The 115315-nt window shown below is 33.4% G+C and overlaps 2 protein-coding genes and 1 non-coding gene across 9 annotated transcripts; 2 read left to right on the forward strand and 1 right to left on the reverse strand.

Moving 5' to 3' along the window:
- The first annotated feature begins 5066 nt into the window (after positions 1-5066).
- Positions 5067-48598, forward strand: LOC126846434 (lachesin-like). Of its 4 annotated transcripts, XM_050585819.1 has the most exons (10): positions 5067-5191; positions 16735-16816; positions 29780-29881; positions 32111-32220; positions 33787-33972; positions 34826-35018; positions 40009-40137; positions 41979-42098; positions 45166-45336; positions 46382-48598. In XM_050585819.1, exons 2-10 carry the CDS (start codon positions 16777-16779, stop codon positions 46618-46620), a joined length of 1290 nt encoding a protein of 429 aa, XP_050441776.1. In that variant the 5' UTR covers positions 5067-5191; positions 16735-16776; the 3' UTR covers positions 46621-48598. The 4 variants fall into 4 exon arrangements, with proteins under 4 accessions (XP_050441776.1, XP_050441778.1, XP_050441779.1 ...); XM_050585821.1 differs by lacking the exon at positions 16735-16816; XM_050585822.1 differs by lacking the exon at positions 5067-5191 and having other exon boundaries at positions 16746-16830.
- A 14466-nt stretch (positions 48599-63064) lies between these two features.
- Trnai-aau (transfer RNA isoleucine (anticodon AAU)) lies at positions 63065-63138 on the forward strand. The gene has a single exon. It is a non-coding gene; the product is annotated as a tRNA-Ile (tRNA).
- Positions 63139-67490: 4352 nt separating this feature from the next.
- LOC126846102 (SLIT-ROBO Rho GTPase-activating protein 1-like) lies at positions 67491-110243 on the reverse strand. Of its 4 annotated transcripts, none has more exons than XM_050585237.1 (13): positions 109713-110243; positions 77445-77628; positions 76885-77050; positions 76442-76663; positions 76000-76347; positions 75630-75905; positions 75256-75565; positions 74954-75166; positions 74780-74885; positions 74385-74683; positions 73147-73327; positions 71594-71918; positions 67491-68323 (listed from the first exon to the last, which is right to left on the reverse strand). In XM_050585237.1, exons 1-13 carry the CDS (start codon positions 109819-109821, stop codon positions 67625-67627), a joined length of 3438 nt encoding a protein of 1145 aa, XP_050441194.1. In that variant the 5' UTR covers positions 109822-110243; the 3' UTR covers positions 67491-67624. The 4 variants fall into 4 exon arrangements, with proteins under 4 accessions (XP_050441194.1, XP_050441195.1, XP_050441196.1 ...); XM_050585238.1 differs by lacking the exon at positions 109713-110243 and adding an exon at positions 95589-95868; XM_050585239.1 differs by lacking the exon at positions 109713-110243 and adding an exon at positions 86503-86844.
- Between the last annotated feature and the right edge of the window lie 5072 nt (positions 110244-115315).

Here is a 115315-nt window from a genome sequence, read left to right on the forward strand (position 1 = left end):
TATCAGAATTTGGAAGGATTTGCCGAGGAATGCGGTTGTTGTGAAGAAATTAAATAATAATGTCTGTTTAAAAAATCCCAAAAAAAAAATTATCGTATGTGATCTTATATATTGTTATAATAATATTTCCACGGGTGCACGTTTCATTTTACGGTTTAATTTTGAACAATCGTTGTGGAAATTGTGTTAGGACATTTTTAGGGATTGTGAACGCTGGTGATTTAATTTGTCATCCCGGCTCAGTTAAAAACACGTGTTACTCGGTGCTCGTGCATAATGCTTAAACGCATTGGGTGTTCGTGCACAATGTATAGTGAAATTAATCGGAGTGCAGCATGTTACAGTCAGTGTTTTCATTACATAGTAGTTTATCAAAGGCGCGTTTTTCGATTGTCTATTTTTGTGCATGTGCAATAATATATTATTATGATATCCATTTGTATCAAATCCGTGTGTGCCATTAAATTTAAACAACCTGGATTTTCATACAATATGCTTTCCGTTGGGAAAATAAAGTTATCTAGCTAATAATGACATTACCTATACTACATTTTTTTTTTTAGATTTATAATTTTGTTATTCTTTTAGATTATAAGTAAAATTCGTTAAAAATGCGTAGGGTTTGTTTTTAAATTCTTAATTAAGGTCTTAATTAAAAAAAAAATGAAGGTAGCCAAATTATATATTTTATTGTAATATCCAGCTTTTATTCAAAAACAAAAAAACATTCAAATAATTAAATTGTAGTTTTATCCTCAAAGTATCGATTTACAGCAAGGGGCTGGTTGATTGTTTCACCTTGTATTGTATTTGTATTGTATTCTATCAGCTTGGTGGTCATCAAGTATTTTTCTTCGACGTGTTCTCCAGTGACAGAAAATCGATTGGGCTCTTCAGAGGGGGGTATAAATAGATCTATTCCCGAAAAAGAAGACTGACCGTGGGTATTGTCGAGATATTTGACTTCCACGTGATTGAGCCGACCCCATCCAGCATTTTTTAGAAGTCTATTTAGAAGGCTGATGAGTCCAATGTTGTTCGACAAAACCTGATGTGAGTACGATGCGAGTAAACTTATCGTTAACAAGAATAAAAGACCCGCGGTCACGTTATAAAACATTTTACCAGCATAAACAGTTTCGTGCTATAATGCTGTACAAAAAAAAAAAAAAAAATAAAAAAACTAAATGAACACTTACATATTTTATTCGCTCTATGTTGAACTGGTTGGCTCTTTTGATATTTGGAAATATGTTTACTTCTAAATAAATATTTTTAGTGTATATTGTTGTTGTTTGTTAATTTTTTATCCGTTAACATAAATAATGGCGACTACAGTTTTTTTTTTCGTTTTACATTCAAAACACGAGTTCCTGTTTAATCCCAAAGAACATTTTCTCGTAGTAATAAATATTATGTTAAAATACAAAAACAACAAAAAACCTTTTAATTGGGAAAATAGCTTGTATTTGGGTACAACCATTTCAGTGTGATGTAATTGTGTGGCAAAACATTGTAGTAACAAAACTAGTGAAATATAAATTAACATTGAAAGTATTTAAAAACACTACTGTTTTTATCAATTACTAGTAAAACAATACCAAATTCAGTCACAATTTTTATTATTTTTATTATTAACTAAAAAGAATATATTGACATTTATTCGGGTTACAGCGTTTACAATTTTATAAAACCTATTTAATCATTGGGGTTTTATCTTGATTTTGTGGAAATAGGCGTACTAGGAAAGGGCTCTTTAAGTTCACACTTAAAGTAATAACTTAAACAGGGAAACCGTTTGGTTGAAGCGAATGATTCGGTCGAGTGGTTCTTGAGTAGTCGTTTAGACACAGCTACAAAAAAAAAAAAAACTTCTTAATAAAAAGTAAAATCAATATTACTTTTTTTCTTTACACGTGAGTTCCAAAACAAAAGTACCATAACAAGTAAAGTTTCTGTATCAACAGTAATGTTATTATTATTGTTGTTGGTAAATTATAATTATTCGGATTTATTGAGGAATCGACTTGTGTGTGTAATTTTAAATCAAATGCGACGGTTGAAGGTTTTTTTTTTATAGTCTCCACAACATTATTTGCTCGTATTGGGGTATTTTTGCCAATTTTTATTTACTTTTAATATTATTTTATAGCGAGTGGCCGCCAAACGTCAATCTATATAACGATAACAACAACGGTATAAAATAAGTCACCACATAAATATTTTGATAATCACATTTCATCGGAGTGGCATTTTTTTTTGTTTACCTCGTAACAATAATAATACTATATAACAGTAATGACAATAATAATAATATTTATGAGATTTTTACAACACTTTCGTTTATGATACGGCGCGTTTATCGTGCCACGGCCGATAGAAATCCATTACGACCGTTTGTTTACAATGCAAACATTTTATATACCACACGCACTCAAAGGCTATGGATAGATATATAATAATAATTACACAACGACTGTATTTAAAACGTCCAAATGGCCGGGATCGCACGAAGGGTCGTGTGTGGTATAATATAGCAGCGCACCCTTCGATTCGGGCACCCTGTCCTGGGGCCCTTGTCGGCAAATAGTGGACTTAGGCCTATTCTCGGTCAACGATGGCGCTCGATTGATATTTTCGTGCAAATCGTGTGGAAACGGAGCAACGGCAAACACACACACAATTATACGTATATATATACCTAAGTATAACGTGTACAATGTAAATACGCATATACATATCGGCAAATGCATTTACCTAAATCCGGCTATCGTTAAAATGATCAAAAGCTTTTAACCACTTATCGACACATCGGCACAATGTACATATTATAGATTTCTAGTACTTGACATTATTTAGTAGCGGCGGCGGTGGAACGATACTACAAAACGGTTGGTTATTTTTTTGTCATATTATCCGTAACTTATACATATACCTAGTGTAGCATTAGGGCTATTACACTATACAACATTGCGCGACAACAAAAAGTATACTCTACACTAATTTACAATACATATACCCATTAGAGTATTATTAACCCCGTACCCCCCCCCCCCCCGATACTTATCGGACGTTATTGTTACAAATAAACAGTAATAGTCCAAGACACGTAAGAAAGTAGTTTGAGTACAAACAATTTTTGAAATAGAGAAAATCCATCTGTTTGCAAGAACAATTAGGTATCGTGTAATCCGTATGCGTTTAATTTTAATTTATATTACAACAATAGTAGGTATTCCGCCATTAAGTGTGGTGTGCAAAATCGTTCTGGTACGAATTAATGAGGAATACTTCTTGGACGCGCAGGGTGAAACTTAGTCGATTTACATGATAAGAGGAAAACTTTCACTGTATAGTACACCCAAAAGTCCAATTTTTCATTGTAAACGCGCGAGCAACGCTGGAATTTGATAGAGGGGTAAGTATAGTGTATACTGCCGGGTAGTTTTACAGCACATCATTTCCACATTCACAAATTGAGAATGCGACCGAAAATATATTTTGTATTTGTGCATAGCCGAAAATAATAATTAACCCCCATACTCGCGTGGAGAACTTTAATTATTATTGTATTGGTCGCTTGCAAACCGTCAACGGTGTAGGACATATATATAATATATATGTATAGGACATAATAAACTGCATAGAAATTATTTCCAACAACAACAGATTTTAATAAAACGTTTATTGCACTAAAATGATAATATCTCCAAGAATTATACGACTCGAGTTTGTAGACTAATCATAAAAATGTTTACACTAACTTATTTTCTCTGTAGTGTAAATACAGCCAGTGTGCCGCCCTTGGGTATTCTCCAATTTACAACACAACACAAATTCGGTTATGCGAGGGTGTTATTTTTTTTATACAGAAAAAAAAAATGTTAACATTCAGTTTATTTTTAATTAACTTATGTTAATTATAATATACTCATACACATAGTACAAGGTCAAGAGGGTGAGGTCTGTACTGTCATTTAAAAAATCATTCTTTTTAAAGAATAACCATAATATGCAACGCGTATAAAACTAGAAATCTTTGTCTAAGTGAATAAAAGAGTAATGCCGGTGAAGAAGGATGAACGCCGGTTTAAAACCGTTCGTGATCATTTAACGACACATATATCAAGAGAAGGATTTTAAATAACTGGCGTGGATTAAAAAGTTTTGGGTGCACATAAGATGGATGATTGTTTTTAGATAAGAAGACAAGGGCGACCAGCCCAAAGATTTACTCTTACCGTCAACTGGTACAAACATATGCATCATTTTTTGCTAAAAAAAAAATCGAAATATAATTTTTTATTTTTTAAATACCAAACTTATTCATTCATAAAATTATCGATCGTCGTTATAGGTTCACACTTCAACGTTTGTTGGCAGCGATGGGAAAATACAAATATTTTATTTTATGACTTGAACAATTCTAAACACCATCGGGAAAAGACACTTGAAATTATGTTCAATTTGTAAAAAAATCCCCCAAAAAAATGATCGTTAATAGCTATAACTTATAAACGTTATATTGTATGTAATATAGTTTTAACGGAAAATACCGTTTAGCGATGACGTTTGTCTTTATATCAATAGACATAGCTGTAAAACTGTCTAATAAGTCTTGTGAAAAGGTACGCCTTATATGGTACATATAAAGTACTCCTAGGTACTCCAAGTTACTCCTAGTATCTATGGTAAGGACACAATGTGCCCCAATGTGGGTCTTAAATATCGCCTAGGAAAATTCACTGTGTAAATAATTCGTTCAAATAGCGAAAAATAATTTTTTTTTTTAATATAAAAAGCAACACCACCTTCTTCAACCACTTAAGAATAATTTTAAAACTTTTACCAAAAAGTCCAAAACGTATAATATGCCGACTTTATTTTGGACGCCTTAATTAAAACATCATCACCTAGGTGTACTGTAAAAGAGTAGCTGTAAATTGGGAACAGTCGACGTGGACTGTAAAGAAGTTATCGTCGAGGGGCGTGTATTTACACGTAGGCGGCGCTCGGTCGCCGGCACATGGTTATTCCGGTGGCCGTGCCCGGCAGTGACGCCCGTCCGTCTTGCTTATCCGGTAGTCTGTTTTGCGGTCCGTTTGCCGAACTGTACTCACGTCACGTGCTGTGGCCATACGATTTAAAAGGAAATCACCTTCACCTCGGTGGTTAAGATGCGGTTGGCCAGGTACGGTGTTAAACAGCTGTTATGAAATATAGTTTTTTAATAATATAATTAAGACAATAATATATTTAGTTATAAATGAAATAAATTCCTAAACTGTTAAAAAGCGCCTTTCACAAAATAATATACAAAACTTGTTACACGATAGGGGAGAAGTAAAGTTACATCATAAACGAGTATAAAATAATATGTATCTACACGGTGAAAGGTAATAACAATATGTAATAGGCTTAAATCTCTACACAACCAAGCGTATAACAGACCGACCTACCCTTAAACCTTAATAGTTCTGGATTCGGGATGATACAGAGAAATAAACACCATAATATTGGACGTCAGTTGAAACCTTATAGCCCCAAAAATCAAAATCAGTTTACAAATAGTCAGTACATCGATAATCGTCGACAAGGTATTCGTCTAATTTCAAAACCGGCTAAAAATGTTTTTTGAAAATGTTTACAAACAACAAATAATTTCTTCAAACGGGCGATTTCAAACCAACCAAGATTTTCTCAACACAGTTTGAGTTAGTTTAATTATTATTTGATATCCAACAATAATTTTTCATACCGTGTGTTACGTTTTTGTGTTTTACTTTCATACTAAGGTATAACACCGTGTAAAAAACACCTTTTTAAAATGTCTTTTAGTTGATTTTCAAATGTAGACACCTCAATTATTTACGATTTTATGATAATTATTGTAAAAAGAAGACATCACTATATGATGTATAAATTATATTATAGTAAACACATATACATTTTATAATCTAGGTACCCATACTCACTCACACTTTATATAATTTTATTATACTGAACATAAAAAAAACTTAAAAGGAAGTGGTGCAGAGACCTTCTCACTATCAATTAATTATAAAACGAAGTTAATAAGAGTGTCGTCAGTGGACGGCTTCTCTTTTCATACTTTCAATGTTTATAATTTACCTGTGCCATCATATATACTTATTGTACTATAATTGTATAGATCGTGGATGTAAAATAAAGAAGAAAAAAAAACTGAACATAATATTATGTTGTTTTAAACAAAGTATGTTTTAATTTGTATAACAATCCAGGATTAGAGATTATGTTTAACAGATTTCTGTTTAAGTAGGCATCTTTTTAATTATCTAGTGGTTAGATGCTATAAGTGCGGATATTATATACGTTTGAAAATTATTATTGTAAATTAAATACCATTTTAATACAATTGATTTGTAATTGTCCGTTTGAGTAATCATAATTATTATATATTATCGTTGTTGTGGTGTGGAGGTGGCGGTTCGCATCTGATGACCAGACCAACGATTTTTCTTACTTTACAGTTATTAGATATTATTATTATTATTATGCTGAGCGGTTTCTAAACGAAAAACTGCCCGGAAAAACGTCATCATTCATTGGATATTATGTTAGCGGACAAACTCAATTTAATCCTAGGACACTGTCCTTTTGTGGCGACGACAAACCCTTTTGGTGTTTGGTCGTCCGTGTCTTTTGTGCTTGTATTTTTCTCATTTGTTAAAAAAAAAAAAGAAAATAGGCCGCCAACAATAATAACGATAATAGGAAATATAAAAAAAAAAATAATAGTAGGCACTTAACTCATTGACGAGTGAAGATTTTTTTTTTGATTTTTTTATTCTATATTTTTTGCCGTTTGCAAGCAAATGATCACTGTATACTTACAATTGGGTACCGTGGCTTATCTCTTTTCGACCAAATTACTCAACCAACAGCCCCGGCAACGATAGCGCTACAAAAGAGTAAAAAAAAACGGATAAAAGAATGTAAACGACAAAAGCTATGTATACACTTTCAGGTCCCGCTTTTTTTTTTTTTTACAAAGTGATTCATATTGTTCGTCAAAACGGGAAAACAATAACAAAATCGCGATTTCGTTTTTGTCGAGTGGACAATGTGCATTTTTACAAATATTCAAATAGAACAGTGTAATAATAAATATAGGGGTTTTCATATATTTTATGTTTAGATGTATCTCCAATATTAAACGTTCATGTTGTAAATTAGAGCCACCATTATACCTTGGTATACCACGGTTTTTGTTTTTTATAAAACTTTCTACATCTTCATCTAAGCCGTCGGTCGGTTTGTCAAGATGGTGAAATTCAGGTTTTGGTTGATAAAAAAAAAAAAAAACACAATATAGATAGTCGCCAAAACCCACAAGTTAATTACAAACTTTCCAAGCATACGGGCACTAGTTTTATTTACATTCACTTTTAGTAATGAACATAAGTTTCTTGGAAAAAAAAATTATAATCTGTGTACATTTACACATATACTAAAAAAGACCAACCTTCTAGCTTCTACAGCATACACTAGTTACCATTTATTAAGGCGCATTGTATAGGCAAATTTTCCCTAAAACTTAACATTTGTTAACTTGTATATTACAAAATATTTATTTCATAATTAGAATAGTATATTATTTAGCAATAGCCATAACGTCTATCCTATTCAAATGCCAATGACTTCAACTTAAAAGCTTATAAGACAAAATATACATTTGTACTTTTTTTTTATAAACGAGTGTACGGTTTTGATTATAAAAACAAAGTTGTTAGTTTGGTACTTCCTGTGGTTTTTATTGCACAAATTTCAGAACTGGGCATTTTAGAACTTGTACGGTGACTTGTTAACGTGCCAGTTAAGACCTACGAAAACTTTACAGTTCATTACTTTCAAGTTTAAAAACTATCGTCGTAAGTTTTTATCCAACATGTTTTTTTTTTTAGAAACATTACATAAAATTAGTTTGCTTATTCGTGGAACGTGGTCAGATTTAATTTACATAGTGGGACTGTACTTTTTACGCTTGCACAGTATTGGACTTTTTCAAGTGTCAAAACAAAACAAAAATCCTTTATATCAAATTTACTTTACATCATTAAATTATTTTCATATTAATTTCAGTTTCTACCGTTGTACTGTTTAATTTAATATCCCTATTTTATTGAACCAATGAGCTCGAGCAACCGTAGCAGTCACCTATAAAACTATAATTAAATAATAATGGGGGAAAATTGTGTATTCTACATGTTTTAATCTTTATGGGCGATGTCCTATAGAATGAAAATATAAGATTTTTTAAAGGATAAATTCGTGATCTTATCTTTATAATCATGTATATGATTTATTGTATGAAGTCTATATCAATGTATTTTAATTTTACCTACATGACATGGTAAATTTTCATTACATTTAAAGATGTTTTGAATAAGGATAGCAATGGTTTTTCGAAATATATTAACATTTGTTTGTAAAACTCGAAGTAAGCATAACTCCAGTAGACTTTAGATCATTAATTATATAAACGTTCTCATAACGCATGAAGCGTATTTAGCTGTAACCTGAAAGGCTTAGGGTAGGGTTTACCGTTTAAGTCACTGTCTTATGAAATTATATACCATCTTGTCCGCCTACAATGTACATTTGAGTACCGTTGCGTTAGAATATTATCCGATTGAACGTTATTTTAAAACGTACAGCTAGAAAAATGGCTTTGGTTTACCGCAGCCGAGAAGATACAAACATAAAAACCAACATATAATGAGAACGAATTAGTATTATACATAGTTTAAATAGGTATTTAGTAATTATGTTTTTTATATTTGAAAATACTTTTGCTATTTTCAACACAACAACGGTATGATGATGGGTGTTTTTATTATTTACAAATTCAGAGAAAATCCCTCTACACAAAAGAATCGTAAGACATAGGGGATAATGTTAAAAAATGTGCGTTGTACTTTTCTATGTGTTTACAAGTCACAACAATTTCCCCCGAGAGTCAAAGTAAGTACCCATGGTTATAGCCTATATTAGTATAACAGCTATGTTTCTTAAGTATTTTCTACTGTACATATTTCAGTAAAAAAAACAAAGTAACAAAGTACTACGATATTTCTGGATACTGACCGAACGATAATCTATGCATTCCTTACAGAACTGTGACAGAACTTTCTTATCAGTGTGTGGAATGCGTAAGACGGGGTAGACGATGGGAACAAGCCGAAATTGAATTATTCAATCGTTTCAATGTGATTATGAACGAAACGACGTTGCTTTTCGATGCGGAAACTATAATATGATTTGAATTTTCTAAAAGGTCTCAAGCGCGGTTTTTGCAAGAAGTAAATCCTCAATCGGCCTTATCGAACGTTTTGTACGTGGCCAATACGCCGTTGGTTAGTACTTTGGTGAAGATTATCGTTTAACGTTTAGAGGATTTACACTGTAGATTAAAGATAATTTTCTCACTCTTTCGCGGAATAACAAAAGAGCCAAAAGAAAGGGGAAAAAAAATTGAGTTGTCAAATAAAAACTTTCAACGGATAAACGACGCGGCGCGTGAGGTATTTTGTTTGCTTTTTAGTACGGTAAATACTTTAAAATCAAAAGATAGGTTTTAAGTTTCAAAAAGTATACCGTAGTTCGAGAGTAGCAACGTTTTTTTTTTTTTTATGTTTCAGAAAACCTTTTTTTATTTTTGGTCGCCAAGCCGGTAGTTGTAATTTAATACCAAACAACGTCACTGTAGTGAAAACGGAAACGTAGCATAAATTAGAGAGAGTTAAATGTAGACACCTCTTACGTGGATGGTAATTACAGAATGAAATTTTACCCTAGTGATTAAAAAAATATGTTTCGGTGTACACAGGTGAAGTCCACGTTGTTTCGGAGGAATTAAATGATTACCTTTGTGGGGGACGTTCAAGAGTCCAATAACGGATAGGCAAAATTCGATATAAAGTCTAATCTCATCGTTGTAAATTATATAAATAACATCTATGTGAATCTGTTGAAGCTTTCATATCGGCCTCAAATTATTTACAATATTTACAGACTTGTCAAAGTGTACTTAGTTTTTGCTGATGTTTCGAACTGATCTAGAGTTCATCCTTATAGAGATGAAGTCACGGTTTTCACACAACTACACTTGTCCATGGTCTTGTAATCAACTTATGTAATTCTACTCAACTTTGTTACAACTCAGTAGTGCGAATGTGGCTGTGCCTCTGCAGTTAAGGTTAATGTTCTCTTAAAGGCTTAAATCTAATTATAAAATTTTGTTTACGTGACGCGAAGAGAAATGTTATTTAATAAACAAAAAGTTTTTAATAATAACCAAACAATTATTTATCAATAAATGACATATCACTACATATATAGTAATTAATTATTTTCATCTGTGCACATTGATAAAAAACATGTCTATTTATTAAAGGACAGAATAAAAGCAGTAATTAATAAAAACGAATTTATAAGGTATCATAAATAATCCAACCTACTTAAGTGTGAATGATATACTATATGTTTGTTACGTTATTTTTAAATGTTACAGCGAATATGAGAAAAAACATTGACTAAAGTTATCTTTTAACAGCATTCATATTTTTATTGGATAGTTTACAATTCTCTCGGTGGAGGGTATTGTTCATTTTATTATCAAATTAAGTTAATCATATGTCTTGATGTGTGTCATGTGTCTACGCAGACGTGGTTCCTTGTTGAACAGAGTATACTCAAATACAGTGGTGTAGTACAAAATAATACATACCGAACCATATGAATAAAAGACAGCCGTCAAAAAGTTTTTATAATTTTCCACATCACTACAATATTCAAGCAGTTGCTTTGCCTTGCCTATTTTTACAAGAAGTTGTTCTTAAAAATCGCATTAAACTCGAGAAAACTACATTATAGTATTGTGTGCATGTCAGTTTCTGAGTAAGGAGTATTTTTTTTTTTTGCATATATTAAAAAGTTAAAACTGTATAATTACGTTATTACAACAGTAAAAAATCATATCTCTTCTTTTTCGTTTGCATACGTCATGTAACTATATAAACTTAACTTATTAAGAAATGTAAGAAAGAGAGGATTTAGGTTTGTGGACGAGGAAAGCAAAAGACGAAGGTTGATTGAATTTTTTATGAAAATTCAAATCTGTTTTCAGATTACTTATTAAATAAAATGGCTTTTACTCATAGACAAAATTATTTAAATTAAAAATACTATTATGAAGCTTATACAAATTAACCGGTAAATTAATTGACATGGTCGAAATTTTATTAAAACCACTTTTTTCTTAAATATTGCCTGTACAAAACTCCTTAAAAATTTGCCGGTACTCAATAGCCTTAGTATACTAATATTCTACCTAAGTGTTACAGTTTTTAAGTAAATACATGTATTTAATAAACAGTATGATATAGTGGTAGTAACGGCCTAACCTAACCTAACTGAAATTTCCATTAAGTATACAATTTGGTTTGTACTGACCATTTGGTTTGTACTTACTCTAACCATAATTTGAATGATTTTTAGGAATTTTATTTATTTCCTATTGTTTTGCATGCATTTTTTTGGTGACTGTATACCACTAGGTGACGTTTGTTTTACCGTACATTGTGTCATATAATATATTATTTGCCCGTTTAAACGTGGCGTGTCGCTGGTATGTTTTGTTCTCGTGTGTGTGTATGTGTTTTGGTCTTGGGGAGTTTTTACAAGCCGTTCTGCGTGCGTTCAATTACCGCTGGTGAATATATCATTCGGACATCGGCTTGCGGCGGTAGTAAATAAATCCGGCATCGGTGCACATCCGACGTGATGTCTTTTCGGGTCCGACCAAAAACAGCGAATTCCGCCGGGGTTAACCGTGCCATTGTTTGATATACGCCTTCAATTTTCCAATGTTATACACTGTGATAATAGTGTAACGTTTACCTTTCCCGTCCATCGGTAACGCGACGCACAAAGCATAAACCAATAGGCGGTCGTCGCCGGCGCCTTTTGCACTTATACACCGACGGCAGTGTTTTTGCAGAAACACCTCGTTCAGACTTGTCTTGTCCATACACCGTCGACGAACAATGTACAATTACTATTGGATAGACACTTCGTTTGTGGCCTTTGTTGTCGGTTGCTACCGGGGAATGCCCTGCACGGGGTTCGCAATCAAATTAAATATTACACGTTCATTTGGGTACGACATCTTACGCGTATAGCAGCAAGACCAGCAAGACCTCTTAAAGCCTCTGCGGGACCTGAACGGATTTCGTACAAGCCGACCGAGAGCAAATATCACCGAGGACTGCCAACTATTCGAGTTAATAAAAAATAAATCGCCATTTTGTGAGTGTGAGAAATTTTCATTACAGTTGTCTTACTGGGAACTTTTCAAACAATAAAAAAGTCTAGTACAGCGACACGCCACCTCTGAGTGTAATGGAAATAATATAAAATATTGGTTCACGGGTACTATTCGTTATTTCTTTAAACATCAGATGTTTAAGTAAAGCTGATGATTTATTCACAATTTGGTTGTTCGTGGCACTATGTATAATATTTTTTAGGTAAATGTAAATTATTATCTTTGTCAACACATCTATGAATCTGTGGTGACTGTATTTTTTATTTTTGTGATAATTCTTCAGTAACTGGTATTAAAATAGTCGTCTAGCTCTTGCTGTGACTTTTGCAAAAGGTAGTCTAACTGATAGAGTGAAAAAAACTTGGCGACAATGGAAGCGTCAATCCTTACGTCACTAACCGGGCAAAAGTTGCACACCAACTTTATTAACTGAGAAAACGATAATAACTTAATAATAGTCGTCGACCGAACAGACTGCTGAGGCGCTAAGCTAAGTCGCGTTTATTCTTAGCGTCGGTGGAATATTTAGCCGTAAAAGAATAAGAAGAAAAAAAACCTGTCAAAGAAAATAACTCGGGCCGCGTTTTGTTCGCATTTCCTCTTTGAATTGTATTGTATATGATATATATATATATATATATATATATATATATATATATATATATATATATTGCATTTCTTTATTATTACTTATCATTATACTCGCTGGCGTTGTGCGCAATATTTATTGCATCAGAAGTCTGTGAAAAAAATTTAATCAGCATCGCCCAGAGTTTAATTCGGTTATAAAGATATAAGTTTTTGATTCCGAGTTTTTTTTTGTTTTGCTCTTCTTTACGTACGGTTTTTCCCCTCGGCTTTTTGTTTTTTTTTTTTTTGGCAACCGAACCGAATTTTTTTTTTACCGCCAATGGATTCGTCTACGGATTATTATGTGGCCTTTCCACCGTCGGTTTGGTAATAAATAATATTTCACTGCACACCTTCCACAACGACGACGATAACAATATAATATAATATCGTGCCGGTCAAATAATTCATATTTACTTATAATAATAAACGGTATTATAAGCAACTTAAAAGTTTGCCGTGTTCTCAACGTTCAAAAGTAATATCTACTTAAACGACGGCTGTCCTAGGTTAGCGAGAACGACGATTTTGTTTTAGCAGCTATGAATTATTTAGAAAATCCTTTGAACGAGACGGCCAAATAATGACGACCAAGTGATAACCGGTCAACATAATATTATACTAAATTAAATTGTTGTAATACAATTTCTGTCAATTGAATAATATGGAAATAATTCTATATTTTTTTCTATTAAATAACCCATATTATCTCTGTTCGTTATTCGGATAAGCATTTGGATTTTTTTTGTATAAGAAAAAAAAATTATAATTGAAAAAGGTGAGTAATTATTTACCTTTATTTTTGATATTTTTTTTCAACATAATAATTATTTTTCACGACGTGTAGTGTACGAATGAAAAAATATTATTCAGTTGTCTGTGTTGTTATTTCTTAATTTACTAACGCACGGGAAAAATTACAATTATTTATTATTATTGTTGAAAAACGGAAATTCTTATTTTTAGAAAAATACATAGGTACCGCGTTCAATGTTAAAGTACAAAAAAATACAGGGTGTTCTAGTTTATGACATAATTAAATCATAATATATCTGATAAAAAAAATGTAGGTACACATAAACTAATTGACACTTTGCAACTTGACAATTTTAAAAAAAAAGTTTAAGTTTGTGAACAATGTCTTGTATAGAAAAAAAAAAGGATTCTGTACAATACACACCGAATGAATACAAATCGTTATAATATATTTATACACTTTTATGTGTGTACAGCTGTCGTTATAGACAAATCGACAAAATTTGTCGTCCTTTGTGACCAACTGGGTCGGCAAAAGCCCTTTGATGTTCGAACAAAAGTTTTCTCTTACCAGTATCAAGTCACGTATATTTTTCTGGGCTAAATGAGTTGTTTACAAGAACTCACACAGTACACGCTATGTTTATTTTAGCGGTTTACAATATTTACACTAGGCGGATAATGTGTATTTATGTATGAACTTTGTATAAAATATATTTGATTATGTTTTAACTTTTAACGGCTCTGTTTGCACAAGTCACTTAATCAGAAACACGAAATTATCCGAGCTAAATGTTTCAAACATTATAAAGACATGTCCGACATGTTGGTTTTTGTCAAATGTGGCAATTTGATAATGCTATTTTGTCCAAACTACACTCGTTTGTGTATAGTGATATGTATTTTCAAAGATGATGATAATAATATCATTATTATTTATATATATGTACATTGTATTTAACAAAGCAACACTATAATAAATTATGCAACGCTGTTGTCGCGTGATAATTGTATTTATGGTTGTTCATTAAATTCGGATTAGTATCAGAGACAAAGAAAATGTCAAAAGGCAGTGTCGTCGGCTATTCAATTATTCGAATATAATATGTACATTACTTTGCGTGAGACGTCAACCGAGGATATACAAACGCCTTGTAAAAATATATAATAAGTTTTCTACTTAATTTTGTTTATTGTCCACAATGTTCCCACTTAGAATTGGGTTTTTTCCTTATAAATGGTATAGCCGAAGCGTGCCGATGTCTTTTTCCATCCCATATAATAACATGACATTGTTTTCTCTTTTATTTTACTTAATTTCGGCTAGCTTTTCCCCGTGATCTCTCTAGAGGCGGCCATTTCTATTTTTTATTGTGATTTGTGCTGTGCACATTTGGCATTCTCACCGGATCCCCACTAATATTTCACGTACAGATATTCACCGAAACGATACTTATACTTCTGTACTTACATTGAACGCTTCTGTCTTGATTCCAAATCGATTTATTATTATATTTTTTTCTACTCCCAGACATTCGACTTGTACTGACTTTATTATGAATTTTCTGTTTCCCATCCTTTTGCATACCTAACGATGGCGACAGCGACTAGTTGATATACTCAACAATTCTTTGTACTGAAAATTGTGTTGCTTATAGCATTTTGTTATTCCTAACACGAACACGTCATTGCTGTACTGCAACTAGTCACTGCCTAGTTGTTCTATAATCAGAAATAAAATAGATAGAAATATTTTCACCGATGGTTATAAAATAATGAACAAATGCGAGCACAATAGTTGTAAGATCCACATTTTTTATATAAAGCATTGTAAAAAGAATCGCTTCAAATAATTGAAGATAAATTTGGTGCTATAATAACGTTTGGAAAGTGTAATTAAAAAATTACCATTTATCATATATAAATGGTTAATTGCGTTTTCGATAAAAAGCAAAAATGATGATTGTTATACAAATTAAAAGTTAAAGTTATTAATATTATCGTCCCCGTTAGTGGACAAAGTATGGGGAAATTGCATGTGCTATTTAAAAGGTTTTACTCAACCCCTAATAAAACAGTTAGATTCTGAAAACAAAAGAAGACTTTCTTGAGGACCGCTTCAGTATTATAATGTAAAAAAAAAAAACAAAATCTTACTGATCTATTTATTATACTTTGTATTACTATTCAAAATCATCACAACAGGTAATATAAAACATTGTTGTGAGAGAAAGCCGTGATAATCAAAATATGGTCTTCACGCTTAATTCTAGATTTATCGTTAAAATACTTTTTATTCGACTTACAATTTATTACATATCTACACTCAATTGAATTTTAAGTAAACTGTAAACATAGTTTTTGGTTTTATGAATTTTTCTCAATTTACAGTTTTATTGCTGATTGACAACTTTATACTATAACCGTATTATTATATTTAATTTTTATCATTATTAAAATACTTAAAAAAAAACCTTTATTGCAAAAAATATAACACTTTAAATAACACCAAAAATAAAAAAAATAGGGAAAGTGGAATAAACAGGGTTTTATGAAATACAATGTGATAAATGTTATGTAGGTCAGACAAAACGAAATGTTGGGGTTAGGTTCAAAGAACATAATACAATAAGGATATAATGCAATACAATAATACATATATAACATAATACAATAATAATATGTATAAGGAAAATAAAAAAACATAGGTTTAAAAAGAGATTTTTTGCCTGTAATCGGTCCTGGTCTGTTGTGAGCGCTGATGGTGATAGCATTGCTCTACTGTATAGGTATATAACTACAAGTGTAGCTTTAGTTTTTTCTAGCTTATTGAGTATCTACCATTTGCACAGTTATATTAGTGGTAAAAAAAATTAAGCTATTAATTGAAAACAAATATTTATATACATATTATGTATTTGTCATATAGAAAATAGTTAAAAAATATTCACAAATTGCTGTTTTCTTGTATTTTTCAGCATGTCAATTGCAGTTTAACGTGGACTCGTGTACACAAATTGATGTTTTGGATTGCAGTGATCTTGTTATTTGCTTCACATGGTGAGCTCTATTGTGTACGCATGCATAATATATTGTATTCCACCCGGCTGGTTGATACAACACCTGAGTGTGCTTTGAACAATGCCAGGTGATTGAAATGCGTGTCTTTGAAAATTTCGCAAATCAGAGGTGCTCCCCAAGGTAATTCTGTTTATTCCTCACGTCGGCGTCGATCCCCGTTGCCTTATCGCTCCTTTTCACTCTCACACTACGTGCCGCCATTATTCGCTGGCACAACCGCATAATATTCTGTTGATACAAGCAACCATCGTGTATAGGTACGTTATACAACTATATAATAATGTAATGTAATTTCACTCGGGTTGAAATAATCTGCTAGTGCCCAACGACCGAACGCCGGTCAAACGATGAATGGTACATTGATACCAAAAAATAATAAGAAAAACATCTCTATACAATAGTACCGTTACTTTGGTCATGTATACTGATATATTACAAGCAAAGTATTCGACAAAGAATATTCGCAAGGAACTGGCAAAATATTACCATTTGCCAATGCGGAAAATACGATTTACTAATCAAGTCTAATGCAACTCGATGTCGTGTATACACTTATAATCGACGGGCGCAGAACATTAGTAATGATAGAACTAGAGAATTGTTGAGGGTTCGACTTAGAAAATCTATAATAATTTCGAGTAGACACATGATTGGGTATTTTATTGTAATGCTGGTCACTTCATATTGGCAACACTGTAAAATATAAAAAAACTTTAACCATCTCTGGTTATACAGCGTGATCGAAGAAATTGTATCGAGTATCTGTAATGGTATCACCATCGACCACCGTTAATCAACAATGCCTTGTTAACAGTATTTCTTATCAGTTACAGTATAATTGTAAATATAGTGTGTACAAAATTATTTTCGGCACTAAAATTTGGCACTACTGCAATGCGTTTAAACCAATCAAAAATCATTATTTGAATATCTTTTGTTTTACTATGAGGTGCGGTGCACTATCTGATTTTATTTAATCTCTGCTGGTATATTGTCCATGCTGTCTAACTCGAATAGTTAGACAGCATGGAGCAGGTCGACAAAATATGACTTGCTGTTAAGGCTTGGGATGCTTGGAATTTGTTTACTTTGCCAGATAGCTGTTAATTCGGATTCTCTTACGATTGAGAATATGTTTTAATAAAATTCCTGACAGATATAATATCTAATTTGTCGGGTAAGCTGTAAAGTTATGATGACAATAATAAAATGGCAAAACCCGTTAAACCACTGCAAGCTCGTAAACGTACCAAGTTCGAGTGAGTTCCGGTGCTCGGCGGAAATATTTCCCCTTTGCCCAATCGCCTTACCTCTCCTTTTTTGGTGTATTTTTTTTTTATTGTCAATTATGATTATTCCCATGACGTCATCAGCTTATCTACCAGAGCGTTATTATGCCACAGTAAAACGTACAACGACTGTATTGCTGGCTGTAATTTCACCTTTAGCGGTTTCTACCGAATGAGTAGCTATACTAATTTTTTTAACCCTTACAAGTACGGTTGAACGCATTTAGTCGGATTAAATAATTCTCAGTGACAATATTAAAATATGCTGGTCGATTTTGGATTGATACACTATTGCAACTTGTCCAGTTTATCTTGACACTTCATGATGTCAAACGTCTGAACACATCAGGGGTTCGAAACTTATGGTCGGGCGTCAGTGTTACCAATATAAAGGAAATATAAAACCCCGGTTTACTGTTAAGTGTTATTGACTAACATTGGTCATTGTTAAATCAAATATAAAAAGTATTTGCTTTTTTTTTTAACTGTATTACTCAATAGTTAATACAACCTCTCAAAGAAATGTGTTGGCAGCACCTATTCACTAATACTACTTTGCTGACCCCTACAACTTTTAAACCGTAATGGTCGCTAGCTTTAAGTTGAATTATGAAATTTGCTCATAATATTTTGATCAAAGTGTTACTAATAGTAATTAGCATAATTAATTTTGTAATGTGTCTATTGTGTACCATTTCGAACACTACCAATAGATAATATGAAGAAAATCATAATCTTTTCAAGAAAATAACTGGACAATCACACAGGGTTGCAAGTTGATCAGCCTTCTTCTGCCTATGCCTATGTGTAATATATCTTATCTAATTCACCGACATTGCTAGCGGTTGATTATGACTTGCATAGGTAATACCAACAATAGGTGATGATGTAACGTCATCAGAATAAGCCAGTAAAAGAAGTAAAATTCGTCTTGTGGGTATACTTGTTGGGTACAAACACAAGTGTGTGTATATAAATTGTGTCGACGGACGGATTGAGAGAGAGATAGAGAGAGAGCGGTATACCATTAAAAACGTTTGGCGTAATGTTGGCAGGATTGGGAACAATTAAATAGACGGCTCGGCGTGAGTTTTTGGGTAAAAAGCCGAGATATTACTGACAGATGTGGTCGTCATCGTACAAACAGGCGAAGAAGAAATGACGGCGATAGACAGGCGGAAGACGCGCGGATTGTCTTCTGTATAGACACACAACACGGCCGGTGTTCTGGCAAGACGGCGAGACAAAGAAAGATGATAATAATTATGAGAAAGACGGATATAAGCGAGAAAGACAGAGTTATGGTGTTGTATGCAACGGGGCTGTAGCAATTAAATTATTCGGATTGAGACCGCGGGCCGGGCGGACGGACGTGGCGCGGCCGGGGGAACCACTTAACATGGCAGCGGTGGTCTCAAGTTTTATTAATAATTTCCGACCAGCACAGCCATTGCAACAGATGCTGGCTGAAGACGTTTGTTGGATATTTGGATATATTATTATTTAGGAACTGCAGAAAAACCAGCAGCCGCCGCCGCCGCCGTTAAAATGCTAAACGAGTATTTAATGTCGTTTTAATCGAAACCCGCTAATTGAGACACGCTAAGAAAATACTATTAATTAATTATTTATGTCCGATGACGTGCGCGCACACACACACACCCTCGAGCCAATAAGTTATTCGATATTATTTACAAGCTAAATTATTACACACATTACACATTATTCTACATGAAATTATTATCTTGTCAGTGCTCGGATCGAAAGCCGGTTTCCGGTTCAGAATCGTCGGCAAAATATTATAACAATTCGCATCGGTTGAAGTTTTTAATTGAAATAAACAACAAACTGCTTCACACACACACACACAAGATAAGCGTGATATTTTAATTAACATAGCCACGGTTGTGGAATTGACGTTTAAGAGTAAACTTTAACAAAAATGTGTTTAAGTAATATTGCATACTGTCACGGAAACTTAAGTGGGGCGTTTTTCGTCGTAACAGCTGTTTATAGTGTGATAGCTTCGAGAAATAACACTATTCCAAAAGACATTTTCAAGACAGCAATTGAATCAATGTTATAGTTATTATATTTTACAATTACAAATTAGGAACACTTGCAATTTTTAGCAGTATAAAATATATGTTTTAACGAAGGCCGCTTGATAATTATTATAACCGATTGCGTTTTTATACTTTAAAGCGTACGTCTTGAAAATAAAGGGAGGTTATATTTTGGAAAACTAACGGATATTTTTCAAACGGCGTCGCGTGTAGGCAATTCACCACCATCAATGAATACCATTTTTGCGGTGAAGTATCTTTGTGGGATAATAATATAGTGTAAGAACAATAATACTAATATAGGTTGGTCCGGTCATTCTTTTTTTTTCGCTGACTGGGGGGTGAATTTTAAAATGCCAAAGCGAAATTCAATAAAACAGGACTTGAGTAATGTACATTAAAGAAAATCCGGATTTCCCAATTATTTCGATAACAAAAAATATGTAAATATTACGAATAAAAAAAAATTAAATCTTACCAATAAACTAACAAGTGACGATTCATAGCATAACTATACACATCAAAGGAACTCAATTCGAATTGGTCGCATCCAACAGAAAGGAGATAAACGTAGCTACTTTTTATTACCGGTTAATGTACTATTTTTTTTTTAACGAGACTCGTTACTTGGTAAATTATCAATTTTTTACCAAAAAAATAAACACTCCGGAGCGTACAATGTATATATTTTTTACATTCTAGACGATTGAACGAAATGCGGATAATTTTCCCACCGGAAAGCTAACCTAATTGTCTCTATGGAGTTCTGGACGCTATGTATACACAGGCACTCGGTGAACGTTATCGTTGTGGGGGATGTTAACGCGACTACAGCTGCTGCCTTAGACGACAAATAAATCCCCCCCCCCCCGACCGGGTTTATCGGACCTTTGTGTTTTACTTAATAGATTTGATTAACTATCCTGTATATTGATTGTACAAAGGACCAGAGAGAGAGAGAGAGAACGACACACGATTGCTCAAAGCCAATAACGGTCTTGTCCATGTATATTTTTTTATCTCGTGTAATTTGCCCGTACGCGCCGTAAATATTAAGTTTCACGTTTGAGACAGACTTTATTGTTGTTGTTATTTAAATGCGAAAACATCTCACGTAGGTAAGACATACAAGACGTCTTGGTCTCGGTCGGGTTTATCATCGTTCTTAGCTTATACGTACCTACCTACCTACCTACCGCGGTTGCCTCTATAAAGCGTTTTTAATTGACAACGTTATTATTTTAACCGTCTTGTTGTGCGTTTTAGCACAAGTGTCAGTTGTTGCTGTGTACACACATAGTTTTACGACCCGCCAATGATAAACACATTTTTCTGGTTAGGTATATTTTTTGTCATTCCTTCTGTTCGTTACTATTGTAAGACAACCGGGCGAGACCATTGCAATAATAATAATAATATTATTATTGTTATGTGACACCGCAAAATCACGTGCTCCCCAGAATAATTCAATTTTCCAACGGCGAAACGACCTTATTGTAGTTATCTCTCTCTCTCTCTCTCTCTTTTTGCCAGACAGTTTGCGCACACCCGTTTCTTGATATTTTTTTGAAAGAGGTGCGTTCTTCTCTTTTTTGCATTTATTTTTTTTTTGTTCTCGACGACAGCGACGCGACAGTGGTGCAGATACAGATTTTTTTTCCTTTCTTGCGGTACGGTAAAATGAAAAAAAAACCATGTGAATCCCGTCCGTTCGGCGAACAACTTTTCAGATCGACTTTCATAAGGAGAAAAGTTTCATTTTTTTTTCTTAATATTGTAATGCGTTTAAAGAAAAAGATATGAAACCATATTATTATTATGAAACTCGGTAGTATTTTTTTTTTTCCTCGCCGTATTATATATACCACTGCGGGCGAGCCGACTGATGCTCAAAGTTTCCACACGGTAAAAACCACTCTCTGCCAATATGATCTTTCTCACGGGTGTACTGCGGGTATGTGGATTGACATTTTTTTTTCTTGTGGTCATTGATTTTCCATCGCGAAAAACCCATATCGTTTATTTATAGATTTTATTTTTAATCGTCGGATTGTCAAAAAAATACAAGGATAGCTGTAGTAGTTAATAATGAACGAAGATTAATTTATTATATACAGCGTCTATTGTGTGGGTAAGCAGCAGTATATATAAAACATCTCCGCTGTCGTGTGTCATTCGGTATTCTGTCACGTGCTTTACACAGTTGAAGAAAGTATAAAAAAAAATACCCCACAACAACAGAGCGTGTAAGAAATTGATATGTTAAGGGACTTGGGGAGAAGAGGCTATGCGGTTGACAACGAGATAAGACGCTCTAGATAACAATAAACGATGTACTCTACCGCTGTTCGAATAGGGTGAAATCTCAGCTACTTTTAACCGTTTATTATATAGACGAGCACTGTGCAGCTACTATTTGTTTTTGTTTTTGCAACGACCACGTATATACTGATGAAACTTAAAGGCTCAATACAACTTGAACTGTATGTAGTAGTATATTATTGTGGTGCCACCGTTTTCCGGCTTACACGGTATTTGAGGGATGTGACCACATATTTTGTGATTTGAGTAAAAAAAAAAAAAAAATCAGCACTATTGGAGTATAGGTATTTTTTTTCTCTGCTTTTGTTTCCTTCTGACGAGTTTAAACAATAATTTCAGCAGCTATTTTATAAAATTAAAATATAAATATATAATAAACACTTTATAGGTAATATAAAAATGTCGATTTATTTTTAACGAGGATACTCTCTTAAATGAAAAAACTCATCGTGTCTACAGACACAAAAAAAAAAAAAACACATCATTATAAAAAACCAATAGCTTCTTGCAATCGCATCGAAGCTTAAAGTATAAATGTAAAAAGAAAATCTACCATATTTTTAACTATATCACTTAGCTTTTTATTGCTAGCCAATAATGATATACAATTAGATTCTAATGATTCACTCTATTGGAAACTATATTAAGCGGTTAGAACAAATAACGTTAAGACAATATTATACAAGTGGAAAAAAAAACTGAGGTTTTTTTCCTTATAGCTCTTGGGACGGTGTGCGATATTGTTTCCATCCTAATTGAATAAACCAATTGAATATAACTGTCTTTGGATATGAAATTTATTCGCGGAACAAACGATTGGAAAACGGTAAAATACCCCTTAACTCGAAAATAAAAATAAATGAATGCACAAAAAGAAACAAGAACAAGAAAAGGGTGGATCGTTAACGATCGGTACGTCAAGTTTTATGATTATTTCTACAACATTATCTTGACAATTTCCATTATTACATTGAATGTATCACCAAGTAGTTTAAACAGGAAATGAATAATGAATTTTTTCTGTCTGATACACCAATTAAATGCGCTTTTCCGTTGATGGACTTGCTATATATACATTTTTTATTAGAACAATAGAAAGATAAATCGTATAGTACACTATATAATTATATAATTAAGTTTTATACATATATATATATATATATATATATATCATTCACTTATTTTTCGTTCATATTATTTGTCTTTTACTACTTCACCTTGTCATCACTATTTTTTTTTCAATGACAGTAGATTAATATTACAAATTTACTTGAATCAAAAATAAGATTAAACATAATTTTTTTCATATTTTAAATTAAGAACGAAATACTTATTAGTTAATAGCAAAGAATGTAAACAATCTATATCATTTTATTCCCACAGTGACTATTTTTTTTTCTAAGGAAATTCTATTGCACAGAATGAATAAAATTGTACATAATATATACTTTACAACGTAGATTTTGTAAAAAAAAAAATGTAACAATAAAGGTTATTTATTACACATTTTTTTCCTGTATTCTGAATATTTCTCATTTATTATTACTAAAATAATATGTACTGTTAATTATAATGAACAACGATGTTAACGTGACATGACTGGAAGGTTCGACTAGATTTTGTACCTTTTTTTTTAAATGATGAAATAGTATATTATTTAATCGATTGACCGACGGAGAGACTCCTATTAGAATATTAATAGGATTTAAAATATTAATTATTACAAGTCCATTAAATAATTGTTCATTTGACCGTAGTCGGCATATGCAAATGTACTTGATATTACTTTGGTTTAATCACTATAACTTCATAATAATACACATTATAATGCATCAAATTACGGCACGTTTGATTCGTTACACCTTTTAATTAATGTACAGAGTATTTTCGGAAAGTAATCATATATTTTTCGCCTATCCCGATAATAATTGGTTTACCTGATAAGTTCATTAAAATCGGTGGGAAAATTACCACGATGCCCTTCTGAAAACTTTGCATAACCGTTATCTGTTTCGGACTCAGTAGAACTAACCGTCCGGCCATTTTTTTTTTGTTGTTTTTTGTTGTTGCCAGTCATGTTAATTAATTAACTGGCAAAACATATACTTGCTCGATTAACAAACGCTTGTTTATATTTTGGGGTTTTTTTTTTTACATAAAAACGCAAAAAATTACAATACTTAATTATTATTCGTATGCATGTTAATGACATGACATGTATTTTTATACCCGTCAGTCATACCTCTACACGTTTAATTCCGTCAAGGGTTACAACACAACTATTCGAACACTAGTAAGACGTTATTTTGTAGGTATGTGTAATTTTTGAATATCTATTTGTGATATTTTCAAGTTTGACTTATAGAAGTTCTTACCTCCTGTCTTAGCGTGTACGATTACTAACCGACAAACTATTTGACAACATTTATAGCTTAATGAAATTGTACACCTATTGGCTATCCAGTTCACTAGTCAATGCGGTTTCCTCCGGTCGTTGCACCACCCGCTGTACAACTCGTTTAACAGCCGTGTGTTGATTTCACACCGAAGGAAAGGTTATTTTTTTTTTCGCTATTCAACTATGTTTTCAATGGAATTTTTTAATTTAAAAAATCGCAAACGCCCTCGTCGGCCGAAGAATTCTACACGGAATGTCGTCTGCTCTAAGAAATCCTCGTGGCGACCGATTGAACCGTTTAGTTTTCATTGTGTTGTGCACCTATAAGCAAAACTTATCTCTAAGTAGACTCTAGACCGTCTCGCCTCTGGTCCTTGGGACGTGTGCCACAGTTTAGGCATATTATATATAAATGAATATAAAATACAATAAACTCTGTATACTCGTGATGGCGATGTCGGCAATGTGCCGGTCTAAGCGGATGTACGAATGGTAAATATGTTTTTTTATCTGCGCTTTTTTGTCGTTAAGAAAAAAAGAAAAACCTGTGGCAAAAAAAAGAACATACATTTCTAGACGACGCGCACTTCGGAAGGAAACCGTTCTGTTTCGACGATAACGTTCTCGTTAAGTTCGTCCTCGCCTTTGCTGCGACGGGAATAACACATATTATTATTATTATTATACATGTACACGTGTTTATAGACCTGGCTGGCAGAGATTTCTCTTTTTCTTTTCATTACCCTCTTATCACGGCGGAAAACAACTCTTACACGAGACATCATCTCTCTAAACGTACAAACGTACCGATATGCCGCATGTAAAAGTACTTATCCCGTTTTGACACACCAATCTCTTCAGAATACTGCAAATTTGTTTTTTATATGTGTCGTGCTTAGGTAAAAAACCGATACGGCCTGGTCGTTAATATCATTTTTGTAATGTAATCATAAATACCGCGTAGTAGTCATTTTTAACATCGTTTTACTTGCTCGTGATCGAATCAAATCTTACTTACCTACTGCGTATAACTAATCCGAATAAGATAAAAGTTTTACCGTAAGCCGAAATTCATTAATCCGCTTTAAACAGGGTTTACATGTTTTCATAACTCCAAGACCAATACCGATTAAGGCAAGTGTTTTTTCAAAGAAGTATGTTCAAAACGTTGTAAAATGATAATGCTAATGATTTTTGTAGTAATTACTCAATTATATTTTGATATAGAAAAAAACGTTGTGGTTTTGGAAAATATCGATTTCTTTTGCTTTTGGGAACGCTTCTCGCGAAGACTTGTTTAATTTTTTTTTTTTTTGTGTTGGGCTATATGATGGCCATATTGTCATCTAAAAAGAACTTTTATAAAATTAAAAAGTTCACAGACAGTTTGTTATTAAATCATAAAATGCGGGGTTTCAGTTTTAAGAGCTATTTTAATTATTCTTATTTAATTGACATAACAATAATTATTTTTCTTCTCTTATAATACACACGTCTGTTAAGTTTATGATTTAATTTTGATTTTTTTGTTAATTTCAAATTCAGTGGACTGTTATTTATTTCAGACCGTTATAATAAATTTCAAGATATTACAATAATTAAAAGCTAAGTTTACTTTATGATTTCATAAGGTCTGTTGTATACATTTGACAAAGATGTGGGTTTTTGTCGGTTTTGTTTGTATACAATTAAAAAATGTGTGTGCTATGAAAACTGGCAAATGGTATTTTATTTTAATCAAAGATCTATTCTCTTAATCAATTTAAAGAACGTGGTTTGAGAATTTTACTATTTTATTCATTTAGGCTCGACTGAAGTGTTATCTTAATATCATTAGCAAAAATCGGAATTCTAACAAAATAGAGTACTTAAGCAACTTTAACGTAGGATTTTTACAAATTATAACATAATATTATTTATAATTGAAACGAATTTACCCTCATCTCCTCGCCCTTATTCACACTGCATGAAAATGAATCACTTTGCTATTACATTATTTACAATAGTAGATATTTGATGGTTCAGCCTTTTTAAATATTAAAACTACTCTATTCAGCCATCTTCCCCTCATTGGTATTACTTATCCCTCTCCAGTCTCCAGCCTACTTTATCTCGGTAGTAAACTTATTGTTTTTACCGACTTTGTATTTGTTATTAGCAATAATTTTGTACCGTTGAACTACCTATTAAAAATAATATGTTTTATCCATAATCGTTTCACAAACCGCAAAATATAGTCGAACGGGTAGAGTATTTTCCCAGGAATTGGTGGAATAGGTAAAATGAATATATTTATTTAAATATGCATCGACGGCACATACGGGTGACGGTTTGATGCATCATAATGCGCAATTCTATTGGTCCATTAGCCGGAGACTCTACCTACCCGTACATAGGGTCGGCCTGTAGGTAGCTGGTGTCTAATGCTCTGACAAGTGAACACAATTCTGATCACGTTCCACTTGGAGTAGGTATTGCACTCGTTGCCATATATATATATATATATTCGTCTGGGTACGATTTACGGACGGGGGGAAACGATGCAAACAAGGAGAGGGTATAAAAAAGTTTAGGAAAAAATCCATGCGACTTCTGAACTCTGGATGCCAGATTGAAATGCACCTCGTTTAGGCGAACAAAATACGGCCAAAGGCCTGTTTCGTCGCCACATTCGAATCCGCCGTCAAGTTATTGCTCGACAGTAATAAGAATAGGTACAATATTATGCGTTTGGGCCGGACCGTTTGAGTTTGCCGTTGGAACCTTCGGCTGGAACCGGTAGAGTGAATTTTTAACAAAAAAATACCCCCTAAGAATTGGCATTTAAAACTATATTCTCTCGGCGAACGGAGTATTGAAGATTGCAAGAAAGACTATAACAAGAACACATATCAACTTGTTCAAAATATATTTCTTTTCAATAAAAAAAATCACTACAAACAAATTGTGTTCAACTTGTAAAAAAAATAATTATTCCTTATAGTTATAAATATATTGTAAAAATACATTATTTTCTAGACAATATAGTTTTAACGAAAAATACTAATAATTATTGGAAAGTATTTCAGCTTTGTTTTATTTATTAATTCTGAACACCTCTCCATAGCTAAGAATTAAATTATAATAGGGATGTCAAATGGTCAATTCAAACACAACGGTATAAACATTTTTTAAAGCTGTTTTGGGAATACCCATCAAATTTCGATAGACTAAGGGTTTCAAAGTATGAAAACAGAAAACCTATTATAACTATAACAATAGATTATATTTGTAGATCATGGCTGTAGACATTACATTATGCACAACAGGTACAACAAGATATTGCGTTCTTAGTTTCAGTCCTTACTTGATTATCACTATCACACCAGTGAAAATGGTTTATTAATTTAATAACTTTTTTACACACTCTTTGAGTTCATAAGACAGTATACAAATTTATTTTATACTCTCACATTCGGCGGTTAGTATAGTTTATGTCTTGGATTTGTACAGAAAAATATTTAAATCGTAATATTTAAATAGAAAACTGATATTTTAAAACTGTTTTAGTAGTAAAGCTTAGGCATACGCCATACAGAGTACCATAGTATGCTGTAGTACAGTTAAAGTTTTGGAGATATAATTTTTCACCATAACAATATAGTCGTAAAACACCGGCTAACATAAATTATAGAATTTATGTCTGTTATTTTATTGTATTACATATACTGTGAATGATTCTAAACGGATTGTGTGGTTTCAGAAAAGACCTTGGGTGGTTTATTAATATATTACCGTGTTCCTTAGACATAATAAATAATTCGAAAATGCTTTCTAGTGCAATAACCAGAGATTTTCTGGGTAGACGGAAGTACGCGTTCTGAGCCAACCTCTGGATTTGTGACTAAACTGCTAAAAAATGATATAACTCACTTTAAAGTTGCCATAGAATAATATGTAACTGGATTGTATAAAACCATTTGTGTACTGTAGTGAACTTAGGTCTATTAATATTGTTTTAATTAATAGGCAACACGTGTAGGCTATTCGACCGTATTTTGTAACGGTCATGTTTTATTATCTATTTATACTGTAATATCAATATTTAATACATCATATGTACATATATAATGATTGTCCTACATGAATAGCGGTATTTTTAACTTATACGGTATTATGTTGTATTATCGAAGAATGAGAATTGTTATCGTTTCTAAAATATAATCAAAAAGGTATATAAATAAACGTTTTTATTTCACTTATTTGAAAATTAGTAATTTAGTAATTACAGTTTAGCTACCTATATGATTTTACAATTAATTCTATCGCTTATTTCTAATAATGGTTTGTATGACATTGGTAATTGTAAAACCTTTTATAAACCCTTCCCGTTAGCCTAATTGGAAATATCTTGGTAACGACAGCACATAAAAAAAATAATGTCGGCTGACATAACATAATATTATACTTCTAATTTAATATCGATACTTAAAGTACACAAGTGCCATGTCGACTATTTGTACCTACTACTGTTAACAACATTTTGATCAAACATATTTTTGTAATGACATTTTATTAAATATTTTAATTTTAGTACATATTTTTTTTCAACTCTGTCAGGCCGGATTTTTCTGTTCAGACATTTGAAACCAAACTTTTCTCTATCAAATTAGGCAATTTTCAAAGCAATCTACTTAAAAAATTAGTTAAATGTAAATAAATATCGATACTACAACAATGGATAGGAATTTTTTTTGTGGAAAATTAAATTCTGCTTATTTTTATGTTGGTTACACATGCGTTATCTAAAATTTATTATTATGAACCTATTATAGGCTTAGTATGTTTTGACATTTTTAACTAACTTGGTTACTACTTTATTTTTCAGTATGTCATTGCCAGTTTTCGTCGTTTAACTTCGACTCACATGTAACTAGAGCAGCTAAAACGATGATTTGGATTGCAGCAGTCTTATTATTTGCTTCAAATGGTAAGTAACATTAAGCCTGGTTCTTTCGAAAAGTCTGCCTTTTCATGATCCCAATAGCTAAAATTGAATAGAATTTTTTTTTAATTAATAAATGGCCTTTTTTTCTTTTAATGTTTTTTTTAATGTTAACGTTAAGCAAACAACTGAAATATAATTAACACCTTTTGATAATATCACTTGAGCTCGTGTGTTTGAATTCGACCTTAAAAAAACAGCACTTTTAATAGGAAAGTTTGAAGAAAAAAAATAGAATTGAGAAAATGGAATATTCCACTCGAGTAATAAATATAAGTTCACTATTTATAAGCTGACAGTGTCGCTAAGTAGCTTTGGGACACAAAAATGTATTGAATATTTTCCTGCAATGTTGACTTGAACAATTTATAGCATTGCATTTATTCGGCGTCTTCATTATATTACATTATGTTGTACAAGAGAACACAGCTTTGACTTTGCAAAATATACAGCGAATAATAAAAAATGAATGACAAATTGACATAATATAAGGATTACCGTCGAAAACCATAAAAAAAAAGGGAAACGTCTATAAAAACAATATTTGTGTGACTTGTAATATTTTCTAAGGGTTTATGCGCCATTAAAGACATTTCTCGACGAGCGTAAGGGCATGGCCAATGTTTTGCTAACAAAAAGTAGATAAACCTATACATATATATATATATATATAATATACAAATAATAATATGGTCCACCGGATCGCCAAAGTCGGTTGCCGCTCTGACGTGGCTCCATAAAAGCTGAGAAATTAGTTGCTTTTATCCAGCAGCTTCTTGTGTCCCTACAAGGCATTTTCCGGTCGAAAATCGTCGTACCGCGTCCAAACGATGGTCAAGGTCCGGTGGATGCCATTAATTTAGGCTCGGCAGGGAGAAGTCTCCCCATATTATAAATCTCCCATACTGCCGTTCGAGGGTAGGTACCCTATTTATTGATGAACCAAGACGAACAAGAATATAAGACGTCCGTTTGGCATTAGGAAAAGAAAATAATAATAACAATATTACCTTTGGGATGTCGCAGCGAGTGGAGCAAAACATTCGCAGGTCACACTTCCGGCAACAGCTGTTTGACAAAAACCTCCTCCTCAGTGCCAAAACCTACGACCAAAAGTTTTCGAAATTAATTAAAAATGTATACTATTTATACTAAGGTTATCTTTAAAAACAACGGTAAATAGGATGAACGCGCGCGCGAAGACGTTTGGGGTTGTGAGAAATTACCATAACAAAGACAAAACTTATTATTTTTTTTTACAATTCAATCGCTAGCAATTGGCAATCTGTTACTATAATTTTTTTTTCCATTCCTCTTTTTGGTATAAATATATACATATATATTTATTTATTTTGAATGGCGGAACGAAAGAAAACCTAATAAGTGTCGATTCGAAAAGAGAAGGAGAGGCCCCTCTTGATGATGATCGTTGCTATATTAAAATGTATTGTTAGAGAGCAACCGTTTTTTTTTTCTTTTGCATAATTGACATGAGTGGCCCACAAAAAAGTATTTGCGTGTTTTTTTTAGGTAAACCAGAGGGCTGCGTAAAATAAATATAAATACTCTCTTATTTAATATTGCGTTTATTGGAATTTATATTGAAAAATGCTACGGGAAACGACAAAGGGGCAACGTGGTGATAATAATATGAGCATAGTCAATTTAATATCAAGGGTGCAAAATATATTGTTGCTTGTAATAATAATACACAACAACAACAGTATCAATAACATAGCCATCGCAAAAGAAGACGCTCTGCATATTATTTGACTTCTTTCTTTTCACGTTTCTCTTGAATATAATATATTTCCTCCTTTTATAAAATATAGCCGTTCCGTCGCAATACGTTTCTAAATAAGTAAAGGGAATAATAAATAATAATAATAATAATACTTAGTACAATGACGATAGTATTCTTTTGCAAAGTCAATTATGCTTCAATCACAGTTGAATACTCACAATTAAACTGTACTAATAAAAACTATTTTACAACGACATGTGTAAGAACAACTTATCTTTCGCTTTTAACATCTTTCTGTAATTATTTCGTTAGGTATCTGAACTTTTTTGAAAACTTCAATGGTTTTTCTTAGATTTTTTTTTTACGAATGAGATGACTGTACGATTCGTGTGTTAGGTTAGGTTAGGTAAGGGTCGCTATAATGTTAGTAAGTTGGTAATATAATTATGCTGTACTTTGTTTGTTTGCAGAATGTAACGGATATCAGCCCAAGTTTACTGAACCTATTGGAAACATCACCGTGCCAGTTGGCCGAGAAGCTATGTTTACGTGCTACGTTCACAGTTTAGGAGGCTATCGAGTGAGTTATAAAATATAATCAATTAGATTTAGACATAAACGTTACACAAGACTTATGATTAATATGAAAAAATGTCTTCTTGATCATTTGTGTTTACACCCATTTTTTTTAGAAAACGTAAAAGGGCTAAACGGGCAAGTGCGCTATCTATTTATGCATGTACCTAATTCGAAAGAAGCGTTTTTCTGTTACCGGCGACAATTGTTTGTAAAATGGTTTTGTCTGTCGCATAACGTACAACGGGCCGGTTATGCTTTCATTTCATATATGTACACCGTACACCCACACAAAGGGTTGCTAAACCAATAACGATATTGGATACACAAAGAGTGTAACACGTGTAAAATAACAGCGCGACGAGTGCAGCAGTAGTGGCACAGCAATATTATTGCAGACCACCAGGTATCTGGTTATTATTATTATTATTTGGGACCTGTTTTGCATAGTAAACGATCACTGGGATAACTACTGGGGAGAATTCGTTGAATACCAAAACAGTAGCAGCACGTGTGTTGAGGCCCCACTTGAACGTGTAGCTGTGGCTGTGGACGTTTAAAAACGGCGAGACATAGTTACTCGGCAGCTAAGTCGAGGGGTCTTCTATTCGGTGATTTGTACTTGAGTTTTTCTCTTATGGACTACTATAATATTTTCAAACGTTACACATTTTGTTTTGTCAATAACGAGACAGCGAGCTTATCGGAAAACCGTATCAAAGTACACCGTCGAGTGGAACATATTTTCGTGGAAAAGAAAAGCGGCGTCTTGAAAGGAAATCGCAATAGAGATCGTTCTCGAAGCTCTTTTGTAGCTTTAAGTTATTTACTAAACATCAACATTTTTTTTTTTTTAATCGATATTGAAAATAATTAAAACGGCCACTACAGTTTTCGCTGTTTTACCAAAATACCGACGGCTTTATAACGAATCCGCACTTAAATTTGGATATTTTAATATTTTTTAAAAATGGAAAACACAAAATATAGTTTCATGCTCGAGTTAATTTAAACCACTCTCTGTCAATTCCGTTTGTCAAATTCAGGTGATTTTCATACGAAACGCCTAAGTACAAGAAAAGCATTTCGTTTAAGCGTGTCGGGGCGGACGGCAAATGGCCGAACAAATGATAGATTGCTTGTCCGTTATGATTACCGCATTTCCCTTGGGCCACGTGCTGTTCAAAAAATAATTATACAGCATAAATCTCCATTCATTAAATGAAACTATTAACGAGCACTGGCGAATGTGTGCAACAACATAATGTTTGTTTGAATAGCACCTACACAATATGTGACTGGTACTCGTTATTGCAATGTGCAATCGGCTGTACTGGAATACATCATATTATTGTGACATAATTAATGCAGTATTAGATAACGATTAATAACTGTTCTTGTTTTTTTTTATAAAAGTTATTTTTAATAACAAAAGCGTTTTTTTCTAAAGGATAAAACGTCGAAACGGTAATAATAATTGGCATGTCATTTATAGTTTTGCAAAATCGTTAAATTCTCATATGCACTTTGGGTTTCAAGATGATAATGATGTTATGCTGTTTGTTTACAGGTGGGTTGGGTAAAAGCCGATACAAAAGCTATTCAAGCTATACACGACCATGTGATTACACACAATGCCCGTATTTCTGTATCGCACACCGACGATTCAACGTGGAATCTGCACATAAAAAATGTACAAGAAGAAGACCGCGGGCAGTACATGTGCCAAATCAATACCGACCCCATGATAAGTCAGGTGAGTACATTAGTGTACCTAATGTTTGACATAATAGCAGAACTGTAAATGTATATTACCTACTTATGTTACACAAGACTTCTAAAGTACACTATACAAACTAATAGACACCATTTTAAATTGTACAATTCAATGTACAAACTTGTAAATGCCATTGCAAAGTAAATATTTAAGATTTGTTAAAATTATAAACGTTTAGTAAAAATATCTTAAATTGTATTCGTTATTTTCATTTATAATGCATGTGTCGGTTTTAATAAACTGAAATAATGTAGTTTTTCTCGCATTAGACCAACACAATTGTAGAACAACTTTATGTTGCGTGAACGAATTTCATTAAAGAGACTAATCGCTTTACACTAGGTTTCTTTAAAAAAAAACAAAAAAATGTTCATAAATATAATATGAGTGTTTTGAACTGGACCTGAAAAAATGTATGTACAAGAGGTACATCAATAAAGGATGCCATTAGTTTTTTTCCTGATGTATACTCTTTGCCATTAATTTTTACATTATTGTATTGTGAGAGACATGAAATTCTGTAGATAATTTTAAATATCAATAAAATGCGCTGTAGACATTTCTGTACAAAAATTCAAAAAATATTTTGGAATGTTTTTTCTTGGTTTCCTTGCGGTTTGTTATTATTTGGTACACTGAGAATATTTTAAGCGCTGATTTTTTTTTTACTTAATGGCACAACCTACTTCGCATCTACTGCGATAAATACAGCTGTTGTTAAGCTAATAAACATATGACAGTTATTATAATAAGTAACCGTGATTTAAGCTATAAGCTTGCTATATCGATTTGTGTTCACTTTAATAAAGTGTGTACGTTTTGTGCGTTGCAGATGGGTTATTTGGATGTGGTAATTCCTCCGGACATAATATACGAGGATACTTCCGGCGACATCATGGTACCCGAAGGAGGCACAGTAAAGTTGACTTGTAGAGCTAAAGGTTATCCAAAGCCTCACGTCCTGTGGAGAAGAGAAGACGGGAAAGATATCATAATCAAAGACGCCAATGGCGCGAAAACCAGAGGTTAGTGTTTACAAAATAAACCGCCATTAGTTATTCCAACTAGAAATGTATTACTATTATGTGATGCGCTCAGATGCCAACATGTGCGCTAAGTACATTGGCAATTGTACTTACATATATTGTTTTAAATAACTGTCTGTCCTGAAAAATTTCATTTTATGGAGTTAATCAATTTGGCTTCTGAGCGCCTCATGTATTAACCATGATTTCAGCTGGACTAAATAAAGTTGTAACTAACTGTGAAATCATTCTAACTTTTGGATTGTAAGTTAACTCGATTAATTTCCCAAATATTTTTATAATAACGGAGTATGAATTATACAATTATTTCCATTCAACACAAAAGTATATTGTTATACTTTCGGGGATTGGACAACTAAAAAACATGTTTAACAATGCGCAAGTACGTCAAAACGAATTTTATGTCACCGAATTCGCTGGTTTTTCGAAGGAAAAAAAGTGACTCCTAGTTTTTTGCCTGTACGTTTGGGAAATGAAAAAAATATTATCCTTAATCAGAAATTGACGGAACATTTTCGTGTCTGTCGTTTTAAAATCAACAAAAACTACTCAAAAGTACCTAATCTGCGGCGCGTACTTGTCAAAAAAGCGTTGGCTTTTGCAAATGGCAGTTCCGGCTGTTTGACGTGGCAGCACAATAGTTGCATTGTCAAGACTCTCCACGAATGCTAGCACTACTAACCGGGAAACCCGAACTCGGCGGTTGGGGGGAAAAAAATAGTAATCGATTTCTTTTAATCCCAGTTTTAAACTTTGAATAAAAGTTTTCCGCGCTCAACCTTCGCCGTTTCACCCGTCCGCAATTTTCCCGAAGATGATATATATATATTTATATTTGTATATATATATATATATAGAAAAGCATCGAAACAAAAAGATTCCTCGACAGACGACTAAGACAATGGACTCGAATGCAGCGGTGATGGGATAAAAATATTTCCTGTTCAAAGACGGTTTCCGAAAATCCGTAAACCGTTATAATGGAACGTATAATTATTATGAGAATTTTTCAATTTTTTTTTCCTCCTTGTACTTGTCAGTCGTGTCTCGGATGACGGGACGTTTCCGTGGAATCGTCTTGTCGAATGACAATCTTTTTGTAAACCACGAGAGCTTTTATAAGATGACATTTTATATCGTACAACTCCATAATATTTCATAGTTAATTAATTGCCTTTAAATTAGCTAAAGTTATAGAATTTTTTTTATTCAAAGCTCAATCGCTTCTATACACAATCAGATACATACTGATAAATGGGAATATTTATTTATTTAAATTTGTTAATTAGCATCAAATCATTTTTTAATTTGGTTATTATTTGTGTTTGGTATCGCCTTAAAATTACTATTTAGTTTTGATCATAATGTAGATTGTACGCCTAACAATGTGTACAAGTTTGTGTTAGAATGATTCCTTCTTGACGTCCCGTTTTTCTTAGCGAAAGGATTATTTGTTTTGCCCACACTAATTAATTATAATTAATTGAAACCAAAAACAATTTATATGGGGCTTACAGTTATTATTGTTTCGCTACTAATGAACATTCTTTCACCCCCCGGTTAATGGTTGAAGTTAGCTGTTTAATGTTTAAAAGTTAGTATCATTTGTCTTATTGTTGTACAGTAGTTAAAAAGAAGACATTAAACCATGTAATATTATTACAAATAAAACCGGAGTTAAGTATAAGACAAAGGTTGCACGTTTTTTTGTAATTCACCATTATGTGATAAAGATATTATTTAATTTTACCGATAATTCCATTAAGCTTAAAGAAAAATACATCACTAAAACGTCAACTGTACACCCCGAGTTACTTTGGAGTGTAGAAAAATGTATAATTTACAATATAGAGTTTGAGTTTCATATTGATATGTAAACTAATCTATAGGTTAGGACGGTATAAAAGAAATAACTGCCTTTTAATTTTACTACACTGACTTTAAACTATTATCCTATTATTATAATATAATACTTTCTGTGTAGTTTTTGCATTTTATTCATAATTTTACAAAGTTAGGGGTAAGTTATTTCAAAAAAGACTCTGCATAGGTACTCAGCATACTCTGATATACTGGTATAGGATTAAAAAAATGAATTTAAGTCATATCACATCACTCGAGTCTTGGTGGAAATGGTAAACGTTCTCCGAGGGTTAATTAAATCGCTGTATAATAAAACGGTATTGAATGTTCGTTTTTCAATAGTATGATTGTTCTCTGGTCTTGGGAGCGCTGTCTGTAGGTAACCTTTCTGGTATCTTGAGAATGTAAGGAGCTTAATTAAAACTACCGGGGCACAACAAAAAGTGTTGGTGCGTAGGTATAACGACGGTGCCTGTATATTGAACGGAGTCGAGGTAATTTTAATGAGTTTAACAATTTGATTAATTTCCAAAGTGCTTTAAAAAAAAAAAAATAATAATAATAATATTCTCTTACATGAAAACTTTTGCGCTAAACTCCAACAACACTACAATATGTTTTATATGCAATCGAAAAAGCGAGTGTACGCATTTATAAGAGTTCTCATCAAATCCGTTTTGCATTTAAAATTAAAACTTGACAATACCGAATAACTGAAACAGTAAATTCAAAGCTAAAAAAAAAATTTGATTTCTTTCCTTGTTTATGTCAATATTGGAGTTGTCGTATAGCTGTGTAGTAATATGCACATAGATGCGTTAAGTAATCAAGTATAGCTGGTTACGACTACAATTAAACATGGCAACTAAAGTAAAATGCATGCTGCACACAGCAAGTAAGTACTTAGTAAAATATATTCGGAAATAAAATCTAAGGCGTTCTCATTAATTAGTTTCCATAAAATCCTTAAATGTTAGCTTTACATTTTGACAAATTCAGTTAACGGTATAATATAATAAAGAAGCTGCATTTTCAAGATAAATAAATTATATAAGTACACGAAAAAACTAAAAAGTTGTTTTAATATCCTCTTTTGAGTGTTAATACGAATGATGATCTGGACAAGAATTCTATCATAGAGCTTCTGTAGTGGACATAATACAATATAAGACTTGGAAAATAAGAATAACGATAAATAATAAGAAAAACGATCAAACTGTAGGTAATTAAAGTGATTTAAGCAAGGTAAGAGTATCGATCAAAGCACGTTTAAGAAAACGTTTTAAATGAAACTAATTTTTTAGTAGTATCCGATCAAATCAGAATTTTTCGAATTAAAACACTGAAGGATTAACTGTAGTTTCAATTATTATTTTTTTTTTAAACTATTTACCGGTTAAGTATATTTTTTTAGGAGAGCGAAATATACCCTAAACGAGTTGACACTAGTCTATAAATTTAATTACATCTGAATAGAAAACAAAATTACATTTTTTAAAAGGATTTATACGTCCTAATTAATTCTTAAGAGGCATTTTTTCAAAATGTATTAATAAAAAGCTTAAGCAATATTTGTACAGATATTATTATCTTTATAGTATAGGCAAACCAAAAGATTGTAAGAGTGATGTATTATTTTTCCATTTGTTTACCTTGATACTAAAAAAGTCATTGTTTTACATTTTTAAAACTGTGATAACTTTTTTTTTTCTAGGAAATCTACTTGTATGTCAAACTCATCACTATCAAATTAGCTGAAAAATCAATACACAATAATTATTGTAAAAGCGTTATTTCAAGTGTCATTTCGGTATACAGTTCAGTCATCTTTTTCTATTCGCCGGTTTGCATCGAAATGCCCGCCTATTCGTTATAGTATTTGGAGCGAAAACTATTTTGGAGGGGAGGGGGGTTGCTATTGGCGGGATTTTCAATAACGGTCAGAATCCCATTTAAGCTTAGCTGTACACACAACCGCCGTTGGATTTTATTCTCGCTGGAAACCACAGGCCTACGCGCAACAACATAGGTATTGGCATTATGCTTGCGCACAGTTGATATTTCCGCGTGAATCGGATACTCGTTTCGTACAGGAAACGGCCGGAGGTAAACCCGGATGTGATGGAGGGAGAAACAAATCTGATTTGTCTCGGTTGACGCGAAATGACGGCGGCAAGACGATCACCTTACACTGAAGGTAGAGACATATAGAGATGAATATCTTCTTTTAAAACTCGATACATCAAAAAGAAAACTGCACATACAGAGGCGAACCGAGAGCGGCGGTGTTTATTTTCTCTGTCCGTCTGTCTCTGTCTTTTACTTTGTCTATTTTCGCAAGGCGCGCCAAGTAGTACTTTTTTTTTTCTTCTTCTCTGAATCGAAAATAAATTGGTAACGTTTGTGATTTCGCCGTGGCCTCGCACGGTGACTCGTCCGGAATCTTTGATGTCACACACGGCATCGTCTTCGCCGTTCGTGCAAATTGTGTGCGACATATCTGTTTAACTCCCGAGAGCTGGTTAAATGTGATTTTCATTTTTCAATATCGCACTTATAAAATATTATATTGTTGTCAGAATTGTTTTTTTCTTTTTAGTTCTGTCTCGTACCTGGCAACGTTAGCATATAACATAACGGAAAGGCAAAACGCAAGTCTGTTTTGCTTAGGGGATGAACCGATATATTGTTTACACGTAGAAAAAGCAACCGAGTGATTTTCTCTCTTGCTCTTCTTTTTTACATGACTTTGAGATATTGAAAAAATTGCATTTTCCAAAGACGGTATATTTGCAATATATTACATACGAACAAATCATATATCTTATTTTATACGAAATACGTCGTTATGATTTTTTTATTAGGAAAATGTTTATTAATTTGACTACTTTGTTCCAAAATTCAGTTCATGACTTTTTCCTTATAATAACTCGACAATACATATGTTTTCAAAAACAAAAAAAAAAATGTGATAGATTTAACACACAAGATTTCAATTTAGTTATAAGTTCATAGAATCATTTTTTTAATAGTTATTCGAATTAATTTTAGATAATTATTTGACAGTAAAGAACAGTACTCTATTTTGGAAAAATATGTGTTTCAGTGACTACGTACCAGGGTGAAGTGTTGAGGTTGACCAAAGTCAGCAGATCAGAAATGGGAGCATACCTTTGCATTGGATCGAACGGCGTGCCACCGTCAGTCAGTAAACGAATCATAGTCAGCGTCCACTGTAAGTATGATCGACTGAAAAAAGTCTATACAATTCAAAAACTTGTAAGATAATTATTTGAAATTTATGATTCATTTTAGTATTGTCAAAAAAAAAAGTTTGTACGATATTTGTATTTTGAACATCGATTTTTTAGTGTATGGAATTTTTACAAGAATCGAATAGTAGTAATATATAATTAGAAATCTTTTCTTTTCTGTTTTTCTGGCTCTGACGGTCTAAAAAAAAAAATCAGTATTATCAGTACTCGTTTAAGTGGTTCTCGATTATATGGCGGTAATAAAGTAGTAACAATTTGTTTGGGGGTATTTTTATTTTATGTCTAAATCAGACCCCGAACGCGCAACGGTGTGTCATCAGGTGGTCGCTGATTTGTATTTGTGAACACACCCCCGTGAAGGGTAAATTTGTAAGTATAGTATGTTATGCTTGTACCACCACCACCACCACCGCCGGGGCGTTATGAATGGTCTCGGTCTCGCGTGCCCAAAGTATATTTCATCCTCGTTCGTTTTCCCGGCCACGAAACGACCTAATACGTCGGTTGTGGGGCAAAGGGTTTTAGATGCGGGAATTGATAAATTACGACGACGAACCAAGACATAGCAGACACAACACTCTGAGAAAGTCTTAAGTCTTTGTGCGTACCCTCGGACTCGCCCGCCCCTATCTTTCACCCACCCCGTGTCTCTCTCTCGTTCTAAGACTACATTAATAATAATATTAAACACCAGCGCCGTCGTGTCGAATTACCATATTATTATGTACATGACGGGGCGAACCACCTGGCCCGATGTGCGCCACAGTCGTCAACAAGTTAAATCCGTGTCTGTCCATCTGTAATTGATTTAAAACATAGTGGTGTAGTCCGCCGCCGAAGCGAAGGGTATTTTCAATTATTATTATTTGAAACGGCGGCAAGTTTCAAAAATTATTATTGTATTATATAATATACCCACGTTGAAAGATATAGTACCTACGCTTAAACCTATTATTTAACGTTGGCGCGACACCTATCAAACAAAGTTTGATCGGATCAATATATATATATATATGGTGTTTCTTTATCGGTAAAGTTTAATTTTCTATACAATGTGTATCCGTGCAGAGAGTTTTACAACAGCGCTATGACCTGCATTATTATTTAATTGGCGTAGCCGAGCTAAGTTTCTGCAGCTCTACACAGCTAATATGGGTGTGTCAATCGCAATTGTAAAGTTTTAGGAGGCGATCTTCTTGGCGCTTAAAACTTTACCGTATAATCTCTATGTATGCAAGATAGATTGGGTAAAAAAATTGGCAAACCAACACTGCCGTACACGGTAGACGAGCTAAATGAAGGAAAAGTGGGAAAGGATCCCCCCTCGTTCGGGACAGGTGGATAACGTCAACTCCGAAACTTATACAAAGTGACAACCTGAAGATCCCCTACAAATCCTTTCTTTTACATAGTTATTTAGTACTTTGGCGCGCACGCATACTCCACTTGAAGTTTTCAAATAAAAATGCGGTATATCATAAAAAAAATAAACCGAAAATACAGATGTGTTTTTAACAGTGCAATTGTATTGGTAAAGAATACTCTAGAAAACTAAACATACATAAATGCATAATACTTGAGAATATAATGATATTTCACCTCCCTCGATTTAATAAATTTTAACGTCCGGCGTTTTTTTTGTAATTTCGACACAAACAAAATTTAGTCAACTAAGTCTTAATATTATTGTTAAGATTTGACGACCGCTCGGGTTGTAATTTTAATAAAAAAAATAAATATAAATAAAACAACATCAGCGAATTGATTGACAATAAACGAAAATGTATATTTTTTTCCACAGTCCATCCAGTCATTTCTGCTCCTAGTCAGCTTGTAGGTGCTCCAAAAGGAACTGAAGTAAAGTTGGAGTGTAACATTGAAGCATTCCCGAAGTCCATTAACTATTGGGTCCGAGAGAGCGGTGAGTTACATTAATTAATACCTAGTACCTACATTCAAAATAATTGTTTAACGTAAGGAGGTCATAATGTAGTAGGTTAATATAAAATGGTTATGTTTTCTTTTATTTTGATAATAAATGTCCACGTCTGCAAACAAAGAATGATCACAAGATAGAATGACATTATTTCGAATAAATAAACGTTAATCGAGTTTCATAATAATAATAAAAAAAAACAAAATACAATTTATTGCAAGTCTGTAAATGGTTTGTTTGCTTTGGAATATTATTCCGATTACAGTATTTCAAATGGTAAGATAAATCGTCTGATTTCGGTTTTTAAATAATAAGAAGTTATAATAGTTTTTTTTCTTTAATGAAACCGCCCGCGTTGTGATTTATCATCTTTTTTTTTGGGGGGGGGGGGAGAAATAATTTTCCTTTCATATTATTTTCATTATGATGCAAATGAGATTTACAAAAAAAAACAATATTGAAACGTTGACAATACTGATTATTGATTATTGAAATCACAACAGTAGTTAGTCGGTCAATGCAAGAAATAAAACTACACACAAACTTTGATGTTAATGTGTCAAATCAGTTAAAGTTTTCTTTAATCTAATTTTCTAATTGAAATTGTACTTTAGAAGCTTAATATTATTATGCATGGCTAAATTTATGATCATGCTACCGGACTAAAATATATATTTAATACAAATGATAATTAATTTATCAGTTACCTTTAGTTAGGTACCACTTAAAAATGTTTTGATGTACTCGTTTTTTAATAACTACTGTTAATGCGATTTCATTGGATTACACACTTTTATACTTCAAGTGTGTATTTGCTCAATTTTTGAAGGTACCTATAGTTTGTTTTCTTTTGACAACTCACTGCTACTGTAATAATTTAATAACGTTTAGGCTTTTCGGAAATTAAATATAAACGAGACACGGCGAGGTTCAAGATAACGGTCATTGAGTGCAAAGTGCTGTGGTGACTGATATCTGTATAAAATATTTATGCACGAAACCGAATGTGGCCAAATGGAAAGCGATGCATTTTTAACGACTTTTCGCACAAATATGCACATAGGTTGACGTGTGTGTCGTGTGCCACGTGGAATAACAGGAAATAATTTAAATATATCATGCTGAAAATAAAAAAAATCTACACTCTAAAAATTCAAGCACATAAAATGAAAGTTTGTTTTGATATGAAATATAAATATTGTTTAGCCGAAAAAGTGTACGAGACTGTTGTTGACAGCTTCTTGGCTAAAAACCAGTAGACCGCACCTTCCTTGCCCTCCATTTATGGCTTTGCCAAAATACCCCCAGTCATGTTTTTAATCGACCTCGCGCCACCCTTGGAATATTAAGCGAGTAGCCGGGCGCTGTCGTTTAATTATTGAAGCCAAGAATATATTATTATTATTATTATGTTCGTCTCTCCGGATTCAGATTTATCTAATAAAATTCGCTGAACAATTATTTTTCGTTCTACCCACACCGCAAGCATTATAATATTAATAAAGGAGATTTTTTTTTTTTTTAATTAGATATCAACTGCCTCAGTAAAATAATCACCACAGAGCTTGCACACTGCCAACAACCGCTTTGTATAGTAATAAAATATAAAAATTTGACCAGGGGTTTCAAAATTTCAAAATTTTACTTGTTATGTTTTATTCGTTACAAGAAAGTTATGTCTGCGTCTCTGGGCTTTGTCGGCGGTGCCCTGAACAGTTTGGCGGTTCATATAGCATTTCAGCCGACTAATTATACTTAATACAGACCGACAATGCGAGCACACTCGAATAAAGTATAATAATAATAATATGTAGTACTCAAACATGCGGATTAATCCGTGCTCGTTGCGCGGTAATGCGAGACCCGGGAAAACAATATCGGAAATCTCCCTAAATTGGCATAAAGCCATGATATAGACATGAGCCGGATTCAACCATTATTACCTCGTCTCGACATATTATTCATTGTGTAGTATTGTTCGCGGATTCTCGAGTAAGACGATATTTTGCACGTTGTCTAATGTCTGTCTGTATAGTACACTGCACAGGGTCCTATGAAAGAATGCCACTCGTAGCCAAAGCATATTATTATGGACTTACCAGCCATATTATACTTCGGCAATGGCACACACGCTCTGGTACCAAGTGTACCTGAGTATGTGCATTCACGGTAATAATCTCAGGTCTTCGGTTCGACCACTTTGTGTTTTTGATCCTCGGATTGCCTTCGATGATTTCGACTGATTCCCACCGAAGCCCCGCTAATTATTATTATTGTTTGTACGAATGTAAAACGTGCCTATATTGTGTTCAGTCCATAAAACAATGTTTTAACTAGGTGATAGTTGTTTATGCCTAACGCTATATTCTTGCATCGAATCCCTTAGGTATCGTTGTATTGTATTGGGGCTTGGCGGTTCCACGAGACGCCAAGTGAAAACACACGGGGTTAACGTGTGGACTTGACGATTCCCCCTCGTGCTTACACTAAAGATAGATATATAGTGGTATCCTAGTAAAAGAAAAAAAAACCGTCATCGCCATTGACAAGACTTACGGTAATGGATAATATTCCCCGGGGGTGACGTTTCACGGATTTTGCATCAGCATCTTATAGTACTTATATTACGACGTCTTATAATAGCACAAGAATCGTGTAATAGCTATACAGGTACATGTGATTTCATATCAACAAGTATTGCCTATCCGGCTGCTTAACGAGAGACTAAAGATTTGTTGTTTATTACAATAATCATTGTACATTTTCAACATTCCACAAAGACTAAGAGCCGTCTTGAACATATAGCGACCGTTTTTTTTTTTTTTGTATTAGAAAAAACACTAAGCTTTTAAATAAACGAGGAAATCGCACTTGATGATTTTAAACAAATTATTATTTCATCACAAATTGTTATTTTTTCTCTTATTTTTAATGATCAATTGCTTTGAAATAATTGTTGGAAATCATTTTTTACTTATTTTCTCTGCTAATTCAAAAATGGTAGTCAGATCATTTCCCAAAACTAATTCCAAAACTGTTGTATTTTTGTTAGGTGACATGGTAATCACTAGTGACAAATACCAAACAACCAACACGATCAAGTCGATATTTGAAGATCAGATGATATTGACAGTAAAGTTTGTCGAAGCGCAAGATTTAGGATCATTCAGGTGCATAGCGAAAAACTCACTGGGCGAAGTAGAAAGTAGCATCAGATTATACGGTAAGTAAATTAAAATCTGTAATTAGAAAAACTATACTCTTTAATGTTTAAAAAATATTAGTAACAACAACAAAACAATGTTGTTACTATGTTGGACAATAATAACAGTCTTTTTTTTTTTATAATAATATAGAATAAAACAGTTAATTATTTTCGGAATATTTGTATAAACAATGTGATATGTATTTAAAACGTTTGTTGTATAGCTATTTTGATATTGTAAAACATCCCTGTATAGTTTTAGCAATTAGGTAATGCTTTTTATTAGCTTATTGAAAGCCAAGTAAAATATTTTAAGGGTTTTGAAATTGACAGTATAAAAATACTTATGTATTTGATATGATTGCAAATAATTATAGAATTGTTGGAAAATAGTACCTAAAAACTAGTTTCTAGTCGTTTAAGAAACATAACTTAACATGCATATGTTATTGGGCTGGATACAAGAAATTTCATGTCACCATTTTTGCATAAAATCATTCAAAAATATTTTTAAATATTAAGAGATAAGATATTAGAGATAAGTAATAAGAGATTAGATAAGGTACTCCTGTTATCACATGAAGCATCATAAAAAGTACGCGCCATTATTTGGGTAGGCAAAACATTTTATCTTTTTACTAAGAAGTGTATTACCGATTACGGCAAATGTCGTATCCACTTAATAAAGGTCTTCACTTATTATTTATTTGTTGTTATTAAACACATATTAAAAATATTATATAGCTTATATGTGATTATAAATTATTTACCCACCGAAAACATGGTGGTTGCGTGTTAAGCTTGACTTCACTACCGCCAATTTAAAACGCCCCGAGTATCTTATCTAGTTAGTATAGAAGTCTGTGTAATATATATTAGATAAGTGATAATAGATATAAGATACGGGATAAGAGATAAAAGATTAGGATGAGATAAGTGATAAGTGACAATAGATAACCTACCCATGGTTCAATGTTTTTCTGTGGAGCGGAGAATATAACTAGGTTTTTTTTTATTTACTCAGTGTTACCTTATGGAGAACATTTTACTTGTGAATTTACAGAAATCCCAGGACCTAAGGAAGACGGTGATGAGTATGATGATAACATAGGCACGTCAAATGAATACGAAGACATTATTCCGGAAGTGCGTGATGATAACGACTGGGTAAACGACAGCAATGACCGGAACCGGACAAAACACAAGCATCAGTCCGACGATAATGACGACGCTGCGGCACCGAGTCCAAGTATATCAGTTCGTCTTTTGCCGCCATTATACTGGACTTTGAAATATCTCTGACAAAAAGTTTCCACCTGGTAAGCAACCCGCCCGTTCTTAAAGCCGCCCTTACCAGTTCAAAACGAATATTTACCGCGGTTCTTCCAGCAGTGCTGATCCAATTAGCATCTGATAATAATTGTTTTCAGCCATTTACTAATAATTGGTTAAAATGTAAATTATAACTTAAGTATTTCGAATACCCCCTCCCCACCCTCGAAAAGTGAAACGGTTGTGCATTTGAATAGGTCCCTCTTTTTAAAAACGTTGCAACCGACCATTAACACTAATGGGGTTGTTTTCAACGTAGATCAAAATATTACCAGGGTGGCCACAATATGTTTTTTCGTTTACCGAAAATTTAAGAAAATTTTTGGTTACAACGTTTTTAGAAGGACCCGTTCATTTGTTAAATTTCAGGAAGCTTATTAAAAATATCCATCTAAAAATTCTAACGAAAGACTGAAAAGTAATGGTAATCAGCTAATTAGGCAACCAATGAACTATTATGGTTAAATTTGTAATTAAAAAAAATGTATATAATTCAATACCAGTATTAAGAGGTTGTTTTTATTTGAGTGTGACACATGACTCAAGAGACGTAATTTTTTCAACAACTGAGCGCTTTTTACGCTTTTAACGTGAAACACATTTTTGTAAAATAAATTATAGAGACTTAATCTAGATTTTGACATGAGCGAGTTTTAATAAAATAAATGTTTTGTGGGAGTTGAGATTTATTGTAGATAACAAAAAGAAAAGAAAACACAACTTATAATACTAATAATGTTAATAACAGTATTTAACTAAGACTATTATACAAAGGAACGATTAAACATTCAAGTTAACTAAAATTACACAATAATAACACTGTTGACATCATCTGTTTACACACAAATCACATCACTACTATTATTTTATCTATATTCAGTTAAAGAGTAAAAACATATCTTACTTCTTAAGTATATACGACACAAATATAAATGACTCATTGTTAATTTCAACATTTGTTTTTATTCGTTTAAAATATCAATAACAAAAGGTTATTAGCTTAAAACATTACACACTAATGGCGAGTAATATGTTAATGACATTGTAGATGACAAAATATAAATGGTTTTTATAGTTGACCTTTTTTGATATTATATTAAATAAACTATCTTATGTCTGCAAGTATTTTTTTTTATATATGTTCTTCGAATGGACCTAAGGCTTCAGTAATGTTATCTGGGCTTTTAAGTTGGCTCTTATGTCAATATGACGATGACAGTGAGTTCAAATATTTTTAAATGTGAATATTTCCCCACACGTTCTGCATATTTCAGTCTTAGGTATTTTGTTTTATAAGAAAATGGAATTTTACCGGATCTCTTCATTTGATCTCTCAAAGTTTGTTCTCAGTTATCAATAAAAATGTTTAATAGAAATGTGTGAAATGTAGTAATGTCCTCTTACTGAATTGCTGATAACTTTATCGAAAACCACCATGTGAAAATCTAGATCAAGTTGTAATCTCTAATGTGGCGTCCTCTTACTCATATATAATATAATAATATAAAACTGTAGCTAATTTTTAGTCAGTTGAGTTTCAAGTTAAGTTTAAAGATTGATATTACGTTTTATGAACTATAATATGCAGGTTGTAAATAACAGTATTCATTGATCAACTTATTCACTATTTTTTAATGGTCTACCATATCAGTACATGAACAGTAAAGCTGTTATAATAACAACAACACCGTTCGTCTAGTAATTATATTTTTTAAGACACTTCTTTTAAAAAATATAATATTACCCCAAGCGTAGCGTTTCCAACGACGGTGATGTTTGGATAAATATAGCAATAGATATTATTATCATAATTCCAATATTATTATATTCGTGGCTATACAATAATAGTTGGTATATTCTTTGTAATTATTTGTTTTGTATGCTGATTAAATAATATTGTTAGGACAATATAATATAGTTAAGTATGTTCAAGCATGATATTATTCGTAATTCCAAAATAATGTAAATCGATAAAACTATCAAATATAATAAAACTGTCGCTTTATTAATATTTACTAATTGCTTATTCATTCACAAAAAAATACAAAAATAAATGTTATTTATACATAAATATTTTAGATTTATAATACTTATATATCTATGATAAGTAAGTTGTATATATTGTATGATACGTTATGTTCCTCTATAGATTATTATAATATACCTACTATATATAATTTATTATTAAATTATATGGATAACTAGATATTGTCATTAAAAAATTGTTGTTATACAAATAAATACATAATATATTATATTATCAATTTTTTTTATTTTTTATTTAAATTTCCAAATTATACGACTATATCCACTTGTATTATGTATTTTATTTTGAACATAAAGTCTTAAGTTTGAACCCGCGATACAGAAAAGCTCAATAGTTATTTTATCGACCTAGTGGTATCTTAACAACTTAAGTATACAAATAGGTAATTTTGTTCACCAAATCGTTTGCAAATATTTTTCTTTGAAATAATATAATCATTTGTAGGGGTTAAAGTCAGCGATGTAAGTCATATTTAAGGTAAAAGTCGAGTTAAGCATTGTAAGCATATCATAAGAAGTCAATTTATCGAAAGACGGAGTGCATTAAACCGTAACCTCTACCACCAAATACAAGAACAATACAAGCACAACGGAAAAGTTTTCATTAAATCTAGTTTTTCTCTAATTAAGATTAATGTGACTTTCGCCACTACGGTGTTAACCCAAAAACTCGAAATAACTGGAGGATTGGTTGAGAGGTGAGGTTGTGCTTGTGGCCAAATAAACCTAAGATGAAAAAATAAAAAAACATTTAATTAAATATATTATTCAGAAGTATGAAAAATAAAATATTTAAGGTTTTCTAGTTACGTTAACATTTTTTTTTTTTTTTAAGAGAACCGAAAGTAGGCACGAAAAGGTGATTCTAACAATAAAGTAGTAATTTATATACAACAATTTTGTATAACTTAATAATATTGAAAACCATCCTCTGTACGGGCTTTATAAACGCATATTTTATTAAAGCGTTCATTCATTGGCGTTTAGTGTCGTTTCGTAAAGGTGTTTTTTTTTTTAATACCAAATGTTATAAGCAATATTTATTTTAAACATCTTAGAAAAGCAACGAACACGTGTCAAATGAAATAATAGCCACGTGCTTCTCTAGTACAGGCGATATGATCTAATCGTTCAGTGTATTGACACAGTATGAGATACATGAACGCGGCTAGCTGTCCAAAATGTTAAGTCGAACGCTTATAAAAACACACATAAGCTGTACAGAGTATCCTAACTGTATAGAGTTGTGTGCCAAGTCTTATTCGAATAAATTTTACTTGAATAATATTGTTTTTTATTTAGATGATTATTCCAAAGATGCACAACCGCCATGTACATGCACAACTCTGACCGCACGTTGTGTATTGTCAGTAATTTTTATTAAATTTATTCAACTATAATATTGACCGAAACATAATAATATATTATATGGTATGCGTTAATTGAGCCCAGCCTTCTCGGTCGTTTGGACTCGATATCCGTTTTAAATCGTACTTTATCACTCCCGCCATCATTTCCCTTGCAGATACAATATATTATTAGGTTTGTATACTCTATGGTTACGTTATCGCCGTTAAATTGGAGTTATTGCTAGCTTTTATCTCACACCAGACGGTTCTGTAGACTTAACTTCCTCCCCCCCCCTCTTCCAAGTATAAATATATATTTGCAACAACATATAGCAATTTCCAATTTACACGAGCAGCCGGCAGCGTGCAAACGGAAATTTAGGAAAACTTAAAACAACACCATAGCTAAAATGAAAATAAAAAATAAAATACTTAACTTTTTAAATTAAGAACATTTTACTAAAAAATGTTGACTGGTTGATAATACAACCAGTTGTGAACAACAACACTTTTTTTAAGTTATAAGAGTTTAAAACTCCTAGGACGGGAGGGGAAGTGCGCGCAGATAAAAATAATACTACACTCCACCCTTCCCACCGAGAAATATCCGAAGTGCCACGCGTTTCATGAACTGCACCGGAATTGAAAGTCGATAAGGGTGTGAACAATATTATAATAGTATATAATATAATACAATACAAAATAAGGAGAACGCCAACAAAAAAAATTGTAATTTTCACCTGCGCGTTACTTTTGCATCATCTTTACACCATATTATTACTCTTTAACGAGCATAATGCGGCCGTCGTGCATTGTGAAGTCTTACTGCACGATTGCATAAAGCTTTACAATTTGGCGTCCTTACGATTGTAAGATTTTTACGTTTATTTGTGTGTTTATAAACGACAGAAAAAAAGCGACGATTATCATAATCATATTTCCCGTTGCCCGTAAGAAGAATATCGGGGATTGCGTGCACCGTTCACCACTATCTGTCCACATAAATTCAGTCGAAATGTGAGCTTACTGTCGAAGGGGATTTGCTTGGCGGAAACTTGAGGAATTTTTTATTAAAAAACCGAACCGACAAACAATAAAAGTGCGGGTGTCGTCGGATTGTTTTTTGTCCGCTAATCGGATTATACTTGCTATTATTAGCAATAAAATATAAAAAATATAGTGTATTCCGTTCAATGTGTTAGCGTTTGAGGGGAAACAACATAATATACTAAATAGTTTTCATCCGCCGTCGATGCGCCGGCTTTAGGATTATCTTTATAGACACCATAATACGCCATGTACCGCACGTGATTGTCGTGCGAAATGACTCGTTTGCTATAGTAGGTATATAAAGTATAGTCGAACTTCATTGACGGACTTCAGTTCGCGGTTAAGTTAGGTTTAGAACAAGGAAAACCATACATGGTACAGGATTAGTGCCGAGAAAGACTCACGGAACACTTACCATCCGTTCAGCGTTACATATACTTACTTACATCTGCTGCAGTAGACATTTGGTAGACAAATTTTGAAATCTTATACAAGTTAATGAGCGAAAAATACTAACGAATGTAATAAAACTTTGGCGTATGCAGGATTTTCAATGGGCTTGCAAATAAACAAATACTCACAGTAGACATAAGGTTGGATTTGAAATAATTGAACGTACCAATGATGAGAATGTTCTCTCAGGTTGTAGCTGATGTAATTGACAATGTAGCAAACCATCTTAAGTCTTAACAGCAGCTGAATAATTTTGAAATAGGTTTGTACAATGAGATAATGTACGACCAATAACTGATTGGGGTTTTAACATGGATGTGCTGGGGGCCATTCAAAAAATCTGTGAGACGAGCATCACGCTAAACGATACCGGGTAAATATATAAGATTAGAAGTAATGGATTAGAGATAAAAAAAAATAGAAATAAGTAATGGTCTAACTGGGAGCTGAGATTATGGATAAGAAATAAGAGTTAAAAAATGGTCCAGCTGGATGCTAAGATGGTCCAACATGATGCTGGAGGTAAGAGATAGTCTAGCTGTATGCTGAAAGTGAGTTAAGAGCTTTGAGATAAGATGCGTTTTTCTTGGATACACTAAGAAGCAAAAGTTGAGTACAAACGGTATTAATTTGTTTTAATACTTAAGTGTCCTTATCGTCCTACCTAGTGCACCTATAGGTCATTGATTTTTTATGTTCTCCCAGACCGAAATATTATTTGGCTGTAATTATAATAAAAGTTTCCCGTCAGGTCTGTCGTGTGTGATCCACTTGTAATCTTCTGGTTGCTTGTGCATAAACGCGCATAATCCGTTTTATTATGCTAATAAAGTATATGTAAATAGATGTCACCGAAAGCAGTTACGATAAGAAAAGTCACCAGAGGGGGTGGCGGGGTATTTCTTGAAGGGATAGGGGGGAAGCAAAAGGGGAAGCCAAGACGAGAAGGGCCAAGTCAATTGGACGAAACGCTCACCGTTTTCCGAAGCTAAAGGTATAGGTGCAATATGAAATAGGACAGATGCATAATACATATTTCCCATAGCTTTTCCCACAGCCTAAGTGACATAATTGAAACGCGTTCGGTTTGTCTGATTCCTCTGACGCGGACGAGTGTATTCGACAATTCAATTAGACTGTCGAGTATCCAATTAAAATCATCAACCGCTATCTACATCCGCATTATACCTTAGCGTGTCCTCCGATTACGGTGATTTCCGTCCACGGAAAATGTGCATCTGCCTTGAGAAGAAACGCCTACAATTTCATTGTGCTGCTATTAATTAAAATAAGTGTATTGTTACAATGTTGCTTCCCCGCCGGCACATTATTTAATAGTCACCGTCACTCCGCAGATAAAAAAATATATTTAAAACTTCACATCGAAGATAAAATTATATATGACATTTAAAACAACAATGCAATGCAATTTATGTCAATACAAAACTTTAATACCATCACTGGAACGTACACAAAAGCCACCACATATTATTTAATGTCTGTGTCAGAAATGAATAACCTAGTGTATATGTCTGTTGAATGTATGATTTAGCTAAAAGTGTTTAATACCTTTCTAGTGATTTTTTTAAGGAATGGTATTTAAAAAAAGTATAATTATTGTAACATACTTTCAACAAACAATTTACAATATTTTTTTTTTTTAACAATTTTAACAGAATTTGTTTTCACGAAATCAAATTCTGTTTGACTTATGAATAAAAATAACTTTTTTTAGCCGGTTATTAAAATAATAGCTGTTGATATCTTCAGAAAATAGAACTGATTGGTGCAAAAACTGTATTACATATTGCAGCTGTTTTATTAGAGCTTCAGTACACCTAAGATGGTTTTCTAGAAATGTGTAGCTGCGAGTATGACTCGTCTTCGACTGTGGGTTAAGCACAATATAACCACTTATTTGCATTATGTTTACACACAGGAGTGGCCTTTTCCCGGCCAAGTAGTCATTTATCGGATGATGTACTTGAACGATCCATTTCACTTGAAACTATATAGACCTTTCGCTTTTACCATGCCGGTCAGCTCCATTCGAGACAAAACCACTACAATGCCTATTCATCTAAAGCGCTTATTGTTATCTAAGATATTTGGCGAAGCAAATACTTTCATTTTTATATTTTGTAATTTGTATGATATTAAAATCAAGTATTTACCGCGTGTGGTATTTAGCATACTGAAATCGACCTGCACCTGGTATTAACTTGGAGTTACATTAGTGGCTAAATTTAAAAACTATAAATAAGCATTTGATTTCACTACAAAAGTGTATAAAAACATAGACTATTTTAATCGTATAAGTTTTTTTTCATTGTTGTTTATTAATTTTACTATACTGTTCCATTGCACACACACTATGTGTACCATATTTTGGTCAGCTCTAGTTTACTTCTATTTGCTGATACCGTACTGGATCTATAGTCGGCTTATTCGTCGGTTTTCCAGCTGTTATAGTTGACTTGAGTTAATTTTAAGGAATATTTATGCACCAAGATCAATGATAAGATTCGCCGAATAAACAACTCACAGCGTGCATAAACGAAAGAGCTCTTTGGAGAGTCTTTGAGTTGGCCGCATTACTGTGGCCATTCGTTTCAGGCTTATCGCGTTGAACCATCTGTACAGAACGTCGAAGAAAGTAAGGAACACAGAAGCAGCAGAGAAATTAGGGAACAGCGGCTTAATTGAATATGCAGCCAGAGAAATCCCGAGAGACGTAAGTATATTGTATATGTCTCGGCCATAAAATCGAGATTTGCTTGACCACTTTAACACATTAACCCGGTCGGATGGTGGGAAAAGGGGGAGAGGGGTGTATTGTATATGTAATACCGACCAAAATTAACGACGACGACCGGTCCGACAAAATAATACTCTCCTTCCTAGTAAACCCCCTCCTCGTCATTGTCTCTACTAGCATATTTGTTTTTGATGTAGCAGCTTAAAGTGGTGAACCGTGTGCAGAGTGATTTACACCCTTCTTAAACTCTTGTTACCGGACTCCATTAACTTTAACTTGTGTCGTCAATAGATTTAATCAGCTGAGTGAACGGAAAAGGGTTTTGGCAAAATAATTATAAACGCCCCCGTTTTATTTTCTGAATTGAATACACCAAAAAAAAAAACGTTTCCCAAATCTCTATCAGTGTAAAAGCAGTGTATTAGCAACAGCCAAGTTAAAATATGTATTATATAAAGTTTAAATTTTGTACGTCTTAGATAAATTATAATTCAAATAACATTCTATAATTCATTACTTAATACATGAAAATTAGAAAACGCTATTTGTATTTTTACAGTTATACTCGTTATTTAGAATAATATTTATATACATACAGTAAGTAAAACTGATATTTTAAAATATTTACTCTAAAAGGTATCGAATTTTTAGGTAATATGTAAAGTGTAAACCATAATTTGTTTGAAATAATCTGAAAATTAAATGAATTTAAAATGTAAAAAAAGCTTTTACCTTACATCAAATCTTTATTATAATGTTCTGGGAATAAATAAACACTCATTTTTACTATTATTAAAAAGTCTGATAAATTAAAATAAACCGTTTAATTTATCATAAAACAATAACAGCTATAAGTTAGTAGAACGTTATACAACTATTTCGTACAGAATATGCAATTTTTTGTGAAATATTGATTTAAGGCCAAATCATTTATGTATATTAATTGGTGTAATCATGTAAACATCAATCGTGTATTTTATAGAGAAGTAAAAATTTGATTAAACATTTTAAAATATTTATCGTCAAAACTTAACCTAAAACATGTTTGCAATATTTTTTTATAAAATCCAACGTTCAATTCGATCAATAATTTCAAGAGTAATGGTTTCAATTATACATAATGTTGAAAGCTATTGACTTTGAGCTTTTCTACCGGACAAGGTAGGTATAAAATTAATACTATTTGCATATTCTATTATTTGCATTGTGGCGAAAATAAAAAACGGCTCTTAAAACCTCGGAGCAAACACCAAAATAGACTTATTCAAGTCGAACGATTTGCGTGGGCCAAATCGCCCATTGTTCGGCGCACAACAATAAGCTACCGGCGATGCTGTGCTCGTGTGCCTGGTCTCCCCTTTTTCTCTTACCCGTTCGGATAATACCCGTCTTATCTATTTCTCGCTTAAGAATTATATTCACAAAAAATACCAAACCACACTGTATCGGTACGCACACAGGCCGCACACATAAGATTCATTCAATTTCCTTTGGACCCGAGCCAGACGTTATACACACAGACAGCAGAAAGACCACAACAACAACAGCAGCAGCCGTCCACCGACCATACGACGTCCTATTGCCAAAGTCACCACCCCGACTGTGTGATGGCGTTAATGTTCCAAAGCCAAATTGATAAATAACTGCCCTCTCCCCCCCCCCCCGTGCTCCCACTGGTCGACCAGAAATCCACCGGAGTTCTTCCGTTCGCATTCGCATTTTATTATCGCTGCCCGACATTAATCACTATATGAGCCTGCTGCACAAAGGTTTTCTGAGAGTATTTAATAAACATTCGCATGTGTGTCATGAAATCAGCTGATCGTAAGACATATTCAACGATCCAATGTTTCTTCTCCGAGACTAATTTACTTCTTTCAAACTATCTTTTTACAGTCCTAACTTCACTAAACGTGGAAATATCTATTAGTAAATGTGTAATAACAGTTAATATTATAAAATTCGGATTGAAAAAATAAAATAAATCCTGATTCAAATATCCTGTTACCCGGATACGTAAGAAATCTGGGTTCCGGTCCCATCTCGATTATCTCTGCTACCTTCAAACTGTGCAAGCTTACATATTCAAATTTTGGTGTAGCATCTACTGAAATCACTGAGCCTACTTATATACATCATTGTGGCAACATTAAAACATCAAACGTTGATATTTAAATTTTTCTTGCTCGCTGTAAATTAATCATTTAGACCCTCGACTTATTTTCATTGTAATGTCTTTAGTAGCAGCGATAATACCCACAATCAATTGAAATTTCTCTTTACGCTGTTGTATGCACTACGCTGTTAATCTCTAGTTTAATAAAATCTTTACATACTTTGAGTGGGTATGATAATCTAATTATGTGATGTTTAGTTGTTTTTTCAATGAGATAAAAATGTTTACGATTAAAATAAAAATAAATAACATACTATAAGTGAATTATTACAATAATGCATTATTATTTTTTAAACAGAATAGTGTTAGCAAATTAAACTGTAAAATATAAACAAGTTAATGTACATTTGAAAAATAGTGCATTTGTAGTTTTTAATATGGAAATAATATATTTTTTAAATTATCATTTTTCATCGAAAATAATAATATTTTTAATAATAATTGTCGCGTTATTTTTATATTATTTTTTTTTTTGCCAAAAAATCAAATATTAATAATATAAATACCTCATTAGTTCTTTTTATGTATCATAAATTCATTCTATTACGTTTAAGCATCAAACAAATATTGTTTACTTGTAAAATACGTTTTACCGAACCTTAAAAAAAACATTTACAAGATATTGCTTCCTTAATGAACCCAGGTAAGTGGTTTTTTTTTAATATCGACATGTGAGTAAGAACACAAATGTAATGTAATCAAAGATAGCGCAACTTGGCTTGTGTGATCAGTCCATCTTACCTTAAACTTTTACACCTTAAGAGGACGCCACACCTTCCATTTCTAAGGAGTAAAGTGTAGACAATTTTTGGCAAAATTTGAACTTAAACTGTGATGTGTAATTATTAGTTCAGTAATTAGGACTAATTTTTTCGGAAATGAGTGCTTTAACCTTTTTTTTTTCGTTTTCATTTTTACCTTTATTTAAAAAAAAAAAACTCGCCTAAGCGACACAGATAAAGTTCTTAACTTTCAGAAGATATAAGTGACTTTCTTGTAAGACAATTTTTGGCAGTGGTGTATCAAGAAGCCAACTCATATTTTTTGTACCGTAAAAATGCATGTGGCGTCCTTTTAATAAGTGTATTTTTTTTCATTTTTTCGTTGATTTCTAATATGTAAGTAGAACGCGTTTTTGAGGAAGTTATTCGCCAACGATTTGGCAGTGGTATTGCTTTTTTTTTTTTTTTATAGCTAGATAGGTTTGATTTCAGAAAACGGCTAGAAACACAAGATTGTTGTGAATATTTTTGGAACATTTCACAGGCAGAGATCGGCTCGACGATATTGTTTTCATTAATAGTCCTCACGTACCGTGTGTGAATACAATGGGGGTAGTTTTCATATATTGGGGTGTCAAAACAACCGCCTTCAATACCGTGTATAGTAGGTATAGGTGTCGTCCTGTATATTACATATATAGCCATTTCGTTTCATTGCACGCGTGCCGAATACAACTAATATCGACAATATCAGATGTAAAACCAGCTACACACACAAGGGGAAGGGGGTTCACACGTCAAACCCTCGAGTTGGAGTTGGTAGGTGTCCAAATAGAAATTTTAACTTGGACCGTAGCAATTTCCGGATCTATTTCCGGCAAGTCGTTTACATTAATCCGACTTCGATCGGTCGTCAACGTCACGTTGTTATTATATTGGCAAGTACCTACATAATAATATATATTGTGTATTGTAATGTATATAGGTAGTGTATAATGTACATTTGTACATGTACACATGGTTTTGGTGAAATATAATACATGATTCGTGTCAACAGTGAACTTGCGCGGGTAAAACGTCAGCACAGTATTTCCACAATAGTCGATTAAAAGATTGAAAGTTGATAAAAACAAGGCACTCAATATAAATGCATTTCTTCTACTAAAAATGTATTTAAATATTTCACAGCAAACTGTGAAGTTGTATGGAAAAAATACTTAAGCAACACTATTGTAGTTATATAAATTAGTAAAGAAATAAAATAATAAAATATTTAAACAAACCATTAGGTAACCAAAATTTTTTACAAGCAATACCGTTGGTAAATATGTAATCCTAACTTAACCTGATTGAACTTAAGATGATTAAGAATCATCCAGTTATTTACTACGTCATTTAATTTATTTTGTTGGTCAATAAAAATCAAATATTGTTGTAAACAGTATTGGTTGCTACGCATTTATGTAACACCGGGCCCAGGACTTAATAACTAAAATCGTTATACAATATAGTATGCAATATCATTTTTTAAATATAATTATAGGTATATACACAAACTATTAATTTTTGTTTTCATTTTATTTTTTTCCGGACCTAGAAAAAGTTTAGGGTCTATGACCTTTTTATTATGAAATTTTGATGGAAGATTTCTCTGTAAAGGCCGATGTGGGTGTTGATTAATATTTTATTTTTGTTTATTTGATTTTGTAAATATTATTATTACATTTTATTAACACTTGACGATCGGAACCTGATGTTGAATAATAGATAGGTGGCCATGGCCTTAAAAATATTTTGTGATCGCATTTCATATTTTAAAAAGTCATATTTTGTCTTGAACATGGCTCATAACCGAAAAACTTAGATACTTTCGTTAGGTTCTGATGTAATTTTATCAACATACAATTTATTTTAAAGTAAATTCTTAAAATACCAATATAATAAATTATTTGTTTTATACTTAAGGTCCTTTACGGAGAACGTTTTCGAAATAAACTCATCGAGATGGAACATTTTCAAAGTAAATATGCTTGGGGATAGCGTTTTTCTGAGTAAATGGTTAGACATTTGATGGAACCTTTAGATATCGTTGATAATCGCTATAAAGTACATTGTTTCGGTGTCACTATGGTAAATGAAATGAGAGGAATCCTTTATTAATATAAATACATATGATAGTATAGTAAAATGCATGTTTATTGTTCATTAACTGTTCATACAATTTAAATATGAAGTTTGTATCCTTTAATAACGAAAGCAATGTAAAAAATTCTACTCAGTAAAAACTGTGAGTAAATAATTATTTTTTTTTTCAACAATATAAAACTTTTTCATCCTGGATATCTTAAAAAGTGATGTTTGGAAAAACCATACAAACGAATTAACAACTAAGATGACTGACTGATTCAACTTTAGGGAAGCTGATAAAAACCATATTATATTTTCTTTTGAAAGGTTTTAGAAAATAATTTTTGTGATTATCTCTAGTTTTTACAATTCATGTATCGGGTTTATTTCCAGTTATGTTCTTTTGGTCGAGGGCATGTTCTTTCAGTGAGGTTAGGTTGTTCAGTATAGACTATGTGAAGTAGAATAATTTTGGGCATTCAATCATGATATTATGTTTAGTTGATAAATTGATTAATATTGTACTCTTCATGTACTCCACATTTTGGTTTGGATTTCTTGGCATTAAAGTAAGAGTGCGCTGGATGGGTGTGCCCTATTATTGTAGATACTGGTGACATTGAGTCATGGATATGTTATATCTTATCATTTATCTTTTATCACTCGTCTTTCGTCTCTTATCATTTATCACTTGACTGTTATTACTTATATCATATCTCTTATCTCCAATAACATAATATTATTTTAAATACAAAGCAAAAACAAAATTCTATAAACATTGGGTTATGTTATAATTTTTTTCATTGTCGATGGTCGTTGCCTAAACGCTTCCGCTATAGTGATTTGACGTCGGTGCAGTTGTACAATGTCGGTGTTTCTGTCACAGATAGGTATGGATAACGATCTATGGAAGCTGAATAATATGCCACGGGAAACAATGGCGTCAGACGACAAGAATATATGTATATATTTACTGAGGGGTTTTTAATTAATTATTATTATTATTTCATGTACACTGTCGCCGTGGCGCTTCCACGACCGACTACCCTTCCGTTTGACACACATAAACCTATTAAGAATTGAGCGGCATACGAATTGCTGCATTATTCAAACAGCTCAGTGCACATATACCTACCTACACATATTATTATTATTATATATACTGCCGGTAAATACACTTGAGAACGCTACAGCTTACCAACTATGACATTGATGGCCGTTGGGATTCGCCGACGTTATACCTAACCGATGGATGGAGCTCGGTACGGCTGAGGCCATTCGGTGGAAAAGCTAAATTATTGCCGGCGAATCATTATAATTAACGTTATCGTCGAAACCAACGTTAAACGGTTAAGTTTAATATACGAGCATTGCCGTAGCTCAAATTGTCATTTTACCGAGGAAAAATTAATTTAAAAATTGAAGATATCCTTTGAAAATATTAGGCTTAAATTAAAGATTATTTTTAAAATACAATCGTGATGTCCCAAAGGTTAATTGCTCTATTACATATTTTAAAACAAAATTGATTTTAAATAACACTATAATAAAAATTTAAATTCCCAACTCGACTCCAAGTACTTTTTTGACTAAAAAAATATCACAGTTGATTTTATACGGTTTGGTTAGGCCACAAAGCAATCTAGAAAATATTCATTTTGAGACTGACCACTACATACCTATTTGTATAAAAATACCAAAGAAAACACTAATATTAAATATAATTTTTTTTTTATTAAAGTTCGGTCAAGGGACTTACGTTACAAGCAAGGTATAATATCGGTCAATTCGTTTAGTGCATATTAATTATATAGTCTGCCTCTGCCTTGCAAATATACTTTAGTTATTTTTGGAAGGGGGAGAGCGTTTGAAATTCAAATGAATTTCAAAAATATCTACATAACGACAATGACAATTTCTTAAAAAACAAACATGATCGAAATTAATCTTACCACTTACTAAATATACAATCTTCGACCTTTGTTCGCCTTTACAATGCTTTACCACATTAATTGATCCCATACAGCGTTAAAGTAACTCTGATCCAAACCATAGCAAACAAATAAAACTGTTCATAAAATATTGAAATTAAAATAGAAATGGTACAAAACCAATATGATCACAATCCTGCGGCGATTATGTCTTTAAATACTTATTGTACTCTAAAACGAATAATTACAGTTTACTATGACAAAGAGCGAACAATTATTATAATGTTAGCAAACTTCATTATCGTGATTATCAATCAAGAGATTATTTCATTAAAATGTTCAATGCCATATCCGCTATTCTAATTGAATTGCGTTTATAAGTCATATACATCATACTCGTTTTTTAACATTAAAGCGATTGTTATAACTTATATATATAATTCGATCGGATATCGGTTGTCAGACTGTGAACAAGTTTTATACTGCAAAAAAATGAATAATTAACGCTGCGGATAAAAATGGAAAATCGTACCGTTTTGCTAACATATACCTACAAACGAGTCAAACAACTCAAAATAGGAAACTGTATAGATATTTTAATGCAATGAAACAATCACATAGTATGATAATTAAAAATACCTAGTAGATAATTTGGTTAATACAAGGAAAACAACAAAGCACTATTAAGAGTGAATAAACTAAAACAATTAACAGTCGATAAATTTAACATGAACACAATGAAATACAAAAGTTCGGTAACGATATTTTAAGTTGGTCACCAAATTCGAATGATAGTAATTTATAATGAAGTGGATCTCTTGGGATAATGACGCCCTCCCTACTTGTGGAGTATTAGTATTATGTATTGTACTGGAAATGAAGAAATATCCCATAATGATAACAAACAATTAAATGCAATAATTTTTTTAAAAATTAATTGGTCATCGGGGAACTTATTATAACTGAAAATAAGTTTGGATGTACAAATATACATTAATAGCAACTTTATGCTATAAAGTAAATTTGTTTTTTTTTTTTTAAAGACATTCTCATTTAGTATATTATTTTAAAAATGTATTAGTAAATTGTGATTGGAAATTGAAATAATCATATTGAGCATTGTGAATTGTAACTCTGCATTGATATTTTCAATTTTGTTACATAGAACTACATTATTTAGACTTTACTGTATTTATAAAAAAAACATCTTACTACATACACAACTATTGCATTATACCATTGATTAAATATACATGTATTTAATCTATGATTATACCAATTAACGCTGATTTTAATACAGTTATATTAATTTAAACATTACAAATCCAATTTCAAAATTTTTAAACTTGATCTAGTTAAAACGTAAGAAACACTTTTGGTTTGATTAGAGTAAAGAAAATAAAACAATGATATTTTCCATTTGTATGAAAAAACTTGAACGCCTATAATCTATATACTTATCAATACATATTATATTATGTTCATTATACATTTTAACTTACAGATTATGGAATCAACACCAACACGTTTCTATAAAACTAATAATACATTTTTCAATAAAATGTATTATTAATTTAGTATATAATTTATAAAATTCATTCAATCTTTTCAAGTGTTTCAATAAATTTAGTCATTATAGATTATTGTTACTAATATAAAAACGATTAAATTTGAATACAAATAATTTTATAAACACTAGATTAACATTTGTACAACGGTAAGGGTATTATTAGGTAAGTTACCGCTACCTCGGTATATGTTTCAAGATTATTTGTACTAAAAATCATTGCGACAAGCACTCTGGCCCATTAGCTCAGTTGGTTAGAGCGTCGTGCTAATAACGCGAAGGTCGTGGGTTCGATCCCCCCATGGGCCAATGAATTTTTATTCCTCTCGTTGAGAACTTTTAAATAATCAACATTAAGAATAACCTAAATCGCATTTTTATCACGTATTACAGTTTAAATAATAACGGTGAAAACTTGTTTAAAAAAAAAAAAAAATTGTAAAATAGAAAATAGTACATTTTTTTTTTTAGTCAACTGACTTTGTGCTTTACCAAAATCCACGATAATCGGTAAACGGTTCCGTTATAGTATAACAGTGGTTGGTCTCCGAACAGAGTACTGTTAACCACATCATGATTATCCCAAGATTCGCCCTCGTCTCAAGACGTTGACAAAAATATCAGAACAAAAGGACTGCGGCGGCAGCTGTGCTTTTTATGCGCGGCGCAGCTGTGGGGACGTCTTGGGCCCGTCAAACTCTTAACTTTTAACTAAAACGCTCCGGTGTCGGTGTACCGAGATTGGCAACTCGGATGGTAATTAATTAGCATATCAATATTAGACAACAATACCGTGTTCGTGGTTGCTGCCACGGTTGTGTGACGCACAGAACAATATTTTCCAGCGAAACGGTGTGGTGGTGGTGGCCAAAGTCTTAAGGTGTCAAAGTTTCACAGAGTTTTTGTTCGCCCTCCCCCCGCCCGCCTCTTACTTCGTCGATACCGTCTCGAGAGTCTAAGTCTGGCACGCACACAATTCATCATCTTCCATAAACGTCGTCCGTGCCCACTCCCTGGTTTAATAAATCAGAACAATAGCCGCTTTGTCATTTTGATCCTATTATTATTGTTATTTTATTATAATACTCTATATATATATATATTGATTAAAATTTTTTTTTTTTTTTAAGTATTATTTATATCTAACTACTTAATTATTTTTTTGTTCCCCATTCGAATATCAGATGAGCGGAGAAGATTCGGAGGAAAACAACTTTACTTACTTTTTTCGTAAGTACGGTGTTAAGCGGATTTTATGGGCAATGAATTTTATTATTATTGGTCAGTTATCGACCCCGACTAATTTTGTTTGCATTGGTCATAAAATCCAAAAATATCGGTGACCATTAAAACACACAAAAAAAAAAAATATTTTAAAGAAGTTACTAAAAACCAAATTATTAAACAGGTAATGCTAAACCTATTATTATCCAACCAATATTAACCAAACTCAACTTGTTTATTTCTTTGGCTTTATATTTTAACTTGGTCAATTTTTTTTTATTTGTGTTTTTCACTGATTGAGTACCTATTTAAGTATGGTTCGTCATTTTGGGCACAATATTCTTGTTCTTTTATGATTTTCCTCTGACATGGAAAATAATTTTTTTATCTTATTAGCTAAAAAAATAACTATTGTCATAATGATAAATTAATAAATTAAACTTAATTTGTACTAAATTTTACACAAAAAGTTATGTTTATAAAATCTAAGACTTCTAATAGTTTTTTTATTTTTTTATGACCATGGCTAAGTACAGATTTTGTATTTTTTGTATTCTATGCTTTTTGGAATGTATTTAAATGATTCAAATTTCAAAACATCCGTCTTTAAAAAAATAAAGAAAAATGGTCTTCTCTTTAAGTGGAAAGAGCAATAAATTAATTTTGAATTTTTTTATTGAACGAATTAATATTTCACACACAAACTTAATTTTAGTCCGACCAAATTTTTACTAAATTTTAGGCTACAGCTTTTCAAAGCGGAAAACAAAACATATTGCATTTAAAATTTAACACCTATTTTTACTTATTAAATTGGTTTTTTCTTATAAATAAAAAATAGACCACCAAAATTCTTAATTTACAGAATGAAGATATATGTACCTCATTTCTACGGTATCATTTATTTTTCAACCAATCAGTTTCGACGACTTATTTAATTGATATATTACAAAATAACACAGTATATTTAAGCCAATCTAATTTTGCATTTTGCTTTAGTTAAATTACCCCTAAAAAATTTAAAAATTCTAACAAGCTTCTGTTATTGTAAGAGGGATGAGGAATAATGAAATGTATATTTGGGGCGCTTAAATATAATTTTTTAAACATATTTTGTTTATAAATATTAAATAGTATTTACCTACATAAACCATAAATTATATTTTTATGGTTGGACACTGACAAGTGACAACGCCGAAGATATGATTAAATTCAATTATACTTTCAATGTAAGAATACTGTAAGAATATTGTAGATACTTGTTTTTTAAGTCATTTATGTAGCATAGTTTTCATCCTGTTCCCTCAGTACAAAACAAAACGCATTTATTTAAGCCTACAGGTAACAAATAAATAAAACACAACAACATAAATACATATACTATAAGAATAATTATAATTATTACAATTTTTACATAATAATATGTAGTTATTAAATAATAAATATAATTAAGAAAATACAATATTTTTATCATGTAAAATGTAATAGAATTATAACGATACACGATCACTGTTATTAATCACTGTGTAATGATAACATACAACATGTCATAATATAAAATGTTTAATACAATAATTATACATATATTATGTATATAATTATTGTACATCAATATTATTATAGAATAATAAATGCATATAATTAAATAACCATTTTGGCAAATAAATTCATTAAGACAAATAAACACTAGTGATAATATAAATGATTAGCGGTGGACTAATTTTATATTCAGTTGAGAGGGATTAATTGAAAACTAAAAACTGTACTTTTAAAAACGAAAACCTGTTAACAATATTAGTGCTCTTTAATGACAACACAAATACGTCGAGTCAAATTCACATACTTGTTTTTGGCCATACTGTTAAACCCAGTAAATTAAATAAAACATACTGCCATAACTTATTATGCTTTAATTAAAATGCCAACAGACTGTAAGCCGCTATAATAGAATGTGTAACGAGTATTCAAATTGTAGTTATAATTTTATACTAATAAATGCTGTTAATAATTGGTGTCTCTCCGTGGAATACCTTACAATGAGAACAACAATATTGAACTTGGAACAATTGTATTATAATAATGACTGATGATGAATAATAAGTAGTGGCATTGATTAGGAAACTATAATATTATTATATTATTTTTCATAAAATAACTTAAAAGAACAGTCATAATAAAAATGTCTTATTAAACAAGTTAATTGAAATTTTTTAACTATAAATTTTCTGTTGCAGTTAAACAATTACACATAAAAAATAGTTTGAAATACCGAAATTGTATTTTATATAAAACGCCATATTTCAAGTAGATTTTTTTAGTTATTATAATAATATTTAATTTTGATTTAGGCGTTTGGAGAACAATATAATAATAATGACGACCTTTTAATAAACGTCCATTTGACAACATAATTTAATATAATAGTTTAAAAACCCAGTATTCTATATTATGTAATGTTTTATCAATAACAGTTGAAATAATTTTTATATTAACGAGAAATGTATAGTTTTTAACAAACGAATGACATGCACACAAATTGTACTATATATTATAATTTACCAAATTTAATAAGGAATTTAAAAAATAATATAAACGACGCGAAATATGCATCAATTAAAAATATTTAAAATCTCACTTAAACATACACGGGACAATTCAATTATCACTTGCTCAGAAATGAACGACATCATATTTTATACATTTATAATATTGTGTTATTTTATATCTAAAACCGTTTGCACGGATTTCCTGAATAATTAAAACTTTTACAAAGCAAACAGCGCCAATGCAATTTTGTCAACAAGTATATTAATACACACAGTGACAATGCGTGCCAGTCTCATGGGTTGTTTTACAAAAATACAATATAATATTATTAAAGTTAACCATAATTGTTCAGGTAAATAAATAATAAAAATGCATCCGGTATAATAATATATTCTTATATTATTAAATTATTCTTATATTATATTTAAGAATATATATAATATATTCTTAAACTATTCCAATAGAAGTAAAAAAAAAAACTGCCAAACCCTCAGCGCAAAACACACGATATGTCTGGAATTGAGTTTTATTTGGGTTTTTGACAGGCGCGGGACCGTTTTCTCGTGGGACAGACTATATATAGATGTTTTTGTTAAAACTTCTAAAGCGAACACAAGACTTTGAAGACAAACCGGTTTTATAATACTCTAATAGATAATATCAGTTGAGTGTAATGTTTTCGGAACAAAATATATCTATTATAAGTTAGAGGTTATCGTTATATTTTTTAATAGCAAAATTAATATGCGTCAGACTTGTAGTTAGGTAACTTGAGTTGGTTATAATTTTCTCTGCTCGGAAACGTTCAAGGGGTGCAGAGAGGTCACGGGCTATATGAAAACAGATAGCTCACATTACTTAGAATGAAATCAGCGTGACCCAGATTCGAGAATAAGATTAGATAAAAATAAATTTGTGAGTTCTTTATCAGTTGTTTTTTTTTTTAAATTTCTTTTGTTTATGGCCGAGTGAGCTATCTGTTTTCTTATATATTGGTGTGTGTTATCGGAGACTTCAACGGTGGTCATTGATTTAGTGACAACGCTTCGTCCGAGTCGTTGGCCGTCTTGACGGTGGTGGTGCCCGGTGTCGGCGGGGGCGGCGGATTGGGGTAAGGAGGTTTTTTGAAAATTTGCGGTTTCGCCTTGATGGGCGGCTTGTTCAGTTTTGGCGGCAATTCGGGTTTATCGCCGATGGTCGGCACCGGAGGAGGCTTGCTGTACTTTTTCAACGTGCACTGGTTTTGCTTGGCGAACCTCTCGGCCGCGGTGCCCATGTCGGGGCTGTCCGGGTCGGCCGCGGTCTTCTTGGCGCCGCACACCACCGCGGTCGCGCCCAGCGATTGTGCCGCGCTCCTTACGGGCAAGTCCATCACCAAGTCGGGGGCTCTCTCGCCGCCACCTTTGCCTTGGGGTTGTTTCTTATTGTGCTTGTCCATGGCCCCCTGCGAGTCGGCCCGTCTGCGCCACAGTTGGATTTTCTGGTCGAACGAGTCGTCGCCCACGCTCAGGCTCTTGGAGTGCTTTTTCCGCGAACCACCCTCTCCGTCGGCCGACTTGGACCGGCCGTGGTGGTGTTCTCGAGCCACTACGGCCACGGCAGGGTGGTGGTGGTGGTGGTACTTACATCCTTTGTCGTCGGCGGCATTGGTCGCCCCGACTCCAGGTTCGTCCGCCGTTGAACCCTTGCCGGAATCTAAACTGTCCGAGCTGCTGTCGACCACCTACAAAAACAACACCGGATTATGACAGACATTTATAACACAAACGGCTTAAATTACACATTACAAGCGTGCTTTCAAGTTGCTTTCACGGAAACCGGCTCACGAGCATTTAAACTAATTAAAATAATCAGCTCTGTCATCAACATATCATTGAAAACGTATACGACTTGGTGTAAGATCTATTAATATATTATTGTATCACAATGAAATATTGATAACATAATGTAAATATTGACACAGCGGCAGTTTTCATGAAAGCAACAGCTATAGATAATAAGATATATTAACGGATAATCAAAGGTAAAATGAAAAAAAAAAAATAAAAGCGATACACAAAAAACCATGCGAGAAAATAAATAAAACCTCAAATATTATTGTTAAGGATTAAACGGCGAAACAAAATTAAGTATGTTGTTACAACGCAAAAGTGTAGATAAATACAGAGTTAGGTTTCATTCATCCCAAAAAAAGTTGAAATTGTTAAAAAACAACCAAGTTGTTACAATCAAAAGATAATATCATTAGAGGTACCATCTCCAGGAGTTTTATTTACCATGGTTGGAATAGATGTTAGACTGGACGATTATTGTATTAATATTTGTAAATAATTTAATGAAAAACGTAATATTCTTAACAATAAACCGTAAGCAGAAACCGAAGTTAAAACCAATAAAATATAATTTAAAATACTTCTCTTTTGTACGTTGTTAATGTAATATTGAGTTTGTTTCAAATCGAAACCGCTTGACTGTGAGAATATGACCCCATAAGGTTTTCAATAGTAATTACCAGTGTTATTGGCTTCTATTAGCGCTACATCTATAAAACTAATCAAAATGCGATAAAAGCCGGTAAACTAAACGAGAAAATGATAAGTTCAAAAAAATACTTACAGCGCGTTATAGCAGCGGTGTATACGTTAAAATACAATATACTAACAACAAGCCATAGAAAATAATATTGAACTCTCAGGCAAAAAACTATTACTTTTTGTTTACTAAAATGCGAATCAAAATAATTATAATGCTATTCTCTATATGTTTCAATTAATTCTCTAATGACAAACAACGTTTCTATACAAATCCCAGGTCAGACCATGCATGTTTACTATGAACGCTATCGACCAACGTCACGTATAATTAACCCACAAGTATAATTAGATACGCCTTGACAACTAGGACACAGTAATAATTGTGATGTTGTAAAACCTTTTGTTGATCGTTGTGCGCGTTTAGACCAGTAATATTGTGAACATGATCAGATTGATGGGTCAATGGTGTTTTGATGACACGAATTAAGTATAACTGCCACACGTGCAAATGTAAACTTTTAAAATTGATCAAGTATAATCAAGATCATAAACCACAGGGACATTAGACACTATAGATATATCTAGTTTGATAATCGGATACAGAGGAGACCGGTGCTGATAGACTTGGATAGATTTCGATGCCCAAACGAAACCAATTCCTTAGCTGTTATTTCTTCTTGCTGTGCATATTTTATAGAAAATGCAGAGACATTATTTCACAGCGACGACTGACACAGCTGCCATTCTTGATTTTCCGTTCCTTTTGTGACGTACCCTTGGAGATAATAAGCGTGTATTGAATTACTATTAAAGTCTACCACATTCTCTGTAGGTAACACCAGTGGTGGTTACATCGAATATTTAAAAAATAGTTGTAGTTAAAAAAACAAATGCAATTTTCGCGGTCAGTAATCATTGTAGTCCTATTTGAATTATTTTGCTACCCTATTGAACAATCGAATCAAGTGGCAAACTAAGGTTTTAAGACTTCACTACAATATTGTCAACCATATTAGTCATCCATGTGCGTTTTTTAACCCTCTTCTGCCGCGTTTGACTATCAATGGATGTCTGGCCGACGTTGGTTTTTTAACGCACTCAAAGGATCACGGCTTCGTTTTTTATTGAAAAAAATCTATGGACGTTTATATTGTTTGTATAAAATCAAATCGAATATTATATTTTTCACGTATAATGTACACACATGCTGGTTGTATTACAATAACAATAGCTGTCGGGTGAACACAAACAGAATAGGTAGTAGGACAAATAAATACATTAGCAAAAAAATAATAATAATTATAATAATTATCCACAGCATGCTCTAAGACAACGGGGCTACTAAATAGGTATTAGGTACTAAGGGAAGTTACGACTAAGTATAAATTATAATATAAAATATTTTTATAACTATTTCCTTAAAAAAAAAATAATATATCCTTTATCGTTTAACAACTACAAACATAATGAGTAGTCGCGAACAACAGCTATAAGTCGATAATAATTAATATTTAAAAAAAATAGCCGGTAAAAATCAATAATAGCTAATATAGATATACTTGTACGTTAAAATGACAATCTAAAAAAATATAATATATAAGTTATGTTAACAAAAATTACACATAAGTTGTCATGCGCTCAAAAAAAAAAAGGTATAATTAAACAACTGTTTGTAAACTACCTAGTTTTTTGTTTGAAATAAATTATTATTATTTTTTTTTTTTATAATAATACATGTATAATAATTGATGCGTACAACAAAAATGATTCGTATAAAGCGGACTAGCAAAAGTAAAATTAAATTAAAATATAAAAAAATAAAACATTCGACAGCCATTTGAGCCATGTCTGTCGCTTAAAAAAAAATGCAAAGCTCAAAATCTGCGTTAAAGCCAATATGTAAGAACGAACTCGTTATATATAAAAAAAAAAAATATGGTGCATGACATTTCTCGCATATCCCATTAAAAAAAAAAAAACCTATGTATGTGTATGTATTAAAAAAACAACTGCACGTAACCACGTAGTCATGCTTACAAATAAGTATATGTATATGTATATATTATTAACCGAGTTTCGGTTTTTGTCGGTTAACGTCTCTCGTCTGCATACTATATTGTTATGCATGTGTATATATATATATATATATATATAATAGAAATATATACACACACACCGTTCACAGGGGAAAGGAAAAAAAATCTAGTATAAAAAATAATAATAATTAAATTTTTAAACAGATTTTTAAAAACAAAAAATATTTGTAAATATATACTTTCTATTCTACACGAAAAAAATACACAGGATGCTGAAGAATTTTCGTAAAAATAAAAAATAGTAGTAAAAAACCGCTCAAACTACTTCAGGAATAAAATAAAAAATATTTAAAAGTAATAATAATAGTATTATATTTATGTATATATAAGTATGGAAAAACCTCAGACGGTGGTCTCAAGTACCTCGTGAGCGGGCGCATCGTTGATCAAGACCCGGTGGGACGTGGGCGGGGGCGACACGGACGACGAGGACGGGCACGACGACGAAGACGTGGCCGACGAGGACGTGGCCACCGGGCAACATCCGCCGCCGTTCTTTTCCGCAGGGTCGGCTGCGTTGGGCGGCCACGGTACGTCGCCGAGCGGCGGCGACGAGTACCCGGAAGCGGCCGACTCGGACAGCACGGAATCGTTCGAACTGGAAGTCCGCCGTCGGGTCGAGTCGTCCGACGAGGTGATCGATTTCGAACACGACTCGACCCCCGCGGTTTTCTCCCTCTCCTCGTCCCTGTCAGGCAAAAAAAAAAGTCAGTTTACAATAATGTTGGGGAGGGGCAGGCGGGTTGAGACGGATTCGGTTGAATTATTGAATAATTCCGTTAGTCGCGAACAATAATTAATCATAATTGAATGATTTGTCAATAAGTAACAATAAATAGAGTCTATTTGTTAGTCATTCTTTGTGAGGAAGTTAGTGGAAAGGGACCTTTAGTCGCAAAGGTCAAGTTTTTAAGTTTTATTGGTTATTTCTGAAATTCTGAACATTGTGAGACCAAAAGTTGAATTTATTTTCGGAAAATGGGTTTTTCGAGAAAAAACGCTTTAAAGTTTAGAAATGTTGTCAAAATTGTACTTTACATACTTAGGAATGAAATAATCAAATATTTAAATAAACCCTTAACCACAAAAATAGTAGTCTTGGAACGAAACTTAACCATAAATTAAAATATAGTGCACTTAAGCAGATAACGTCATTCCTTTCTTCTTAAATACGTTTCCAACCCTTAGATTTTGGCCTCTCCCGAGATGATCGTTTTTGTTTTGAAACAATAATAGTTTTGTTAGCACTTTTATAAACCGCCTTTTAGTTATATCATCTGAATCTTCACCGTTTCTCAGTACTCTTTAACATTAAAACTGTCCAATGGGTCTTGTGACAAGTCACGTCTTATTGTTAATATTATAATTATCATTTTTTTTTTATTTATAAGAAAAATACAAAATGCTAGGCAACAACAATAAGGACAGTAGCACAGAAAGAAGACCGTATCGTTGAAAAAAAATACCATTTCTTGGTTTGTATCTTTGTTTGAACGTTTGTTCCGCCCAAAACCTCATCACGTACACTGTAAATATAATATTATGTTTTTCGTCTCGAATATTTCCCCACGACAACACCGACATATTTGTTCCGGAACGTTACACCACTATGCTTGTTCAAACATAACATTGACTATAGCCTTTTTTATTTGCACTGAAATTTCAATCGGTTTAACAAATCAAACGAGTTCAACGTATCCTTTTCAAATGGGTAACAACAAGAGACACGAGTCAGTCCTTCGTTTCAGCACGGTATAAAGTTTTAAAATACTAGTACAATCTAGTATGTGAAATGTAAAAATTGCACTAAAAACAACCATTACATTGAATATTGTTTTCGTTTCAAACATGAAATGTTTAAGTACAACCGAGAATCCTATTGCATTAGAGTGTACCTTATGGCCCAGTTTATGTACCTCATTTTGAGAAGTATGTATTTATCGGGTATGAGTCCCTCGCGGCCATTGACACATCCACGCCACCAATCTCCGGACACTTGGTTGTGCAGAGCAATCGAAGCGCCTTTCAAGAAACTCACTTCTCGGTCGGACCTAGCCACAAAGTCGTACTGAGCGGTAGCTTCCAGGCTTTCGCATTCTAAAAATAAACACAAAAAATATTTTTAAAAAAGCAAGTACAGTGGGGTCGGGGCAGGTTGTGTCCTGGACGGACAGGACACAGGTCTAGTAGTAGTAAATGAGTAAGTAAGGGAGATAGATTTGTTGACAGATAAAAATACCAAACATCGTTAAAAGCATTGTACCTAATGACAATTATGTGCTTAAAAATTAATCTTCAGTAATATTAGGGTGGACCCGATTAGGGTTGATCGTATGTCTAAAAAAATGTATTGACATAGTTACCCATATTGTGGCCTTAACCTCTAAATCTGTTTAAAGAACATTCCATATAAATTAGGAACTGATTCGATTATTTTTAAAAAAAGTTATCGAGCATCGTAATTTTAAGTAGAAAAATTTGTACATTTTTTGGGGAAGGGTTGATTTTTTTTAAAAATTTTGGCCCAACAAGGTACCTTTCAGGTACGATTTCTGATTCATAGAGTTTCTACACGGATAATCGGCTCAGCGGTTTAAAAGACATCACAAAAATAAAAACACATCATTGTATAAATAAAATACCTTCTCAGCTCCGCATCGAAACTAAAATAATATGCAACATCAAAATATTAGATATGAATATCTATATTGGTTTTCAAATTTTAGTCACTACATGTCTACTCTGTATTTTCAATCGAAATTAAACTATTCTTTTGTTTGGAGATTCAAAAGTAAACACAACCGAATAACTAGAAATAATGATAATATTGCTAATCTATGACGTAATTCGATTGACCCAGGCTGGTGGATTTTTAAATCCATTAGTTTTTGTCAAATTATAGCTCATGACTCGTTAAGAGTTTGTGCGTAGTTAGGAATTGATGTTTTTTTTAATCATAGGTACTCCCCCTCCCCCCATCTTTCCGTACCGACACTAGGCGGTTACACTTGGTTAGTGTAATTGCCCACACAAATAAGGTCGTGTTATTCTCGATGTGTCATTTTGTAGGTAACCGTTCACGGCTAATAGTCATCACCACGGTACACAACACAATGACGACCGAAGGCGGGGGCACGTAGAACCACAAACGTACCGTCTTCTGACGGGTAAACCTCAGAGTCGATGTCCTCTTGCGCGTGATCCGAAGGGGAATCTCCCACGTCCACGTCGTCCGGTTCTCTGGATATATATTTTTCATACACCAGCCCGCCGATCTCGGTAGACGATGGGAAAATGTCCTCGTGGAAGAGTATGATGTTCTTGATGAGATCGTTGACCAGATTCTGGTATTGCACCTGGTCCTTTTCCTCGGGCACCGGCACCAGTGTCGGCCCGAAGCAGATGGCCAGGTTGTACACGTCCATCATGTTCTCGTCACTGAACTCGGATAAGCTACAGGGATAACAAGAAAGTTGGAAGGTAAAAAATTTGGGCGATACCCGTTGGAGACGACGCTCGAAGAAGATGAACGGTATGGTTTTTGCTTACTGGTTGAGAAAAGCGAACAGGTATCGCAGCATGACGATCACTTGGTTGGGGAAACTCTGGACCAGCTCTTTGATCCTCAGCACAAACTGATGTCGCGATTCCAGTTCTAGAATACAAAAAAACTCTTAACTATCGAACTCACACCGCGTTCCAGAATATTTGCACAATACTTACGAGCAAGCTCCATGAACTGATCAAAGTATATGATCGGAAACAACGGTTCCCGGAGTTCCCTGAGGTACAACTTTAATACGCCGGCCACGGAATTGATGTCCGAAGCGTCAGTCATGTCGGCGAGCGGATCTTCTCCCCTCTCGAAAGCGTCCTTGAAGTTGTTTATTTCCACTTGCGATCCGGACACGCGGAAAATCCCTTGATGGTGTAGACCTGTGTGTGATAGAATACACCAAAAAAATTGTTAGATTGCCAATGACAGGTATTTGGTAAAAACGATCGTTTCAATCAAATATGCCTACCGTACAAGTTGATCACTCGAATACAACTTTTGATAATTAGCGGAATTTCTTGATTGGTCGCGTCCAAATATTCTTCGAGCGAACCGCCAAACAGTTTCGGATGTCCGTTCATCTGTAACCTTCCGATTCTCTTCCTCCTGACAATAGGTTTATGGATCGGACGTTGGGGTGTCTGTTTTGACGGGGTCGAGTCCGAGTTGCCGTTTTGAGGTCGCTTAAAGCATATAGACGTCAGCGTTTCGTTGATGTGCTGTTGCTTGGCGTCCAGACGGACTATTCGACTTGTCCTCATCAGATAATCCCGTAGTTTCTTAAGGCGAAAAACAGAAACGTTACAACACTATGTCATAAACAAAAAGTTAGACCGTACTTACGGTTAAGTAAAATTCCTCGGTGTCGTGTTTGTCCGCTCGCAGCTTAATCGTCACCGTCTCCGGTGGTTTACTCGTGGGCACGGCTTTGTCGCCGAAATAGGTACTGCAATCATAGTCGTTGGCCGTGAGCATCTCCAAAAGGGTCTTTTCGGCGGTCGCCAATGTCTTCCACACTTCGTCCGACTCGGTGTGCAAATTTGTCACACGCTGATTTAACTGTTCCAGCCTCGTTTCCATGTCGGCACAAAGCAGTTTTTGCAATTCCGGTTCCGCGTACTAAGACAAGAACGATATTACGAATTAGGCATAATTATGTAGAGTACAGATTATTTAAAAAAATACAAAAATGCAAAATATCCCAAGCACCTACCTCGTCTCTCTGTCCTTGGAATTCGAATTTTTTGGGTATCATAAAAGCGGTGTGATTGAATTCCAAAAATCGCTGTTTGTCCACACCCGAGTCCATGGCCGAAACGACTAGGTTAGTGGCATCCAATCCGGCCTGCATGGAATGTATCCGGCCGCCTTCGGCCGAAGTCTGCATCTTCATGGCTTTGGTGACGCAATGATGAAACCCAAAGTCCATACAGTCCATGAGGTCTGATAGGTCGTCGACGAAATATTTGTGCACGGTGCTGTTGGTGGCTTCGAGACACAGTATGTACTCGTTGCGAGCTTTCAGTGCTTTAAGCTTGGCGTCAAAGTATTTATTTTTTCGCTAAAATATAAAGAAAAAAAATATATATTAAACCTTAAACTAGAACAATTAGCGGCGTTATTATATCAGCGTTACTTGGATACAATTTCGTTACCTTTTGGACTTCTTTTCCAATAAGCCTGACTTTCTTAGATTTCTCGAGCTTCTCTTTAGGAACCGCTTGCTCGATTTTCAGTCTTTGGTTTTCGGCCACCTTCAGTTTGGCCTCGGCTTGTTTTGCTTCCGTTTGATACGATTGATACGTTTTCATGGTAGTGTGCAACTCGTGTAGCACACGCAGTATCTCCTCGTGAATTTCGTAACATATCTCCCGACACTATAAACATTTACAATGACAATAACCATAAATAAATCACCACGAACATCACTATCTTATTCTTCTTCCACTTCGGCCTTTATCTCAACTGTTTTGGGTTAGCATTCTTTTCTCATCATCACACTCAATAAGGGGGAACTATTGGCCACACAACTTTCCCTGCTCATTCTCTGTTCTATTTTGCTCCGCCTCTGGGTGGAAAAAACTCAGGTTATACTTACTCTTTTGTATATCCTTTGAACGTCTTCTGTGACCTGAGAAAGTCGGCTGACTAGATGTGTAGAGTAGAGCTCGCTCAGAGCTCCGTGATCCTTGCTGAGATTCTTTGTCTGCAACACCAATTGCTGCCAACACGAGTAGCTAGTAAACAACGACCACTGCTCTCTCCTGGACACAGAAATACACACAAGGTCAAAAATGTCGAACGCGCAGGTTTTTCATTATACGTGAAACGAGTTAATTTACATTCCTTCCTGTTAACGCGAACACGTGATTATAAAAAATACACACATCGTGCCTGGGCAAATGTGTTTTGTTCTTACTGACAAATACAGTTACCAATACTAATTCGAGAGAAGGCAATTTACATAACGCGTCAACGCTATGCTATAATTTACACGTTTCTTTTCTCTAGACTTTCTAGCTGTTATTACATCCAATCCAAGTTCGGACGCTAACCACGGAAGTTCGTATTCGAATGAGATATTTTAAAACTACCTAATCGGTTTGACCGGAGTTCGATTTATATTAAAAAAAAAAAAACAGTGTATATTATAATTACTTTTGTTTTTGTTCTTTATGGCGCAGTTGCAAGCTTTTGGCCAGCTTGTCGAGACTCTTGCTGTAGTCCATCTCGACTTCAGCACGCCTCCTGAAGTAGTCTTGAAGCTCGGACACCAGGGACACTTGAGCTTCGACCCGGCTGTCCAGGCATCTTAGGTGCTCGTTCAGCTGAAGGCGAATATCTACGGGGGGCAAAAATTTGAAATTAGTTTTGAGACACCCACATTGCAGCAGCACAGTTCAGAAACAAAGCGAATCATATATTATATAAAAGACCACAATAATGAATTGCGCAATCCGTGTGTAGCAGTGTTTGATTGTACTGTGTATTTTTGTTTTGAAGCACAATGAGAAGTTCTGGCGAGTTGTGAACGTGGTGAATCGCGTGATTCGACCAATTGGAAAATTAGAATAAACAGTTGTACCGCATGCCGGCGATAAGAAACAACCGAACGAACCTATTCAGATTTAACAATAGATTTTAATAGATGCACGTGAAGATGAAAACCCCAGATGAGGCAACACAATGATCTTTTGACCTTCCAAAGTATAGTTGCACCGTAATAGCAGCGTTCAACAACACCTAGCTATATTCCTGACGATCTAGATAAAAATGTCAAGTCCACCAAAACACATTCTGAGCAATTATATAAATTTCGTTGAACCGTTTAACATAATAAATGAATAAGAACCAATAAGGATTGGATGCAAATTTATACACGTGCACGCTCCTACAAAGAATATTTTGTTCCGCTTATCCTATCATCCTGGTTAATCGTCACTGGAAGTCTAGGTGTTAAAACTTAATACACACAATGCACAACGATTTCCTCAGTCAAAAAGGTTAGATTTCACTTTATCTCGTCGAACAACGGTCGGCGGTTAAATGCATACAAAAACAAGTTACATAACCTTTTAAATTGTATACATTATAATATACTATATTAGACATTATAACGTCTAACACAGGCAAATGTCGACAGTTGTAAAAATGCGAAATATAACATTACGTTGAGAGTTCGTTTTTGATATACTGAGCACGTATCTAAGACCCTGTCCTAAATAAACATTATGTAGGTGCACGAACAACCCTCTTTTCTGATAACAATACTCCCGAAAATACCGACAACGCAAACCGCCTCTTCCAACTAGCGTTAAAAAATTACCACACGAGTTCTGTTTTATTCATAAACATTATAAATACAACATACCTCTAGTGAGTTACCCAAATTACAGTGCAGCGTTCCTTTCAATATTTCCATATCATACACAGCTATTCAATAACTTGAGTTTTTATCTAGTTAAGCATAGTTATCCACTTTAGTTTTATCACCAACTTTAATAGTTTGCAATAATAATTTAGCTTTGCAATAATTAGAATAACGCATTATTGTTGTTGTTATTTTATTGGTACCTATAAAAAAATGTGTATTATCTTTACGATATGTTTTTTTTTTCCAATGTTTCAAAAGCATAATAAGTATAATACAGCAATACCTTACCGCAGTTTACTTTTGTACAACATTATAAACGGCTTAAATGGAAGCTTTTTAGAAGACAAACTGTGTTTTACATCTTACATAATATAATTCGGTTGTAATGGGTTCCTGAAAACTTAATGAAATATTTTCAGAGGTTAATGTTTCGATAACGATTATTAATTATGCACATTCAGTTAGCTTTAATATTCGCCAAAATTGCTCAGTTCGCTAGAAACCTGAAGTTCCAGAAATATAAACTTGTTTCAAGAAACTACACTAATAGCCAAACAACAATGCGCTGTAAGACGTTTACGAGTTCAACGTTAACGTGGGCGTCGTCATACTTACGCTCTGTCAAGTGACACACACGTCATGACTGGATTAAAATAAAATTAAAATAATAGCGGATTAAAAATAATAATAATAAAACATTAAAACCAGTACAGCACTCGTACGTGCACCGGACCGCCGGCGTAAAGCTTTCGTTATTTTGTGGACACTATATGGTTTGTTATATTATCTTAATGCGCAATTTATACTTATTAATTCACCGACAGACCGGATAAAAAGGTCACGGCTAAACTAATAATAATTATTACTATCTCCCCCTCTACTATGGCGGATGTCGTACCGACCAGGTGTTTTCCGCTCCTTCTAAGCCGATTCGTTTAAGGCTTCCAGTGTACGACGGTACTGGTTATTTCCTTTCACTCTACATCATATTATTATAATGTATGTATACGTATAATATTATATTGATAACATTACTCACATCTAAAGTCACACGCACAAGTTAAAAAAAATCCACAGGAAAACTAGTACCGATTAGACGACCGGGATGGGTTGCTGGACAAATGGCGAAATACCGTTCCCGGGAAATAGTAATGGCCGAAAGGTCATCGAAATTCCTTTAAGGAACTAGTATGATGGCTATATTATTGCAATCTCAATACGGAATGAAATACACGTGCGTTGACAGTCGAGAAAAAAACAATAGCGAACGAGCAGAATAAAAATATAATTAAGCGATTACACGACACAATTGGTATTTGGTTAAATTTTGAACGGTACTTATTTTTCAATCGTGACAATATTAGATCTTTTTTAGATCCATTCGGCATTAAAACAATAGCGCTTAATAATTAAACAGACACACATAGGTGCTGCATACATAAGTATTTCAGGGATGTTCAGATCAGTTGTTGGATGATAGCATTTTTTAAAATTTTTATTCAGACCAGCTAAAAGCAAGCGGTTGTTCATTGTCAAATGAAGGTATGAAGTGGTGATTTTGGTACAAGGTCGTTCAACTGGGTTTTCATAATGGACTTGGCCCGTTTCGTCCAGCGCCCAAACAGTGATTGAAAGCATATCCTTTTTGAACGGCGGAAGTGTCTACTTGATCATTTCCATAATGAGTGAACCTCTTCCCGCATATACAAGATTAGTGTGACAAGGCCAACCAGACAATTGACTTAATCCCTTCACACACACACAGAGTTCTTTTCTTAAAAACATTTTGTACCGAAATATTTAACTGATTCTCTCAAAACTGTCAAGATGGGAAATATTACAATATTTGTAATTATTATTCTATTATGCGAGTTGTGAACAAATTAATTTTGAACACGGTTTTGGAGACCAGAGAGTTTTTTTAATTCTATTTAATCAATCCCCTTGTAGCAGTGGCAATAACTATAGTGATTTAAATAATAGTTAAATTAGCCCCATTTTAAACCATTGGTAATATGACAAAATTAAAATGCTTTAACGAATAAATTGACTATCAGTCGCCATGTCTTGTATATGGACTTATAACAAACTTTTCTGCGCTTCCCAAAATTATACGATAGTATGTTGCCTATTTTCCATGTTCATCGAGTCTTAACCCCATATGTCTTTATTATAGTTTATAAATGGTATTGTTGGATTGAACTGTGAACATCAGAGGTTGAGAACAACACGACAAAAGATAACCGAACTATTTTAATAAAAAAAAAGTGATAAAAAATACGAAGTTGCACAAGTGGACTTTAATTTAAAATCTTTCTACCATTAATTGCATTCATATATTTTGTCAACAGAACAGTTGTGTTACATATTGGTTTATACAATATTTCTATGCACTAAACGTCCACATTTCACAGGACAATGTTTCATTGTCATAAATCCGAGTTTAGCGTTTTAACCAGAAAACACCCTTCAACCCCATAATCGTACGTCCAACCCTTTCTAGGCACCCTTAAAGGACACTGCGAGGCGCGCTTACGCGGTATGGAAGAAAGGAAGTGCGCGTTCGCCTACCATTAAAAAAAAAACTAATGTAATTTTATTTTTAATATCACACCCACATTCTGAGTGTAGCAAACGCGGTTGTGAAATTAAATTATTGACCTTGACGCCGCCGATGCCGATGTTCTCTCATTTCTCCACCTAAGAAAGTGCGCGGTCAAGTCGTTTATGGTTGGCGTGTACCACCTAAGTGAGATGTTTAAAAATAATTTTTGGCGGCAAGGGCGGGTAGGTTGGTTTCGGACGTTGCTAAAATAGAACATCCGCGTTGCCATAACGTCATCAGACCGTCAAATGCACCGTGAGCCATTTATAAAGAAGAAAAAATCGTACTTACTGCGCCATTGATGCACATTGTCCATTAGCCATATGCACATAATCCATTGGGGGGAAAACAACCGACCACCTTATACTAGTATAATAATGTGGTCGGTCGGTCGTTTCGAAAATTATACCATTTTAATTGTACCCAAGCTTATCGGTAATAATTATATTGTAATTATTGTAATAATCGATCGACACTTTTATCTGACAATCTCTCATCGTCGCGACAGAGCAAATGTTTAACATTTCTAAACGTTTAAAATAATATGTAAACATAAAAAAAATAAACGTACTCGGACCAAACGGTTAAGCCAAAGTTTAGTCAATCAACCCTACTATGAAAAATACAATTTTAAGCACATACTAACCTAACCTAACCTTACCAGCGGTTGCCGTGAGTGTAGTTTTGGTTTATTTAGATTTTCGGCAATTGCATTGCTTCAAAAGGAATAAGGCACCATCTGGTTATATATCTAATCAGCACCGTTGATGTGTATGCTATTATTATAACTTTGTGGCACAACGTTCACCTAAAATTTAAAGATAACCCGTGTGTGTGCGTTTTGTTAAGAAGAAGTCTGAGCTAAATTTAACCGTCTCCGGCGAGGTTGGAACATGTTTTCAGCGCCCGTGGGGTCGTCGTGGCTGTACATAAGATTGTGGCAAGACGTCTGGATAAGAAACACAACGATCGTGTCGACCTAACCGATGTGGGGAGAATGACTACGGAAATTATCCTGCGTCAGGGAATGCAACGTTTCAGGGTGGAGTCAACCAGGGGCTGTGTATAATAATAATAATTAATCACCGATTCATAAGATCCACCCTGTGTGTACAACAAAAAGAACTCTGTACTTTAACGGAAAAAAATAAAAAGGGAGCCGAACCGTCAAACGGTATCAATCATGTGAGACGCCCTGAGGGAACCCGCTGAAGTTTGCTGCACTAGTACACCACATGACTCACGACATTACTTACTGTAAGTAAAATCCAGTACGGGCTACCATTGTGTATCAATTAAACACACGACGGTGACGACTTACCTAAAAACATTTTTCTTCATAAAGTCACTGGGGCGTGACCCGTGAGAAATTACAAACTTTGTCATGAAAAATGTACGGTTCGCAAGACTTTGACATCAGAGCACTTTGTCGACAGAGCAATAAATAATATTTTCATTAGGTTGCTCTCAAATCGAAAACATTCATCAAGACGAGTATGTCGTTTTCCAAACATTAACAACAACTGCAATCAGAAGAGCACCGTCAATTTCTGACCTCGTTGTCGATACCGACTACCGTAAAACCGGAAACGTCTTGGACGAATTCGACTGTGAATTGATTATATGGTGTCGTTAAAAAAACAGAACGCAATAAACAGTTAAGTAAACGGTGCTCTGGACACTAAAAAAAAAGTATCAGTTAAATGCGGGACTGATGTGGTTGTTTTGTTGTCAATGCGCCTAATAAAAAGGGGCACACTTTCAGCACTGGAAAAAAATCTTGTCTCCTCACTACTAGGTTCCAAAATTTCAAAATTAAATATGTAAACACTCCCATGGCCTCCCTTGAATTGTGACTATAATCATATGACTTGTTTTTCCCCTGCATTCCTAGCGTACCCCGCTCCACAATTACTGTATTCACTACCCTCATAATCTATACACAAATATAAATCAAATTTGTACACTTGTATGTGTGCTACAGTTACTATGGATACCCACCGATATTATCATAAAAAATTAATACAAACCCCGTTGTATAATATTCAATGAAATGTGTAGAATAGTAAGGGCATTTCTGGTTTAATAAAATGAATGTACCTACTACTAGTGTCGAAGAGATGTCATATCTTTTTTATTCAAATATTTTCTAACTTATATTCAGTGCTCGGATTGGAAAAATAAAAGCCCCCGACGTTATTACTTTAAAAAAAAAGAGCGTACCCGGCTTTTTTTTACCCCTTAAAAAACCACCACTTTCTGAAAAAAAGTTTTTGAGACTTGCTTCTATTTCTTCGGTCCTAATAGACATAGACTATACTGTTTATATTATATTATTAATATTTTAACATTACATTTTTTAAATAATATTTTGATTATATTATAGATTGTCTGCTGAGAACAGCATATTTTAATCTCAACGTTTTTAAGTGTGTAAATGAACTATGAACTTTTTTAACTCTAACAATCAGTAAAAACATACAATTCATTGGAAACGTTTTGAGGGACTACAAATACTATTTTTATTTATCTATTTTTATACCACCCCCGACATTGGATTGTGTTTTCGTTGCACATCTAATAATAAACACCAACGCCCAAAGTTCACAACAGCCATTATTTAAATGCGTTTTTTAATATTCGTTTCGCGTGTCGGAAAAATGTTAATTAAAACGTAAAATAATAACAATTTTTTTTCTATATTTATCATTAAAAACATATCGTCAACATTGTTCCTACAGCAAGGCACATTCTATCATGCAATATATGAGTTCAATGACATTTTTACCTAATGGATTGCAAGTTGGATCACATCAAACTATAAGACCATATTTGTTAGATAAAAGTATAAAATATTATTTTACACTTTCAAGTGACTTGCTATTTGAAAGTGCTGAAAAATCACAAAATTAGTTTGTAATTTGTAAACGACCATATAAAAAATGAATTACTAATTGTCTAGAAATGACCGATGTTAATATTTAACACTCCTTCGCTGGTAAAAACGGATTTAACACCTTCAGTGTTGACCAAATAAAACCAAAGCTTATTCGGGACATCCTATATAATGGTTCGTATCAACCCAAACTATATATTATCGTTACTGTTACTTTTTACATATTATATTTTGTTTTTAGACAATTAGTACAGGTACATAGATGACTGTCTAAAATAAAAAATTACCCATGTATAATATTATATTCAAGGCAAACTCACTTTGACGTCAACAACGCAACTGTATTGCCACGGCGTTTGAAAAATAAGTGTTGGTTATAATTATAAATCGGTTAAATACAAGTAAAAAATAATGTTTTATGACCGAAAATTTCCTAGAGAATATTTGACCTTAGTGTCCTTAGTATAACAATTTCTCGCTCGTTAATTAGGTAGGTAATAATTTAATGAGCTAATATTCAACACACGGCAATAAACTACAAAACAGACTGGTACGCTAGACGAACCAGAAAATATGAGTACAGCCAATCTACTGGTCGAAGAACGAATAATTATCAACGTTTTCCATTTTCCAATAGATTAAACAAAATATTATAATATGTATTTTGTTACAATAAACGTCAATGGAAAAGTCTAAAAAGTAATATGTCACACGGATGTCGTACGAAGGGCAAATTGAATTACTTGTACTAATTGCTGGCCAAGGTTTTGGTCTCTTACAGAAAATAGTTGAATCAAAAAAACCGTATTCAAAATGAACAGTCTTGGTTGAATAATTATTACAAAACTAATGTTGTTATTAAAACACCACCTAAAGAAAAAACGATTGTTGAGTTTATCGAAGAAAATAAAAACATATTCTATTCAAAATCATCGGCATAAACACTAACCGGCACATTATAATTACAGGTAGGTAATTATTTGTATTTTTTAAACAATGTAATCGCACTTTTATCTACTAAACGAACAAAACAATAAGAAAACGCCTCGTTAAATAGTGCTCATTAGATTTCGTGCGTTTGGGTCAGAAAGATCAAACTCCGGATCACAACTTCACAATAACATTATTACAACAAATTTAAGTCATTACAGCCAAATCATAACATGATATTAAGTACAATTTTCATCTGGATAATACCACTAGTCGATTTCCTTTCCGTTCATACTTGCTACAGCTGTATGGATATCTCTGAGAAATCGTTAGAAGTAAATTCACGACAAAAGAAATAAAAAATCTCAGCGCTAACGGGTGCGCAGTGATAAAAAAAAAAAGTCCATTATAGAACCGTATACAAATAGCTTGGTGTTTAGTCATTTCCTAAGAACAAGGCGAACGTTTATAAATATAACATATAATTTATAAACGTTTATAATATTATTATTGAGAAAAGTAATCAACTGTATCCAATAAAAAAACGGTATCGTTTATCAACACCGGATTGTTTTTGTTACAATCGGACAAATATAACGTTTAATCGTTCAACATCAATAATTACACGGATCTCGCCGTTAATCATATCACAGAATAGATAAAAGCAGAAGGGTCACTTTGAATGTAAACAAAAAAATGACGACCGTTTTGTTTTGAGCTATATTCCGATGGCCGCCGCGTTTTAGTGTGATAAGTATATTGTTATCAGTGTCCAGGGCCTAATCGTTCCAAGTAAGATGTGTATCGGTTGAAAACGATTAGTATCACCTCAAATAATAAGTGAAAAATGGTAATTTTTATCTTCATACTGTCTCCCACAGGTGTCGCTAATCTACCCCCCCCCCCCCAAGAATCTGTGTAATTCTCGAAAAGTGTGTTTCTGGTTATTCTGTGATAATACTATTATGTATATTGTATAAAAACAATTTTTAAGTGTACTGCTTTAGACTACTATTTAAAAATGGTGGGCAAATATATTGTTATATTAAATAGTTTTTGTGGACATTAGGTTTAGGTTAGGTTAAGATTCTCCCACGGGTGTAGTAAAAAATCTATCCCCCATAACTCATAAAAGTCCATTTAATTGTCGAAACGTGTCTCTTCCGGTTATTCTCTGATTATACTATTATGTACAATAATATATATTATAAAAACAACTTTATTCAAAAAATGTTTCCAGTCCGACACGGCTATTCAATATTACTTAAAAATGATGGGCAAGTATATTATTGTACATAGTTTTTGTGGACATTAGATCTACCGGCTAGATTGTCTGTCGGGTTATCGACCAAAATATCAGCAGCAGCTGCTATTTTAACTATTAACCGGACTGTAATAATAGTGTTTTTACCCTTTGCCGATAATGTTTTTTCATCGCCAGAGACCAAAATCATTTTTCCCATGACGACCGGCTAGAGCGGCGGAGACTTGCGATGGCACTTTGGTCGGTACCTATGTATATTGCACGGGCGGAACTAGGATTTAATTTTTATATAATTGGCTCGCGCATATTATTTATAAATCGAATCTATTTCCGATGCACCGAACAGAAAACCGGAATTATTTTGTTTTTTTTATTTATTAATCGGAAACCAACCGAGAGAAACGCCGGACCAGCGCGGACGACACGTGCGCGTTTACTGGCGATGGTCGTGCGGTTTTAGGCGGCGCCGAACAACCTATCATACGCACACACACCGCACACACTGGTCGACCCGTCCTCATCTATAACCATTAACCGTGTACAACACAAAATGATAACGTACAGTAATAAATAACAGCAATAATAATACCACCACCGAGTACCTTAGTGTTTTGCCATGTTATTACGCATTTTTTTCCACGCACGATTACATAAATACAATATTATAACAATATATACGGGGTGTACCCGAATAGAATGTCGCGCCATTGCCAAACAGCTGTGTACACAGTGTAATATTATGCAATGTACCCTAAAATTCAGGTATTAAGACAGGGCTGACACTGAAAAAAGTAAAGTCTTCAACACAAGAATCATACTATATATATATATATATATATATATATATACCTGATTGGCCCATCAGCCCACCGGCTCTGAATACTCCAATGTTTCCCAATAAATGTATAAATCTAATACACTTGTAATTTTTCCATGTTAAAACGATTCAAATACATACTTATTTTTTAGGCGAACAGACAAAAAAAAATGTTTACAATAAACGTTTTGAGTAAACAAAATATACATATTTTTCCAGCTATATTTTAAAATGAAACTATGTGTTATGTATTTCAACGTTAACAATAAATGTTCATTAAGCAGAGAATCGTTTTTGGAGCGTTATATTAAAAGACAATAGAGATTGAAGATAACATGATATTTTACTACTGTAATGGGAAGAAAGGAAGTTGCTGTCCCGTTGGCGAAGACAGAGATTCAAAGGCGTCATTAATAATATATTAAGTACCAAACAAGTTGAAGACAATTAACAAGTACAAAGAATAGCGACAGCGGTTCTGCACTGCATTATTCTTTTCTGTACTTGAATAAAATACAGTCCAATTCAGATACATCCTGTATACAAGGCCTCGTTGATAATGTTTATTATTATCATTGTAACGGTGGACCGAACGAGGTATTTTATTTTGCCTCCACGACCGTGCGAGCGAAATAAAGGAAAACTGTGGTTTGAAAAAGTATATTTATTATAAGAAAATAATATAAAAAACGTATTTTTATTGTATTTTTTTTTTATACTGCCAGAGTGCCGATAGAGGCCTGTGGTGCGAATAACGGAACCTCGGTCATTGTCTTAAAAAAACCGTTTTCTAGGCACCATCGTTGAGTGGATGTCCTGTCTTACGACCGACCTTTGATCGTGAGACATGTAATGACATATTATTTTTATAACAATCTTTATTAATGCGATGATTAGTAAAACCTTATCCGAACATCAACTTTGATCCGACCGTAGGATTTTATCGTAAAACCGACAGTTTTTTTTTTTTTAATTTGAACATCTACATCATTGTAAAAAGAATAACATATGATATCTTATTAAACGTGCTCGGATGGCTAACCAATAATAATATAATACTTATCATATTATTGGTTAATTTTCTGTAAATTGTTATCACTTGTGAGTTGTGTTTGTTTATAATAACAATTACCTACATCTTGACTTATTATAATAGTATACAGAGAACACTTGATGATACGTGTTGACATTACCTTCCAAACAGTTTTTTAATTTAAAAATAAAAAAAAAATAGTTTACAATACAATGTGTACTGTAATGCACTTATGACTTCACCAATCGGACGTATATACAAGGATATGACCGACTACAAATGATTCATTCATCCGGTACAATGGTAACACATTCAGAAGCAATGGTGAAAAAAATAATATATAACGGCCTAAATTATTTTTAGAGAACTAGGAGATAATTCGTGCCTTGACACCCACAAACGGATTCAGACTCTACTTGTAGTGCATCACACCCCAAATTAAACATTACCATCTAGACGTCTGTCTACTACCGAATGATATAATACTATTGTATTTTTATTAAATTAAATTTATACTACTATTGTTGGTCGTTGCCGCGATAACACTATAATATTATGTAAAATTCATAAACAAAACAATGATCTCTAGTATAAAAGCAACTCACCTAACCTGTAGTTTTAATGTCTTGCATAAAATAGAACCGTAAACGTGTCATGGGATTTGTTTGATTATTATATTGTAAAAAATATACAAACAACTAAGTGGTATATTAAATCAAATTAAAATCAAAATATGTCTTACACGATTTGTATTGAACTTCGACGCCTCTGCTAGCAAATGTAGAGTTGCATTCCATCGTCACAACTGCGCGATAATAATATGATTATAATCAAAAACCAACGTCGACCATTAAATCGTTTGCACAAAGACTAAATTAGTTTCCGACAATGTGGTGTTACAAATATCGATCGTATCAATTCGACTGATCATCCAAAGACACGAACCATGACGACAAAGACGGCGAAGAATGAAGGAAACCACAAGGAATGCAAATTTAACGTTACATTGACACTGCACGAATTCGAGCAACAACCGTCTGCTACTGAACACTCCGTTATATTTTGTTGACTTGCTCTAGTTTTATTAGGTTTCAAAATATTTCCAAAAACCAACGAATAACACTCGTACACTTGAGTACAATCTACAAAACAGCAGTTGGGTATATGCGATGGATTTAGGGCAGAAATTCAGTTGGGTACATTTGTTTGAGGTCAAAATAAAAAGTTTGAAATTTGCAGGAAGTACAAGGAGGAGGAGAGACAAAACAAACCATACCACATAGAGAATCCATCGGTACACTCATCTCGAATTAACTTTGCTCTGGTAATAATGATAGAAACAGCCAACTCGGCCATCATCTAACCTAATTCGGCCCCATACAGTATTGTATTGGCCTAATCTCTTTGTCGTGATAACTGATACTCCGTTTCAATCAAACATTATATCATAGTTGCTAGCGGTGGATTAGTACAGTGCAAAGTACTTATAATTGATTGAATACATAAAACTGTCATGTTATTATTAAAAAAGTGAACACGAGCCGGCAAAGTGATTGAGTAAGCTGATATTAAGTTAATACTGTTGAATCGGAGTGGTTTGGAAGTAGACATTTCACGTAAGTATAGGCACTATTAGTAATAGTAAGTTGAAAACAAAAGGTCAAGAGTAACAAGACGACTTAAGAATTAAACACTCTTAGGCTACAACTACTTATTTCTCACTCGACTAATAATAGAGTGATAGAAACAAGTGATGGAATACATTAATATACCAAATGCAACTAAGATACCGAGTTCTCGATGTAATATCCTACTAGAAAGCCAAACGTTTAAGCTATTTTTACAGATTTAAATTTTAGTTTGACATATACATTTAAGCAGGCTCGAGAATGGCTTACAACGCAGTATTTTTAATCATATAATTTTCAAAGTTATCTAATACATCTACCACTCAACATTTTCGAAAAAAACGCTAGAAAATAGAACACATTTCATTTATATTATGACTAATACAAAACTAGCGTCAACTACGATTCGGGTCTAGTAGTTATATAAACAAACACTTGTGTGAACACACACATAGGAAACCATTTAGAGACAAATGTTATTTTGGCTACATCACTTGGTGTGTGTGTCTAATAAAATGTTTCTTTGTTTAAGAATGTGTACGCCAAACTAAACAACATAAATCCGTATTAAAGTTGTAGCTTATACAAATTACTATTAAATCTATGCTAAAAAAAGAAAATAATTACATAATATATTTTGTTTAATGTGTTTTAGAAAATTAAACAATTAAATACATTCTAACATATATTTTATCCAATCACATATTTGTTCTGACAACTTTTCAATAATAATAACAATATGCAACATCATTTGTAAGTAAGTTTTCCTTCAGTCAAGAATTAAAGGATCAACTAAAAAAAAAATGATTGGCAACATTTTAGAAGTAGTATACTATATAATATTATCGTGTAGGTATTAAGAATTTTTAATATTAAATTAAATAACTTGGTATTTTATAAAAGTCAGATGGATGAATTGTCAGACAAAATAATATGTGATGTTAGCGTTACTGGTGGGCTTAAGCGAGGGAGCAAGAAGGTCGCGTGACTCATTGCACAAGCCACCCTTCAGGAGGCAATTTACCGGTTCCCTCTGCGAACGCTGTGGTAATAATAAAGTATCTATCCAATTCTTCAGAAACCCTTATGGCCAATCGATAATACTCTTTCTTGAATTGCAATTGGTACTTTTTTGTACCTTTTACCACGTTTGACCAAAACGTCAATAATTATGTGACGGTAATAGAGAGGGGATAAATTCAGATTACGGTTTTGAGTTTTAATGTTGATTTATATTAATCTATACCGGGTATTTATTGGCTTGCCATCAGTTAAATATTCTATAATGCCTATACTAATATAAACAACTAAAAAGTGAATTTTCAACTTTTACTGGCTATTGTCAGTGCTAAACGGGAAACGAGCAAGACTGATTCAGGAAAACGTTTACCCGGTTGTAGATAAGACAGCTTATACACCCCAAACGCAACAACGCAGCCATCTAATGTTTTTAACGTTAAAATTCCATCAGTTTAATTGAGGTTTTATGATCAAAAACGACGAATCAACACTGGCGTTACACCCTCCTAAAACGAAAGATATGATCTTAGACGGTCGTTTTGTGCTTGCATAGCTTTTCTTCGACGACTATTAGCCATTCGGAATAAGGTCATTCGACAAACCCTTCTTAGCTGTTTAACAAGTTCAGTGTACTCTCAATCTTGCTATAAATTTTTCCAAATATTCGAACACCTGTATTCACTTTGATTCGCTTTGAGCACTTGGGGATGGTCTTAATTTGTGGTTGCTAGCATTGCAGCGATTGCAGTATCTATTATTCAAAATCGAATCAGTACTCGATACTCTACTATAAGTCCCATAACTATACATTATCTTTGTATTCAACCTAAATCCATATATCATACATCACACGATGAAGATACAACATTATGCTAGCTTAGAAATGTATTGCTATTCTAAACGATTTCTTGTAAGGCCACAATAACAGTGAAATCGAAAAATATGGATGGACCCCATCAGAAGTTGTAAAAAAACCGTTGGGCGTTCATAAAAATATAACCTTAGGCCCCGTTGAGACTTGAACCAAATAAAATCCCATTAAATTTTAGTCCTCTCATAAATAAAAAAACGACGAATTGTCAATCGGTGGCTAAAGTTTTATAACGCCTATTGTACGTGACAGGGTCTCAATATGCTCAGCTCGTATAAGAAATATTTCCAAGCCCCTACACTGCTGTTTATCCTATAATATAGCGTTACTCCCACCCGATGAAATTACTATATTTATATTTGTCCAATAATATTTCACATGAAAACGCTTTTTAACGAGAAAAGAAATCCACGAGGGTTCTGGACGAAGGGGAGAGTCTTTGTACTGTTCGAGAGCCGCCCGGATTTTAATGGCTGGCACGGCTATGCCAGCGTGATAGAGGAAGGTCAAAGACGTTTGAGATAAGTGTAAATAAACAGCAAGAGGGTGCAAAAGAACAACAAGCGCTAAGAAACGTTTCGTTTTAATAAGTAATTGCACGACGATAATATATTTTCATTTAACAGAATTATATTTCAGTAATGCATATTTTATTTCAATGTAATAATAGTTGTCAATTAGTACTACGGTATAGTAATTTTCCAAGGAAGGCTGCATAGCTCAGGAACGTGCATAGGTATGATATACAATGTAATGAATACTCGCTAGCTAAGAAGAAAACATTCCCTTATGTATCATGTTATATCGACTCCCGGTGCAAAACTTCTATTACCCCATATTGTGAAATAAAATAATTTAAAAAATATAAAAATAATTATTCTATACACAAATGTAGGCGGGTTTATTTTATTATTATCAACTACCTACAAACTTCAATTGCCTAAATTTATAAGATAATTTTGAGTTTTTTCATATACATGTATGGGTTTTGTTTAGCTTTTATCTTCGGTGGGTATAGCCGTTTGTTCTTCTCTATACAATTAGGCACAATCTATAAAAACCATAAAAATTATACATTAAGACAATCTTCTGCTAGGAAAGCTGCGTTAATCGTTTTCAATGACACATTAACATGTAATATTATAAAAGCTATGCCAAAATATATACTATGCCATTCAATCCGTTCAAAATTGAATTACCCTCGAGTAACAACAATGTATTGTTTTTACCGTGAGGTACACAAAAGCACATAGTTGCTGGGCGTTACCGGCGGCCTTCCATAAGGTGTTTTAAATAACAACCGAGTAGATTTTTCTTAGCCGTTCGAAATCAGACTCTTTCCTTATAAGGCACACTGAATTCGTTCCAAGGTTTTAATTACGTTTGTTGGATCAAATGCAATTGTGTATAATTAATTTTTTTCACACAACTACAGATATACCAAATAATTTTTAATTAGTCTAGAGAGGTTAGGTTAGGTGGTTTTTTCAATTGAATAATAATTGAACGTTTGATATTTTTTTGTTACATACATTTATAATATAACAAATAGAGAGTGAATTTTTCGGTGTCCATCAATTTATTGGCTTTGTGCAGCTCTACAGAGGTGAAATATAAGGACTATTTATTGGCCAGAGAATTTAAAGCATATCATAGAGATAAAAAATTATTTTCAGGTTCCAGCATTTTTTTTTAAACATATTTTATCGGTTTTCAATGGAATATTTTAAGATTTTTTTAGTGCATATTAGCATACCATAATTTCAACTTTTTAAAACGTGAAAATCCGCTCTCTAGCTAATAGTAACTGTAAGCCAGCGGGCGTACAATTAAACAAATTTACTTTTTAGTAATAACTATTTAACATGCTTTCCTTATTATTTTATCAAATGCTGCACAGAGGTAACGACGAAATGCGACCCCTCCGTGATAAATGGAATTTACACTACTGTTAGTACCACAACATAGTTGGAATTGCACAATTTGTTTACTATATTGAATTGAAATTATTCGCATTCAACGACACAGAGAAATGTAATACAGCAGTTGAATTATATATGTATATATATTATTTTAAGGTCAGCTCGTGAACGCGTACATTACACGGTGTAGACTGATGGAGATATTTTGTGAAATAATAATATCTTTGTTGATTTACGAGCAGCACACAACCTGTTTAGTTGCGCTAAAAAAATGGCTCAGACATATCAAACCGCTTGAAATAAAACATATTATACTGTAGATACAGATGTGCTACTTTTGCCATTGTTTTTCTCCTCCTGGCCATCAAAATCAGACGAGATCAACAACAGCGCCACATGCAGATACGCTGTATTTGTTTTTTTTTTACTTTTAGACTACAGCCGTATCTTATTTGCATTCCTGAATCGAATCACATTAGCCCGAGTACAGGCTACACTGAAACCAAAATATTAGAACGAAATAAATCCAAGCAAAACAACTTGACTATATTTTGTTCTAACCGAATTTTTATCGACAAACATTCATCCGATTTGACCGCCTCGTAAAGTTAATTTTGTTTGAACAAAATTATATGTAGTTTTCAAGTATAGTGTATTGTGTTAGTTGACCTTAGTCCGGTGTAAACATGTGTGCACCGTACAGCAATTTATATTTCATCAGTCATAAATTATTAGTTCCGTATGGTACATAGTGAAGTATAGGACTATAAAAACCATTCATCCAGCTTGACTCGGCAAAATTAAATCAAATCTAAACTCTCATTTGTTATACTTCACATAGCTGAAATAGAAGTGTGTAAACTGTAAGCTTCTGGGTGATCTCAAGAGTTTTTTTTACCTATTCAAAAATTATTTATAAAATATAAATGTACAAGTGTAAGGCGCTCTATATTTTAATCATGTTTTTATTTTTTTTCTAGCAAACATATTTTGATGAAAAGCAAACTTTAAAATTCCACTCAAAATGCATTTTATCTTGCTGGAACTTGAAAACAACAAACTATACAATTAAACAAACAGATTCTATTTAGGATTGCGTACAACGGCATACGGTTAACATGTTTATTGGACCGGGAAACCAAGTAGTACACCGTAAGCGGAAGGTGTTTAATTGTGTAACGGAAATCACAGAAGATCTTGGTCGTCACAAGCCTCAACCTCTCACCTTCATCAGAAACACGGCAGCGACGGGTGTCATCGATCTCTCCGGCACGTCTCGTCATGCGTACAGCCACCGTTAAATGCACGTTCACGTACATATGCACTTTGTCCTTCTAATGATGCACATACACACACACACTGAGAAATAAACCAACTTCCACGTGACAAACGGTAACTGCAGTCAGTCCACTAGTTGTTATTCAACTGTTACTAGAAGCTTACGCGGTTGTCATAAACACCACATTTTTTGTCCCGCCCAATTTCGATATTATTTAAAAAAAAAACAAAATACCAGCCATCTTTTCTTGAAGTTTCCTAACCCAAGTGAGGGCCAAGTCGTTGCTGTTGTGATGGCTGATGTCATTGAAGACAGAGGCTTGTGTGAATATAATTACACTGAATTTCGGACTGCTACCAGAAATGCAATGACCATCACACTTTGCTACAGACGCGTTCTCACGAATTAGGTTTAATCGATCAAGAAAAATCGAAGGAAGTCTAGAGCGAGAACCTTTATTTCATTAGAGTCGGATCGATTTCTTTGTGGCTCGAGAAAAGTTTTACCCAGTCAAGTGAATATGGTCAATAACTAAACTTGATTTGCGAAAACGCGCTAAACTGCCATGGCTTATATAGGTGCGGTGGCTTGGAACAAATACATTGGGTCTTTAAGCTGATTGCAAAATATAAGGAATACGGGTTAAGACAAACGGATTCCGACCTGGATAGACGATCCTGAGCTCGCGGAGTTCCGGACTACTCCTACTCCAAGTGTTCCTCGGTTGGACTATGCACTGGAACATTGCTCTGCGAATGTACCTTCTTCTCACGCCGAACCGTTTGCCGCACTTTCTTCGGTCATAACAATCGGAACGACGCCCAGTTGAAACCGAACCCTGGCCGAGGGGCGACGGTGACTTAAGATATTGTAAACAGGGTATATTATACAGGGTAGCATGGGTGAAACGCGATAGCGGTGGACAACTGTTGCGGACTCGGTGACGGCGTCGACGGTACTGGCTGTGGCCGTGGCTGGAAGCTGTGCGTGTGCGGCACCGCCCGTCGTTGAAGTTTTGCCAGGATCATGCGCGCTTTTACTTTATCCCGGAGGAACATGTGGCGGGACGAGGAGAGGAGAATGTGCGTCGTTTTTGCGCCGGCCAAAGGGATTTCGATAAACAACAATGACGTCATTGGCGAGCGGTTGCTGCTGCTGCTGCTGCTACTTGCAACAACCCTCGCGGCAATCCGGTCACGAACACAGACTATAATATACAGCAGCTGTACCCCCACAATAGCGTTTCTGTTATCGACGACAAAATCCGTCTTGCACCAAAACTCTCTCATGGTCATGTAGAAAAATCAACAATAAAGTCAGAAACACACGGGGACCCAGGCGAGCATTTCAAATATTAATCGCCAGACAAATAATACACCTATTAGTAGTTCATCTGACTACACCCAGTGTTCATTTTGTCTTTAACAAAGTTTGGCGAAATTGATTGGTATATTGTATGAACTATGAATTACACATTTTTAAAAAGAAAGATGCACTAACATCTTATAGGCAAAGGAAAAATATAAAAAGGGGAAATTTGCCGTTTGACAATTGTACATTTCATTGCATTATTGATTATGATAAATAGGTTAACCCTAATAGCATCCTCCCTAACGCTCATAATATAATTTCAATCTCATCATAGCTTTTACAATGCTTTTATCGATTTTTGTATTATACACCATCAAAGCGTTTATTCGAAAGTAATTTAGTTATAATAATCGGTGTTGACCTGTGACCTCTCCCGCCCCAATATGCCCCGACCCGGCTGTACTGGCTTTTTAAAAATAGTTATAAATCAGCAATAATTGTTGAACGAAACGATAACAGTTCGCGTTTTGCAACTAGTAAATGGTTTAGTAACATTTCACAATTTTTAGTTGTAATGTATACCGTGTTCCACACGCATACATATACGGTTATACATAAATATTTCCTAAATACCTTTACCGTGTCCGACTAGAATTCTAGTTAAATATGTAAACGGAATTGATAGAAAACCCTAGCTTGCAATCATGCTATAGGTATGTATTTAATTGAAAAAAAAAACGGCTTAAGAGTATAAATACACGAGCCGAACCTCTTAAACAAATAGACATTCGATTGAATAGCGTTGTTAGTTACAGTCGGATGAATAGGTCTCTAGTTGAGAGTAACGATAATGTGATGATGACGGTCTAGGCTATTACACCTAGAGACGTCATGGTAGACTAGTCGCTTAACAATATACTGTACATTGTGTACGCTGCTTTGGGTGCTTGGATTTAAGATGTTGCCGGTTCTTGCGGGTTTTTAAAACGTATCAAGACAATGTTTTCATAGTGATTCGACAGGAATTCGCACGAACTAATTGTATAGAAGCCGCAAAACTAGTTTAGAGAGAGGAGACGGGCCGATTAAAATCAAAATAACACAACAGGTTTGTGTGCATATTATTACAAAATTAAATTAATCGTTTATCCAAACCATGTTATGATAATATAACCTAACCCGTGGCGTCCTATGATGAGGTTACAACACTTTTAAATTTTCAATACGGTCAATGTGTACACAAAATCCATTATCGAGGCGTTATTAATTGAATTTTTATTGACAATAGGGTAACCGTTCAATACCGAAACGATTAACCGTCCGGATGGGAACAACACTCTGTTAAACGAGCACAAATTTTATATTATTGTTGTTCCAAAAAAAAAATACACAAAACTTATAGGGCTTGTACATGTTCAGTTAAAAGATGAGGCGATCACACGGGGGTTGTAGTTATCAAAAGGAACACAGAGCTGGATTTGTACACATAGCAAACAATACAAATTATTATGTTCTCAAAAGAGAAATATACCCGCAGGCGCGCGTTAACGTTTTAAGGATAAAACATTTAAAACAAATATCAGAACTGATCTAAACGCGTTTCGCTATCAATAAACGAATAATTTCAACGGATCGTACTCGGAATTTATTCCAAAAAAATAATGATAATAATAATAAATAAAAAACTGCCCATTGTGTTTTGCGTTACTGCACAATAGACTGCTGATTTTTTACGGTTTAGAGAGAAAACGCTGTAGTGGCACAAACAGCAGCTATACACAGCTGAGACCAACAGCTATAATAATATAATATAGAAAATGCGTTGTTCGACGAGGCTGCCGAAAGAGAAAGCAACGAGTTGTATCCGTAGTACACGCCGAAATACATCTTATGAGCATTGTCCGGATTGTACACATTATAATATTATTATATTTATATAGATACATTTATAAAGTGAAGAAGAAGAAGAAAAAAGCGTTTTGACCGCAGAGTGGCGCCCACACGACGAGTTCACAGCCAATGCTCGATTCGTGGCCGTTGAATGTAACAATTATTTTATTTTTTTATACAATTTTTTATTTATAATAGCTGATTTAGACAAGTGAATATAATTTTTGTGCAAATTTTGGCAGCACCTGTTCCTTTCAAAATACTACTTTGCTGTGACCCCTACAACTCTTAATGCTAATCACTTTATAGCTTAGGTTTTTATTATGTTGATGTTTCACACACTGAAATTTACCGTTAGTTTTTTATTCAATAAAATAAAATAGATCCCGGCCGAGGACATTATGATCCGTCTTTTGTATTCGTGTGTATCGAGCACAACTAGGGGATATAACTTGGTAGAATTTTAAAGTCGAATAAAAACAAGTTTATTAAAAGCGATTCGCTTCAATTGTTATGACCGGACGCGGTCCGTGGGTAGGGTTCGCACTATTGGCACGGTCGACGTCAAAATAAAATTATTATTCCATCTGCAAACTACTAGCAGCAATAATAATATATTTGAACGCGTCGATGAGTGAAAACAAATAAACAACGCATCTTAAAGATAACAATAAAAAAAACCGCCAAGAATAGTTAACGAGGACAGTCGTGTAATATTTTGCACTTATATTGTGTATACAATGGTAACCTACATGATTTTTGGCAAAAAAAAATTTAATAAACGTTTATTGTTTAAGGTTTCACCAAAAGTAAGTTACAAATTTTATTGGCAAACTAAATTAACAATAATAAAAAAAAAACAAGGGGGACGACGTGGGCACAACAGTTTTTTTTTATAACAGAAGATTATTGTGTTTTAATATGTAAGTTTGCGCAGCCAAAAAACCGTAGTCCGAGAGTTCTATAAATAACAAAACGATTAAAAAAAAAATAGTCGTTTTAAACACCGTATAGAATATACAATACATGATACACATTATATAAATTAAAAAATAACCATTATTATATTATACCATCTTTAACTATTGCAATATTATTTATGATCGATGAGTATACCTTAAATTAAATTATTTCTAAAGATTATACTAACCTAATAATTGTATTTAACAAATGTGTCTATTCTAGTAAACATTACTCATTATCATTATTTGTTTAAAACAAAAATGCTATTTTGTGTGATTTAAACTAATTTATAAAAATAATAATTGACAATTTCGAGTTGTGTATTAATAATAATAATACAAAAATAAAAAAAATTTTTTTATAAAAACAAATATTGTAACTATAATAATTACTGAAACCCATATTAGTGTGCTGTTAATAGGGTAAACAATGACTTGTAAATTCCGTTCGTTTACAATAAATTGACAGCAATTATTACAAACAAAACTAATCATAAATTATCATTATTTACCCTATACATTATACAGTGTGTGCGTTTATGTGTAATGTGGTACTTATTACTATACATTTAAAGGTATTTTTTTTTGCCACAAACACTGCCTGTACTATTTTCTTAATCTTGATTGATTTTTGATCAATTTGAACACCGGTCCATCTTTGTAGCTAGAAAAAAAATGACTAAAATATTGCACTTTGGATCTTGCGACAACAGTTTGTATAATCGAGCCGGATAGTTCTTTGTTTCTTAATCGAAATTGGAATAATCAAATATTTATTCGGCCGTTTGATAAGCGTTTAAGATTTCTGTCCCAGACCAGCCTTGCTGCGCATAATAATATTATGCGTGATTCAAATATTCAATCTATTCCTCGTGGTCTGATAATAATAGTTGGTTATTATGCTGATGAGACAACCTACATTCCAGTATCTAGTGGTTTGTTTATTAGTAGTAAACCGAAAATCACTCATCTACCGTTTTTGTCCTCATTATTCGGACTTGTTTTTTTTTTTCATCATTTTACCGAGTGATATTTTTTTACACATGCAAACGCCTTGCGCTTTTTTTATTCGCTGTCCAACACACACAGGCGTATGTAGGGTATGTTGGAACATATTACACGGGCGAATTAGTCATGGGGTCGTTTCACGTTATCGATTTAATCCGTTACATCCTCATTACCGTCGTAGGAACCACTAGAATATAATAATACTTAGGTATATATATATATGTAATACATTGAAACACTAGAAGACCGCATCCATGCTGTTCTGATGGCTCGCATGTTTAACATTTTTCAAAGCGCCAAGCCGTTTAATATTATATTATTATTATGGGTAGCCCAATAGTATTAAAGATATATTGTGTTCAATTTTTAATAACTATACCTACTCAAACAATAGGCGGCCGATGTAGGTGACTACATAAATCCCACAATATAATTAAAAAACTGTTGTTTTCTATAGAAAACGCGTAGGTAAAATAGATTATAATAGCAAAACGACAACGTTATAATATTATTTTTTAAATAAGAAAATAGTATTATTACAGTTTCTTTTTTTTCCCGTGTCACGGTCTAATAACGGATAGGATAAAAAAAAATGCAAATAATATCCAATACAAGGCGTTATGGTGTCGATTCGTGTGTACTGTTAATGTGTCGACCTCCACCAGCAGTTTTCTCCCTATGCCCTCCCCCCCACCACCACGCCCTCCTTCCTTCGTCATCTGCGTTTCTTCACTCTGCTTTCGTTCCCCTTTGTTTTATTACACGTCAAGTCACTATAATGATTTTTAAAGAGCTCGAGTTTTTTCTCCTTCAAATCTCCAATCAACATATATAATATTTACCACGCCTTGGTTATACCGAAAAAAAAAAATACATTTAATATTAAAACGCATATGTTTTTTTATTGGAAAACAATATCCAAGTAAACTGTACTGTAACAAAATCAATACACAATCAACGCTATCACAGTGGTGTTTAACGCATCTTCGATAGGGTTATGTTTTCAAACAAATGCGTTTAAAATTGAATGCAAATTTTAACCTACTTGCACATAAAATACAGCAACTGTCGTTTCGGAAAAGGTCATGTTCGGATTAATTTTTAAATAAATTACCTAATACATTTAAAAATAAACACTGATAATATTTTACTCATACTGCGTTGGACAAATATTGAATATTAAATAGGTACGGCGACCGGCATTTAAAAATCATAATTTACATCACTATTGTAGTATCGCATAGTGTACAATATGCATAATACAAGTAGGTACAATAAATATATGCTTGACACTAGGCGTATTTAAGTATTGACGGTTGAGTATTAATTATTATTACCTATTAAAATATATCACTATACCTACCTACTATGCAGCCTATGTACCGATAATATTGTGAAAGCGACAATATAATTATGTCAACACACCAGCACTTTGTACTCGAACAGTAACAAACTAAAATATTATATACTGTTAGAAAATTATACTTACCACAGTCGGATTGGCCAAAACCAAGATATTAATAATAATCTTTTTTTTTTACTATTTATCATGACAACAGATATTAACTATTTGGTTAACCAAACGATCTGACTGAAACGAATTAACGGTTAATGAATAATATTGCATTGATACTTATTATATTATACCGATTTGCTAAACACTTATGTTTATTGCTGCGTTTGGTGATGTACCTGTTGGACAATCTATTCAGATAATGAAAGTCAATTACAACATTTTAGACAACATAATACACACTATAACATAATGTTTATACTACTGATTCATAGCCCTGTATATTCAAAAAGGACTCTGAATTTTGGACACTTCACAAACCTATGTTGTTGTCCCTTTTATGAACCTTTATCGAAATGCGAGTCTTTCTTCTAATTCAAGTACAAAACGATCACACGATCATATTATTATTATTATTATTATTTATTTCCTAGTCCGTTGAACCCCGGTCGTTCGGCCACGGCCCTTTAACACAGTTAAAATGTGTACCAATATTCTCCGGCTGTCCGACTGAAACCCAAGAAAGAGAGAGAGAGACCTTGGGTCTTTTTTTCAGCAGCCGACAACAACAATAACAATGTAAAAAAATGTGACAAAACGTTGTTATATTTCGCTAAAATCGAATTTAAAGAGAAATCGGCGGTCGCCATAAATTCGGTCTCGACAAATTTTCAAGATTAAAATATTTGGTTGCCTACTTTATCTGAAAAAACACTGTAAAAAAACTAACATGTACATAAATTCTAAAATGCATAATACAATTTTAAAATGCTAAAAATAAACTAAGTATAACATATTATGTACTTATAATAGACATATAATCCTAATAAAAAAATCCTAAGATTAATTTATGCACTGATTTTACATGAATTTCAGTTATACCTATTCTATATTTTACACAATATTCTACTTTTTTTAGTCTTTTTATTTTAGATGCAGTAGGCTAGAAAACAATTTTGTAGTGTACCTAATTTGTTTTAAATAAATGCTCAGATAAACTAAAAGTAGGGATAAAACAAAATATGGTTTAAGGCACTTTTTATGTGGTTTCTGCTCGCTGAACAATGTTGTATTGTACGTTGAAAAATATAAAATAAGATTTTTTTTTTGTTTTGTTATTAACTTCCGTTTGGTCATTAACATTTAAAATACAAGACGGATTTTGTTTCCGTTAGGTACATTTTCATTTAACGTTCACCGTGGGACGAATGATATTTTATACAGCCTATAGGCTCTCTCTAGTAGTTAGTTCCAGTTTAAATTGCACACAATAGCGATGACTGATGATAATAATAGACTTTGTACCTAAAACGGAAAGCTACAATTGGACGCTTCTAACACGTATCGGTTAGGTTTTTTTTTAAGTAAAAAAAAATTATAATATTAAATTGGATAAACGGACATTCGAAATAATAACGTAACAATATAACGGCACAAGTGTGCATTGTCTAGCCCGCCTGGCTTTTTTTTCATTTAAGAACTCATTGTTTCGCTAAACATAATATGGTTAATTATTGTTTTGGGGGCTTCTTTTTTTTTGGTGTCACGACCACTTTAAACGATTTAAACTAATTTAGTTCACCGAGTTTTCGTTCCTACGACGGGCAGTAGTTACAATCAAATCAACCAGATCAACCAGTGCACTTCAAAGTACAATAAAACGATTTTTGATTGATAAAACTTAACGCAGTAGGGCCAAGTTATAGTGCCGAAAATATTGTACACACTATTTACAACAACAACGTAAACCGATAAGGAGTACTGATAACAAATAGTTGAAGATAATACCTTCTCTACTTCACAGACAGCGGATTATATGAAAACAAAAAGCTGACCCGGCAGAGAACAAAGGAAATTTTTAAAAAGACCGATTATAGGGACCCGCGACGATATCAGTGTAGCCGCACGGATTAGTATAAATTATTGTGCAGATATTTAAAAAATATTATTGTGTACAAACTCCTTATCAATCGTACGATTTATATGATAACTGTCTGTGTTATCACAGAATAGATTATTTTTTTGCTATCTAATCTGCGATATTATTATGAAATTTTACGCTTGATCTGCGGTCACACTGATTTAATTTTGCGACGTCGTGGTTTTTGTTTACATGCCGAGCGCTATCAGTTTTCATATAGTCTACACCGTGTTAATGATGGTCGATGCGGTGATAAGTGATAACATTACAGACGGTCGATAACATTACTCTGACCACACTGTATAACACACGGATTTTATTTTTGCACTTTTTGGTCGCCTGATGTTATTAAAGTTTGTTTATATTTTTAGACGCACGCAATGAAACCAAATGAGCATCTACTTTTTTTGGATATGTACGGTGGATGTAAAACAGCCCAGTGTTGTGTTAACATGAGAAAAATACAATATTACAAAAGTACATAACACGGTGCACAACAATATTATAGTATACGTTTTACGTTGACTGTTATACATAATATGTTTCATAATAATCACATGGTACATATTTCATTGTCTCGTATCATGTCACGAGACAAAGGCAACACGAGAGGGAAGGAAAGGGGAGGGGGGTCGAACAAACTATAACGTTAATTATTCAATTACCTAATTGAATCGATATTATTATCGAAACGACGTGAACAACAAAGTATAACAAAATTGCATAAGTATAACATATATAGAATAATATTGTTATATCTTAAAAAGGGTTACCGTAATTTTTAAAATATTTTTTTTTGCCATTATAAGCGTTGCTATTATAACGAAATTCAAATGTTTGTGACCACGTAATATTATTGTAAAATAATAACGTACTCGCAGACTTAATAAAAGTATATAATAAAAAAAAAATCCCCGAATGTCATTATATTTTTATTTTGTTACAAATCGTTTACATTATATAACGTTATGTTAATGAGAGAGAGAAAGAGGGGAACTGTATAATACTGACCACGGTCTTATATTATTATTATGCAAATATAATAATATCTTTAAAGGGATTTTACACTCTTAGAACCCTTCTTTTTATAACCGTCACCACAACGGCCATGTTATATTATTATTTCCTCCGACCTAACCGAATCGTTGAAGCGTTAAAAATAAAATACACTCAGTGTGAGCTTATTCGCCATTATGCTTGCTTTTCGTTACATATTATGTTGTTATTATTATTATATTGTATACATTGAAACTCAGACATCAGACTGATCTCTATAGATTGCCACGGTGACGAGTCGTTGGACTATTTTCAATGATTAATTATTTAGTATATTATAAACACTGACGGCGGCCATATGGTAAACCGATGGCGGTGGTCTACCGTAGAGATATGTTGCTACAATGCATGTATATAATATAATATATTATGTTTAATACGGTGGGTATTTATGGGGAAAGGATACGACAAACATCTGCTCGCCACCTCTAGACACACACACACACCAACATAAAGTGAAGTGATGGAAATATAAAAGTATAACGGCGATGGATATGAAATAAAATATAATATACACGATTGATTTTCATTTTTTTTTTTATTCATTCAACAATCATGACTTATCGATTCCTAAACTAAAACACATCAGCAGCCCTCCTAGATTGGCATTAGGTGTCTGTCTAAAGCGAAGATAGTGCTCAAGCGATATGCGGGCGGGTAAAAGTAGAATAGGGTCAGATATAGAATTAATGTATGAGGGATCTAATCTAGCCCTGCAGTGCCAATTGCATCAGAAATGCAACATGTTTTTGTATTGATGGCGACCTATAGTTAATAAAGAAATAATTACTATCTACCAGATGTTATAAGCGTAACTGCTTTAGATATATACTTTTTAAATTATTTTTCCCAAATTCCTGGTAAGTTAATCTAATATTGTGTATTGAAAAAAAAATTGGGCATTACCATTTGATTAGAGCATACATTAGTAGCACTTTATTAATACATAAGCAGATAGATCCACCGAGCAAATCCTGGTAGTCTCTTATATTATCTTATTTACTTGGTAATACTTGGAACTAAATAAACAAGTACAATTTGTGTTTTTTTTAAATAAAATTGAATTTAAATATAATGTAATTTAAACGAATAATTCTATAATTTTATTGATTATAACTTGGGTCATTTTATATAAATTCGATTTCTTTAGGAACTAAATCATTCTGGCTAAATTCACTGGGTCAGGTCCGGGAGATTCGCCAAAGTGGCCAGTCACTATTGTAATACTTACTAATAAATAATGATTTTGAATATTTCCTCCTCTGACTCAATTAAATAGTAAGACGAAGAATGCTATTAAAAGTAACAATATCTATCAGGATTTACATTTTTCAGGGGATGTGGGGATCGAAGTGTCCCTCGAGTCAGTCAGTTGTATATACCATCATAACGAACACTTGGCCAACAGATACATACTGCAATGTTTGCGCTATAATGTTTGCGTCTTACATTTTTAGACCAATGTCGGTGTATCTTCTTTTTTGTGTGTATGTGTTCTGGCATTGTAATATCTCTATATACTGTATATAGTTGTGAGATGTATAATAACAAAAAAAAATATATATATTATATATAATAGGGAACGACAGTGGCAGTGCCCTCCAACACCGCCGCCGCATATTTTCGAATACCGGCAAAAAGAATTTCACGTCCGCCGCCAGCTATTCGCTCTCGGTGTGTAGGTATATAATAACGATAATCGCACACAGGACTATGACCCTAGAAAGAAAGGAAAACGCACAACGGTCGTACTTCCCCGTACTTAAGACGACGCTAGATGGAGTGGGGGGGGGGCAGGAGAAGGGGTGTATTGTCAATAATACTTTTCCACTAGATTCCAATTAAAAATGGCCCGTGTATGTGAAACCGCGCTATTTTATAATCTTCTCCATCCACTCTAGGATTTTTGTTTACTCTCTAACCACTATGTTTTCAATTTTTTTAATTATAATATTCATTTTTGGCATTTGCTCCCCGGAGAGAAAAACGAACGAAAATAAATAAAACATCATAAATCATTGCTAAAATTCACTTCGGGCTGGCTACCGAGTGGTCCGTGTACCAAAACATGTGTTCTAGCCTATCCGGTTACAGCTTACCCATATCAATCGACAACCGCGCTGTTAAAGTCAAGTCAATATAATAACAAAACAAAAATAATAATGAGTAATGCTACCGTAATTCGTGTAACGATATAGCTGTTATAAATAGGGGTTGATCCAGTATATTGAGGAGGCGGTAAAAGCAGTATCCTAACCCCTTCGCATCTTACTATGTAATTAATCAAATTGAAGAATAATAATATGTATAAACGAGTATAATATTATTTACTGTAATCTAATGTAATTACTGTAAACTACTATGGTGGTTATTTTTAAAATAATAAACCCATCAATCGATTGTAGTTTCTATTTCTCATTTGTTAAATCAATATTGACTATGTAATATGAAATATGTGCTCGCACAATACGCTAACTCTGGTCCACGATGAACGAAAAAAGACCCATAATTTTTTCTTTTCCGTACTGGCTGTGCTTTTATAGCGGTACTTAGTGGATAAAGCAAGTTTTATAGTTTCTGTACACGGCCGAAGGTGTCGTAAAGCCACGCGAGGCCGTTGACACAATTTTACAAGCAATCTTAGTTGAATTTAAATGTTTGCCACTATCAAACTGGCACCGTCGCCGCCATTGTCCGGTAAACAAATGATAATAATATTATGCAAATTCAGAATTATCTATACGAAGCGCCACGTTCAACGCAACACCTACAGACCGGCGGGTCTACTACAGGCAGCTGCTGCCGGCCATGTATTTTTGTCGAAAATTGTTTTTATCATCATCTCGTGACGGTTGTATTGCACCTTAGAAGTCTGTCTTTTATAGATAGAAATCATGTCTACCGTCCTATTGTCGTATTGCGTCTTGACAATGATGACCCTCAGTCACGTTTCCTTGTGTACACAGGGAGTATGCCACGACGGGTTTCCATAGAAGAGTGATAAAATAAAAATACAAATCTATAGGTAAAAAAAATAAAACATCACACTAGGTTTTACATTATAATTTTATCCACCCTACCGTCGAGGGTTTATGTACCCATTTTCGAGTTGACAACGAGGTCATCCTGTCTTCATTCAACGCAAGGATAATTTGTCTTGTTAAACAAACGGTTAGGCTGCCCACAAGCAAAAATTTGACCTATATCAAGTCTACTTTACACTTGGTATAAAATCGATATTTTTTATTTTAATAGATTTTTGGCATTTTTCTCGATACAACTTCGCCCACAGGAGGGTATAAAAACCATATCTGCTGGATTCCGTGAAAAATAGTTAAGTGTTAATGTCACCGGCCGGGCAAACAGTTTAATTTTTATGTCGACGTGACAAACATTGCATTATGTAAATCCAGAATAAGGTGTTATGACCATAACAGGGTATTAATCATTATTGTTGTTTGTATTTTACTACTATCCGGCAGTGTTATTGGAAGTAACGTTGTCGTCGTCGTAAATGGCAATTTCATACTTTTGCCACAATGCGATAAATGGATAATAAAAATGAACATTTTATTATGTAAATCAAAATGCAAATGAAACACATTCTTACAGGAATCACCGTTTGCGTGCAACTATGCGTCGTTGTTATTAATCCGATATTATGTATATAGACATTCAGACAAGACTCTCAAGACGTTACTTACTTTCTGACTTCAGTCTTAACTCACAAACGGCAGTATTGAGCCGAGGATTAAGGTAAGTAGGATCGTCTCTATACCTTCTCGAAACTTGTGCTTCTCAAACTTAATTCGATATAGACGACTTAAATATTTAAATGTGTCGAGACACGTCGAACAAATTACATATTATTATTCTTCACACAAAGCCATAATACGGTGTAATATTTTGATCGATTATTATTATTGGGAAAATACTCTATAGCGTTTACATTGTGATGTAACAGTGTAGTATTGTTCAAACCACCTAGAGTATTATTATAATTTACATTTAATCGTATTTATCAAAAACGTCATAACTCCTAACCGTGTTTTAGTCTTCAGCTGCATATTGTGCGCCTCTATGAATAATTTATGAGACGGGCGTTGTTGCCGGCTATATGGTCCGGATGGAGGTATTTAAAATTATTTATACACTATCGTTGAAATAATACTGTATAATATATGAATTTCAGTAAAATGACAACTGTGTTTCCGGACTGTGGATACCGTCGTCGTCATCTAATCCGGCGAGGCGATTTCATCCACGGTAGCAAAACAATAGGCCAGTTATTTTTGTTTCCCCGGTCGTATCAAAAGCGGTAATATCAAATCAAATCCAGACCAGAGCAGGATTATCAAAGGCTAATAATACTACTTAGCCATATTTGATATGTATATGCAAACGTCAGGTCAGTTTGACGAGACTACCGTGTACGGAATGAGATACACGTTTTGGTTTTATTTTTCTACATAATAGCATTATGTAGTTCCATATGAAGATGCTGTCCATATGGGACACATAGCTGTTATCGTTCTACAGCGTCGCACACTTGTTGATACGCGACCGTGTGCTGCCAACACGTTTAAAACCAAAAGTATTTTTTTTTTTTTGCACGCCGGTATAATGTGATGTTTTTTTTTTATGATTTCTCAACGGTTTTCCACGTGCGAGTAGATACGAATTATTGTACATTGTACTCGGTACTCTGTGTGTGTGTGTGTGTTACGGTTTACCAGCATACCGACGAATCAATCCGAATTATTATCATCTGAAAATCTCCAGTCGGACTTTCTCCGGCCAAACACCGTAACCAATTGTGCAAGGCAATAGCCGCAACGACAGTTTGCACATTTTTGCTCTTAAGACCGTTCGCCAAACCGTGGTGATCCAAGCGGTCGGTAAACAATAAAGAAAACAACAACAGCTGCTGCTGCAACCAGACAATCTTAATACTATGTACCCTACCCTTTCAAAGTCTACTCAGCACATGTATGTGTGCGGCCAGATTTTTCATTTATAAAATCCAGTATCCTCTATCCAAAACGACTAAACGAGCAACATAATATTGTGTAGGCATATAAATAACTTTGTCCCCGAATAATAATAATAATAACAATTAAACTCACTGTTGAAGTACAATATTTTCCTGGTCGATCCCAGACGCCGTATTGGAGATTTGAATCCTCCGGAGTCGGACTCGTCCATGCTGCCACTGAACTCTTCGGCGCACAGCATCTGGACGACGGATAGATAAGAACGTTACAGAACTGTAACTATTCAAAGACAACACACGGGCACAGACGGTGGTCGGTTTAAATTTAAAAAAAAACTCGTAGAATAATTTAATATTACTACAGCGAACCGGGTTCGAAGAGCGCAGATCAACGGCGGCGACGGAAACGGTGTCCAAAACTGAGCATTTCTCGGATCTACAAGCTAATCATCAATCCTATACACACATGCACACGCACTGGCACTCACGTTGAACACATTTATAAATAAATAAAGGCGAAAACACTGGGCGTAGGCGGTCGTTTATTTAAATAAAAAAACGGCGTGTTTTGCAAGAGATGAAAAATGACAATAATAACATTCTGAACGCGACCAACCGAAAACAACAACAACTAGCGTCCGCCGGGCCGGTGGTCGAGAAAAAAACTGTTTAGAAAACCAGTTAACCTGGCCGTACGGTCTCCGCCTGCCTGCAGTTGTTGCTGTTGCTGCCGTTTCTCCCCGGTGTTACCGTCGGTTGTACCGCGCCGGACGGGGAGAGAGGGCTGGCGGTGCACCGCGGTCCGCCGCTGAAAGGTGGAAAAGGTAGAGGAACCGTTTACGCGGTTAGCGGACAGGAACGCGTAACGCCATCTGTCCGAGTGAAACCGCGGTCTGCCTGCAACAGCAACAGCTGCACGGTCACCGCTGCGGTTGGATTTTCCACCGGCATCCTTTATTATAGTTTGGCATTCGGTCCTAAGTTCCCACGTGGTCATGATGATGACAAGTTTTAAAGTTAACAATATGCATCATTCAGACTACTAATTTTTCTTGCTTTTTATGAATAACTGGAAAAATGTTTTCCATAGTTTTCCGTTTTGACAACATTGGGTGTATTAACTTGCATAGTTATGAATTTTACAAAGATAGATTAGGTACATTAGGGAAATTAAATTTGTTAAATACTTTTTTTTTGTAAATAATTTATTTAACTAGGTAAAAATATTTTAATATAGTCTATCAAATTCATCAAAGTCTGCTACATATGTATATTATACTAATTATAAGCAAATATTTGACCACGTTGCTCCACCAAGTTTTACTCATAATATAACTACTTCTAATTTTCAGAAGGCTGATGGTATTTTTTTACAAACGTTAATTTAAAAATATCACATACTTTGGTACAAACGTTTGTTATGCTGTTAAAATATAAATTAACACATAAGGTCAAAGTACAATGAAGTGGCTAAATTGTGATCAAGGTTAAAATACAATTTACTAGTGCATAAACGCAAATTGAAATTCATATTGTAGTAAATTTGTTAAAAGGTCTCTATAATGTGCAAATTCTAGTTACATATACATTTTAAAATAATTATTATTTTGCTTAATTATTACTAATTGGCGACGATAACTTAGACACATCAAATTATTTAATAGCTGACCATGACTTTAGAGATTATGCAAGCTATTTGAGTTGATGTTGTGTATTAAAATTATTGCTAATCCCTAATAATTGCTATTAATATTTATGAAGGCGTTAACAGAAGGGTTCGTACATTCATACATTAAATCAGTACCTAGTTATATGTTACAAATAGTATGAACATAAAATAATGAAAAAAAAACATTCATATAATATCAAACTAGGCACTGATTAAAATTACATCTGAATCCAAACTGTTTTATTGTGGTGTTTAATGTGCAGATAAGATCAATGTGAACGTAAAAACAATAAAAAATATGTGGTACGAGAGTAATTTAATTATGATTTTCCCACAATATATTTTATTATGACCAATTAGCTAGCTATATATCTTTGTTGAAATTAAAGTATACACGTTATAAATTATAATAAAGAATCATACAATACACGTTTACGCGAAAAATGGGCTTCATAGAACAAGTTGGTTTTTTAACTCGCTGATGAGTTTAAGTAAAAGAAAAAAAACAAATATTACAAAATATATTGTACTTATTAGTTGATCAAATTAATTCGAATTGAGTTTTTTATACCTCAAGAGGCCATTAAATATTTTTGATATGGTCGGTATTATATTATACATAAAGTAAAATTGTTTTACTTAAAAATAATGTAACTGATATGTTGGTTATACATAGACTATGTCAACAACGTTTGTAGTGTTTGAGTGAGTAATTCTGAATTTGTTTTGCTTACTCTTGAGATGTCAACAAGTCATAAATATGATTTTTAAAAATACATTTATCTTATTTAATACCCAAAGAGATTTGGTTAATTATTTAACTATTACGTTGTTGAGTTTTGCTGAGAAAAACTTACAGCTAAATACGAAATAAACGGAACCAGGCACCAGATGGCATGGCAGATAATTATTTTAGCACAACATCTGTATAATATATGTATGTAAATTACTAACAAACAATTTATATATTCATTGAATGATGTGTTATAAAATCCATGCAGCTCAGCAAATAATTTAAATATAGGAACTTGTTAGTCGTTTTTGTAAAAATCTAAATTCCAATCAAAATATTATAAACTAAAATAATATTTAATTATCGTTTTAAATATTTTTACATTGTTTCAACAACTAAAGGTGATAAAAAATAATCGATATACCTACTTTTTGACATTTATTCCCAACGCTATAAAATAGGAATGATGACAAATTAGATTAAAAAACAATGTTACTTACAATATATTTTGATATTTAGTGGCGCCATCTGTTTGCTGATAATAGAAGCGCAATGAGAATATGTTAACGTTATAATCTGTTAGTAGATAGCATAACAAATCTGTTATGTTGTCATAAATAGTTTATAATTTTCCTACAATGTGATAAGTCTATAGCTTCAGTAATTTTTTATAAATTGAAATTGAATTTTAGGTCGGTAGTAGTAGTTTAAAATTTTAGAGATCTAAATACGTTTTAAAGTTTTTCACTAGTAAGCTAGAATAAAAACTCACATTTTTTAGAAAATGCAAAAAACTGGAAGAGGATTTTTCTATAGTTTCCTGTAGGAAATACATATTTATTTGTAAATTATTACAAACATATTTTTATTCGATTCGGTTATCAGTTTTTTTTTTATTTTGAGATATAGTTAAGACAAGAACATTTTTTTTTATCACTTAATAAAATCTGTAAATTTTAAAAATTCACGTCTATAAAAACAAATATTTTGAATACATTATAATATTTTAATTGAAATGCTTCCCAGCCTTGAACGCCAACCAAACTGAATTTAATTATTGTATAGCAACATTACAAAATGTAAATGGATCCTACCGGACTTTAAACTGTATCTCATTGAGTTCATGTAACATATCAGTGAGATATTAACACATTATCTACATAATTTCAAACATAATTTTTTAGTCGATTTAAATTAGCGTGTCGTGTTGTCGAATACATTTGCATTAAACCATAAATTTTGATATAGATGTAAAAAACAAGCAATAGTCGTTAGCGTTACCTCCAAATGGTTTGACAAAAATTTAATTATTTATACAATTTATATAAATGTGTCACTATAGAGTCTGTAATAAATTTGACGTCGTGGGGGGAGGGATGTTGCTTTTGTTCTGGTATTTTTCTGGTTATCATATTGTCATCGGGGTGGATGTGAATATATATGTGTATTGTGTAGCATCATTTATTAACCATATGGCGGGGTAGTCGTTGTCCGGTTATACTGACCCAATAAATGTCACCGTTTATAATAGAAATAATGATAATAATATGGCTTTTACAGAGGCAATATTGTTGGTCGGCTGTGTACAAAACGTCGGCTGTCGGTTTACCAATTATTTCACAACAGAAGCATTTTGTATTTTTTTCCTCAGGTAAAAGCTGTTTGTGTGTAAACAGTACAGTGTAATAATCTTGAAAATTATTTAGAAATGGACAGTGCTGGTTCATTTGACAAATGCGGAAAATGACAACGACATTGTCGTCGGTGTAGGATATTAATAAATGCTAACAGTGTAGCCATGAATCGCAGAAATATTAAAAAATAGGAAATATCCGAGTTTTGGCATCACTGGCTAAATCTCAATATGACTGACCGTTTTTCTTTATAAACTCTAAGATTCATTTCTGTTTATTCTGTGGCTTATATAAGCTCTCATGTCTGTTATACGACTGTGCCTTACATCACCTAATCTAACATTTTTCATTACGTATCGTGGAAAAGTAAAGAAGCATTTTTTTACTTTTTATTAAATTGGTACACAAAATGGCCGTCTTCCAGGGTTGGACATTTTTTTGAAATCTGAGTTCAGTGCCGAAAACCGGTAAAAATTCCAGAGGACAACCGCAGAGAACCGCAAAGGCAACTGAATACACGGCTTTTGTAATAGACTTTCATAAAATAAGGGTACGCGGTGGTATTAGTCATAATGTAAAGTGTGTTTATTGTGTTTGGATACATCATCCGATCGGAGAGAAGGCCAAGGGGAGTTGTGGGGGGGGGGGGGTGCAATGAATAATACGAGCCCCGGACGGGCTTTCCTCGACATATAAAAGTTCTATCAGTACAAGTATATGTATATATTTAAGTACAAGTATATAAATATAGCGAAGGGACAAAACGTGGCGTCGTAATTGACGCGTCGCGACGTTGCTGGCGCCAGGCGGTTGCTAAGGATACAAAAACGTCCGGCGCTGGTGAGGGGACAACATTATTCTTCCTACCTTTGACCAAACTTAACAATATAACAGACCAACCAGCAACATGATTTTCGTACCAAACTTCCTCGAGTTTAGCACAAAAATCGGGGGTTTGGGATACAAAAAAAGCTTAAAACTTAAAATTAACGCTTTCCAAATAAATGCATCGATAATTTTAAGTTTTAAGGTTTTTAGAATCACAAGCCCCCCACCCCCAACCCCCTATTCTCCGCATAATACACTTACCACGTAGGTATATGTAAAATTATAAATTGCTATTATGTTTCATTATATCCCCACACACTGCAACTAAAGTTACAATAGCATTTTGTGGTTTGTACCAACGACACAATTGAATTCCTATTTTTCCATAAACACTATAGTATGCTGTAAACTCGAAAATAAAATACGCGAAATCATACTTAACGAGTACTTCGTTTCATAATTTCATAGATCCGCACAAATCGAGTGGATAAATTTAGTGTTAAAAAAAAAATTGCTTATACAAAATATATTTTACACTTGTAATATCGGTTGCCTTCAACTCGAATAACTCTTAAAGGAAATAATTGTTTTATCTAGTTTATGTTAGTATTATTGTAACGCATAAGCTGGGATTCCAAATATTGGTAATTTGAATTATTGGCATGTATTTTGAGTGGTGTTAACCCTCTATTATTTTGGGTTACCAATTATGCCATACTGCATCCCAGGCATTTTTACCTCCTCCTACTCCCACCTACCACATTCATCGAAGTCGTACATAGAACAAAATATGTAAATGGAAAATGTTTTAATACTCGACATATTATGTACTTTGGTCTAAAGAAGACCAATATTTTATTAGGAGTAGCTAT

This window comes from Adelges cooleyi, unplaced genomic scaffold (assembly GCF_023614345.1).
Source record: "Adelges cooleyi isolate 19-005CV unplaced genomic scaffold, UGA_ACOO_1.1 ACOO_flye_CR_arks_rails_tigmint_CR_PRNA_9, whole genome shotgun sequence".
Lineage (NCBI taxonomy): Eukaryota > Metazoa > Arthropoda > Insecta > Hemiptera > Adelgidae > Adelges > Adelges cooleyi.

Excerpts from the sequence above, each read along its gene's own strand:
- LOC126846434 (XM_050585819.1), top strand. The coding sequence starts at position 16,777 with ATGTTTTGGATTGCAGTGATCTTGTTATTTGCTTCACATG. Across the intron at positions 33,973-34,825 it reads CCGACCCCATGATAAGTCAG|ATGGGTTATTTGGATGTGGT; the intron begins GTGAGTACATTA and ends TGTGCGTTGCAG. Across the intron at positions 42,099-45,165 it reads CTATTGGGTCCGAGAGAGCG|GTGACATGGTAATCACTAGT; the intron begins GTGAGTTACATT and ends TATTTTTGTTAG.
- LOC126846102 (XM_050585237.1), bottom strand. The coding sequence starts at position 109,821 with ATGCTGTGCGCCGAAGAGTTCAGTGGCAGCATGGACGAGTCCGACTCC. Across the intron at positions 76,664-76,884 it reads TTCAAAGGATATACAAAAGA|TGTCGGGAGATATGTTACGA; the intron begins GTAAGTATAACC and ends AAATGTTTATAG. Across the intron at positions 76,348-76,441 it reads TTGGAAAAGAAGTCCAAAAG|CGAAAAAATAAATACTTTGA; the intron begins GTAACGAAATTG and ends TTTATATTTTAG.